Source organism: Myotis yumanensis, unplaced genomic scaffold, assembly GCF_028538775.1.
Source record: "Myotis yumanensis isolate MYYU_CA2020_CCGP unplaced genomic scaffold, mMyoYum1.0.hap1 SCAF_2, whole genome shotgun sequence".
Taxonomy (NCBI): Eukaryota; Metazoa; Chordata; class Mammalia; order Chiroptera; family Vespertilionidae; genus Myotis; species Myotis yumanensis.
The window spans coordinates 58,254,697-58,398,875 of NW_027223753.1; the positions used below are offsets into that span (position 1 = coordinate 58,254,697).

General features: G+C 37.9%; 2 long non-coding RNA genes across 3 annotated transcripts; one reads left to right on the forward strand and one right to left on the reverse strand.

Moving 5' to 3' along the window:
• Nucleotides 1–7,814: 7,814 nt before the first annotated feature.
• Nucleotides 7,815–50,083, reverse strand: LOC139001855 (uncharacterized). Of its 2 annotated transcripts, none has more exons than XR_011470111.1 (3): nt 49,996–50,083; nt 48,899–48,994; nt 7,815–9,625 (listed from the first exon to the last, which is right to left on the reverse strand). It is a non-coding gene; the product is annotated as an uncharacterized lncRNA (long non-coding RNA). The 2 variants fall into 2 exon arrangements; XR_011470112.1 differs by lacking the exon at nt 7,815–9,625 and adding an exon at nt 28,111–28,189.
• A 78,835-nt stretch (nt 50,084–128,918) lies between these two features.
• Nucleotides 128,919–134,161, forward strand: LOC139001857 (uncharacterized). Its single transcript, XR_011470113.1, has 3 exons — nt 128,919–128,989; nt 131,694–131,755; nt 134,117–134,161. It is a non-coding gene; the product is annotated as an uncharacterized lncRNA (long non-coding RNA).
• The last annotated feature ends 10,018 nt before the right edge of the window (nt 134,162–144,179 follow it).

Genomic DNA, 144,179 nt, shown 5'->3' on the forward strand with positions numbered 1-144,179 from the left:
TGGAGAAACAATGGGTCCTTTGAAAAAAAATACGATGAGAGTGAGCAGAGTGGACCTAAGCTAGTAGCATCTGACCTCTTTGTGCAGCAGGTCTGCTCGGGTGAAGTGATGCTTTTAGGAGCAGTGTCTCTGAAGGGAAAAGTTAGAGAAAAGGAAGAGCCAACTGCTCTGCTGAGAGAACTCCTATGGCAGAGATAGTTGACTCAAACAAGATATTTCAACAGACTAAAAAGAGAAAGAAAGAAACATAAAAGATGGCAGGTCCTAGTAAGGAGATTGTTGATCCATCATTATTTTGGAGATATATTTGTGAATCTAGTCATATCATCCAGAGCAGTGGTCGGCAAACTCATTAGTCAACAGAGCCAAATATCAACAGTACAAAGATTGAAATTTCTTTTGAGAGCCAAATTTTTTAAACTTATACTATATAGGTAGGTACATTGTTATTAACTTAATTAGGGTACTCCTAAGGCTCAGGAAGAGCCACACTCAAAAGGCCAAAGAGCTGCATGTGGCTCGCAAGCCGCAGTTTGCCGACCACAGACAGAGGATCATTTAACTAAAAAAATCTTCTGTAACTCTTCTTCAAATGTACATAAACTAGAAATATAAATAAAACTCTATTATTTCTAAAGTATTTACTTTGTATCAGACAGGTATTTCTATGATATATTACTTAATATATTAATTTATTTAAGCACTGTGTGCCTACAATGTGCTAGCCACCGTTCAAGGCATTGATGCTACAGCAATGACTGATATGGATGAGGTTTTATTCTCTTCAAGTTTATAATCGAGTAAAGCTGAAATGAAAAAGAAAAAAAGTAAAGTAAGATAATTTCTGGTGTTATGAATGTTATAAAGAAATAACAGTTTAATTTTGTAGAATGACTGGGGGAACTTTGACTAGGGATGTCATTTCACATAGAGTTGACGAATAAAAAGAGAGAGTAATATCAAGAAAAGAAACAAGAATCTTACTGTATCAGATTCTGCTGAGAGTTTATGGACAGAAAACACCATCAGATTTAGTAAAACAGAGGCCATGGCTAACTTTGAGAAAACATGATTAAAATTGAAGATGGTGACGATAAATATATTCCAAGGCTATAACGTGTTAAGATATTATTATGTTCATTTTCACTATGAGCACTACTGTTATTAGGTACTAGCTATTTCTGAATTTTACTTCCTTTCTGGATATTTCTTTTCTCCTCTGTTGGGGGAAAAAGGGAACAGGAACTGACATCTATATCACAAATTAACTGGATTACTTTACCCTCTTAGTTTGGGTTTAGCCAACATGACCCATAAGTAGGAGAGTAAGGGGTGGAAGGAAAGGTTTTGTACTCCTGGCTATCATCTTGCAAGGCCAGTTTTGGAATAGTTTCATTTTTCTATGAAAGCCACAGGTCCTGTCAGGTAATTATTCCCCCTTCTCGCCCCTCCAGGACTAGTGGGGGATAGGGTCTTCTCTTTGTTCATTTTCCTATGCCTGCCCATGCCTTTGGTAATGGTCTCTTCAGAAAATATTTTTCAGGTACACTCTTAACTCTGCCAACTCTTTATTTTCTTGCCTAGACTCTAACTGATAACTTGTCCACGAACAGCTCTCACTCTTGGGATTCTCAAGTACTCCCTCTAGTTTTGTTTTTGCATGGTTCTTAACCTTTTCGTCAATGACTCTTTTAATAACTCCCTGTCCAGAAACATCTTAGCATTTTAAGTGTTGGCTCCATGTTTAAAAAATAAATCCAAGTTACATAAAACTGTCAATCATAATTTTTATAAGCATGAAAAGGTCAACATTATAATCTAGGTAGTTATAAGTACATGCAAATGTTATCCTCTGTATCAGCTATTTGTTGCAAATATCTTTTACATTTTGTATCCTGTTTTATCTTCTGATAAACAGGAGTTTTAAATATTAATAAGGTTGTAATTACTAGCTTTTCCTTAATGAATTGTTTTTTAAAAACATATTTAAGAAATGCTGATATAATAACTTATTCTTCCACATGATCTATCAAAAGTTTCATACTTTTATCTTTTGTATTTAATCATTTAATCCCAGTAAAATTAATATTTTATTATTCTGTGGGGTGGAGGCCAAGTGTAATATTTTTAATAATAATTATCAATTTTTCTATAACAAATTATTTAACGGTTCATCTTTTCTCCATTTATATGCAGTGTCAGCTCTATCATAAACTAAATGTCCATGTTCCTATTATTTCCACTGATTTTTACTCTCTACTAATACTACTGTATTAATATAGATTTAAAATATGTATTGAGAGTTGGCTGGACATATCTACTCTACCTTATTTTATTTTTATTTTTTATTTATTTTGTTTTGTTAATCCTCACCGAAAGATATATATATATATATATATATATATATATATATATATATTCTTTTTTCCATTGATTTTTAGAGAGAGTGGGAGGTAGTGGGGGAGAAACATCGATGTGAGTGAGACACACCAATTGGTTGTTTCCTGCATGCTCCCCAATCAGGGCCTGGGACTGAGCCTGCAACCAAGGTATGTGGCCTTGCCCAGAATGGAACCCAGGACCCTTTGGTCCGCAGGTTGATGCTTTAACCACTGAGCAAAACCAGCTAAGGCTACCTTGTTTTATTTTTTCCCTCAAGAATGCTTTAGCTATTCATGACATTTGCATTTCCATCCAAATTTGAGACTATCAACCACTAAAGAAACAAGTGATATTTTACATTTTGGTACATTAAATTTATAGAATATTTTAGAGAATTGACATTATTGTAATATTGAAACTTTTAACCCACGAACATGGTACTTCCCACCTCTCTTTCAGATAAAATTACACTTGACATCTAAAACTCATATTAGCTATCATATCAATTCTGAAATATTTCTTCTCATTTTGGGATGGGGATTAAATATTCTTATTTAGCAGCATCATCATATCCATACTGTAGAATTTATCATACTATACTTTGTTATTATCTCCAATTTACACATGGATAAAACTAAGTATCAAATAAGTGAAATTGTTTGCTCAAGGTCACATAGCGAAGTATATATTAAATTGTACTGCTTAGTTTTCCAGTCTTCTTACTCTGTCAATATGTGAGGGACAGAGAAAATTCAAATCATAGCATGTATAAAGGTGACCTAATTCTAAAGATAATTTTTGTTAGGGATTTCAAATGTTTTAAAAAGAAGTAGAGGAATTTTTTTAAAAAATTATGAAATTGTAGTCAGAAATTCAATATGCAACATCCACTATTCTTCCAAGTTTGAAAAACACAACTCGATTTGTTTTTCTTGTAGTTATCAGAAACAATACAAACCTGCATGCCTAACAAATCGTTTCTGAGATAATAGCAAGGGGGTAGACAGCTTAAGAAAAACAGGAAACAATCCCCATGGTACTTTAAATATTAATCAAAACAAGTTTTCCTTAGGAAGACTTATGGTGAAGCTAAGATCAACAGAATGAGTCATATCCAGTCCAGAATGAGCCAGGGGAAGGGGAGGGGAAAGTGTCAGTTTAGGATTCATTCTACTATTGGGAGGAAGGTTATGCAGTTATAACAAGTATAAATTATATAAAGCACAACTGAATCATATGACATATTTTATACAAATTATTCCTAACTTTATTATTGAATCATATTCATTGCAGTCTACAGGATTATTTGCCTACATACTTGAAGCCAGTAAAAACAGGTGATTTTCTGCTGTAAGGCGTTCTGATTTTGAAATCACATGATTTTTCCTCCACTTAGGGGAGCATTTTATTTTGTAATGTTTAAGAGTTTAAGATTTATAGTCAGAAAGACATCGCTTCAAAACTCAACTGTGCTATTTATCAACTGGCAACTTGGGCAACTTGTTTAACCTTACTATGATTATGTTTCCTTGCTTCCGTAAATGCAAATGATATCTATTCTAGATGGTTGCTGTGAGAATAAAAATAATAAATATCAAATTATAAAATGAAAAATAACTCAAACTCGCTTCTGAAAATGAAAAATTATTTACCTATTCTCACAACTAACTCTCAAGTGTAGCGATAGCTCTGTTTCGGGTGAAGCTTGATTGAGGGTTGAAACAATGTTAGAAGGTCCTGATCTTTCTCTTTATATATTCTAGCGCATTTCCTTTGGGTAGGTGCTCTTTACAACCTCTTCCTCCATTTGTAAGGTCAAAATATCCTTGTAGATCTTCATATCCTTTTCTATTCATCCTGTAGAAAAATTATATAAAAGATCCATCCTGGTTTTAGATTTATCCACCAAAAGTCATAAGATATACTTTAGTTAGACTCTCTTAGATTATATGCTATATTTAGAACCATTTACATGATAGATAGAATGCAATAACCTTATTGGCTTGGGCCTGAATCTCATTCCCCAGCCTAGAGCAAAGGGTTCACAGGTCTCCTTCCTATCATCAAGAGCTAAGAGGAAGGAATGAATCTATGAATAGAAATGAAGATAAGGAGACATATGTAATACTCTTTGTAATACTTTAAGCAATAAAACAATTAAAAAAAAGATAAGGAGTTATTGGATGCCTGGGCAGGGGCTGGTGAGTAAACAAAATTCTACTATTTTCTATCAAGAGGTTAACTCTTTAATAACATGCATAAAAGGACTCAGTGTGTGACAATATCTAATAACAACCAACCAAATAAAACCCTAGTCATCATTTGCTCCGTTTCCTTCTCTCTGAGCTTTTTGGTTTTAAGAACAATTATCATAAATAGCAGAGTTCTTTAATTTTGACTAGGTTTTCATTGCAGTTAGGGTAGTATCTATGATTCTTTTCCTTAAACAATAAAGATGACCAAATAAGAAACATTAAAAAAAAACAAAAAACCTTATTTTATAATATGTTAGAACTAATATATTATGTTTCTTAATTATATTGAAATGAATAAGTAAGATGAAAGCAAAAAAAGGTAGGGTTACATAAGGATCATTTATACATAATGTGAAGCTGATTGATAGAAAAAGAGAGTCCAATCGGTGCCACTGAGGTAGGACACACTCAATGAGAGGAAGTGTTTCAACTGTATTTTAGTTTTCTTAAGCAAAGGAAGGTTAAGTCAGTCTTCTAATGATGGCAGCAAGTTGTCCTAATTCTGTCTGTAAAAGGTCAGACATTGTTGATTCTTCACTAAAGTAGTCTTGTAAGCTTCATGCATTTCAAATTGTTATGGCTTTGGAGAAAGTTTTTCTTGTTCAGATGGGATTGTGTAGTGTGTTTGTGTTTTGACTTAGTTTTGTGACTTGCCACTCAAGTCACAAATGCATGGTTTCTCCACCTCTCTCTTCCACCCTTTCTACCCCAAATATCCAATACCAGTTTCTGGCAAGCCTGCTACGATGTGGAAGTAATACACAAGGTGTGTTAACTAGAAATATTTTTAAATCTTTTGATTTATGACAGAAGAGATATGGTAAGCTTGTGTTTCCAATTGCATGATGTTGTAGGTGTGTTGACTCAACAGAAACTGTTGTGGAAATCAGTTGAAATGAATTTACCTGGACGAGGTAAATGATAGGGTTGGTTGGAGACTTCACTTCTGGGATATTTGTAGTTTTTAAGTATAATACTATTATAAATAGAATTTTAGTTACACTAGTTATTTATATAAGCGTAAGTCCACCAATAACCAAGAGGAATTAGTTGATACCTATAGAATAAATATGCTTCTGTGAATAACATAATTCTTGAGATTGTTAATATTCTTACTTTTGGTAAAAAGAAAGCGTGGGGAACATGTGAACGTACAAACAATTTGGGATGTTAGATTGTGTTTTGGAATCAACTGGAGAAATATAATTTATGCGACCTTGATTAAAATTTAAGTTCAGTGGGAAAAAAGTATATCATGATTAAGACAGAAAAGATAAATGGCAGGAAAAAAGTTCTCACTTATTATTTTCATAAAACAGTTTCTTAAAAGAAAAGTACTTCATCAGATTTTAAGATGGATACATCAAACAACCACAGGATAAGCCAGTTGGTTGTGTGTACAAGAGACATTTTATCATTTTAACCTGCAGGCTCTGCACTAATTTTCTGGTTCCTCTCAAACAGGGTTGAGGACATGACCCTCCTCAGGCATCTCTTTGTGGCTTAAAGAATGAATGGTAGTTAATACCTCTTTTTGTTCAAAAGACTTGAACTGTCACCTAGTCTTGTTCCAGGTAGGAAAGAGCAGTGAAACTGGAAGGCATTTTCAGAAATGTAAATGTCTCCAGAGTGTCTATTTTGATAAGACCACGACCTCAACATCAAGTTTTAACTATAGAAATTTATACCTGCCCCTATTGACAGCAAGTTTACAGAAGCTGTTTTCTATCTCCGTGGAGATTTCACTCTTCTAGCCACTGCGGAACAATTTGGAGGAATTACTGCCTTTGGTACTGTGAGAGGTGCTCTGGAGGACTGGGAAGCAGGAAATTGCCTCACATGGTTGAACATTGTGCTCTAAGGGAGTAATTTGTTGATTTCAGTCCCCTCCAGGATCAGCCCAAATATAAGAGGATATCACATAGATTTACCAGTTAGTGTTAGCAAAAGACACTGAGGAAAACTGCTCAGATTAAATTAGAATTCTGTAATTCAGTCTGGCCAATTAAAACCCATGATCATATTACCTTGCATTTTTACAAAGGCTTGTTTCTAAACATATTAAACTACACTTGGAGTATTAATTAAAGAGCACTCACAACCCGCTTGAGAGATATCATTTCTATGCCAACGCTGTTATTTTTGTGTGAGAAACATTAAGAGAACCTAGGCAGTTGCCCACTGGTCATCGGTGAGCCAGAGGCCAGAGCATAAGCAGGACTCCTGACTGCCTTTTTGTTCTGTGTCCTGATCCCAGTCTCTGGACTGCTCCCTTATATCCTGATCTTATTTCCTGACATTGTAAAAAAAAAATAAAAGTCAACAAACTGACTGTTGAGTCATAATAAAAGCCCGAATCATTCAAAGCACCTTTTTCAAAAAAGCATTAAATGCATTCTTGCTTCATCTTAATCATGGAGAATGACTACTTTTAAATCAGTCTTCCGAACATGCTGTGAGCCTGACCATGTTTATTACCAATGTGTCAGTGCGGGTTTGGAACAAGGACCGTCTGCCTGGAGCTCCCCTCCCTACCCTCCGTGTAGCAGCCCACGCCATAAGGCAGGAGACTGCAACCATATCCTTAGTGTGACTCCTACCCCTGCTGTTGAGTAGTAACAAAAGCACTTAAGAAAGATGAAGAGTGATTCTGACATTTCACCCAGATGTTGATTTACAGCTAGAGACAGCACAAGTAAACATATTTAATTACAGTTTTAAAGAAGTGATATAAATATAACACCAATTGACCTTGGAAAAAATTAAAAAATGACCTTTGTAGTGTGCAATTCTTACCTTTATCACAAAAGTGATACCTTTTCACTGTGTTGAGTGTTGGTTCTAGATCAAAATAACTTTCTTCCAGTTTGTCTCCATAAAAATATCAGTGTGTAATCTTTTGAATAACCCATTTTAAAAAAATGTGTCATATTTTAAAAATATTTTATTGCCTATAAAACATATTGTTTATAAACTAAATATTTATATTGTCTATCAAATGTGCTGAGAAAAATTCAATTATTTTATATTATTTGTCCAATATGGAAAAATATTTATTTTTTTATAATTTTTATTTCTTAAAGTATTAAAAAGAATATTACATATGTCTTCTTTTTTTCCCCCCACTTGACATTCCCTCCGTTGATCTCTTAATACCCCCCCAAACCCTCCCCAGGCTTCCCACTGTAGTTTGACAGTCTGTTCAATGTTGCTCTGCCTCTGCATCTACCCCTGTTCATCAGTCTATATTGGCTCCCATTATCTGTCCTAACCTCACTGGAGCAGTCCCAACCTCACCGGGGCCGTCTCAGCCTCACTGGGGCTGTTTCAACCTCACCAGGGCCATCCCTACCTCACCGGGGCCGTTTCAGCCTCACCAGGGCCGTCCTGACCTCACTAGGGCCGTCCCGATCTCACCGGGGAAACACGAAGTTTGGCCCTCTGTCCCCTGCCGGGAGGCTCCCCGCCAGATAAAATCTCCAGGCGTTCCTGGTGGCTGAACATCCAGCACTCCTGCTCAGACCATGCCCTCCACCAAGTGCACAGACTGCCTGTCTGCTGTACCCCAGCGCCCCACGTGAGACTGGAACCGGTGGGCATGTTTGTGCGCCTGCTGGTACAGCGGTTCCACAACACTGGCCAAGCCGGGCCCAGCCCTGGCCTGCCCCAAACCTGACTCCGCCCCCCCTGATTGCGTCCCTCCCGGGTTCGAGGAGCTGAAATCTGCAGCCTGCTGGGTTGGGCTCTGTACTTGGTGCCTCTGCACATCCTGCTCAGTCTCAATGCTCTTCTTTCTATGTGAAGAGTTGAAATCTGCAGTTTGTTGGGTTGAGCCCTGTACTTGGTGTCTCTGCGCATCCTACTCAGTCTCAATGTTCTTTCTTTCCTTTCAGTTGTAGAGCTTCCACTGGGCCAACTTTCCCATGGTTCCGTATGATAGCTGTTTGTCCTATAGTTGGTAGTTTCAATGTTGTTGTGTGAGGCAGCACGCACAGGTTTCTTCCTTATGCCGCCATCTTGGTTCTCCTGGGTCTGCTACTTGAGTGTGTCTCCCATGGCTGCGAGCAGTTGAAGTCTGCAATTTGTTGGGTTAGGCTGCAAAAGCGCAGGTGGTGCCCATGATCCCGCCTGAACCAGCTCAGTGGATTTGAGAGTTTGCAGAAGCATAGGCATTTACTCTTGTGTCTCCGGTACAGGCCAGATGGGAATGTAAATTGAGTAGGGCGGGATCTCAGGGAGTCGCCGGAGCGGAGTCTCAGCGGCCCCTCGCCTATCCAGGACACCGGGACTTTGCATCCCCCAGTGCCAGTGAGCAGCCGCGCGCCAGAGCCTCCCTCGCTTTCTGATGGCTGGAAGGCCATGCCGTCTCTCCCCGTGGGGTCTGGGGCCTCAGAGACCCACCTGAACCAGTTCAGTGGATTTGAGAGTTTGTAAAAGCACAGTCATTCCCTCTTGTGCCTCTGGCACAGCCCGGATGGGGATGTAAATTGAGTCGGGTGGGGTCTCAGGGAGTCGCCAGCATGGAGGAAATAGCCATGGCGGTGTCTCCACGCCCCCTCGCCTCCCCGGGACACCAGGACTTCGCGCCCCTCAGTGCTGCGAGCAGCGGTGTGTCAGAGCTTCCCTCGCTTTCCGACCGCTGCAAGGCTGAGGCCGCCTCTCCCCGTGGGATCTGGGGCCTCAGAGACCCACCCCGAGCAAGCCCAGAGGATTCGAGGGTTCGTAACCACTTCCGATTGAAAAAATACCGCGAATCCATTTGCAGCCCACCTGGCGTGTGACTGCGTACCTCTGTTTTTTGGCACTTCCATAGCTCCCTCTCAGTCTCACTGCGCTTCTTTCTTTTCTTCCAGTTGTAGATCTCCCACTGGGCCAACTTCCCCATGGTTCTGAGTGGTGGTTGTTTGCCTCATAGTTGGTAGTTTCAATGATGCTGTGAGAGAGCAGCATGCACAGGTCCACTCCCTACACCGCCATCTTGGTTCTCTCTGGAAAAATATTTAAATGATTCAATATATATTTTGACTTCTAAGATAGCTGGCTGAGGCAAAGGTGTATAATGCAATGGTTTTAAAAGAAATTTAATTATTCTCTTAAAACTAACAAACTAAATAAACCCTTTCATCAGTCCTTAACTATCCCACCTCCCCTCTTTGTATTTACAATTACCCACTACCCATTTTTTTAACTTCCTGTTCTTCTCCCAAAAACCTTGTTAGTGAAAATAGAAGTAGCAGTATTGTATTGTTTTACTGTTATGCATTTCAAGATTCAGTCTTGTCAAAATGAAATTAAAAATATTTTTGCATCAGTAGAGTTGGTTGACATGTGTGTAACCATTTTTAATGACCTTGTTTCTCTATGTGCATTTAAAACTTGAACAGAACCCTTCCTAAACCCCCATATTTTGGACATAGTTTTTCATAATAATTTTTAAAAAATAGATTCAAGACCTGGAAGTGTGGTAAATATTCTCCGAAATACATCCTAAAGTGACTCTTACAAAAACAAAACAAAACAAAACAAACCTCAGAAGTAACACATAACTCTAAATCTCAGCAAGCCTTATTTTTCTGAGGTTCGGTTACAGGGTACCAAACACCAATCAAGTTAAATCTGCTTCATTAAATTGCTTAATCTTAGATAAAGGGACTAATTTCATAAATGCTAGTTTACAAACATAATTTGCTGGAAGCCGATCCACCCTTGCTGCTTGATGCAGTCGCTGCAGGGAAGAAACTTCTGCACAGCTTATGTTTCAAGAGACCTGGCGTATATGGCATACTGTTCTTAATATGTTTGCTCCCCTTCTTAACGCTAGGTGTTTTAAACAGGACCACCTCCCCAAGAAAGGTTGTTTCCCCAGGTGAGGATTTTTATCAGTAAAACCCCTTAACTAAGTGCCAGGCGGGTAGTTAATTACTTTATGAACAATCACGCTTAAACTACATAATCTTTACTTAGAATGAGCTCCTTCAGTTACTTCCTTGTAGCTTAATAGAACAATAGAGTAACCTTGGAATGGAGATAAGAAATGCCCTAACCTTTGGAATAGAATGGATAGGATTAAGATCAAATAGTATAAATACAGAAGTAAGAGGACAATGAAAAGAGGAACCTGGCTATGATGATCACCTGAACACTGCCTCCGTGTCCTTCCTTCTTTGAGGACTCCGTCCACACCTTGGGGAACCCCTGGATCTGCTGGGGCTGGACCCCAACAATAATTTAATTCCATACCTAAAATATACCTAGAATGAAAAATTCTATTAAAACAACTTTAATGACCAGATGCTGCTCTTACTCCACATTGGTTTATCTAGTAAAAGAAAGTGGGATTTTAATCAAGGTCTTGATTTTACTGTGAAAGTAGAAATGAAAACCAGAGACAGCTTTCAGATAGAAATCTCTGGACATAAAAAGGTTAGGATTATTTATGGACTTCACATGGGCAACTCATTTGCCCAAAAAGTACCACCCCTCCACATTCCTTAACATTCCTCTGTTTCCTTTTCCTTCAGCTTATTCTCTCTTTATTCCCATGGGAGTTACTGCATAGTGGGGGCGGGGAGCTTTTCATGTGCATAATTAGATACAATTATTTGTTATTAACTCTCTCAAAGCTATTCACACTTAGTATTTGCAATATATTTCTACACAAAGGAACCACCACTGCTGTTCCAATATATGTATTTAGTAATGTTCATGATTACAAATGGACCATATCTGCTACTAGGTTAAATAAGTAGACTGGTCTAATAGCTAAAGTGTCTTTTAAAACCCTGATGGTGAAAGAAGAAAGTATGAGAAAATTTAGTGGTTTTTTTTACAATGGCTATTTTTGAGGAAATAGGTATTGACGCGGAAAGGAAATAGACAAAGATACTCATTACCATCACTGTTTAAAGATCAGTATTTATTTTCTCTTATGTACTTTTACACTGACTATTGATTCAGGATAATGCTTTTATCACATCTAATGCCATTAGTTCCAAATCCTCTAAGCCAGGAATCTTGCTCATTGTGCTACTTGGGCACTTCCCATTTCTCTTACACGGGCTGCCCTTCTTTCCCTGTCACTCACAGCAAACCCTTCATCAGGAATAAGAGGGATCAACGGTGGGTATCAACGTAGAACAAGTGATTTGAAGGCATTTCTAGCAAAGTAAAAGGAGCAAGAGCTTCAATATCAGGGAGGCAGATTTCCCTTGGAGAAAGTATGCTGGGATTGGCAGGTTCAGAGACCCTCACCCCCAGATGGCCATGATTTACCCTGAGCAGAAGCTGTGCACTGCTGAGAGAGAGCCTGTTCATTTTCCACTTGAATGGACTCTGAAAGCACAAAAGTCTCACAAGAAACTTGGGTCTCACAAGGTTTCAAACCAAATTTTGCAGATTCAGGAGAGAAGTCAACTGAACCCGATATAATTATGTGCTTTGGTTTTTTTGCCCCCTTCCCCCCAAAATCTACAAACAAAACATCTGTGCAATTATCTCAAATGCAAGGAGAGGACCGTATCCTATTCAACTTATCACAGACCTCTAGTTAGCAATGACCATAAGCAAAGCCATTTAAATGCATTATGTTGAGGGTGGGAAGTGATATTTTCCTCCTTCCCTATTCATTCCCATCTTCCTCTTGACCTCATAGAGGCTGGTTTCTCCATGAAAAGTCTCCTCTTGCTTGCTATTCCCATAGACTGTACAAAACGGACAGGAGCTTGTCAGTGTGTTGCCTCAGGAAAAGCTGCCATGTTCTAGTTGACACTGGACCTGTTAGATGCCATTTGCTGGCTCTGAGGCTCACTCAATTGCAACTGGCAGGTATCCCAGAGAACGATGAACAGAACACAAAATGTGTGATATAGACAGTTGCTCTGCTTTGTTAGCAGGGCACTTAAAATTAGTCCTATTCTCTTGACTCAAACCCCACTAGATTCCTTTCTCTCGATTTCTTAAATGTCTGAATAAATATTTAAAATTTCAGTTCATTTTGATATTATTCATCCTTTTTTTGGTCTCAGCTGAAATACTTGTCATTTGAAGTTAGACACTCTCAATACTGAACCATGTTCCTTCTCTTTTTCCGTTTAGAACTTGCTGTGATGTAATCATTGTGTTGGGCTAGTAAGAATGTTTAATATGCTGAGTTTTGTTTAACATCATACTTTTCCCCACACGGAGTCCCTATTACTTTCTTCATCCATTGCACCCGAGCCACTATAGAAACATTGCTAAATAAGTGCAATGGTGCTTGCCATGTAGCAGCATTGTCTTAAGCCCTTTAATATGTAGTAAGTCATGCCAACCTCCTAACTATTCAATAAATAGGTACTATTGTTATCCCCCACACGAAGGTGAAGTAATTTGACAAGAATTCTATTTGAGCAGCTCAGCGGTAGAATCTATAGCCTTAACCACTATGCTATGCTGCTTCTCTGGCCTCATAATTTTCTTCAGCGATAATTTATTGTAGGCTGTGGTAAAGTGTTCTGGGAGGTTTTGTATAAGACCTGTTACAGGAGTGTGCAATCCTCCTGTGGTTTTTTTAAATGGCTTATTGCACTGGACCTATTTCTCTGTCCGTTAAGAAAATGTATTAAAATCCTCAAGTGGTCAAAGAAAGCTCTTGTCACAAACACAATCCATTAAGAAATACATGTACCAGCTCCGCTTATACAAACAGTGACATATGACTTATTTTTCCCAGATCATTTTAGACAAGTATCAAAACTAGCAAGACAAGACTTAAGTTGACTGACTTAGAAATGGTTTGCATGAGGATTGGGCAAGATGGCGGCGATATAGGCAGACGCGTCCCAGGTCTTGTCCCGGAGCAAACGGAGTAAGCAGCTGAAACTAACAACACCCACCCCGAATTGGCAAATTTACTCAGCTGGTGAGACGGCTTGCAGCCTGGAAGGGCAGACCTCCCCTGGAAAGGTTAAAAACCAGGGATCTGGGCAGGAAAGTTTGCCAGACCTGAGCCCAGAGGGACGGAGGGAGACCGCATGGCAGACAGCTGCGTCTCTTGGGACAGACACAGACCCTGACCAGGGTAAGGAGTTCCGCGGGTTTGCTGGCGCCAGGAGATTTGAGATTTGGATTTTGTGATTGCGGAGAACTGAGACTAAAGGGGGCATCCTGAGGAACTGATCAGACCGTGCAGTGCCCATAAGAGAGGAGCGTTTCCCAGACCATGCAGTGCTGGTAAGAGGAGCGTTTCCCAGACCGGTAAGAGGAGCGTTTCCGCGGCCGGCCGGCGTTTGTCTGTTTCTTTGTTTTCACTGAACCCTGCTCATAGGACAGTTCGGATACAGACACTCACCTGTGCTGAAGAGAGGGTGAAGGTGCAGACGAGGGGAATCTGGGGAGAGGCTGAGGAAAGAGGGGGAGCCGGAGGAGGTGGCAGCGAATTGAGTGCTGAGACCCCCCTGGGCCCAGGACTGGGGCAGCCATTCCTCCAGAGGGTGGAATTCCTCCCCCCAGCCCCCCAGGCAAGGAGCACAGCCACACCCAGATTCCACCCTGTATGAGATAAAGGACTAAAACAAGCTGATTAGTCCCTGGGAGTTACCAGGGTCTGGCCTATAGAGGGATTTTCAGTCCCACCAACAACACAGAGCAGGGTAAGGATTAAAAAAGGATAGAGAAGCTGTATAGCCTCAGAGGCCAACCCAAAAACACTGCCACCCAGAGGTTGAGCCACAAACTGACTCTTAGGGGAATACAAATTAAGGCAGACTGGATCACAAATACGGCCTGCTTTAAAATCAGGACTGTGATTTACAACACGGAGGAACAGTGTAATGCAGGCAACACTCTCCTAAATACCTGGCAGGACCAAGGCGAACCAGGCTGAAGAGTAGAAGAACCGAAAGACCATCACTACTGCAAATTTTTTCTTTTTCTTTTTCTTTTTAATTTTTTCACCTTTTTACTAAGAAACCAATTTTTTTTTTCTCTTTTTCTTCTTTTTCCATCACCTGATTTTACCCTTTCAATTACCACATTTTTATTTTTAACCAGTATTATTACTCCTACCATTTTACCATTTTTTAAAGTGCCATTTTATTTTCTCTTTATTTTCTTTTGGGATTAGTGTTCTCCATTCTATTTTCATTGTTCCTTTAGCATTAATTTTCCCTATCTCAATTCCACCTCTTTGCTAAAACCCTCTTCCTTACTTTTCCCCTTTTGGTGTCCTGTTTCTCTTACCCTATTCCTGTTCCAGACCTTCCCAATTCCCTCTTTTTACCCCCTGTCTAATTCCACCCTACTTATATATCCTATTTCCAATCTACTGCTCTAAATCCTTATACACCTATTCTTTATCCTTCTTCACTTTCCAACCATTTTTTTTTCTCTCTTATCTTTCTATTGTTTTCTTGATTGTTGAATATATTGGGCTTTTTTTTTTATTTTTTTTTTTTTTTATTTTTATTTTTTTTAAATTTGTTTGTTTGTTTTGTTTTGTGTTTTTTCTTCTTTTTTAGGACTGGTTGTGAGGTTGTTTTTCTTTTTCTTTTTCTTTTTCTTTTTTTTTTCTGCTGGTTTTTCCCTTCCCTCCCCCACCCCACCCCAGCTATTTTTGTGCTTCTGTTTTCCCTTACCCCTCTGGATATTATTGGTGGTTTGTAGTTTGCATTCATCTCCAGGGATCTGTTGCTGGAATTTGTTGAGATTAGTGGCAGTTCTATTGGAGTTTGCTCCTCATACGGGGAGTCTCTTCCCCACTTCTACTTCATTCTCTTTTTTCGCTCTCTTTTTTCCCCCCTCTTTTTTCCCAATTCTATTTTTGCACTCCTTTTTTGTTTGTTTTTTTCTTATTTTTCTTTTCTGTTCTCTCTTTTATCTTCTTCTCTTCTTTCTCCCTTATCCCCTAATTCTCTTAATTCGGTTGGTCACCTTTATTTGGAGTTATTAATATTGTGAATATACTTGTGTTCAGTGCCTGGTACGTTGTGCCTTGCTCTGTTGTATTTTGTGCCTTTAAATCAACGCAGCAGATCCAAGGAACAGCAGCCCCCTGATCACCGCAGCCTCCTGATCACCACAGCCTCCTGATCACCACACCCTCTGTCTGTGGAACAGCAACTGTACGTGAAGCCTCCCCCCACCAGCCAGAAGAGCCAACACAGCTGTGAACAACACCCACCAGAGGAGCTGCTGCCAACTGGAAAGCAGCTGCTACCGCAACCGTCTGAGCAGCAACCACAACCCAAGGAGCCCCTGCCACCCAGGGAGCAGCCACTGAACACCTCAACATCTACATATGTCAGCGAGATCAAACATGGGTAGGCAAAGAAACCCCCAAAGGAAAGAAAAGGAGGACTCGCCAGAAAAGCAGCTAAGTGAGACAGAGATATGCAACATGACGGAAAAAGAATTCAGAATAAGGTTCCTAGAGTACATGCACCACATGTTCAAGAAGCAAGAAGAAACAGATGAAAAACTCAACTACTTATGCAAGAAGCTAGAAGAAACAGATGAAAAAATCAACAACTTAAGTAAGTCCCAAGAAGAAATGAAGAGTGACATAGCTTCAATAAAAAACTCCATTGAAAGTATCAACAGTAGACTGGGAGAAGCGGAGGACCGAATTAGTGAATTAGAAGACAAGGAAGCAAAACACACTCAAACTGTACGGCAAATGGAGAAAAAAATTAAAAGACAGGAGGAGAGCCTAAGGGAGCTTTGGGACAACATGAAACGAAACAACATACGAATAATAGGGGTGCCAGAACAACAGAAAGATGAACATGGATTAGAAAACCTATTCGAAGAAATAATATCAGAAAACTTCCCTGAGGTGGGGAAGAAAAAAGTCACACAAGCCCAGAGAGTCCCAAACAAGGTGAACCCGAAAAGACCCACACCAAGACACATCATAATTACCATGGCAAATGTTCAGGATAAAGAGAGAATCTTACAGGCTGCAAGAGAGAGACGGAAAGTAACATACAAGGGATCTCCCATTAGATTATCAAATGATTTCTCAACAGAAACACATCAGGCCAGAAAAGAATGGACGGAAATCTACAAAGTGATGCAAAGCAAAGGACTGAATCCAAGAATACTCTATCCAGCAAGGCTATCATTCAAAATTGAAGGGGAAATAAGAAGCTTCACAGACAAAAAAGGGCTGAGGGAGTTTATCACCACCAAGCCAGCCATGCAAGAAATGCTAAAGGGACTGGTGTAAAAAGAAGAAATATCAAGCTCAGAAAGAAAACAGCCACACACACACACACAAAAAGAAATGGCTACAAACAAATACCTTTCAATAATAACTTTAAATGTAAATGGACTAAATGCTCCAACCAAAAGACATCGAGTGGCTGAATGGATAAAAAAACATGACCCATACATCTGCTGTCTACAAGAGACCCACCTCATTAGAAGGGACTCACACAGACTGAAAGTGAAGGGATGGAAAAATATCTTTCACGCAAATGGAAAGGAAAAGAAAGCTGGGGTAGCAATACTTATATCTGACAAAGTACATCTCAAAGTGAAGGCCATAACCAGAGATAAGGAAGGCCACTTCATAATACTAAAGGGATCAATACAACAAGAAGATATAACCCTGGTAAACATATATGCACCCAATGCAGGAGCACCCACATACATAAGAAAACTTCTGGAAGATATCAGGGGAGAGATCGACAACAATACAATCATAGTAGGGGACTTTAATACACCACTGACATCACTGGATAAATCCGCTAGACAAAAAGTCAGCAAAGAAACAGCAATCCTAAATGACTCACTAGATCAGATGGACTTAATTGACATCTTCAGAACACTTCACCCCACAGCTGCGGAATATACATTCCTCTCAGGTGCTCATGGGACATATTCAAAAATAGACCACATATTGGGTCACAAGCAAAGTCTCCACAAATTCAAGAAGATTGAAATCATAAAAAGCTTCTTCACAGACCACGATGGCATAATGTTAGAAATAAACTACAATAAAAACAACCCAAAATACTCAAACACTTGGAAGCTGAATAGCATGTTATTAAATATTGATTGGGTTACCGATGACATCAAAGAAGAAATTAAAAACATCCTGGACACTAATGACAATGAAAACACAACAATCCAAAACCTCTGGGACACAATGAAAGCAGTCCTGAGAGGGAAGTTTATAGCTCTACAGGCCTATCTCAAAAAACAAGAAAAAATGGTAGTCAATCATCTAACTCTACAACTCAAAGAATTAGAAAGAGAGCAACAAGAAAACCCCAGAGTGAGCAGAAGGAAGGAGATAATAAAGATTAGAGCAGAAATCAATGAAATAGAGACCAAAAAAACAATACAGAAAATCAATGAAACCAAGAGCTGGTTCTTTGAAAGGATAAACAAGATTGACAAACCCCTAGCCAGGCTCACCAAGAAGCAAAGAGAGAGGTCCCAAATAAACCAAATCAGAAATGATAGAGGCGAAATAACAACAGACCCCACAGAAATACAAATGATTGTTAAACAATACTACGAGCAACTCTACTCCAACAAACTGGACAACCTGGAGGAAATGGACAAATTCCTAGAAAAATACAACATTCCAAAACTCAATCAGGAAGAATCTAAAAACCTCAATAGGCCAATAACTATGGAAGAAATTGAAGCAGTCATCAGAAAGCTTCCAGCAAACAAAAGCCCAGGGCCAGACGGCTTCACAGGGGAGTTCTACCAAACATTCAAGGAAGAACTAAAACCTACCCTCCTCAGACTACTACAAAAAATTCAAGAGGAAGGAACGCTTCCAAGCTCATTCTATGAAGCCAGCATCACCCTAATACCAAAACCAGGTAAAGACATCACAATGAAAGAGAATTACAGGCCAATATCCCTCATGAACATAGATGCCAAAATCCTCAACAAAATCTTAGCAAATCGGATCCAGCAGTACATCAGAAGGATCATACACCATGACCAAGTAGGATTCATCCCAGAGATGCAAGGATGGTACAACATCCGTAAATCAATAAATGTGATACATCACATAAACAAATTGAAAGAAAAAAACCACATGGTCATATCAATTGATGCAGAAAAAGCATTCGACAAAATCCAACACCCATTTTTGATAAAAACTCTCAGAAAGGTGGGAATAGAAGGATCATACCTCAACATAATAAAAGCCATATATGACAGGCCCACTGCCAACATCATACTCAATGGACAAAAACTAACACCATTTCCCCTAAGAACAGGAACAAGACAGGGATGCCCACTCTCACCACTCCTGTTCAACATAGTACTGGAAGTATTAGCCATTGCAATTAGGCAAGAAGAAGGAATAAAAGGCATCCAAATTGGAAAAGAGGAAGTAAAACTGTCCTTATTTGCAGATGACATGATATTATACATACAAAACCCTAGAGACTCCATCAAAAAGCTACTAGACTTAATACATGAATTTGGCAATGTAGCAGGATACAAAATTAACCCCAAGAAATCTGAGGCATTTCTATACACCAACAGTGAACTTTCAGAAAGGGAGATCAGAAAAACAATCCCATTTACCATCGCACCAAAAAAATTAAGATACCTAGGAATAAACTTAACTAAAGAGGTTAAAGACCTCTACTCAGAAAACTACAGGACGTTGAAAAAAGAGATAGAGGAAGACATAAACAGATGGAAGAACATACCATGTTCTTGGATTGGTAGAATCAACATCATTAAAATGTCCATACTACCCAAAGCAATCTATACATTCAACGCACTTCCCATTAAAATACCAATGGCCTTCTTCAAAGATCTAGAACGAACTCTCCAAAAATTCATCTGGAATAAAAAAAGACCCCGAATAGCTGCAACGATCCTGAGAAAGAACAAAGTAGGTGGGATCTCAATGCCAGATATCAAGCTGTATTACAAAGCCACTGTTCTCAAAACTGCCTGGTACTGGCACAAGAACAGACATATAGATCAGTGGAATAGAATAGAGAGTCCAGAAATTAGCCCGAACCAATATGCTCAATTAATTTTTGACAAAGGAGGCATGAACATACAATGGAGCCAAGATAGTCTCTTCAATAAATGGTGTTGGGAAAATTGGACAGACATATGCAAGAAAATGAAACTAGACCACCAACTTACACCATACACAAGAATAAACTCAAAATGGATAAAGGACTTAAATGTACGACAGGAAACCATAAAAATTCTAGAAGAATACAAAGGCAACAAAATCTCAGACATATGCCAAAACAATTTCTTCACTGATACAGCTCCTAGGGCAGTTGAAACTAAAGAGAAACTGAACAAATGGGACTACATCAAAATAAAAAGCTTCTGCACAGCAAAAGAAACCATCAACAAAACAACAAGAAAACCCACCTCGTGGGAAAACATATTTGCCAACGTCATATCGGATAAGGGCTTAATCTCCAAAATTTATAGGGAACTCATACAACTTAACAAAAAGAAGATAAACAATCCAATCAAAAAATGGGCAAAGGATCTAAATAGACACCTTTCAAAAGAGGACATTCAGAAAGCCAAGAGACATATGAAAACATGCTCAAAGTCACTAATCATCCGAGAGATGCAAATCAAAACAACAATGAGGTACCATCTCACACCTGTCAGAATGGCCATCATCAACAAATCAACAAACGACAAGTGCTGGAGAGGATGTGGAGAAAAAGGAACACTTGTGCACTGCTGGTGGGAATGCAGACTGGTGCAGCCACTATGGAAGGCAGTATGGAGGTTCCTCAAAAAATTGGAAATGGAACTCCCATTTGACCCTGTGATCCCACTACTAGGAATATATCCCAAGAAACCAGAAACACCTATCAGAAAGGATATATGCACCCAGATGTTCATAGCAGCACAATTCACCATAGCTAAGATCTGGAAACAGCCTAAGTGCCCATCAGTAGATGAATGGATTAGAAAGCTGTGGTACATCTACACGATGGAATACTATGCTGCTGTTAAAAAGAAGGAACTCCTACCATTTGCAACATCATGGATGGAACTGGAGAGCATTATGCTAAGTGAAACAAGCCAGTCAATGAAGGAAAAATACCACATGATCTCACTCATTCATGGATAATAAAGACCATTACAAACTTTTGAACAATAATAGATACAGAGGCAGAGCTGCCTCAAACTGATTGTCAAACTGCAGTGGGAAGGCCAGAGAGAGTTGGGGGGCAGGAGGGAGGGGAGTAAGAGATCAACCGAAGGACTTGTATGCATGCATATAAGCATAACTAATGGACATAAGACACTGGGGGGTAAGGGAGGGTAGTGGTTTGTCAAGGGCGGGGGGGGGGGGGGGGAAAAGGATACTTATGTAATACCCTTTGTAATACTTTAAGAGGAAAATAAAAAAAAAAAAAAAAAAAAAAAAAAAAAAAAAAAAAAAGAAATGGTTTGCATGAAAAAGGAAGTGGAAGGTAAATATGTGCTGCATAATCTTTATTCAGATAATTTCTGAAGACGTTGTCATTGTTATTGAAAGGATGTAGGATCCTTCTGAGAGGGATCCTTTCAGAGGGGGATGTGAAAATTAAGGTTGAGCACTGGCAGCCTTGACTGCTCTTTCTGTGATTTTTTTTTTTTAAAAAAAAGGAAAATAAATTACTCCTAGATGTGTTGTGATTTCACAATGACACCTGCCTTTGATCTGTTGGTTGAGTCCCCCATCTGGTGGCAGACCTTTTCTTGAATGCTGATGCCCAGAAGATTATAGGTCTCACATTAGCCACGAGTAAGGTTGTATAGACTGAAAGCCTTTTTTATTTGAAATTTCTCTTTAGAAATATTAAATGTTCTTTCCTCATGACCTTAGAAAATAATTACTAAAGGAGTGAAAGTTATACATCTTATACCATATTGCAGAGCTTTCTTAACAAAGGTTTCTTAAATTGTCCTCTGGGACCCTCTCATCAGGTGAGTGGCTTGTAAAATGCAGATTCCTGGACCTCATTCTAGACCTATTTACTAAAATCCTCCAAGATGAGACCCATGAAGCTGTATTTTAAATGAATATCCGAGGTGAGTTTTGCATACTAAACACTAGAGAATCTTGGGAAAAGATCTTAACCTGGCCTCTGTTTTTAGTGATTAATATTATTCTGATGAAAGGAAACACTTTGAAATGCTAGAAAAGTGAAAATTAGTACAGAGGCATCAGTGAAATAAAGAAGGTCTGTCTTCTCAAAAGGATCCTGCAGACAAAAACATTGTCTGCACTTGCCCAGAACCATAGAATCCTAATTCCTTCAAACATTTTTGGAGGAAAGGAACAAAATTACACACACACACACACACACACACACACACACACACGTCTTTCCTATTCTGATATTAGGCACATTCCTACATGCCCTTTTCTGAAATAAAATCTGCCAGAAAATATCTCCTAAAAGAAAACCATATTTTGTTGCTGTTGTGTGTGTGTGTTTTGTTTGTTTGCTTGTTTTTAGTAAATATACTGTCAGCAGTGCCATACTTTATAAAAGATAAAATGACTGAGTGTGGCACTAACTTGGTCAGCCCAGCATATAACGTAGGATGCAAATTGAAACAGATGAGAGGAGTCTGATAAGCAAAAAATGTTTGAGTGTATAGACAGCTAGTCTTCCCTCATCAAACGGATGATCTGAGCTGTACTTGTTTCAGCTGATGTTTTCTCCTGTTTTTCGTATATGATTCAGTTGTAAACTATAGATTTTTTAAAGTGATGACAACACATTAACATCAATGTGATTTTTTCTTAAAAAGGCTTTAATGTTTTAGTCTACCTGTCTCATAAGATAATGCAAAGGAGCCCCGGCCAGTGTGACTCAGTTGGTTGAACATCCCATACACCAAAATGTCACGGGTTCGGTTCCCAGTCAGGGCACATGCTGGGGGCAGGGGGGCGAGTGGAAGGGAGTGGGGAGTCGACATCCAGTAGGGGGTTTGCAGGAGGCAGACTATCAATGTTTCTCTCTCATATCTATGTTTCTCTCTCTCTACCTCACCCTTCCTCTTCTCTCTAAAAAAATAAATATAATAAAAAACAATATAAAATAAAAAGATAATGCAAAATACACACAAGGATGCTTTACCTTTAAAAATAATAACAAAACAATAGAAATCCATCTACATGCAGAGTTACACTTCTTTCTTTATTGCCAGTGCTTTCCAGTATTAACTAAAATATTCCTTTAAGGCTTTCGCCACTAATTATTTTCTTAGTCAAAAATGTTCTTGGTCAATGCCTCTGCACTGGAAATAGCTGAGTCTATCTGGTCTCTAAAATACAGACATAAACACATCACTATCCCTTCTCCCAAATTGTTTACTTTTGTTTATCCCTGACATTATAGAGCACAATTGAGTTTAGGAACAAGGTATTTGAAATGAAAATTTCCAAAGATAGAAGTATTCAGGGGATGTTATGATCAAGACTTAGGAAATAAACCACAGTCACTTTGTAATGTTTATTTAAATTGAAATTTAATGGTTAAATGTTCTAAAAGGATAAATAATATGTGAAATAAAAATAACTATTCTATTGAGGATTTCCTAGACTGTGAGCTTCTTGAAAATCGTCTTATTTCTCTTTTGTTTATTCATACTATAAGAGCACAATGTCTAGAATTCAGATTATAGACGCAGACAAGATGAGTTTGCAAACAAATTTTGCTACTTATTAGAGTAAGTCAGTGGTTCTCAACCTGTGGGTCATGACCTCTTTGGTGGTCGAACGACCCTTTCACAGGGGTTGTCTAAGACCATCCTGCATATCAGATATTTATGATTCATAACAGTAGCAACATTACAGTTATGAAGTAGCAATGAAAATAATTTTATGGTTGGGTCACAACATGAGGGCCAGAAGGTTGAGAACCACTGGAGTAAGTCCTCATTTAATATTGTGAACAGGTTCTTGGAAACTGTGACTTTGAATGAAACAACACATAATGAAACCGATTTTACCATATGTTAATTTACACAAATAAGAGTTAAGTTCCTAAGACATATTTCTGGTCACAAAAACATCACCAAACTTCTAAATAAAACAAACAAACAAACAAACAAACACACCTATAATATTAAACATTGGTATAAATGTGAGCTACACATACATTTAAGAAAGATGAATAAAATCAATTAAGATAATTATTTCCAACCTGCTTATTCCAGTTCAGGGTCATGGGTGAAAGGAACCTGTCCTGGCAGTTCAGAGTGGTAGGTGGGATCCGGGCACTTTCCCACCTCAGGGCACATTCACACCCACACTTCTTCATATAGGGACAGTCTGTAGACACACCATCCACCTCACATGCACATGTTTGGGGTATTGGAGGAAACCAGAATCCCCAGAGAAAACCCATGAAAACATAGGGAGAATAAGCAGTCCTCACACAGACAGTGGCCCAGTCACGGAATCACTTTTATTTTTCTCATCAACGTTATGATGAAATGACATTGAACAAAATGACCATTATTTAATAACCTACTGAATATATGTTTGGCTGTTACGTAAGTTTGGTCATAATGGGAGTAATAATAGTACTTATCTCATTAGGATCTGTGAGTATTGAAAGACATAATGAACATGTAACTCTGGGCATCCTTGGCATGTTCTAAACTTCAATGTTATTTGTCACTATTCATTAGTACAGAATGAAAACTGTTAATATTTAGATCAAGGAGATATTAAGATTGCCAAATCTACTTTAGCCCCGCAGGATCCTGGATTTTCTCCAACCATATGTTGTTTCCTTATTCTTTTGTTCACTTTGATCTCTGTGACTGAAATACCATTTATAACTATTTACTAGTTCCCCCATAGAGGAAAATACTTACTTAGTGTTGACTAGGTCCAAAGATAATAAGATAATATGAAAAAATATGTTGTTCTCAGATATTTGAACTTTAAAGTTAACACAATGCATAATAATAAACAAAGCTCTTCAGGGTTATCTCAAAGGTAGACACCAGTTCCCAGGTCAAATATTAACTACTTCAATATGCCATTTTTGATTTTTTCTAAAGAACTACATAATATTGTTTATATTGATAGTGTATTTAATTGTTCATATATTTATTTTCATGTTCAATCGTAGTTTGAGAATAAAGACTAGTTTTTATCTATCTGTATATTCCTAGCGAATGGTAGAAAACATGGGAAATGACAGGCATTAAACATGTTGTGAAGTAGAATTATCTCTTAAACTCTTGTCTTTATTTTAATGTAAAATAGCATTCAAATAAAACTTAATCCCTTTTTGAGTAAATGTGTTTCTTCTCAAATATTCCAAATTAGTGAGCAAGCATCATCACTTTAAACATTTAAAATCATTTACAGCTTGCAATTCTTTCATTTAATCTAATCCTTGCTTGAAAAGTTCTAGTAAGTCTTTCTTCTATCCTATTATTAAACTCTGTGTTGTTATTTGCATCCAGAAAAATGCATTTTCTTGTTTTATTTATTTTTTTTCATTTCTCGATGACCATTCCTTTTTCTTGCTAAGTAGTTTCAGACCTTTTATCCATTCCTTTTATATGACATAATTTAATGACCATCACCATTGGAGTTACACCATCTATGAAATGCATACTCTAGGTGATCAAAGTATATTCTGTGGTACACAGAAATGTAAGATGTTTTCCATGTCTGGTCTGACCATAATTTTTCTTACTCTGAACACTGCTTCCATATCATAGTCATAAAAAGAGTGTTTGGTGAGAGAGATAAACAAAATAGAGGCTGTCTAACTCTTATTTAGAGCTACCATACATGTTTCTGGAAGCTGTTCATTGCACAAGAGTATCCAGCTAGAGGGGAAAATGAAGAATAAAATATAATTTCCACTCTGCTGGTCAAGTATTTTACCCTGATATAGCACTGTGTCTGGCCAGCATAAGGTTTGCCTTCTTCTGATTTGAACTAAAATGTGCTCTTAGGGTTTCCTCTATCCAGAGAGAGACACCTTGTCTAATTATCACAACAGTGCTGTATATTCTTACATCGCCATCTTCTCATCCACCCCTCACTTTATAGATGACAAAAATGATTACTGATGTGGGAAGGTACTTCACTTCAAGCCATACAAGTAATAAATATTTTTACAAAATGTACTATGAAATTCACATGCTAGGTGAAATCTCTCACTTTTGTTTTGCCTATATTTTCTCTCTGTCTATAGTTAACAATACTTTCTTGACATGCTTATGTAAGCAAGATTTTGTGAGCTTAGATTTTGTTTTCTATGATATGGGTCTAATGCTGTAAAATAACCTAATAACATGAGCATGAAGTTATCAGATGGGAAAGTGCAGAACACAGATATTACAGGAATAAAGGGTACACGTGATGACTTCAGGCAGTTTGATTCATTGTTGTGGTTAAATCCATATTTCATCTCTGGACAGCTGCACCATTGCTAGGTTACTAAAGGCAGACTATATACTGTAATGATTTTTACCACAGGTTTATAGAAATATCAGAATAAACGTGAGTAGCACATCATACTCAGCCGAGAAGTTCTGAAGTGAAATGTATTAAAAATTAATTTTCTGAATTCCATTGTATTTGCCATATTACCTCTATGTATTATTTCATTTTCTTTCTGCTATAAAATTCATTAATTTTAATCTAGGATTAACACATAAGAAGAGGATAATTGGTTTTCTGTAGCATCTTCCACACTCAAAGTATCCTAATGTGCTTTATAAATTATGAATGAGATGCTGTTAGAGTAGAGACTCTGCAGGCAAACAGAGGAGCCATTGTATAAACTGGTGATAACTTTCAAAAAAAGATAAATACTAAATGAAAGCCTTTTCATGTACTATCTTTTATTCCTCTAAGTTTTGCTGAAACTTAAGTGAGTTGTTATCTGGGAGTAAATGTCATGTCTAAAGAGAAGGATTGGGGAATGGCTACTAGAAAATTCATTAATCAGGATTGTATTTGTAGGTCATGAAAATCATGGATTAGCTTAAGTGAGACTCTTAGGCTCTTTTGTTTCTAAACTTGTTCTTCTATAAAGAAAATCTTGGCTAATGTTGAAACCCTTACCAAGCAGTGCAAAATAATTTACTATTCCAAGAGACTTGTGAAATTAAAGCATATTGTCTTTTACTACAGGTAATCTATAATAATGAAAGTGTAATATGCTAATTAGACTGGACAGCCGAATGACCTTCCCGATGTCCTTCTGGATGAAGCGACGGTGGCAGGAGCTGAGACAGAGACAGTTAGGGGTGACCAGGCAGGAAAGCAGAGTGGTTAGATGCAATCAGGCAGGCAGGAGAGCAGTTAGGGGCAATCAGGCAGGCAGGTGAATGATTAGGGAGGGATGATCAGGCAGACAGGCAGAGGGGTTAGTGGTGATCAGGCAGGCAGGAGAGTGGTTAGGAGTGATCAGGCAGGAAGGCAGAGGGGTTAGTGGTAATGAGGCAGGCAGGCAGAGTGGTTAGAGGCAATCAGGCAGGCAGGCAGTCAAGCGGTTAAGAGCCAGCGGTCCCAGATTGCAAGAGTGATGTTCGACTGCCGGTTTAGGCAGGGATCGGGCCTAAACCGGCAGTTGGACATCCCCCAAGGGGTCTCTGATTTCGAGAGGGTGCAGGCCAGGCTGAGGGACCTCCCCACAACCCCCATGCATGAATTTTGTGCACCGGGCCACTAGTAATGTTTATCAAAGGCTAAGGTGATTTTACTACAAACAAATATTTTTTTTTTAGTTGAAAACAGAACTCAGTATGTTTCTCTCTAGTATAAATACACAATTATTTGTGAAAATTTGGCAGTGTCTTTTGCACCATGAGGAATGAGGGAGCCACAGGAAAATGAGGGAAGACAGTTTCTTTCTAGTCAAAATTCCCCAAACACCTTTAAATATACTCCTTTTGGGGGGACACTAGAAGTTAAAGAGATTTAATCTGCCATTTCTCTTCTTTGAAAAAGTAACTCAACTGCTTAAAGTCTAACTACAGTTTCAAAGGAGAAAGATGTAATAAGTTGAAGGACAATTATTAGGTCAGTGTTTTACTACATTTTTGTATGTTAAATTAGAGAGCTAATGCACTGGCAACTATAACATCTGTCTGAAGCCTTTTCTGTGGGAGCAGGTAAATCCAAAAGGTCTATCAACTGTGTGGATAGAAGTTGAGGTGTAGAAGCCAGACTGGGTCAGGCTTGGCTGACATTTAAGTAGTCTAAGAGGTGGAGATAGCAGTTGAAGAGAGGAGCCACATGAGTTGTAAAGGAGTCATCTTGGATGACTAGGGGCAAACTGGAAGTCAGAAAAGAACACAAAGTAAGAGTTCCAAAGCTGAGATGATCAGAACCAGATCTTGAGGCAGAATGAATGGCAGAAACAAAAATTGGAGGATAGTGATTCAAGTGCAATGATGATCTAGGGTCAGCAACTTTCTGTAAAGGACCAAACTAAATATTTTATACTTGTGGGCCATATGGTCTCTGTGACGTCTACTTACTCTGTCATTGTAGTGCAAAATAATCCATAGATACTGCACAGGTGAATTGATGTGGCTGTGTTTCAGGATACTTTACTTATCTACATTAATAAAAGAGAAACATGCAAGTTGGTGTCACTCCACTACCCTCCCATTGGCTAATCAGCATATCCTTATGCAAATTAACTGTCAGCCAAGATGGCGGCCCGCAGCCATGCACTGAAGTGAACAGGGAGGCTTGCTTGCTCCAGTGACAGCGGACTCCAACCTTCCCTGCCTGACTTGCCGGCCTCTCAGCTGCAACTCTAAGCAACTATGTTGCAAATATAGAAGCTAAACAAAACCCCAGAAACCGGCTTTCAGTCAGCCGGGCTTCAGCCAGCCGGACCACAACATTGTATCAAATACAGAAGGTAAAGGCCAGAAACCTGCTTTCAGCAGCGAGGCCTCAGAGCTAAAGCTGGCCCAGAATAAAAAAAAGAAGATAAAAAGGAGTAGTTGGGAGCTACAGTCACTCGCCAGCCTGAAAAGGGCCCTCAGCCCCTCACCCAGACTGGCCAGGCACCCCAGTGGGGACCCCCACCCTGATCCAGGACACCCTTCAGGGCAAACCAGCCGGCCCCCACCCATGCACCAGGCCTCTATTCTATATAGTAAAAGGGTAATATGCCTCCTGGCACTGGGATCAGCGGAGCAACAAGGCTCCCAGCACCGGGATCAGCATGACAGGGGGCAGCGCCCAAACCCCCTGATTGCCTTGCAGCTCTGTGAGTGACAGGGGGCGGGGCCACAACCTCCCTATCTGCCCTGCTCTGTTCCTGACAGGGGAAGGCGCCCCAACCCCCTGATCAGCCCTGCTCTGTGCCTGATAGGGGGGAGCTCCCCAACCCCCTGATCGCCCTGCAGCTCTGTGTGTGACAGGGGGCGGGGCCACAACCTCTCTATCTGCCCTTCTCCGTTCGTGACAGGGGAAGGTGCCCCAACCCCCTGATCAGCCCTGCTCTGTGCCTGATAAAGGGGAACTCCCCAATCCCCTGATCACCCTGTGGCTCTGTGTTTGACAGGGTGTAGCGCACCAACCCCCTCATCGGCCCTGCTCTGTGTGTGACAGAGTGCGGCTCCCCAACACTCCCCCCACGGGTCCTGCTCTGTGTGTGACGGGGTAGAGCCATAACCTCTCCATTGGCCCTGCCCTGAGTGTGACAGTGGCGGCGCCCCAACCCCCTGATCGGCCCTGCTCTGTGGGTGATAGAGGGTGGAGCCCCAACCCCCCTCCACGGGCCTTGCTCTGTGTGTGACAGGGTAGAGACATAACCTCCCCATTGGCCCTGCCCTGAGTGTGACAGGGTGCAGCGCCCCAACCCCCTAATCCGCCCTGCTCTGTGTGTGACAGGGGGCGGTGCCCCAACTCCCTTATCGGCCCTACTCTGTGAGTGACAGGGGGGAGCTCCTCAACCCTCTGATCGTCCCTGCTCTGTGCATGACAGGGGGGAGCTCCTCAACCCCCTGATGGGCCCTGCTCTGTGAGTGACAGGGTGCAGCGCCCCAACCCCCTGATCGGCCCTGCTCTGTGCGTGACAGGGGGTGGCACGGCAACCTCCCCATGGACCCTGCCTTGAGTGTGACAGGGGGCGGTGCCCCAACCCCCTAATAGGCTGTACCTTGAGCGTGACTGAGGGTGGCATCGCAACCTTCCGATCTACCCTGCTCTGTGCATGACAGGGGGCGGCGCCCCAACTCCCCAATCGGCCCTGCTCTGAGCCTTACCAGGGGCTGCACCTAGGGATTGGGCATGCTCTCTGCCACCTGGGAGCAGGCCTAAGCCAGCAGGTCGTTATCTCCCAAGGGGTCCCAGACTGGAAGAGGGCACAGGCCAGGCTGGGGGACCCCCCCCCCCCCACCCGCCGAGTGCACAAATTTTTGTGCACCGGGCCTCTAGTCTATATATATAAAGAGCCCGGGGCCATAGCAACCGAATGAATGAACGAACAGGCTGAGTGGGGCAACAAGGCTGGCAGGGGGATTAGTGAGGGACAACCAAACAACTGAACAGCAGGTTGTGTGGGACAACCAGGCCCTGGTAGGGGAGGGGAGGCAGTGAGGGGTGACCAGGCTGGCAAGGGGCGCAGTTGGTGGCAACCAGGCTTGTAGAGGGGGGCAATGAGGGGCGACCAGGCCAGCAGGGGTGGTTGGGGTCAACCAGGCCAGCAGGGGGGGCTGTGAGGGACAACCAGACTGGCAGAGGGGGGCAGTGAGGGGCAACCGGGCAGGCAGGGCGGCAGTTCAGGGTGACCAGGCCTGCAGGGGGGGCAGTTAGGGGTGACCAAGCCAGTAGAGGGGGGCTTTTGGGGGTGGCCAGACTGGCAGGAGGGGCAGTTATGGTTGACCATGCTAGTGGGGGGGCATTTAGGGGTGACCAGGCTGGTGGGGGAGGGCAGTTGGGGGTGGCCAGGTTGGCAGGGGGGCAGTTGGGGGTTACCAGGCCAGCAGGCAGAGGCGGTTAGGGGTTATCAGGCTGGCAGGGGGCCAGTAGGGGCGATCAGGCAGGCAGGCAGGTGAGCAGTTAGGAGCCAGCTGTCCCAGATTGTGAGAGGGATATCCAACTGCCAAATTAAGCCCGATTCTGAGGAGTCAGACATTTCCCAAGGGGTCCCAGATTGGAGAGGGTGCAGGCTGGGCTGAGCCACCCCCCCTCAGGAATTTCGTGCACCGGGCCTCTAGTACTGTATAAAGAGATGGTGGTCCGGATTTGGCCCACAGGCCATAAATTGAAGGTCTCTGATATGTGTAACAGTGCTGGTTTAAAGGAATCCATAATAGGGAAGCAATCGTGTTGCAAGGGCAAGGGACAAAGGGCATATGTGTGGGGCATATAGGCCCCTGGAGCCTAGGCATTCTTCAGAGAAGGAAATTCTGCTGAAAGAATTGTACTGGGAGTGGGCTTTGGTATGTAGATGACTTGGTACAGTGTTTGGGTACTGAAGACAAGACATTAAAAATGACACAAAATGTTTCCCTAGCTGGTTTGGCTCAGTGGATAGAGTGTTGGCCTGTGGACTCAAGGGTCCTGGGTTCGATTCCCATCAAGGGCCCATGCCCCAGTTGTGGGGTTGTGGGCTCAATCCCCAGTAGGGAGCATGCAGGAGGCAGCCAATCAATGATCCTCTCTCATCATTTATGTTTATAACTCTCTCTCCCTCTCCCTTCCTCTCTGAAATCAATAAAAATATATTTAAAAAAATGATACAAAATGTAAAGTGAAGAACAGAAAAGGAAAATTTGCTTATTTCAAAATTATATTCCTCATTATGGTCATCTGTCCAGATTGAGAACTCTTGCTTCATACTTAGGAATGTTTATATACAACTAATGTCTTTGCCACTTTGATGGCTGATATTCTGTTCTGCTCTTTATCTTTTAAGTTTTGATAGCTGCATTCATGTCCCTTTGGGTTGGCTGTTTCATAGACAGGGTTATTAACAAATCTCCAATATATGACTTTTATTAATACTACTAGAAAGTGTATCTGATGAGATTGTGAGATACATAAATCACAATCTCATCGGATACATTTAAATATCAGTGACTATTTAAAGTAATATATTGCCTGGCTAAAAATATTACTAATTTGCAGGGATATTTATGTTTCCAGGCTGTAAAAGTATGTAACAAAACTTAACCAGTGACAGAAAAATATCAGTGCCCAGAGAACAAGGAGAAAACAAGGACCATTGGTAAACTCATCAGTCTATATTTGATCCTTAAAGTAAACTCCAAATGGAGGAATAGCCAAATATATTTCTCAAAGCCTCGAGGCAACATATTTTTAAGTTGAACTCTTTTTGAAAAAATACTAACTTTGAGTTATTGTGAAGTATTTTGAAGAATTCAAAATAGACATGTGTGTGTTTTGTTCATAAACAGTATATATATATTCTCATATTTCATTTTTTTATTCTTTCAGACGCAATAACTCTTGATGACAGCAAGAGTCACATAATCCACTTTTACAGAATTTTGATATCAAGGAGTTAGAAATAAATGTAGGTCATCTTCAGGTCTTTCTCACATATTATATTTCTACCTGAAAAGGTAGCTGTCTTTAGTATGTGAATACTTTAGTGTGTTCCATTTACATGATTTTAATTTGTGTAAATCAACAATGTGTTTATAATCAATACTTTACACTATCATGCCAGACATGGGGAAAGCACCTTGATACAATATGTCTCTTACAATATGATGTACTTACAACAATTCGGGAAAATAGATGCGGATACTAGGTGCAGAGAGATTAAGTATCTTGCCTAAGGTCACCAGTTGGTATGTGGGAGAGCTCTAATTTGCAACCAAATCCAATTGGTTGCTTTATTCATTATATATATTAAAATATACAAATACATATACTATATATAGTAACTAATAATAAAAATTTAATTATATTAATACTAACTGCTACCATTTACTGGGCACCTACATGGAGATAGAGATCATCAGCTCATTGGGTAGATCTCCACACTCCTGCTGCTGATTTTCCAAGCTGACTTTGGGAGTATCAGTGATCATTAATTACATTGCTTAGCACAGTAAAAGTGCCTCTGACTCAATAACCAAGTCTTTATTGTCCTACTTTATTTTACTTCCCAGGCTTTTAATGAACACAAAACTCTGCTTCTGTCAAGATTTAGTCATTGTTTACCATTTATGCTTTCTGAGGAAATATTATGTCAGTGATACCATCCTTCCAATCTTATTAAAAGAAATCAGCCAGCTTCCTTTGATTATGAATCTCTTCTCTTTTATGTTTATTCATTCATTCATGGGGCTATTATTTCCTGAGAATATATAATATACAAGGTCCTACTCTAGAGCCAAATTTACTAGTAGCAGTGAACAAGCTGACAAAGCCCCTGCTCTTATAAAGGTTTGGTGTTTAAAGAGAGACAATAAATGAATAAATACATACTACTTCAGGTGGTAACAAGTACTATGAAAAGAAAGAGCAAGAAATAAAAATTGACAAAGCAGGGTGGAGATGTAATATTTTGACTGTTTTGCTTCAGTCTCCTAATTCATTTAAATATAATCTTGCAAACATAGGGTCTAAATAAATTTGAACTGTCTAATCTGTGATCCTCTAGGAGTTTCTTAAATATGCATTTCTTTCTCTGTAACCAATGTCCCACCAAGACATTGACTTTGAAATGTTGTGAGTGATACCACTTAAGATGGAACTACATATATGGAAGAAGGACAGAAAATCTGCAACATTCTATAGCTGTCCAAAATAACAGACACACACATACTTTTAATGATTGTTTCAATGCTCATAAAATTAAGCAATCAAGGATTCAGGTTTCCCCATCAAGAAGTGATATGATTGGAATCCCATGTTCTTACACAAGAAGAAACTGTGGCTAGAAATTTTCGTGTGTGTGTGTGTGTGTGTGTGTGTGTGTATGAAGTGGCTGTTGGACTCCAGCTGGAATATAGGGAATATAGATTTGGCCCCAAGTTCAGAAGGGAGCAATAAGATTGTTTTAAGGTTATTGATTTTAAAGATGGCAAGGGAGAAATTCTGAGCCACTGTGTTCTTGAACCCTAAAGTGAGAAACCTATTATTAGAAACTGGATTTAATAGTATCTGGACCGGTTGGGAGACTGATGGAGAAGTGCCTGGAAAATCATGGGCAGTAGAGGAGGGAGGTACATCACTCCAATTAGGATGGCGTTTGAATGGTGCTATTCATGTGCAGTAATCTATAAGCTAAGGACCTAGAGCCAACATGAACCATAATGATTCACAGAAGTGAAAACATTCATGCCAAGGTACAAAATCAACATTTCTTAGCAAATCTATTGAGTAATTCCAGGTGTTTGTACTGAATTTTCCTGATAATTAATATAACTTTTCCAGTTTTTAATAGCCTTAGACCTCGTATGGGTCTGAGTTTTATAAAGTGACTTAGGTTTCCTTGTTTGTTCTGAAAAATATGGAATGCCCATATCTGTGTCAGTTCAATTGGAACTAATAAAGGTAGGCATGATTTGTTGAGATTTTTATTAACTTAAAACTTTTGGGCTTTTCGTTTAAACTAAAATCATGATTTATAAATTTATTTGCATTAAGAAAAAACAGCATTTCATAGCATGTCATAGGAAAAGAGTTTATAAGGGAAAGATAGAAGGCAATTAATTTGTAAAGACTCCAGATTTATAAGAATGTTAAATTGCCATAATATAAAAAACGAATAGTTAACTAAAGAACACTATTTACAATACTAAGGTTATAATTTTTTAAAACTCTCATTCCTGAAATATTTTGAGGAATATGTTTAATGCATAAAGTAAGCAGGGGTACATTTGTTCCTATTTTGAATGTTCTCCCATGGAGATTTGGCCTATCTTTTATACATACAAATAAAAGCTGCCAGGAACCCTCAGGCATTAAAGAGGAGCTCAGTACATGTTAATGTGGAGATGGAGCTTATAAACACAAGGCACTGAAAGTACTGAAAATGTATCACCCCAGCAAAATATTTAAAAAAAATCTAATATCATATAAGCTTAGAATTTTTCATGAAATCCTGAACTGCAGAGCATTATTTAATTATTTAAAAAATAACCAGGCATTCAAACATCTTTTGAAAACCCTACAAGGGAAACTAATAATCACTAACACACACACACACACACACACACACACACACACACACTATCATTGTCATGTGCTGAAAAGTGAAAAAATAAAAGCCATTCAGAATGTAAAATTGATTTCCTGTGTATTGAAGTACAGCATTAGAAATTTGGTCACAAACAGTTTTGTATTAAAGAAAGTTCTATTTGAAAGAACTAAATCAAAGCATGTAATAAAAGACTACTGGAAAAATCTACTCTCCTTAAGTTTTTCTTTAGAAATTTATTTAACCAGCTTGTCATTGATTGACATGCAAGCTTTTATTCTTCTGATGTTTAACTCAATTCCTTTATTAAATAAGGTATTTTTTTAAAGAATAGTTTTGCTAACTAACCAACTTTATGTAAATATTAAAATCATAATGAATGTATTTCTCATTTAGAGTAAAAATATAAGATTTAGAGCTTTAAAATGAAAACAAAAAAGAGGAAAGTGTCTACAGTTTAACATAGATTAAAATCAGCACATATCTCCCTTTCTTGATTTAACAATTCTTATTAAAATCTATATCAAACATTAAAAATTTAAAAAAATCTAATTTCAAGACATGAAAAGACATCCCTCTGCACTTATCAGATCTATACTCTTGTATGAAAATAGAGTCCTATAATATAATATTTATTTGTTGGTAAATGCTAAAAGATTTATGATTGGGGTGATATAGGGGCACAAAGTTCCAAGTACTATATTTGTTTTGTGGATATCAAAGAAGATTTTATATGGAGGAGATGACATTGACTTGAACTTGAGTTATGCCAATAGAGTTGGTCAAATAAACAAAAAGGAAGATAGGAATCTTAAACACAGAGAATGGTAATAAATCTAGAAGCAGTAGAAACTTATTTTTTTTCTTGCCATGTTACCATTATATCACCTCAGTTCAAAACTTGGGTGAAATAATCTAATTATTCTAATATTTATTGAGCATCTAGAATTCACTCAGCACTATAGGTGCTAGGTTTTAGGTAGCTATAGAGGGCCTGAAAGAACAGGTCAGTTCAAGGAAAAAAAAGTTAAAATAATAAAATCTATGTACAATTGAATCAAAGAAACTAAGTCTTTGCATCTTATTGTAGAGAAGCTTCACTGAATTAAAGGAAGATGTTTCTCTTTATGCTTTAACAGATAGAAGATGTTAGTTTCCCAAGTTTGATATTTGTTGTATACCCTGCTGATTTAAAATATGAGCAACATGCTCTGTGTTTGGAAAGCAACTAGTCTGGGGTTGGCAGAGTGTATTTCTATCTCACTTGGTCCCTGTACTGTTTTCTTCCTCGCTTGCTGCTAAATTCTTCACAATACCTTTATCAAATAGTCTTGTTCACATGACACTCTTGGCACAGGGATGGACCATGTGGTAGCTCATGATATTGACATGAGATTCACTGTTAGAAAAACAAAGCTAAGCCCCACACAGGATGATCCTGCTTCAAACAGTTCTGCCATGTAGTTTGGCAACAGAACCTATGATCTGGTCACTAATAACACAACTTATCTTTATACTAAAAAGATGTCCAACCTAGTCATATTCTCAATCTCTTCACTGGCTAATGGGTCTATATTATTATCAAACCTGCTTCTAGGTAGGTATGAACCTAGTAAACTGTAATTTGAATATGGTCTGAGACATTAAATAATGTTACATTTCTCAGATAAAAGTATCAATCGATTTCATCAACCAACAGCCATGACAACTATGATTTGACAGGCCCAGGGCAGTTAAATTATGACCATAAGAAACCATAATTCTCACTTCACATTATTTTATAACCATTTGTGTTCTGGTAAGGTTGAGTGGTCAGTGGCTCTGGCTGGTGGATATCAATGACCCCGTTGGCAATTGTTAGATGATGAATAAATAGGTACAACATATCTCCTCCTGGATGTGATGATTCAACTGAGGTGAATCCCTTGAGCAAGAAGGTGATTAGATAGTTGAGAGCTAATAGTGAAAAAAAAAACCCTCTGTTTTTTAGTTATTCCACTTATGTCTAGGAACATAAAATTGCAATTTACTGAGCAAAGGTCATGAGGTGACAGTCAAGCAGTGTTACAGTCAGATTTCAAGGTGTCTGGAGTGGATATCATTTAGAACCCAAAACCTTCAGGTTAACATGGAATGATTTAAAGTACCAACAGCACATTTGTACCGGTACTCAAAATTCAGCTTGAGAAAAACAGTTTCTTTGGTAAGAGGTATGCTTTAAGGACTGACAGAATATCCTAACTGTGATAACTAAAGTTGATGTCCTTCCTGTCCTTACCAAAGCTAATTGTTATTTTAGAAAACAATAGAAATGAAACACAATTACTCACACAGACATCTTTTTTAATTTCTCTCATTTGTTTGTCATTCATTCATTCATTCTTTAATTAAAAATATAGTTATTGAAGTTCAACTACATATGCCAGAGTTGGAGATACAGGCCTAAAAGAACAAGATTAGCCTAAGCCCTCCTGCAGCTCTCATTCAAGCAGGGCACATGAAAGGAACAATCTATATAATAAAAGCCTAAGCGACCATTGCAGCAGAACGACCAGTTGCTATGATGCGTATTGACCACCAGGGGGAAGACTCTCAATGCAGGAACTGCCCCCTGGTGGTCAGTGCACTCCCACAGGGGGAGCGCCGCTCAGCCAGAAGCCAGGCTCATGGCTGGTAAGCTCAGCAGCGGCGGTGAGAGCTTCTTCCGCCTCTGCAACAGTGCTAAGGAGCAGCGAGCTGGTGGGCAGTAAGGAGTTTGGCCTTTTGGACATCCCTCAAGGGGTTCCAGACTGCAAGTGGGTGCAGGCTGGACTGAGTCCCCCCCTCGCCCCCGCCCCCCCCCCCCCCCCCGCCTCCAGTGCATGGATTTCATGCACCGGGCTTCTAGTATATTACATAAAATTTTATCGAATTACAGTTTATTTAACAGGTACCAAGAACAGCAAAAGGTGCTAGTAGAGTAACTGGGGTATCTGATATGGTCTGGGTTTAGAAGATGTTTTCTTGAGACACCAAATTCAACTGCTCTTTTAAGGATAAATAAGCATGAATAAGAGAGGGTAGAAGTTACCAGAAAGAGTGTGAGGGTATAGAAAGCAGCGTGTGCAAACATCCTAAAGCAGATACCTTAAAGGAAACCAAGTCTCAGAAGGTGGGGTTAATAGAGATAACGAGACACGATAGGCTGGTGAGGGTGCCCCCACTATGCTGTGCTTTCTATTTGCATACAAAGGGTTGTGGTATTTATTTTAAGAAAAACTACAAGACATAAAAGGATTGTAAACAAAATTTGACATCACCAAGATTGGGATACAAAGTGAAGATTATTTTGGATTGAAAATGAAAAGAATAAATACAGACTAACTAGGCCCTGGCCAGGTGGCTTAGTGGGTTAAAGTGTTGTCCCATACACCAAAAAAGTTGTGGGTTCTATTTCTGATCAGGGAACATGCCTAAATTGTAAATTCAGTCCTGGTTAGGTGCATATGGGAGGCAGCCGATCGACATTTCTCTCACATCAATATTTTTTTCTATCTCCTTTCTCTCTCTCTCTCTCTCTCTCTCTCTCTCCCCCCTCCTTATTTTCTCTCTAAAATCAATAAACATATTCTCAGATAAGGATAATTTTTGTTTTTATTTAAAGAAAAACGACTAACTAGAAAACTATTTGTATAATTCAGAGAAGTTATGATGGAATTTTCCACTAGCATGGTAGCAGTAAACCTGGAAATAATAGAGATGAGAAAAATTATTTAAGTGGTAAAGTTAATAGGATTTAATAATTAATTGAAAATTGGGAGGGCAGAGGATGGTTGAAGAATGAGTCCATATTTAAGGTACAGTGGTGCAATTTATTAGAAAAATAACACTAAAGAAGGAGCAATTTTAAAATTAATCATGGATAAACTTGAACAACTTAATGATCTATAAACATGTTATAGTCTAACAAAGTAGATGGGACAAAATAGCCAGGTGTTAATAGACTTTTTCTGTCACTAGGACAGTGACCAAGATATTTAACATAAATGTTTCTCCTTTTATGCATAAAGCAACTAATTACAATATATTTAGTGATAAAAAATGGCTTCCTCTTTTAGAAAGAGTACTCTCCTACTCTACTTCATTCATTATTCAATAATTTACAAAATGCATACTGTATAACTTACATATTCCTGAGTTTGTAATGGATGTTGGAAATATTGCAATGAACAAGGAAGATTCAGACTTGGGCCATATCATCCTCCCAAAGTATCTCGTGTAAAGGTATTTAGAATATACCAGGAAGAAAAATGGTACAACCCTTCCTTAGACAATTTAATAGTAAGTCTCAAATATTTTAAAATGTTAATGTTTTGATATAATACTTTTACTTTCTAGGAATATATATTTAAAATATCTGAGATAAAGAAAAAACTATGTTCAATAATGTTTTTCAGTGCATTTCATAATGTGAAAAATCAGAAACTTCTTGACAATCAATAATTGATATTTTGACTATTTAATATATTTATATAATATAATATGAATAATTAAAATTATATTATAGAATAATATAAATATGAAAAATGTTTTCTGTATATCCATTACAAAAATATGCACATATGATTTTCATCATAAAAAATGTAAAATATAAATATTGATATACATGGTAAAAATGGAAAATGTACATTGCCAAATATTTTGAAGTAATGATATTTTGGTGATTCTTTTTATTTTTAAAATTTTTCTCTGTCAATCCTCACCTGAGAATACATTTTTGCATTGAGAGAGAATGGAAGAGAGGGGGAGAGAGAGAGAGAGAGAGACATTGATGTGAGAGACACACATTGATTGGTTGCCTCCCACATATTCCCAGAGACAAAGCCTGCAACCAAAGTAAGTGCTCTTGACTGAAATCAAACCCAAGACCCTTCAGTCTGCAGGTTGGTGCTCTAATCACTGAGAAAAACCAGCTAGAGTCTAATTTTGTTGTTGTTGTTCTTTTCTGTCTAAATTTTCTACAATAACTATGTATTTCTTTTAAGCAACAGAAAATATCTAATCAGCATAATTATCACACATATAATTCTTTTGTTCTTGAAAACCTTTTCAGGACAAGTAATTATTGCAGAATTCAGTGTGTGTGTGTGTGTGTGTGTAAAAGGGTGGTTATGAAACTATCTTGGTAAGTTTGAGGCTTATTTTAACCAGGAAGTAGTAAAAATTTGTTACAAATATTTATGTCTTTTCATTCTCTATAGAAATGGTGACTGGGTACATTCATAAAAGCTTTCTCCATCCCCACTAATACTCAGGGGAGTTAACAGATGAAAATTGATTTTTCTACCAATGGTTTTTCATATGTAATTTAAATAGATTTTAGTCACAATTGTTGAATTTTAGGAAAAAAATGATGGAAAGCTTTATTTCATAATAGACCTATTATTAAGTATCTCTATTAGTACCTTTCATAAGATGACTTCTGTTAGAACTCTGCAACCCTGGAAGTAAAAGCTTCAAATTCTAAAACTAAGAGCTTTCTTGGAAAACCTCATTTAGTATTAGGAACCATGGCAATCAGCCAATGTACTATGTACCTAAGAAGGAAAATGTAATCCAATGTGAGAAGAGTTTGGCTTGAGTGCTACCATTTACTTGCTCATAGACCTTGAGAAAAATCTCTGTTTCTCTGCTTATACATAGAGATACTATTTTTTTTTTCATTTAATAGATATTTCTTGAACACTTTCTATGTGTCAGGCATTAAGGTAGTTAGGGAAAAACAATAAATAAATTATGTATAATGGGGTCAACTTTTTAGGAAAAGTATGTTAAGACCCTGAACTGATGGGTAGTGAGTGAGAGAGAAGGATGTAGAAATTGTATCAAGTGGAACAAGTATGTAAAATCACATTATAATTCAGACAACATAATACATATATTTTTATCTTTATATCAAATTTAAATTCTTACAATGGTTATTTTGAATTGACCAGTTCCCATGCTTTCTTATAAAACTAATGTGAAGATTTAATAGAGCATTTACTCACACAATTTAAAATTGTTATTGCTTTGCTCACGTGGATGTTATAAGTGTCTTTATTTCTGAACAATCTACTATTATTTCTTTCCAAGGTTATAAGAGAAGTCTCTTCTGTAAACTGGTATCTTTTCTTTATACAAAGAAGAGGCAGCAAGTTTGAATCTGAAGCATGGCGACGTGCATGAAACATATACTAATGTAGCTTATATGTTTTCCAGGTCAGCAGCTGCCGCTCGCACCCACTAATGGCGCTGGCCCCATTCGCACCCACTGCTGGTGCTGGCCCCAATTGCTCCATGCCATCAGCTGGTGCAAGCGGAGCCAGCGCTGTCAGTGTGTGAGAGCAGTGGCGGTGGGAACAGGGCTGCTGTCAGACAGGGGATCGGGGCCACAGCAGGAGAGGCCGGGCGGGGGCACAAAGGATGGGCCAAGACCCATCCTTGTGCCTACCTCAGCCTCGCAGGCCACACTTCCTTTCAAGGTGCATGAATTCGTGCACTGGGCCCCTAGTAATTATATAATTTGCTAAGAAATAAAATCGAGATCTGCTGTGGAATCATTTACATGCACTCTGCACTGTTCTGTGACACTGATTGGTAGCACTCTCTTTATACAATAGGCATGGATTTGTTTTCTGCCTTCCTAAATATACCTTCCTTTTCTACTTAACTTTTCTGTGTAACAATATTTCAGATTCTTTTGTCTTTAGTATTTCCCTGAATCAGACATACACAAAGTGTATACATTTGGCTGTGAAATTTGTTTGCCTAATTTGGGATATGTGAATATCATTAACATGCATTCTACATTTTTGCTACCCACACACTTATTTTGAAGCCATGTAATAAATAAGAAACTCAAAATTCTTCTAAGCACCTAACTGCATCTTTGGTCCTGCATTAATATCTTTAGATATCTTTTACCCTCCATGAATGTTAAATGACTTTCAGTTTTTGGAGGAAATATTATGGTGCACTGCCAGATACATGACAGTTGAAACACCCACAGACTTTTGGTAGAGAATAAATCAGTGAATGTTCATATGGGTGAACAGTGTCTTAACAAAGAACCATATATGTTCCAATGACAGGTTTTATGAAACCCATTTGATAAAGGTATTTTCTTTAGCTATGTAAAGAAAAAAAATCATCAAAACCTATCAAGAACATACTATTGCCCTTTATGCTTTTTACATCACTTGCAATTAGCCAAGCTCCTTGAGTTGTTTGTAACAGCTGTCTTCAACTCAAAAACAATATGTGACAGTCACATTGTCAGAAAAAAAAATCTTCCTAAGTCCTTAGCTTGAAAAGGTATTGTTTTTGTGTGTGTTTGTTTTTTCTCTTCAAGAAATATCTAAGCATATGTGAAGAAAAGAACAGTATCGGTTAAAATAATTTTTAAAAAAAGAGGAGTGTGGAAAAAGCAAGACTGTTTCTGCTTAAAAGTTGTTTCATATGGCCCAGCCAGTGTGGTTCAGTGGTTGAGAGTCGACCTATGTATGAACCAGGAGGTCACTGGTTCAATTCCCGGTCAGGGCATATGCCCAGGTTGCAGGCTCAATCCCCAGTAAGGGGTGTGTAGGAGGCAGCCCATTGGTGATTCTCCCTCATCATTGATGTTTCTATCTCTCTCTCCCCGTCCCTGAGACACGGTAGTATGGTCCAGAGAGAGAGAGAGAGATAGTGGGAGATAGGTAGGATTCAGGTCAATCTGAATATGTTTCCCTCTCTCTGGACCACCCTTTCCCCAGGGCAGCTGGTATACCAGAGCTGGCCAGCAAATGCTTTGGACTGACCCTTCCCAGGGCACGTAATGGCAGCACATAGCTACAGTGTTCCATTGTCACTGGTGTGCTTGGGAACTGTGGTATTGTTGCTGCATCCAGAATCAGACCTTCCTGTCATCTACAAACTGATACATCACACTTGGACCTCAGGAATGTAATAAATATGGCCATTGAGAACTCTACCAGTGATTCTCCAGAAAACAGTAAATTCCCTGAAGACCATGTCTCCCTGGTAGAAGCAGCAAAATCAGTAATAGTTCTGCCCTCACCTCAGTTTTGCCTCACAATGTGCATGAGAAGACACTGGTTGGTCAAACCTAAATCCCATTTTGAACTGAAAGTTCCAGGAAGCCTGTGAAACAATTTTTAGCTTTAAAATTATCTCCATCGTGGGAAGCACATTAGAGGTAGGAAAGACTGATGGGTGTAAAGATAGGATAGTGTGTCAAATGTTCCTGAGTATTCAGAAAATAATGTAGTTGGAGATATGCCAATTGGATTTGGAAATATAAAGGCCATAGTGCCCTTAACAAATGAAGTTTCTATCAGAATCATGGAGACAGAAACTTTTCAGACTTGGTGAGCCTTGCAAAGGAATGTATGTGAATTAAACTCTATACTCCAAGCATTATGAGAATTAAATCAATTATTAGGTCTTGACATCCAACTCCTTGCTTCCCAGGAGACATTTACTGTGAGGGCTATGAAGAGCACAGTTCAAAGTTCACGGAATTAAATTGGTGGGTTGGAGTTCGCTTGTCTGTAAAGTATGGATATCCGTGTTTTAAGCTTAACAAACCCAAAGACATATTAAGAAAACAATATGTCTTTATCTTCACAGTTGGCTGGCCAAACTGCAAATGAAGATATGGACAAGCATCAAGTCTGAGCAATAAAGATAAGGTCCAAAGGAGATACACAAACAGCTTGCTTAGGAGTTTTTGAACCAAATGTAATTTGTTTCAAGCAAAGGTCTGGAGAAGACACCATCAGGAAGACCACAAAGGGATGCTTTGTGTATCAGTGCTTCCTTCTTTTCCAGGTGAGTGGTGCCTAATGCAGCAGTGAGCGTGATTGTGCATAAAGGAACCTCAGTTTTGGCAAATAAAATTACAAATAATTATGATGGTTGATATATATTTTTTTTATATGTGTTCCCTTTCAGGGTTTGGCTAAACATATCACAGGGGCTTTAGTCAGCATTGATATAATAAAGCAATTATTTCACAGGATTCTACTTCCGAAAATTCACATTTTACAAATTGGAAAAGAGTGTTTCAAGATGTAACATATCATGCTCTCTTCCTGACCCCAAAGTAGATACAAACATACCTTGTTCTGGGGATACAATTTTAAATTGATCCTTCCCCTTCCCTACACATCACACACTTTCCACTCAATTTTTCACTCCCATCTTCCCATAAATGATTTCCCCAAAAATGTATCATTTAGACTGTTTGGGAGATAGCTGAGTATAACCTTCATGGAAGAACTTCTTTTGCTTTCCTAAAGTTCCTATTACAAATGACAAAAGTAGTATCATGTTTTCTACCTGTTAGACAATGCAAATCATTTTCCTTTTCCCTTCTTCTTCCTCCTCCTCCTCCTCCTCCTCCTCCTCCTCCTCCTCCTCCTCCTCCCTCCTCCCCCTCCTCCTCCTCCTCCTCCTCCTCCTCCTCCTCCTCCTCCTCTTCCTCCTCCTTCTTCTTCGTTATTTGGCTACTTTTTTTAAAAAAAACCCTACAAATATGTGTCCCTCCATGAATTTCATCCCTCTGTGACTTTCAATCTAATCCATATTATAGCATTCTCTTCCCTTCTGGTATTCACCAAAAAGTTCTCCTTTTTCCCCTCCCACGAGTTCCCCTTCGTTTACTTCTCAGATGGACAACATTTTCTGAGGAGAATAAAGCTTCTATTCCGCGACCTAAAGGGAAGTGTGGCAGGACCAATTTTCATTGTGGTGCAATCTTGTTACCCTCTGCCCTGAGAAGCATTGTCATGGGATTCCGTAAAGATGAAGAGATCTTTTCTAAGGTACATTTCATTCCCCAAACTGAGCCTCAAACATATAGGTTGTAATGAATTATGTGTGTTTGTTTATCCCTTTAAAATACTACTTAATAACTATCAATCACCTGAAGTACTGACTTTGTAGAGACAGTAAAATATAACTTTTTATAATTTGCCAATGATAAGACTAATCATATGAGTGACCTTGATTTTCTTACAAACATTGCAAAACCTCTTTGCCATAGATGAGAGATTTTTCATAAAGTATCAGAGTGTTTTTCTATTAATAATACTATGTTTACTTATAGTTAGGCAACCTTTAGAGTTTTTTGTGTGTGCATAGTTTCTTATTCTACAGGGATCATTATTTGGAAGAGAATCTGTGATTGGAAGAAATAAACAGGATATATATTTTTTATTCCTTCAAGGTACCAACATTGGCAATGGATTCCTTGAGTGTGACATTTAGGGTACTTGATTATAAAATTATGTTTGTACAAAACTAATTTTCATTCAACATAAGAATTTAAATATAAATCCCTGAGTACCTGTGGTCTGCAACCCTCAAATTTATATGAGATTATAGAATCCTTTGATATTAATTGAAAACTCCACTCTTCGTTTTTTAAATTCACTTCAGTTGAAGAATACAGTGAAAATATTACATTTAACACATCCAGAACTAAATTATTTGAATATTCTTTTGTAACTGGTCTATGAAAAGTTTAGTGATGTTGTCAAGGTCAACTAATAATAAGCCAGTGACATTTTCTTCAGAATATTCTCTTTTCTTTCATTCTTCTGATGTTTCTCCATTCAGCTTTAGTACTGACAGCTATATAATTGTCAAAAGCTAGCAAATCAAAATAATGAAATGATTACATTTTGAGTGATGAAATTGTTATGAATACTGCTGAAAATTTTGTGAGTAGAAACAGCCCACCCTACTCTTTTTTCATAGCTTTCCTCTCACCCACAGCTTTATTCACTAACTGTAACCAAAGCCAGTGCTAAAGATTTATTACAGAAGAACCTTGAGAAAACTATACCTGTCCCCAACCACCTCACCACCATTTTCACCCCCCAAACCCTGCCCAGTCCTCTACTCTCTTTCTCTGTTTTATCAAGATTGAAATTCCAGAGCAGCATTTTCACTCTTTCAGCCACTCTGAGTCATGCCTGTGATCCTCTCCCTCAGCAAGTTAGATTTTGAGGAGGAGTTCTCATGTAACTTTTCACCACCAGATAGAGTGAACATGGGAATAAAACAATGGCTGTTCTATTTGTAAAGTTAACATGAGTCCATTAAAAAGAGGAAGGTGAGTTGGCAGACCAACCTTCAAAATCCACCAAGCCACAGAAACCACCTGCATGGCACTTCCAGAACAGCACAGTCTATGCATCATTGCAGTTATTATCTTAAGTCATATTCTTTTTCATTAGCTCTAGATGAAAGTGCAAATTTTTGATTTGGCTGCTGGTTTATTTGACGTAGATGTTCTTCTGAAAGGTAAATTATGGTGAGTGGTTTTGTGCATGTTTCCATGTCATTGAATTTAGGATAAGCACTACAAAGTGGATATAAAAATCTTGAGGATGCTAATTGCCATCATTTGCAAACCTGCACATATAAGAAATGAACAAAAAATAGCAGATCATTACATGGAAAATAAGCATGTGATATTATGCGGAATCTTATATGTCAACCAAAAGAAAAAATATATATCCAAAAAATAAAGAAAACCTCAAATCTTAGATAACTTAGTCCTCTCTCAATAATAACTGCTTCTCAATTCTGTTGTGACCCCTGGGCACAGAGATAACTAGGCTATTCTGGTGCTGAGCAAAATAATGCTGTGGGATGTGCTGTGGAGTAGGTACCAGATATTCTGAGTTTAGTGGAATCTCAGTCACCTCCTGATCCTGCATGAACTTGAACTAGACACTTGCCTCACTCCAGCCTTGCTTTGTTTAAATTAGTTAAAAAAAAAGAGTGGGGGGCAGGGGCAGATGTTTAAACAAAACAATATAGGTGAAATAATTTTGTAAGATTTAAACCTATAGTAATGTAACATTTATTTTGAATAAGACCAAACCACTGATGAATGACTAATGAGTATGATTCTCTCTAACCGCACACACCCACTCACTAGAAACAGAGAAGAAAAATTTAAATAAATCTCAGGAAAAGTACTTAGCCTTCTGGGCTGATGTTTGCTCCAGGGAAGGAGTCTGACTGGTTTTTCGCTCAAGGAACACAACCTACCCAGGTTTGGGCTTGACATACCTTGTGGAAGGACATGCTTTGTTGCAATTTCATTAAGCCCCTGGCATAATAAAGGCAATGTGAGCAGGAAGCCCTATGCTAGGTCACAGTACAAGCAGCTTACATCCATTTTCCTTATGTCAGACTTAGGGACAGTCAGTCATGTTTACCGGACACCACCTGCAGACAATTGAGTGTGTGATCCTCTTTCTTTTTTAAACAAATATTTTTATTGATTTTAGACAGAGAGGAAGGGAGAAGGAGAGAAACATCGCCCACAACTCCAGCATGCACCCTGACTTAGAAGTGAACCAGCGACTTTTTGGTGCATGGGACGATGCTCAACCAACTGAGCCACACTGAGCATGGCATTTGTGAGCCTCTGTATCATCAAACATATATTGTCTCTCTCAAAAGCTCCAGATATTCTGAGGAACTCAAGAATAGAAATATAAGACTTGATATATGTCTCCTTGGATCTGGCTAATACGTTGATAGGGAAGCAAATTAAGTAAAAAACAAATTGTAATACAGAGCATCGTTCAATGTGTTGTTAAGAGAATAGGGTTGTGGGAGCAATGTTATCCAGCTGAGGTGGCAAGAAACAACTAGGTAGAGCAGAAAATGCCTTCCATTTGAGGCGTGGTGGAATTGTAGAGGATGAGAAGGAAGGGAAACAGGAAAGACACTGCAGACAGAGAATGTCAAAGGACTTTTGAAGACTCTTAGGAATCAATTAACTCTCTAAACTCCTGGATGCATTTGTGGTACCACCAGACAAATCTTCTTAATTTTGCATTACAAATCACAAATAAAACACTCTGAAGGATGAGTGGATATTAAATGTAATCATTATACATATAATACAAACTAAAATATTGGGACCTGTTATTACTCTTCATGCCAGTATGATTAACTATATATTTTAAATGACTGATTTAATTAGATTAGATTAATCAGAGTGGCAACAGTCATTTATATAAGTAACCATGGTGTCATGGTGAGAGTTATGTTATTCTGAGTTAGTCATTGATTCTTGGTGGGATTAAGACTGGTAGTAAAGAAATGATATTATTTCACCTTTTTTTTCTCTTTATTTTTAAAATTAAATTAATTCAGGTGACATTGGTTAATAAGCTTATGTAGGTTTCAAGTGTACATTTCTATGTTATATAATCTGTATATTGCATTATATGCCCACTACTCAAAGTCAAATCATCTTCTGTCATCAGAAAAGATGAAAATATTGCCATTTCTGAAACATAAATGGACCTTAAGTGTTTCCTCTTTTCTTATGGCTGAATAGTTTTCTGTTGGACCACATCTTCATTATCTGATCACTAATTCAGGGACACTTCAGCTGTTTCCATGTCTTGGCCACTATAAATAATATTGCAATGAACATAAGGGTACATATGTTTTTGAAAATAAATGTTTTCAAAATTTTTAAGTAGATACCCCAAAGAAGGGTTGCTGGGTTGTATGGTAACCTCTATACTGTTTCCTATCGTGGCAGCACCAGTGTGTATTCCCACCAGTAGGAGTTGAGGAAGTAGTAGAGGGCAAAAGGGGTCAAATATATGCTGATTAAAGATTTGACTTTGGGTGGTAAACACATAATGCCATATATAGATGAAGTATTATGGAATTGTACATGCACTTGAAACCTACATCATTTTATTAACCAATGTCACCCCAATAAATTTTTAATTTAGTAAAAGATGCACAAGTTGTCAGTTATAAAAATAATAATTGGGATATAAAATACAGCATAGGGAATATAGTCAATAATACTATAATAACTATGCATGGTGTCAGATGGGTACTGGACTTATCAGGGTGACACTTCCTAAGTTATATAAATGTCTAAGCACTATGTTGTACACCAGAAGCAAATATGTTGTATGTCCACTGTAATTGAAAAATAAAAAATAAATTTATGTTTTTTTAAAAAAAAGACTGGTAGTAAGGAGTCATAAAAACAGTCCTGGACAAGGAAATAGAAGACCTATGTTTTGTTCTCAACTCTGTTCTTACCTTAACTGGGCATTTTTGTTTCATGATTCCTTGAGAACAATCTTGTCTCTTTAGTGATTACGTGAACAGCAATTAACACAAGTCTTGAAGGAAGTGCTGTTTAAAGAAAGTCACGGTTGAAAATGAAAGCAGAAATTCTGAAAAGTTTGAGACCATCTATTAACCAGGAATTTATCAACTGCGTGAACATCATTTACACTAAAATTTGCTCTCCAATGACACACATTGAGCATTGGATTGGTTTCCCGACAGTGCTGATCTGGCTAAGGTGACAGGAAAGCATTAGTTAAGCATAAAAACCATGGATGAGCAGCAGACCCCGGAGCAGAGGTCCCTCTTTCTCTGAAAATTTGAAGCTGAAGGTGGTGACACGATTGCAGGAAAGGCATCCGTCTATTTGACAAGTGTCCAGAGCAGGATTTGTCAAATATATGAGAAAGATACCTCTTCTCTATATGAGAAGCATCACCTTCCACACTGTAGTCACACTTACAAGATATGCTGCTCCTTGGAACCTTAAATGCTATTGTGTGACAGCCAGGGCTCTTTATTGCAGATAGCGAAGTCCATTCCTGCCGGGTTAAGCAGAGATGGTTTACTAAGGCATACTTGATAGTTTATAGAACATCAGATCATTGGGAATGACAGAGGATCATATTTGTGTTCCAAAGTCAGGAAAAAATGTCCAACCACAATGTGGGATACTTTTAGAGTAAACAACCATGAAGTTGATCCCTTTTCTTAGAAACCCATGGCTGGATTGGTTGCCAATATTACACCATGCTGTTGAGAGCACCTGATACCCCTTTGGCCAGCTATCAAGTTATGCAGGTGAATTGATTGGAAGAAACTGATCATAGACCTACAGTGTAGTAATAAGGGGATCAAAGACATTTGTTTTTTATATTTCCAGCTTATTTAGTAAAGAAAAGGAAGCTAGAAGAATAATAACAACTAATAAAAGAATAATAACATTAATAATAACAACAACAACGATAGCTTTCATTTATATAGCTCACATTCACAAAACCCTGCTATAAGCCTTTAACTGTTTTATGCATCAACCCTTAGACAAATTTACAGATGTAAGTACTCACCTGAATTTCACTGCACATAAGGTCTGAGAGGTGTAGCTAGTGGCCTCAGCTCACACAGCTGCTGATGGAAGAGCCAGGCAATGGACCCTGGCAGCCTGGCTCCAGAGGCCATGACCTTAAACACTATTGGATACCATTTCTCATGCACAAAGGAAGGGAACTCTGACAATGAGGAGAGGGTGGGGTATGGCAAAAGTTCAGTGATAAAAAATAACCTTTAAAAAAGCCAACTTTATTGGCTTTGGTAAATAGATGGGCTCTGATTTACAATTTAGCCCCAAGCTAGAATTTGACTCTAGGATGCAGAGCAAAAACACCACACTAAGGAATTTTTCTCTTCTAGGATACCATAAAGGTTGTTCAAGTTGTCTGTGCTGTGCAGGAAAGTGAGGAGCATTCCGGCTATTTCTATTTCTTCCAGCCCTGCCGTTTGCTTTAATGATATAAGAAATGTTTGCTGGTGGTATAGCAGAATAATGTGTTTAGGAAATGTCAGGAGAGACTGTTCTGCCTCTTGACATCATCAAGAAAATCTTTGGCCTCATTGCAATTACAGATCCTTATCAATGGCCAGGAGAAGAAATAGTGAGAATGCATTTCGAGTTTCAAATCCCAGGCTGATTATGGCACATACAAGTTGAGAAAAATCATCTCTGTCTTATAAACAGAAAATCTGAAGTGGAAATCATTGAGGAAAAACAAATATTGACTCAGTGAAACAGTTTATAACTACACTTAAAAATGCACCAGGCCAGATTTGCTAGAACAATTGCTGCCCTTTCATATGACATTTTTATTGTCTGATTTTGATGTGAAATTTTTGTCCTTTGTTGTCTATATCATCAGGATAGATATGCCTGTTAATTACTTTATTTAGAAATACCATTGTTCAGATGTTAACATGGCTCATGTTCAGGCTTCAGGGATAATATGGCTCTCTAGGGGGTACTTTACCTGATGAAAATGTTACTCCTAAATGATCGTTCCTTCTTTGCCTAAGTGTCCTAATAAATACCACTAATGAGCATATTAAATATGTTCCTTCTTTCATTATGTGCTAGGTCACCCTTGAAAATATCACAGATTCATTTTACTTACAAAATGGAGCCATTTATTTACTCTTTAGGCAAGAAGTCCTTTGTTTAAAAATCATTTTAGTATTATATTTTTCCTATGGGGTCATTAAAACATTTGAAAGCTATAAATCTGAGGATTACACATAACAAAGATGTAAACCCTAAGAGGAAAGAAATTACAAAAATTGCATAGGAAACAACCTCAACATTTCGGTAAGGTTGCAAATAATATTTTTTCCTATTCTATAGTAGTAGAGAAGATTTTTAAAATACAGTATCAATGACACATTTTTATAATTACAAAACATTGTTTTCAATAAATGCATTGGAGCTAACTTCCATATTAAAAAAATCAATTAATTTCATGTGAACTGTTTTTCCTAGAATTCCATGAATTTCCTACATCAATTTGAATTCTTTGTGTCCACGTTATATGTCATTGTAACAAAGCACCTACAAGTTTTTGGATTGGATAAAAAATTCATTAATGATTCTCAAACTAAGTTCCAAATTAGGCAGCACCAAACTGGAAGTGGTTGGAGCACTCCATGCAAAGGAGCTAGGGGGGATTCTTTTTTTTTTTTTTTTTTAATATATTTTATTGATTTTTTACAGAGAGGAAGGGAGAGAGATAGAGAGTTAGAAACATCGATGAGAGATACATCGATCAGCTGCCTCCTGCACATCTCCTACCGGGGATGTGCCCGCAACCCAGGTGCATGCCCTTGACCGGAATCGAACCTGGGACCTTTCAGTCCGCAGGCCGACGCTCTATCCACTGAGCCAAACCGGTTTTGGCAGGGGGGATTCTTTTACAGAGAAAAGTTGCATGCAGAGCAATACTTTGGCTATATCTTCAGTGTGCTTCTGTTATGAGGCATGAACAGTAAGAACTAAGATGGCAACCACAGAGAGAGGTACCTAGACTGGGGAAAGGGTCAAATTGGATAAGGGACACGGAACCCAGAAGATCTAGGAAACGGATTGCTTAGGAGAAGGACCCCTCAGTAGCTTGTGAAGCTGATTGGTTAGTTTAAAAGGGCCCCTGGTCACTTCCAAGCTTGAATTAATATAATCCAGTCTTAACAAAACTCTCTCTCTCTCTCTCTCTCTCTCTCTCTCTCTTTCTCTCTCTCAACACTCCCTTGTCCCATTCGTTCATGCATTCTCTTTCCATAACAGCACATGGGCCTAGCAGCCACACATCCAGCAAGCTCACGGCTCCAAGTGCAGGATCTGCATGCGAGCCTGGGCATGGCAATGCAGCCAGTGCCAGCCAGGGCACAGATGGGAACAGAGACTATGCTAGTCTGCTCTCTGGACAAGGACAAAGGTTAAACTAGACTAAGCTTCGGCATGACACATAATTCTTGGACATTAGCCATTGTTCTGAGCCTGATAAAAGCAAGGTTGGACTTTTTCAAGAGTGGGATGGGCCCTAACCGGTGTGGCTCAGTGGATAGAGCATTGGCATGCGGACTCAAGGGTCCCAGGTTTGATTCCAGTCAAGGGCACGTACCTTGGTTGCGGGCACATCCCCAGTGGGGAGTGTGCAGGAGGCAGCTGATCGGTGTTTCTCTCTCATCGATGTTTCTGGCTCTCTATCCCTCTCTTCCTCTCTTAAAAAAAAAAAAATCAATAAAATATATATTTAAAAAAAAAGAGTGGGATGGATGAAGATAAGACATCATGAACGTGGGCACAACCATTTATTTCAACCCCAATAAATCTTACCACTAAACCTCATTATCCCAACCCTGGGTCTCAGAAATGTTTGTCTCATGACTCTGTGAAAGGACCCCATTTCCACCAGTAACAGTTGCATTCAAAACACTGAAGAAGAAAGAGTTGTCTTACTTTCAGCTAGTTAATTAGAATAGCCAACAGACAGGTCATTCTAAAGGCTGGGCATTCCCATTGCCCTATACACTCTCATTGCCTATAATATTTTAAAATATTTTTATTGATATTTTAGAGAGAGAGGAAAGGAGAGGGAGAGAGAGAGCAAAACATTGATCAGTTGCCTCCTACTGGGAATATCAAGCCCCCTAATAGGGAGCCCACAACCTGGGCATGTGCTCTGACAGGGAATTGAACTGACAACCTTTTGGTGCCTGGGATGGCACCCAACCAACTGAGCCACACCCACTAGGGTGCCTACAGTTCTTTTACTCTAAAATCAGATGCCATTAACTGTATACATCAACATTTTAAAAGTTTATGTAGTCTAAGATTTCCATGGTTTCTATTTTATTATGTGATATCAAGACAAATACAACTGGTAGCCATCAAATTGATTTGATAATATCTTTTTGCTTCATTTAAGTCTTTAATGCAAAGTGGAACATAATTGCTTCCTCTTTAGGCCCTATATCTCAGTATTTTTAATTTTTAAAAAAATATTTTTAACCTTTAAAAATATTTTGTATTGGTTTTAGAGAGGAAGGGAGAGGGAGAGATAGAAACATCAATGATGAGAGAGAATCATTGATTGGCTGCCTGTTGCACACCCCCTACTGGGGACTGAGGCCTGCAACCAGCTATGTGCCCTGACTAGGAATCGAACTGTGACTTTCTGGTTCATAGGTCAATGATCAATGTTAGGGAGCACAGAAGACTTGGTTGGAAAGTTGTAAGGAGGACATTCTGACAGAAGGGAAGTGTGTGGAAGGCCACCTGCCTGTTTATCAGAATTCCGGTTTAGGGGAGACTTTGGGGAGGGTGGAAGGCAGCGCCCCTAATTATCCCTTGACCTTTCCAAACAAGTCTGTGCATGTGCAGACCCCTGGGTGTTTACTGGAGTCCTTATGCTTAATCCCTGGATCCCCTTGCCTAGAGGACAATGTAAACACTTGTGTCCTCCCAAGATTACTCACCCTACTGATTGTATCTAAAGATAAAAATTCCAATAAAAGCCTAATGAGGCAGGCAATCCCCTTAGCCCTCCCCCCACAGTGAAACTGTGTTGGAGTAATCTGTTCAGCCCCAGCAATCAACCGCTGAGCCAAGCCAGTTGGGCTGCATGCAGGACTCACAATTGAATGAGTCCACAAAGAATTCCTTAATCTTTTACTTCCTTCCTCTCTATACATTGCACACATCAACTTAAAGGGACTTTGAGGACTTTTGCATGATACTTCACTAGGAGAATTTAAGTCACATATCACATTGAGATGAGTGAATTATGAGGAGAAATGAGAAACACTTTTTCTGTTTTAATAGGCAACTATCCAGAAAGTCTGAATGCACTTGATTAGAAAGTAAAACTACATTTTTACTAGCATGCAAAAGGTGAAAGGATAGAGGAACACGTTTCTTGGAGTGTTTCATCATTAAGCTGACCGTGCCTTGAATGGCAGGCAATAAAAGCAGGCTATCACCATTAGCACCACTCATTATATAGCTAGAAAATATTGATTACTTGGTTTTGATGAAAATTACATAATAAATTCAGACTTGATCCACCATTTCCCTTCTCTATATTTGTTCTGAATTGCTGGTGAATCCATTTTTTACACATTTAAATCTGACTGTTTTCTCCATAGTGTAATGTGGGTTACCCATAATGAACAGGAACAAATTTGTGTTCAGATTATTAATGGATTGGTAACAACTGTTACTGTGCCATGCTTCTCTCAACAGCTGTTTATATTTTATTTAAAATCTGTAAAAACATTTCCATGTAGTCCCTTGATCTGTATAATAATTTCTTTTTGTTTCAAGCCACTGAAGGTGTCTTTGAACCCACAAGGAACTATTCATCTATTCCTTTAAGACAGGTCCACTTTAATCATAAGAAGTGATCATCATGAAAAATGAACTCAGAAATCAAAGTGAGAAAACAAAGGTGGGTGAACTCTACCAGGCAATAGAATAAAAGTCAAGGCAGCTGCTGAAAAAGATCAGTCACTCTTGTTCTAATAGCTCTTGATTTGCACCAGGAAGTGGTCTTCTTGCACTGCACCAAATCTTTTTCAATTATCTTTTGTATTTATTCTCTGCTTACAGAAGCTTCTCTAAAAATTCTGCTCACTGTTTGTCACAGTCAGGAACAAGTCTGTTACGCTCCCCCTAGTTGATAAGTAGGCGTTGTTACTTATGGATATCCTGTTGTGCTGGTCTCCCGTCGTCTTGGATTTTCTTATTGTTCAAGCCAGAGTGATCTCAGAAGAGCATTCTTTGTGAAACACAATGTCTACTTAAAAATTTGTCAATGTGCTACCAAAAATAACTTGGCCATGAGTCCAAACGACTGTCCTCTCTGCATGTTTCATTGTGATTAAAGTAAAACCAGAAAAATCATCTTCAAAATGATAAGGGGAGGCAGAACATCATCCTGCAATTTGCTGTATCACCTACAAAATGCCATGAAAGGGATGTTTCTTTTTGAAGCAAAAGATGAATAAGGAAATGTGCGTCTATAATATGCAGGTGGATAAGATAATAAAAGGACAGACGTTTTTACCGCTGTGTCAATGAAAGGTAAGGATAAGTTGGGTTGGATGGGGTGGGATGGGTGTAAGGAAGGAGAGAAAAGTGAAAGAAAGAGACTAAATAAATACCAGACTTCTGAGAGAAATAGTGATTTTTAGTCCACAACTTTAACTAATAATTTTCTATAGTAAAATTCAAAAGTGTTCATTTTAATCACTTTAGGTAGCAATTGTTGTTTTAGGGGAAACCCTGGAATAAATACATGAGTAATTGCTTGAGTTATATTTAACATTGCTTACCTATGATGCTTTAGAAGCGACTATTTCAGATATTTGTTAGACATCAGAACATGGGTTTACGTAACTTTTAACATCTTAAATGTCTTTTTTGTACACAAAGTAGTTTTCCCTTGCACTCGGAACACTGACGTCCCATTGGTGAAAGAAAATGAGAGACTGGGTAGCTGAGGAAAGGAGACTTCAGGCTGCAAAAGGAAATGAATAACTCTACAATCTAAAACAAACCCAGAAAAAAATAACAAAATATTTCAGAAGAGGAATACGTTTAATTGTAGCCCCAGGAGAGGTAATTTACGTGCCAACAAGTTATGTGGGTTTTATGTGCCTATTAGTTTGCTATTCAATTAAAAAATGTGTACTTACCATGGCAACACCCATCTCCCCTGATACACAGGCTAATTTTGAGTCACGTAGAGCACCTTCTCAAAGCAACACACAAACAAGCCATCAGATTTCAATAGATGCAAATTTCTTTAAAGCATATCATTGAAACAGATGTGCTCCAAATTCTGTTTTTATCTGAGACATGGTTTTTGTGTTTCATGGTAATGATAACTCTGAATTATAAAAGGGCTCTTTAATAAAAATCAAGCTGCAAAATAGTAAGCACCATAAACTAACAAGTGATCTTTAAAAGAGAAATATTTTCATTTATTAAGGAGTAAATTCCATAAATTAAGTGTCCCATTGGTTATGAACTAATTACATTATCTCTTAATTTCTCAAAATATTTGTTTATATTTTCTTTGCATAAGTATAATCCACATATATGAAGAAGAAGAGATGGTGATAATATATTTTCTTTTTTCATCTGTATTCTGAAGAACCAAATTCTAGTAACTATTCTGGTTATTAAAATAGTTATCCTAATATATAAAAAGCCAGGGACTGTTATGACCAAAACAACTGGACAGACAACCGAACAGCAGGCTGCATGGGCGACCAGGCCGGCAGGGGGGTTAGTGAGGGACGAACAAATGACTGAACAGCAGGCTGCGTGGGGAAACCAGGCCAGCAGGGGGGCAGTGAGGGGTGACTAGGCCAACAGGGGAGGGGGCAATTAGGGCTGACCAGGCCAGCAGAGGGGGGCAGTTGTGGGCAACCAGACTGGCAGGGGGCAATTGGAGGCAACCAGGCAGGCAGGCAGGCAGGTGAGCAGTTAGGAGCCAGTGGTCCTGGATTGTGAGAGGGATGTCCGACTGCCTGTATAGGCCTGATCACTGCCTGTATAGGCAGTCGGACATCCCCCAAGGAGTCCCAGATTGGAGAGGGTGAAGGCTGAGCTGAGGGGATCCCCCAATGCATGAATTTTGTGCACTGGGCCTCTAGTATATTGATAAAATGGATGAGACTTATCTCGTGAATTTTAGATGCATTTATGTAAATTTAGTTTATTTTCCTTTTAAAGTATTTGTTTTGCATGCAGGTTTTTATTTATTTTTTATTTTTTTAATATATTTTTATTTATTTCAGAGAGGAAGGGAGAGGGAGAGATAGAAACATCAATGATGAGAGAGAATCATTGATTGGCTGCCTCCTGCACACACCCCCATTAAGGATCGAGCCTGCAACCCAGCTATGTGCCCTAACCAGGAATTGAACTGTGACCTCCTGGTTCATAGGTTAATGATCAACCACTGAGCTATGCCAGTTGGGTTGCATGCAGTTTTTTATATAAAACAAATGCTTCTTGTTACCATTTATACATTAAGAATAAACTATCACTGAAGTAAACAGGTAGCTTAGTGGCTAAGAGCAGGGATTCTACATCAAAACTGTTAGTGTTTGGTTTTAAATTCTACAGTTTAAAAATTGCAGACTATAATCAAATTTTTTAGTCTCTCTTTGGGCCTGTTTTTAATTGATTGTAAAACTGTGTTAACTAATCTTATAAAGCTGATGTGAGTATGGTATGAATTAATATGTAGGGTGTCCCCAAAAATGTACACACACAGTTTGAATAATTACAAGAATAAAGGCAGTACTTATTAAAATACATTTCATTTTCAAAATTGAGCTATCAGCTGTTAAAGTTTGTACACATGTTTGGGACATCCTGCATATTTGTCTTATAATACATTTGTCATCAATGTTATCTCTTTCTTGTAATAAAGGTAAGGTAATCTCATATTTTTAGCAATTCACAGAACACATTTAATTAACTGAATTATAAAGTTCAATTTATACACTATACAAAACAGTATGCATAGAAAACTTAGCCACAAAATAGCATTTGGTAAAAAAGATGTGTCAATTTTCTTCTTCTGTCATAGTTAGGTTAGCTAGTTTGTTTTATTAATAAAATGTTGATAATGTCTAGCCTTACAGGGTTGTTATGAAGAGTTAATGATATAATATAAATCAAGCTTCAACAATGAAAAGCATATGACACTCATTTAATGAGTAAAGTTTTCCTTCATACCTATGGCACAATTTGACAAGATCAGGTATCTCCAAAAATGGAGAGTACATTAATATGTCTAAATATTGTTAAAGTATTGGGTATTTATTAAAAGGAGTAAGTTAATTCTAAAATAAACAGAAGAAAAGATATATAAATTAGGCAGAATCAATGACATTAAAAACAGGATATTAACAGAGAAAATAAATGAATCCAAAAGTTGGTTATCTAAAAAATAATAATAAAATTGATAAGCCTCTAGCCAGGCTAACTAATTAAAAATTACAGAAGACACAAACATAATATCAGAAATGAAAGAGGGGACATTTCCATAGATGCTATGAATATTAAAAAGATAATAAAGAAATACTTTATTAAATGAACATCTCTATGCCCACAAATTTGATACCATAGATAAAATAAACCAACCCCTTGCAAAATACAATCTGCTATAATCATGCAAGTAGATAATCTAAATAGCCTAAATCTATTAAAGAAATTGAATCAATAATCAATAACCTTTCAAAATAGAAAGTTCCAGGCCTAGATGGACTCATTGGTGAATTCTACCAAACATTTAAGAAAGAAATTATACCAATACTTAAAATATCTTTCAGTAAAAAAGAACCAGAAGGAATACTTCTCATCTTATTCTATGAGGCCAGTAATATCCTAATACCAAAACCACAATAAGACTTTAAAAAACACCCAAAAAACTATGGACCAATATCTCTAATAAACATAAATATAAAAATCCTCAACAAAATCTTATCAAATAATTTCAAAAATCTATATATAAAAAAAGATACACCACAAACAAGTAAGATTTATTGCAGTTTTTTGAGGCTGGTTCAACATTCAAAAGTCAGTTAATATACTCCGTTACACCAACAGGCTAATGATAAAAAATCACATGATCACATTACCTGGTCATGAAAATTATTTAGAAATATTCCAGCTTCCATTCATGGTAAACAAACAAAAAAAACAAAAAAACAACTTTTAGCAAACTAGGAATACAGTGGAGCTTCCCCAAGTTGATAAAGAGCACCAACAAGAAAAATAAAAATTGCACTACCATCATTCTTAATAGTGGGAAACCAGCAGCTTTTCTTAGAGGTTCAGATAATGCAATAAGATAATAACATAAAATATAAGTTATACAGATTGGAAAGGAAGAAATAAAACTGTCTTTGTTCAAGGTTGATATAATTATCTATGTAGAATCCAGAATAATTAACCAAAAAACTCCTGGAATAAAAGTGATTATAGCAAGATTGCAGGATGCAAGGCCAATATACAAAAGTTAATCTCTTGTCACTTACCAGCAGTGAACAAGTGGATTTTGAAATTCAAAACAAAATGTCATTTACATTAGCACCTCCCAAATGAAATTCTTAGGTATAAAGGTAACAAAATATGTCTAAATCTATATGATGAAAACTACAAAACTCTGATTAAGGAAATCAAAGAAGAACTTAATAAATGGAGAGATGTTTTAGGTTCATGAGTACAAAATTTCAGTACTGTCAAAATTTCAGTTATCTCAACTTCCCCTATACATTCAATACAATCTTAATAAAAATTATAGCTAATTGACTTGTGGATACCAACAAATTAACTCCAAGTTTATACAAAGAGGCAAAAGACTCTGAATAGCCTGCACAATGTTAAAAAAGAATAAAAATTTGGACTACTGACACTACTCAACATTAAGGCTTTGTATAAAGTTATTGTAATCAAGACAGTATGTTAGTAAATTGATCAATGGAAAAAAAATAGAGAGCCCAGAAATAGACCCAAATAGATATAGTTCACTGATCTTTGGCAAAGGTAATACAATGAAGAAAAGATAGTCTTTTCAACAAATGGTTCTAGAACAGCTAGATATCCACATGCAAATAATAATAATGTTATACAAGGACCTTATACTCTTCCCAAAAATTCAATCAAAATAGTCAGAAACCTAAATTTAAATGCAAAATCATAAAACTCCTAGAAGATAACATAAGAAAATACCTAGGTGACTTTGTGTATGGCAATGATTTTTTAGTTTCAATAGCAAAGGCATATCAATGAAATAAATACTTAATAAACAAACTTATTAGAATTAAAATTAAAAGCTCCTGTTCTGCAAAGACACTGTCAAGAGTAAATAAGACAAGCTATAAACTAGAAGAAAATATTTGCAAAAGATATATCTGATAAAGCACTTCTATCCAAAATATACAAAGAACTGTAAAAACTCAGCAATAAAAAATAAATAACTCAATTATAACAAACATATCTTAACAGATACCTCAACTATAAAGATACATATTTTTTTAAAAAAGCATATTAAAATATGCTCAACAGTATATGTCTTTAGGGATTTACAAATTAAAACACAATGATATACTACTACACATATGTTAAAATGGCCAAAATCCAAAACACTGATAATACCAAATGCTGATAAGAATATAGGACTCTTATTAATTGCTAGTAGGAATAAAAATGATACAATCACTTTGGAAGACAGTTTAGCAGTTTATCATAAAACTCAATATTCTCCTACCATATGATCCAGCAACTACATTCCTTGATATTTACTCAAATAAGTTGAAAACTTCTATCCACAGAGAAACCTCTACACAACTATTTATTGGAGTTTTTGTATTATTATTTTCCAATGTTGGAAGTAACCAAGATGTCCTTTGGCTAGATGAGAAAACTGCAGTACATCCATGCAATGGAATATTTCTCAGCACCTAAGAGAAATGAGTTAGCAGCTATAAAAAACATGGAGGAAATTTAAATGTGCATTACTGATTGAAACAAGCCAATCTGAAAAGGTTGCATACTGCATAATTCCAACCATATGACATTCTAGAAAAGGCAAAACTATGAAAATAGTAAAAAGATCAACGATGCCGGGAGTTGGGGGAAAAAAGAAATGAATAGATAGAGCACTAGGATTTTGGTACAGTAAACAATTCTGTGTAATATGAACTAATAATGGTGGATACATGTCATTAAGAGAACCCACAGAATAAGCTATGTCAATAGTAAAATCTAAGTTAACTATGGAATTTAGGTGATAATGACCTGTTGTTGTAGGTTTATCAATTGTGACAAAAGTGCCACTCTGGTGGGGTTGTTGATAGTGGGAGAGGCTGTGCATGTGTCGGAAAAGGGTATATATGGTTACTCTCTACTTTCTGTTTAATTTATGTTTAATGAATGTAAAGTTACTTTAAAAAATAAAGTCTATTTAAAAAAATGAGAACATTCTAGAGGCCCGAGTTTATCATCTATTATCATCTAAATTATTGAAGCATATCAGTGACAGCCAGCCAACTCAATTTACTATACACTGCTTATGCGAAGAACATAAGCAAATGGTAAAGCAAAGATACAAATACCATGAGTCTGTACTTTAAAATATTCAGAATTTTTCTAACCAATAAACTCTCAGCATCATAAAATCCCTTGGCAATAATCTATGAATATTTGAATTTTAATAGTTCAATGTGCAAGATATTAAATACCTTCTTAAAATATTAATATGTTGTTGTGATGCTGTGCCTATCGGTATTTAGGTTTCATATTTAATAAGCATCTGTGAAAGCATTTAAGAAAGAAAATAATTCCTATATATGAAGATGGAAACACGATAGAAACAATCTCCTGCAGGGCCTTTAAGACATTTTGTTTTCTTTTTTACTAAATGCAATAGGAAATAATTGAAAAATTTTAATCAAGGAAATCATATTATTAGATTTGTAATTTAAAAAGGTCACTCTGGGTGCTTTATGAAGAATGTAGTCAATAAAATACACAACGATGTAGGTGTCTAACATGAGCCAGGCAGGAAAGTTTAGGCCGTGCTGAGATTTCAAAAAATCAGTATGTGACAAAAGCAAGAAATGCAGAAACAAGGACAAATATAAAGTGCATGAGCATAATGAAATAAGCATGGGAAACTTTTCTTTAAAGAAATATTGCTAATAAAGACATAGTGACATGCTAGTGGTCATGAAATGCTCCCTGACAATGCACAGAGAATGGCCAAAAGTAAATATGTTGATGAAAAAGTTGAAAGCTATTGATGATAAAATAAGTAAAATTTAACTTAAATGTTATTATAAGTCTATCTTAGAATGAAACAAGATAGTTAAAAGTGAAGCAACAAATACAGACATAAACCATGAACAATTTCTTTAGGGAGAGAGGGGAACATAAATATACAAAGGAAAAGGCTAAGTTGCAAAATAAATCAATAGAATTTCACACATAGATACAATCTCATAAAATATTTGACTTTCCATAATAAATGAAAAAAGTTATATAGGCCCCTAAGAAAATAATAGATTGCCTGCAAAGGTTAAAATTTCCAATTCTAATAAATGCAGGAAGAAATAAGAAAACTATAACCCAAGTATTTTTTATATAGATCTAAGTATAAAAAAGAATAATAGGAAAAAAAAACCAAAAACAAAAACCTCAATATACAGAAAATAAATAAATAAATCAGAAAATTTACTACATACATCAAATTTTATAAAATAATACTTAACAACTACTCTTGCTAAGAGGTAATAAGTAAATGTATATATTTATAGATACAGATATAAAATAACAGGAAACTAGAACTAGGTATTTTTTCTTGCATATTTAGACAATAAATTAAATAATTTGACATATGTTAGCTAGAGTAAATAACCATTCTGAATCAATCAGCATACTTTCCGCAGCACGTCTTTCTCAAGCATTTTCTCAGTTCAAAGAAATTTATTTATAAATTCCCAACTTTGCCCCACAGTTCAGATAGACCAGTGGTCAGCAAACTGCGGCTCGAGAGCCATATGCAGCTCTTTGGCCCCTTGAGTGTGGCTCTTCCACAAAATACTGACTTCTGCTCATAGGCCATGAAGTTTCAATTGTACTGTACATGCGCGCCCGCACATGGTATTTTGTGGAAGAGCCACACTCAAGGGGCCACAGAGCCACATGTGGCTCACCAGCTGCAGTTTGCTGACCACTGAGATAGACCATATTGCAAATTTTGATATCCACTAAGACAATAACAAACATTGTATTAATCCAGTAATCATGTAAATGGCTAAACTATTTACTTAATTGGAACACTGTGGGAAAATTACCACACATAAATTTTTTTCTGATTCTCTCAAATTCTAAATAAAATTAAAATTGATTTGAAAATCACATTTTTCATTTTCTCTGTCAAGAAACATGATAGTGAATAGAGCATTGGCCTGTGGACTGAAAGGTCCTTGGTTTGATTCCAGTCAAGGGCACATGCCCAGGTTGTAAGCTCAATCCCCAGTGGGGGTCGTGCATGAGGCAGCTGATCAATGATTCTCTCTCATCATTGATGTTTCTATTTCTCTCTCCCTCTCCCTTCCTCTCTGAATTATATATATTATATAATCTACACTAATAAAAGAGAAACATGGTAATTGGCGTACGACCGCTACCCTTCCCATTGGCTAATCAGCGTATCCTTATGCAAATTAACTGTCAGCCAAGATGGCTGCCAGCAGCCAGGCAGCTGGAAGCGAACATGAGGCTTGCTTGCTCCCGTGACTGCAGACTGCAACGTTCCCCGCCTGACTTGCAGGCCTCTGAGCTGGCAGTTTGAAACATTCTAACAAATATAGCCGGCTGGGATCTCAGAGCTGAAGTTATACATTGTTTCGATTATAGAACGGCAAACAAACCAGCAGCGGAAGCCTCAGAGCTAGAGCCAAAGCTAAAGCTGGCCCAGAAGAAAAAAAAAAAAAGAAAAAAAGGAGTGGTTGGGAGCTTCAGTCAGCCTGAAAGCAGCCCTCAGCCCCTCACCCAGACTGGCCAGGCACCCCAGTGGGGACCCCCACCCTGAAAGGTGTGTGACCAGCTGCAAACAGCCATCATCCCCTCATCCAGGCTGACCAGGCACCCCAGTGGGGACTGCCACCCTGATCCAGGACACCCTTCAGGGCAAACCAGCCAGTCCCCAGGCCTCTATCCTATATAGTAAAAGGGTAATATGCCTCCCAGCACCGGGATCAGCGGAGCCAAGAGGTCTCCTGGCACCAGATCAGCATGACAGGGTGCAGCGCCCAAACCCCCTGATCGCCCTGCGGCTCTGTGTGTGACAGGGTGTGGCATCCCAACCCCCTGATCGGCCCTGCTCTGTGTGTGACGGGGGTGGCGCCCCAACCCCCCCCATGGGCCCTGCTCTGTCTGTGACGGGGTAGAGCCATAACCTCCCCATCGTCCCTGCCCTGAGTGTGACAGTGGTGGCGCCCCACCCCCTGATCCACCCTGCTCTGTGTGTGACAGGGGGCGGTGCCCTAACTCCCCTATCGGCCCTACTCTGTGCGTGATGGGGGAGCTCCCCAACCCCCTGATGGGCCCTGCTCTGTGCATGAGAGGGGGGTGGGGGGGGCAGTGCCCCAACCCCCTGATTGGCCCTGCTCTGTGAGTGACAGGGGGCAGCGCCCCAACCCCCTGATTGGCCCTGCTCTGTGCATCACAGGGGGTGGTGCCGCAACCTCCCCATTGACCCTGCCTTGAGTGTGATAGGGGGCGGTGCCCCAACCCCCCAATCAGCCCTACCCTTAGCATGACTGAGGGTGGCATCACAACCTCCCAATCCACCCTGCTCTGTGCATGACAGGGGGCGGAACCCCAACTCCCTAATCAGCCCTGCTCTGAGCCCGACCAGGGGCTGCACCTAGGGATTGGGCCTGCCCTCTGCCACCCAGGAGCAGGCCTAAGCCAGCAGGTTGTTATCTCCCGAGGGGTCCCAGACTGTGAGAGGGCACAGGCTGGGCTGAGGGACCCCCTCTTCCCCCCCGAGTGCACAAATTTTTGTGCACCAGGCCTCTAGTAAATATATATATTTAAAAAAGAAACATGAACAATGAATTTATGCATTATTAAAACTCATAAAGTTGATTCAGTCATTGAACTTTTTAATTGTGAAAAGTCCATAACCTCTCAGTTGAACATATTTTCTACTTTGAGTCCAGCTTCATATCTTGCTATTATGATACTAGAGGCCAGGTGCACAAAAATTTGTGCACTCAAGGGTGGGGGGAGGTCCCTCAGCCCAGCCTGTGCCCTCTCACAGTCTGGGATTACCATCTGCTGGCTGAGGCCTGCTCCCCAGGGAATTGGGCCTAAGCTAGCAATCAGACATACCTCTGGCAGCCCGGCAGCCCTCAGGGGATGTCCACTTGCCAGCGGGAAGTAGACCTAAGCTGAAGTTGGACATCCTTAGGGCTGCTGAGGAGGCAGGAGAGGCTCCCACCACCACCGCTGTACTGACAACCATCAGCCTGGCTGGTGGCTGAGCAGAGCTCCTCCATGTGGGAGCTCACTGACCACCATAGGGAAGCTCCTGCATTGAGTGTCTGCCCCCTGGTGGTCAGTGTGTGTCATAGTGACCAGTCATTCCCAATCTTTCTGCTGTTAGGGTCAGTTTGCATATTATCCTTTTACTATATAGGATAGAGTCCTGGTGCACGGGTGGGGCTGGCTGGTTTGCCCTGAATGGTGTCCCGGATCAGAGTGGGGTCCCGCTTGGGTGCCTGGCCAGCCTGGATGAGGGGCTGAGGGCTGTTTTCAGGCTGCCCGCACCCCCTTCAGGTTGGGGGTCCCCACTGGGGTGCCTGGCCAGCCTGGATGAGGGGCTGATGGCTGTTTTCAGGCTGCCCGCACCCCCTTCAGGGTGGGGGTCCCACTGGGGTGCCTGGCCAGTCTGGATGAGGGGCTGAGGGCTGTTTTCAGGCGGGCCAAGCCTGTAACTGAAGCTCCCAGTCTCTCCTTTTTTTATTTTTATTTTTATTCTGGGATTTATTTACCTTCTGTAATTGAAACTTTGTTGCGGCTCCAGCTCCGAGGCCAGCTGGCTGAAAGCAGGTATCTGGGGTTTGTTTAGCTTCTATAATTGCAACATTGTTGCTTAGAGTGCAGCTCAGAGCCCAGCCACAGCAGGCGGGGAACCTCGGCTTCTTCCATCGCCCGGGCAACGAAGCCTCATGCTCGCTTCAGCTGCATGGCTGCCAGCCGCCATCTTGGTTGGCAGTTAATTTGCATATCACCCTGATTAGCCAATGGGAAGCGTAGCAGAGGTATGGTTAATTACCATGTTTGTCTATTATTAGATAGGATGAGTTTTGATTCAGAATGCTTAAAAATCATTGTCATTATCTCATAAGGTTATAAAAAGTGCATTTAAAATCAGTAAATAAGTTTGGTAACATTTTAACAGTGATAAAAACTAAATATTTAAAAATATTTGTTCTATTTATTTTTAAATTTTCTGTAATGAAATTATGACATTGACTATATAATCACAAATTTGATGTTTTTAAAGGGAAGGAATATAATTTTATATATATTTTACCTAAATTCTAAAAATCAGTAGACACGAAAGGAAAAAGGAATACTCTAGAATGGTAAAATTTGGTAATTTGGGGAAGTATATTTTGAGTAATTGTTTCCATTTCTACTTCTTATATTTTTCTATTTTTACAATAAAGATATTGTGATGGAAATCATGTTTATTAAACATATGACGGCATATATTATGCACCCTGGATGGTGTAGCCTAGTAGATAGAGCATCAGCCCTCACACCCAAGGGTCATGGGTTCAATTCCCAGTCAAGAGTATGTACCTGGGTTGTGGGTTCACTCCCTACTCTGGTCAGGGCCAGTGTGCGAGGCAACTAATCAATATGTCTCTCTCACATTGATGTTTCTCTCTCTTCCTTTCTCTCCCCTCTTCTTCCATCCCACTCTTTCTGAAAAGCAATGGGAAAAATATCAAGTGAGGATTAAAATAATAAAAGCATAAATATGCAAAAAGAAAAAATGTACCTAACTACTATTTTTTAAATATAGTTGTTATGCAATAGTATATTAGTTTCAGATATACTACATAGTGGTTCAACATTTATATACCTTACAATGTGATCACCACACTAACTCTACTGATCATCTCTCACTGTGCAAAGTTATCACTATATTAGTGACTATATTCCCTTTCACCTTTTTCACCCATCCCCCTCTGTCCTCCAACTCTGGCAACCATCAGTTTGATCTCTGTTTCAAAAAGTTTTGTTTTGCTTGTTCATATATTTTGTTTTTTCAGATTTCACATATAAGTGAAACCATACAGTATTTGACTTTGTCTGACTTAGCATAATAGCCTCTAGGACTACTGAAGAGAAAATATTTGCAAATGATAAATTTGATAAGAGATTGATATCCAAAATTTATAAAAATAAAAAAAGAAACCTCATACAACTCAATAAAAAAATCAAATGAAAAGTGGCACAGGATATGAAGAGACATTTCTCCAAAGAAGACATATAGATGCTAGCAGACATATGAAAAGATGCTCAACATCCCTAATCATCAGGGAAATGCAAATCAAAAGTACAATGAGGTACCTAGATAGTCTTAAAAAAAGAACCAATATGGAGTACTTATAGTAAAGACATCAATAATTATAATAATTATTATTATTTATAGCATAATTAATTATAAGAAATTAATATATTACTTATATGAATATATAATTAGAATGTATTAGAACTATAATAATTACCACAATCAGTATTAATACTGCCATTAATGTAATCATGATTATAACAAATTTGTGTTAGCAATTAGATTAGATAGAAATTTCAGTATATAGTCACCTCATTTATAATACAGATAATATTGAAGTTAGTGAAATAAGAGTGATCTTTTGAATGATGTTGGATCAACTCCATATCTATATGTGAAAAAAATATCTTGAGCTTTATATCATGCTACACAAAACATTCAATTATAGACCAATAATCAACCTGAATGTGGATAGTATGACAACATACATTTAAAGAGAAAGTATAATAGTCCCCCCTTATTGAAGGTTTCACTTTCTCCAATTTCATTTACTCACAGTCAAATATTAAATGGACAGTTTTGGGAATACACAATTCATGATTTAAATCGCACACCCTTTTGCGTAGTGTGATGAAATCTTGTGCACTCCCACTCTGTCCTGATCCAATGTAAATCATCCATTTGTCAAGTAGATCCATACTGCATATGCTACCTGCCTGTTAGTCACTTAGTAGCCATCTTGGTGATCAGAGTGACTCTCCTGGTGTCACAGTTCTGTGTTCAAGTAAACCTTATTTACTAAACAATGACTCAAGACCCACTAGTAATGTTGCTGGCAATTCAGGGATGCCAAGAAGAAGCCATAAAGTGCTTCTCTTAAGTGAAAAACTGAAAGTTCTCCATTTAATAAGAAAAAAATGTATATTGAGTTTGCTGAGCTCTACAATAAGACCAAATCTTTTATCCATGAAATTGTGACGAAGAGCAAAGAATTTTGTGAAGGCTACCTCAAACCACAAACATTATGGCCACAGTGATTGTAAAGTGCTTAGTGAAGATGACAAAGGCAATACATTTGTGGGAAGAAAACATGAACAGAAAATCTGTTCTGACTAAAGGCAACGTGTTGTGTATGAGCCTATCCAAAGACTTTAGCAAGGGATCTCTAAAATGAGTGACATGAAGCCATTTACTGCTTACGTCGATTCAAGAATAGATTTAGACTGAAAAATAATTTTAAAAAATTACTGGAGAGGCTGTGTCTGCTGATGAAGAAGCTGCTGCCACATTTCTGACAGAGTTTGAAAAGTTAATTAGTACTATCCATGATTTCAGGCATCCAATGGAGATTTTGGAACAAATTCTTCATGGATGGGGATGGAGAGCTATTTTATAGAAAAACTTTGGGCTAGGCAACTATTTTTCTTAAGCTGGTTGTGTAAAGCACAATTTTTAAAATCACAAATAAATTGGACTATAATAAAATTAGTAAGTGTTCTTCATTAAAATATACCCGTTAGGTAATTCCACATATGCCTGACACAACCAGTCTCCACTGATAGAAGTTAATAAAGCAATGAAACATAAGGGAGGGTGTGACATGAACATCACATGAAAGGCTGTAAGATATAATCATGTATTTCTTGATATTGGGACTAGTTTTAAAGTATGTTCAGTTTAAGAAAAAAATCATGATGATATCCTTTTAGCTACTTTTCTGTATATATGTTTTACTTTAAAAAAAAGTAAAAAATGTAAGAATATGTTTTATTTATATATAACTAGAGGCCCGGTGCATAAAATTCATGCATGGGGTATGTGTAGGGGGGTGTCCCTCAGCCTGGCCTGCACCCTCTCCAATCCGGGACCCCTTGGGTGATGTCAGACTGCCGGTTTAGGCCCAATCCCACACTGGCAGTCACACATCCCTCTTGCAATTCGGGACCGCTGGCTCCTAACCGCTCACCTGCCTACCTGCCTGATCACCCCTAACCACTCTGCCTGCCTGCCTGATTGCCCCCAACTGCATCCCCTGCCTGCCTGATTACCCCCAAATGCCACCCCTGCTGGCCTGATTGATGTTGGGGGGCCGATTGAGGGCAGGCCGGCCATGGGGAGGGGCTGTGGTCAGTGGGTCAGCCAGCCCTGCCCCTGATCAGGGTGGGGGGGCCAATCTGGGGCCGGGCAGGGGAAGGGGCTGCAGGAGATTGGCTGGCTGGCCCTGCCCCCTATTGGGGTGGGGAGTTGCGATCAGGGGCAGGCAGCCATGGGGAGGATCTGTGGGCCTATTGTGGTGGGGCAGGCTGATCAAGGGTGGGGCTGGTGGGGGGTGGGGGGAAGAGGAGGGCCAACCAGCTCTCTTTTTTTTTGGCAACTTTAAGACTTTTATTTGTGGTGCCTGTGCTATGTCTCAAAAATACCATCTCCCCCTGCCTGGGTCAGCGTTGGGGAAGGGGCAGCAAAAAATAGAATACATCCCTCCCTATTGCACAGGAACCCTATATACAGGCCACCTGGTCCAGGCCGGTGGGATGCTTGGCACATTCTTGGATCCCTGCTCAGGGGCTGGAGGGGTGACTGGTGGCAGCACACGTGAAAGGGGACCACTGGGTGCCACTCTGGTCCTCGCTACTGGTTCTGGCACTTCTTGGTCGTGCCTGCAGCCCTGGTCCCCTACCTGGCTCAGCCTCCCGTCTCCATCCTGGCCTCAGATGGCCCCCTTAGCTCCTGGGGGCTCTGTCCTCCCCTACCAGCCTGGAGGTCCCAAGGGGAGGTTATGGCTTCTCAGAGGCTCCCCAGCAGCTCTGTCACTCGTGTTCACATAGGGGAAGGGGTGCATGTGGCAGAAGCAGCTGTATAAATGTGGATGCAGGGGCAAGTCCTTTGGGGTCACTTGGACAGTTTGCTGATGACGTGGATCGGGGCCGTGTTCTCCTCCTTGAGGTGCTGGTTGTCAGCCTGGAGGTTGGACAGGCCCTTCAGCTCCTCTTCCAGCTCAGTGGCCTTGTGCTCCAGGGCCCTGCACTCAAATCTCTCCAGCTCCAGGAGGGCTGGCCTCTCTGCAAAGCGCTCCTGCCTCTGCGTGGTGTGCTCCAGCTCCACCTTGAGCTGCTCCAGCCGTCTAGTTCAGGGCCTCGCAAAGTCTCTAGTTCTCAACGCGCAGCTTTGCGTAGAGCTTCCTGAAGCCTCCCTCGGGCTCTTCCGATTTGGGCAGGGGTCCTGGGTTTAGGTGTTGCTGCCTCTGGAGGGGAAGGGCTGGGTTCTGGGCTGATGTCAGTTGGCTTCACATCCTCCCCCTTGGCATGCCCTCTCCTCTTCTTGCCAACTCTGGGGTGCCCCTAGAGGCCTGTGGTCCCTGTCCCTGCCCAGCAGGTGCCTCTACAGTGGGGCCTTGACTTACGAGCTTAATTCATTCCATGAGGGAGCTCGTAACTCAAATTACTCGTATGTCAAATCAAAAAGTGAACGAGTGAGACACGTGATGCTGGGCTGATGTTGTGGCGTTCACTGTGACTTTCGCTGTGCCAACTAGCAGTGGGGTATCTGAAGCTGGCTCGTAACCCGAATTTTAGCTCGCAACTCAAAGCAAAAAATTGGCTGAGAGACGGCTCGTAGTTGGGACACTCGTAAGTCAAGGCCCCACTGTACACTCTGGGCAGGGTCATCAGAATTCTCAACCCCATGGACTCGGGGCTGCCAGGAAGGGTCCAGGCTCTGTGCGGCCTGCTCTTGATGGGGATGGGAGAGTCCGATCTGGGGCAAGTGGGCAGGGGGGAGGGGCTTAGAGGTTGGCCCAAGGCCCCAACCCCTGATCGGCTGGTATGCTGGCTACAATGGGTGTCATAGGGACTGGCCCAATCAGGGCCATCTTCTAAGGGTTTGTGTCTCCGCTGGCTCCGGCCCCAGCAGCACAGCACCACTGCTGCAGGGCTGGGGCCCGGATCCCCCTGTGAGGTTGTTCTCTCTAGCTCTAGGCTGTGCCTCCGTGTTATTCTCTCAGGCTTGGGGCTGCGCCTGGCCCTCCTCCTGAGCTGGCCGTGACCCTTACAACGTCCTGAACTAATTTGCATATTACTTCTTTATATATATAGATGTAATCATAATAAGTTTCAAAATTTGGAAAGGACTTGCTGCAATGCATTTTTAGACATTCATTAATGTGACTTAGAAATTTTAATTAGGCAATAGAAGATAAATTTGATATATGTTTCTTTTAAAATTTTTGAGGTGAAATTCACCTAATAGAAAATTAACTGTTTTAAAGTGAGCAATTTTATTGCATTTAGTACAGTCACAGTGTTGAGCAATCACTACCTTTGTCTAGTTCCAAAACACTTCCATCACTCTAACATAAAACCCCATGGCCAGTAAGCAGATTCTCCCCATTCCTACATACCATCAGCCTCTAGCTACTACCAATTTGTATCTGTTTTTATGCATTTACCTATTCTGGATATTTCATATGGATTGAACCATTCAATATGTGATTTTTTGTGTCTAACTTCTTTCACTTAGCATAATTTTTTTTAGTTTTATTGATAGGTAGTATGTATCAGTGCTTCATTCCTTTTTTTTGAATTAGTAATACTCTATCGTATGTATATATCATGATATGCTTATTCATTCATCTGTTTATGGACATCTGGTCTGTTTTTTTGGCTATTGTGACTAGCACCACTATGAACTTGCATGTATATGCATTTGCTTGAGTGCTTGCTTTCAATTGTTTTGGTATGTTTTAGGAGTTGAAATGTTCAATCATATGGTAATTATATGTTTAACATTTTGAGCAAACTCCAAACTACTTTCCACAGCAGCTGAACCAGTTTACAGAAGATTCTAAATGCATATTAATTTTTGATATTTTATGTTTCTTATTGAGAAAAATTACATTTAGGTAAAATTTACATGCAGTGAATTGCAAGGATATTAAGAGAACATCTTAATGAGTTTTGGCAGGTGTATTCAACCATGTAACCAACATCCTAATCTATATGGAGAACATTTCCATCACTGCAGAGAATTTCCTAATACTCCTTTCTATATCAACATTATTCTAATTTTCTATAGTTCAACTTTTTCTTCATTTTTATTGATGCTAAATAATACTTTGTATGAATATACAATTTGCTTATGCATTTTCCAGTTCATGGGAATTTGTTTCTTATTTTTTATTTTTATTTTGTGATTATGAATAAAGCCAAAATCAACAAGCTGTGTGTGTGTGTGTGTGTGTGTGTGTGTGTGTGAGTGTGTGTGAGTGTGTGTGTGATGTTTTCATTTTGGAGAGGTAAATGCCAAAGAATAGAATTGATAGGTCATAGGGTAGATGTGTAATTGACTTAATAAGAGATTGTCAGTTTTCCAAAGTGGTTGTAACATTTTACAGTGTACCAGTAATATGCAAAAGTACCAACTATTCCTCACACTTGACAGCATTTGTTCTTGACAGTCTAAATTTTAGCTACTCTAGTGGGTGGAAAGCCATTATATCACTGTAGTTTCAATTTGATTTGCTCTGATGATGGATGATGTTGAGCAATTTTTCATATTCTTATTAACCATTTGCTTATTAAGCTTTTTGTATAATATACACTGAGTGGCCAGGTTATTATGACTGGCCAGATTATTATGACCACCCTATCAGTACTTTGTTGGGCCACCTTTTGCTTTCAATACTGTGGCGATTCTTCTTGGCATTGACTCCACAAGATGTTGAAAGGTGATGCGAGGAATCTGACACCATGCCTGATGAATAGCACTGTCCAGTTCTGTGAGATTTGATGGTTGTGGAACCAGCTGCCTGATGGCTCTTTTAACTTTGTCCCACAAATGCTCAATTGGATTGAGATCTGGTGATTGTGGGGGCCACCTAAGCAAGGTAAAGTCTCCCTCATGTTCTTGAAACCACTCCTGCATAATACGAGCACCATGGCATGGCGAATTGTCTTGTTGGAAGAAGCCATCTTCATTAGGATACACCATCAACATGATAGGATGAACTTGATCAGCAACGATACCTAGGTATGTTGTGCTATTCAGACATTTATAATGGTCTGGCCCTCTAGCAACTTCAGTGGGAAATTATAGCTAATTTGCATACAAATGTCAGGTAGTCATAATAATCTGGCCAGTGTATATTCAAGTTTTTGCTCATGTTTTTGTTATTTGTTGTTCTATTAATAACATGTAGGAGTTCTTAATATATATTCTGGACATAGATTCTTTGTCAGGAATACATGTGTTGTGAATATTTTCTCCCAATCTGTGGCTTGCCCTTTAATTTTTTTGGTGATACCTTTAAGAAGAAGTCCGTTTAATGGAGTTCAATTTAGAAGTTATTTTGTCTTATGATTTTCCTTTCTGTGTGCTGTGCAAGAAACATTTTTCTAAAACCAGAAAATACTCTCCTGTTTTCTCCTATAAACTTTATAATTTTCTTCTTTATAATTAGGCATCACTCTCAAATTAGCATTTTTGTGTGGTTTGAGAGAAGGATTGTATTTCATTTTTCCATATGTTTACCCACTTGAATTAAAACCATTTGGGAAAGATGTTCTATTTCCCATTGAATTACCTTAAACCTTTTGTCTAATAATCAATCAACCATGTAAATGTGGTTCTATTTTTGGAGTCTTTGTTCTCATCCAGTGATCCATTAGTCTATCCAGGTAAGAAACACACAAGGCATTTTCACTAATGTCAGGAAGAAAACAAGGTTGTTGCTATCACTACTACTACTTACTTAATGTATATTGGGTATGTGTCATAAATTAATAGCTATTCACTAAATAATGCTGCTTAACCAGAAATTACCCCCTTCCCCAGAGAACAGAGACTGTTCTGATATTTTTCCACCATAGAATAATTTTATCTGCTCTGTAACTTTATATAAATGGAATAATGCAATACACACTATTCACTCATTACTTTTATAATGAAAAGGACTTGAGCATACTTAAAAGTTAATGAGGTAATCCAGTGTGATCAAGAACTTGAAAAAGATATATCTGATGAAATGGGGTGAACATGAAAGGTGGGTGGATTCTGATATAGAACTATAGTACATGCTTTTGGTAGTCATTCTTATTTATTTTTATGTATATTTTAAACTGGTACTGACGTAAACATTGACAATTTTGTTCTCATAGCCCCCTCCACCTAATATTTTATTTCTCTGTTTCTCACTGGTAAAACAAAACAAAATAAAGACAAGACAAGAAAACACACACACACACACACACACACACACACACACTGTCTTATCTTCATCATTTATAAAGCTTTTACTATTCCAAATTGTGTAGAACTGACCACACATTGTTGTGTCTCTATTACTTGTGGTATAAGAATATCTATAGAAGCTTTTTATCCATTATTTACACAATGTCTATTTATTTTTTGAGGAGTTTTTTGTGACTTCTGTGTCTAGCATATAATATATGCTCAATAAATACATTGGGCTACCATGTTTTTATGTATGCAAGGTTGAAGCATGATTTTATATCATACAATGATTCACTCATGTCTTTATTCACTCAGAATGGCCATATACAGTGATTACAGTCTCTGAAGTCAATACTAAGGCTGAAATTCTGGCTTTGCAACTGGTTCCCTGAGTGACCTTGGGCAATTTTTTTAATCTCCCTGTGTCTCAGTTTCCTTACCTGAAAATAGGAATGGTAACACTATCTAATTCACAGAGCCCTATGAAGGAGTAAATGAGTGATGCATATAAGTTGCCTGACTAACTGCACTTTCTCACATAGGAAACACTCAAACATGTTAGTTATAAAAATTATTTTTTTCAAAAAAACTGCTGTGCGTTTTTACTATGTGCCAGACACTGAGCTTTGATTTAATGCATTTTCAGCTTTCAAGGAACTCATGGTCTGATTCAAGAGATAAACATGGGTAAATATTAGTAAAACAGAGGGAGAATCATCAATGTCCTGGCTAATTAGAAGAGACATTATTTCAACAGACACTTGACAGATACATGAGAGTATGCCCGCTGAATATTAGAGGACAGGGCAATGCAAACAGAGAGAGCAAAATGTGCAAAAGTATGGTGATGTGCTCAGCTGGTGAGCTCTGTGGCTGAGCATCGGCCCATGAACCAGGAAGTCAGGGTTCAATTCCCAGTCAGGGCACATGCCAGGTTGTGGGCTTGATCCCCAGTAGGGGGTGTGAAGGAGGCAGCCAACCAATGATTCTCTCTCAACACTGATGTTTCATTTCTCTCTCTCTGAAATAAATATAAACATATTTTTTAAATAAAAAGTATGGTGATGTGAGTAGACCTGGGATACTGGGGAAGATTGAGAAATGGAGAGGCAGAAAAAATGAAAGTGAATCCAAGAAGTTACAAGACAATAAAAGGTGGCCACATATAATCTGGATAGAAATAGCTGCTGACTTAAAGTCAGGGAAGCTATTTGCAAGTGGCAGCCTAGTGTATAACTGAATAAAACACTCAAAAATATAGACCTCTTTGTGAAACTCACATAATGCTTCTGAGAGCATGCCCAAGCATAGGCTGGCATAAGCTACCATGGGACCAAATAAACACTTTTGACATAGCTGAATAAAGAATTGACAAAAATGGGTTGTTACATCAAGAATAAATCATACTTCCATTAGAGCTGTTAATTTTCTGCCCCAGTCAAAGGATTCAGCTTAAAATTAATAAAGCTGCAGCAAGAAGGGCCGATTTAATTTTCACCTCTCACTTTATATTCAACCCGTATTAGAAGTGCTAATGTCTATAGGACCATAAAATGGCCTAAAGCCCTCTTGTTGGGGGGATAAAGTGAGGATAATGAGAGTAAATTGCATCTGGAAAATCAGGAGTTATTTGAGAACTCAATAGAACTTTGTAGGTTTCCTATATTTGAATCACACTTTATATTTAAACTATCATTTTAGTGTAAATTTTCTATATAAAATAAATGTACTAGAAATTATTCCCAGTTGGGTTGAAGTACAACTGGTGAAGCAGATAGACTTAGCCACAGTATGAAATCCATTTTCAGACACAGTAAAATTCCCACACCCAAGTTTCCAAATAGTTATAATTTTACTAGTGGCCTGGTGCATGAATTCATGCACCGGTGGGGTCCTTCGGCCTGACCTGTGGGGATCTGGCTGAAACTGGCTCTTCGACATCCCCCGAGGGGTCCTGATTGCAAGAGGGCACAGGCCAGGTTGAGGGACCCCACTGGCCCATGATCAGGGCCAGGGAGGGATCCAGGGCATGTCTGGTCCATCTTGCCCATTCCTGATTGGCTGGACCCCAGCAGCAAGCTAACCTACCGGTTGGAGCGTCTGCCCCCTGGTGGTCAGTGCATATCATAGTGACTGGTCAAATGGTGGAATGGACAGTCAGTCATTTAGCATATTAGGCTTTTATTATTTAGGATAGGAAGAAAGTGTAAGCATTTGCTATCCACAGACTGTTATAATGTCATGATAGTGAAGGCAGGACTTTTATAGACTATTCTAATTTTTCTCTTTTGCCAGTCTACTCAAATTATAACTGAACAAATGCTATATATTTTTTGTTCCAAAGAACAAAGTTGATATTAAAGTTGCAATTTTAGGTAGTTGATATTCTTCATTCTATTGTTGAAGGTTACTACCATCCAGACATCAGAATATTTTTTTAAATTAAGTGATGCTACATTCCCTGCCCCCCACTTGAAATAGTTTTGAATTACAGAAATGCAAACACAATACCAGTTATTGATTAAGAACATGACAAACATGAACTTGATCACTTTTCCAGCATTGCTACTTATTATGCACTGTACAGTCTTAGGCAATTTAACCTCCTTATACTTTTATTTTGTCTGTAAAATGAAAATAACAATAGTACTTACCTCATGATGTTGTTACAAATATTTGATGTGATCATTATGAAGCACATAGAACAGTGCTTAGTACAAAGTTTGTGCTCAATATAGACTTCCTCTTAGCAATGTTTATGTGCACAGCTCTACAGACAGCAGATTTCCCAGCTGTTAATGCAATATCAATATCTCTGCCATTGTGGTAACTAGAATCATCTACCCCATGCCATCCAGGCCTACTGAAATCCTATTGGTTGGTTGTTTTTATTTTTTGCATATATATATAATTGTCATACAACATTATATTAGTTTCAGGTATACAACATAATTATTTTATATTTTTATATATTGTGAAATGGTCATCACAATAAGTCTAGTTAACATCCTTCACCATACATAGTTACAATTTTCTTTTTTGTCATGAGATCTTTTAGGATTTACTTCCTTGGCCATTTTCAAATATGCAACACAATATTATTATCTACAGTGTGATGCTATGCATTACATCCCCATGACTTATTTATTTTATAAGTGGAAGCTTGTACTTTTTGACCCCTTTCACCCAATTTGCCACCTTCCACAGCCTGCCTCTGGCAATCACCAATCTGTTCTCTGTCAGACCCTATATATCTTTGAAGGCCCAAGTTTGGCTTAGGGCCATCTCTTTAAAGAAAGGCTCCCTGTATTTTTTCCAACTCCTCCTCCATACAATGTATTTTATCTAAAGTCTGTATCCTCCTATATAATAAAAGCCTAATATGCTAAGTGTCTGGTCATCTGGTCGTCCGTTCAACCAAAGTATAATATGCTAATCATATGCTAAGGATGCTCAACCCTCGCTATTATGTGCACTGACCACCAGGGGCAGACAGTTGACTGGTCAACCAGTCGCTATGACATGAACTCACCATCAGGGGGCAGACGCTCCAACCGGTAGATTAACTTGCTATTGGAGTCTTGCTGATCAGGACTGAACAAGATGGGCTAGACATATCCTGGAGCTCTCCCACAGTCCATCCCTGGCTGGCCAACCTCTCAGGTCCCTCCCCGGCCCTGATAATGCACCGGTGGGGTCCCTTGGCCTGGCCTGCGCCCTCTTGCAATCTGGGACCCCTTGGGGGATGTTGTAGAGGCTGTTTTGGCCAGGCCAAGGGACCCCACTGGTGCACAAATTTATGCACTGGGCCTCTAGTTAGTAATAAAAGTTAATTTAGAACTTAAATCTAGATAATATCTTTTTCCTCTCCCAACTGCTCTATAGAATGTTTGTATACATGAACATATGATATTTGTTAGCATTCATTGAGACATTAATATCTGCCAGGCATGGTGCTAAATGTTTGACATATATAATCATATTTTTTTCCATCCCCAAGAACTATTGATACAGGTACTACTACTGTCTTCATTTTATAGACAAATTAAGGTTCAACAGTTAAATAAGTTACCTGACTTTCATGGTTTAGAAGTGAGAAAACTATGACATGGATTCCTATTTGCTCTCAGGCTCAGATATCCAGAGCCTGAGATCCAACCTGTTTCTGCTAATAATTCAAGGCATTAAAATTGATAATATTAATTGGTTTTAAACTAAAAAAGACCATAAAAGTCATACGTTTCAACTAGGATTATTCTTCTATGTTAAAAGTAGTGGCTTACCAAAGGCTTGATATAATTTTAATGATATGTACTCGAAACTTCAAGTTTCCTGTAAATAGCTTCCCTTTTCCACTTGGTATTCTCTTCATCTTATTACTTTTCTGTTGTGACTGTTGAGCCAATCTACTGTGATATAAATTCATCTAATCTATAATAATAAAAACATAATATGCTAATTAGACCAGACAGCCAAACGACCTTCCGGACGAAGCCGGGGCTGCAAGGGAAGCCCGGGTCCTGGGTGCCAGAGGGAAGCCAGTGCGAGCAGCTGGGGGAAGGAAGGCCTACTCTTGCACTAATTTCAAGCATCGGACTTCAAGTCAAATGTAATTAAGACCAATAGAAATTTCAGTTCTTTTTTACCAAGCAGTATTCTCTTTTTAACTAAAAGAAATTCCTCATTTTTATTTATATCAATCAATAGTGGAACAAGTTAATTTGTACAATCTGTAATAATAAAAACCTAAGAGACCATTACAACCAAACAGATGACTAAATAGGCGGCATGGGGACACTAGGCCGGCAGGGGGTTAGTGAGGGACAACCAAACGACTGAGAAGCAAGCTATGTGGGGCGACCAGGCTGGCTGGGGGTTTAGTGAGGGGAGACCAAATGACTGAGCAGCTGGCTGCTTGGGGTGACCAGGCCAGCAGGGGGGGCACAGTGAGGAGTGACCAGGCTGGCGGGGGGCGGGGGGGGGGGCAGTTGGAGGTGACCAGGCCAGCGGGGGGGGGGGGGGGGGGGGATTAGGGACAATCAGGCAGGCAGGCAGGTGAACAGTTAGGAGCCAGTGGTCCTGAATTGTGAGAGGGATGTCCAACTGCTGGTTTAGACCCGATCCTCTTGATCAAGCCTAAACCAGCAGTTGGACATCCCCAAGGGGACCTGGTTTAGAAAGGGTGCAGCTGGGCTGAGGGGACCCCCCCCCCATGCACAAATTTTGTGCACAGGGCCTCTAGTGATTAATGAAAACTATTGTCTTTTGAAGCCTTATTGTAGGTAAGCTTTAATTCTCTCTCTCTCTCATTCCTGGTTACACAGAGCCATTTGCTGGTTTTCTTTGCCATTTTTCAATTGCTGAGAAATCACAGCAAGATATAATTGACCTTTCAGTGCCTCAGTACACATTTAAGAGTCAATAAAATAGAAAATATGCCCATTACATACCCAAATAGTTATATATTCTTTGCTTTAGCTACTTATGAACAATCCACGTAGAGACAATGGAGAAAGTCCGAAGTTTAGTGTTCCAATCCACAATCTACCATTAGCTAGATGCAAGTTTGGGGGCAAGAAAAACATTTCTTTTAATCTTGAGTTTATTTATGTGGAAAATGGGAGCCACTGTACCTGGCTCAAAGAGAGATTGTGTAGGATTGGGTTATGAATTCCTTTAAACTAACTCTTTGTGATGTAATAAACTGTCCATTTATTTTCTTTTTCTGTCTTGTGCCAAACTTATTGTTGCTCCAACATTACATGCCAGTTATTACCGCAGGTGGTTATAAAGATCTCTCTAAACTGGAGCTGACACATATTTGCATCATTGTAATCTCCATCGATTTGTTGAGCCTACCCTTGATGTTGTTATAGTGGGACTTTGTAAAGATATAAAGAAGTTAATAAAACTTTACTCTCAATTGTTTTTGAGATTGCTTTAATCTTTTGAAAAATTAACCCATCCCTATATCTGGTTAGCTTGAATAAAACTTTAGGAATATTATTTTAGAACTTGGGTTAAATTTACTGTAATTGGAGACTAATATATACCTCATGTGCTCTTTCAGCCTATACTTTTTATTTTCGTCTAAGTGAAGGAAAAATCTCTTTTGTAAGAGGTGAGAAATAAGTAACTTTATAAATACCAAGATGTGTGTTTCTCAATAAACAGTATTCTTGCATCAGCTTTGAAGCTGCTGGAATACTATGTACAGACACAAAAATTCCCCCCTGCTCTACCCAAGGGAAGAGGAGTTTTGAATCCTTTGTCACATGATGGATGTGAGTGATTTTCCTGAGCAAGCACTACTTTTCTTTCCAGAAGAATTACATAGTTAAGCATATCAACTCTGATACACCTCCTTTAACAAATTTAAATTGGGCACTGCCACTTTAATAACCCACACCTGGTTAAGATTCTTGTTCCATTGAATTCATACTACAGTAATGAGCCCTGAACATCAGGCAGAGAACATAATGAGAACAATGCAATTAATCACCAAATCATGCTCAATTTCAATAACATGAAAATTTCCTTTACACTTTTTTCTCCCTAGAAATAATATTTCATGTAGAGGAAAGGTAGGTAAGGTTTCAGTGTCCTCAGCTTTGAAAAGAAAAAGCTAATAACAGGCCACATGAAGGTGAGTGCATATATCAAACACCTATACCATCTGTTACAGAAAATTAACACAAATTAAGTGGCACAGATCTCCAAAAATAAATTTCTTCACAGCAAGCAGAAACACATCTTAAGAATTAAATCTGAAGAGAATAACAAAATTTATTAACAATTAGGAAATCCTATCTTAGAAAAACAAATTCACAGCCAAACTTCCTAACAGGTGAATCTACTGTTATAACTAACAGACACACACACACACACACACACACACACACACACACACACACACAAATGGCTGGATGTCCAAAGTGCCTGGGGATCCTGAGTCACTAGTGATATGTGTGATGTAGGAAAAAAAATCACTCAATTCTCTAGGTCTGCTTCATCACCTGTAAAAAATAAAAGAGTAGGACAGTAAGTTAAGCAGAATTTAAAAGAGACAAATCCTATGGCTCATGGATTCTAGGTATCTGATGAGTAGAAATTACAGTGGATATTAATTCATCCCACTCATCTGTTTCATGTAGAATTATTAGTGAGATCAAGGGGAATAAAGATAAATTTGTAATTTTTAAATATTGGCTATTTCCTTGTTCTAGTTACTAGTAAATCCCGACAGACTACTTGCACAGACTAATGACATACGAAGACAACTTAAATCTTGTACTATAATATTTGAGTAGGACATGGCCAGTTGTCTTGAAATTGACATAAGGACTGCATATTTACGACTGCACATATTTCTGAAGAAGACAGTTCATTAAGGACTGTCATTTGAAAAACAGGTGCAATAAGGCCACCTGCAAAATTAGTTTATATGCATATTTCTGGTAATAATAAAAACAAATTGGGCATTTAGGCACTAGCTATGCATTTTTGTAGACACTCTCCTTTTTTACAATCTCAAAAAATGTTTTCCATGCATAATTTAGCATCTATATGTGGTGTAAGACCCGTTCTTTCCGCTGTCATTGGAAACAGTTGTTTATTATAGAGTGAAACATTTTTTGAGATCCAAAATGATAAAATGTTTCACACATTTTGCATATAAGTTTACACAGTTGTTCCCCTGATTTTAATTTAAAAGTGTTGAGGGAAGTCATCTGGACACATGGCCACAAGTTGACTCATGCGCTGGACCAGGGCAACTGAGGGCTTCCCACTCCCTCCCTGTGCTTGGAATATCCTCTCTGCTTGCCTTCCGCTCTCCTAAAGATGCCCCAAGGACACAGCCTTAGATAGGAATGCGGTGATGAGACTATCTGAACAGGGTGTGTGACTGAACCATGTTAAGGCCTTATATAAACATTTAACAGTTGGCGGGTGGTGTGCAGAAAACTACCCATCTTGCCGTCGCCCAAGACAAGACTTGTAAGAAAGTTCCCCTGCTTATTAAATCTGCCACCTACCAGTCTAGAGTGGGCTGCCTCTCTCTAGGGCAGAGGTTCTCAACCTATGGGTCGCAACCCCTTTGGGTGTTGAATGACCCTTTCACAGGGGTCGCCTAAGACCATCGGAAAACACATATATAATTACATATTGTTTTTCTGATTAATAACTATGCTTTAATTATGTTTAATTTGTAACAATGAAATTGGGGGTCACCACAACATGAGGAACTGTATTAAAGGGTCGCGGCATTAGGAAGGTTGAGAACCACTGCTCTAGGGTCTCTCCCTGCCCTGTCTTTAAGGATCAGTTTCAGATTACCCCCTACCCCCAGGAAGCTACAGAAGATGCTGTGAATTAACAGTGTCATGAACACTTACTTTTTCAATTCCAACTAAGATAACTGGGCAGGAAACCCAAAAGAGTAGATACAGTGATTGATGCAGAGGATGGCTTTGACATATGTCAAAATAGAACTTAAAGCTTGAGTTTCATGCTGTAAACTAATTTTAGGCTTTCATAAATAGAAGGTTGCATTTAGCTTAAGCAAATAAAATGTGCAAGGACTTTTTAAATGTAAGGACTGGAAAAACATTAGCATTTGTTTGAGCACTAGATACAATGTGCCATGCACTCCACTAAATAGTTTATATAATTTCTATAAAATGGGGAGAATATAATAGCTTGAGCAGACATGATGGATTCATTGCATGCAATAACCATCACATCTCACTCATGAGAAATATTGTACTACCACTATTTTACAAATGAGAAAACTGAAGATCACAGAGGTGAAATCATTTGCCTAAGGCTACACAACTGACAATTGTCTGCACTGGGATTTAAACCTGGGCAAGTAGTTGATGTTATCAGTTTTTATCTACTAAAATGTTAAAGGAGTTTCAAATATTTTGTAAGTGATTTGTTGTTTTAGAAATGTTCCAGCATTTCCTAAACCCAATTTGTAGATTTTCCTTTATGAGTAAAATCAGGGATTGGGCAAACAATATGATCTCATTTTATTTCTAGGTCTTTCTTTCTGTGCTTAGTGTATGGAATGAGTAGGGGGCTCTTATAGATAGGCATCAAAGCTTCCTCAGTTGAGTAGCAGACCCACCTGCTGTTAAAGACGGTGAAGAAATGTATTGTAGAGGAATTGAATATTAGTGTCAATTCCTAGTGATAGGTTGAAATTGTGTCTTACTTCGTTATTAATATGTGTGACTTCTTATCAATTTCTAACACATTTGAAGAAGAAATGAATTGGAGGAAAGGGAAACTTTCTCATAGGCAAAATAACAGTGTCATGGAAAAGATGCCTCAGGTGGTCCAATTTTGAAATTAGCCATGCCTCTGGAATAACAATTCTAATTACATTTGCCTTAATTTTATTTCAAAGAAAGAACAATAATATCTTAGTGTTAACATGACATCAATACTGTTCATTCTTTCTTTCCAGAAATGATTCTAACAATACTGTGATAATATAGATAACTTCGAAGAAATCCAGACTTTTTTTTTTTTTTAGGAATTTACTAGTACTGACCATAATATTTTTGATGCCCTTAACCTGGTTCCATTTCTTTATTCTTATGCTCTGTCTCAAGGAACAAGCCACAGGCAGATTGTGATGTAATACAGTACGGCAAATGTTATTAAAAGGGGTAAAATAAAATGCTGAGTGTGAACCACAGTCATGGGTGCTTTATGTGTTTTCACAGGTGGATGACTTTTTCAGGAATTTCCTTAAGTTTATTTAATGTTTTCTTATGAATTCTTAATAAATGTTTCAATATTCATTAAAATAGTAATAAGGACTATTTTAAAAGTTAGCTTTGTCGCTTCTCTCCCATAGGAGAGCAAGCACTGGGAATATCAGATAACTGGGTCTCTCAGCCCAGATAATGGGGTCAGACTTGTAAACAGATCTTAAAGCACTGGAATATTTCTCATAATATCTGGTATTTGTCTACCATTCCATTTCCAAGAAGCTTATAAAATGTATGGAAATGACCTCATTAACCAATTTACCATCTCTCAGAAGCAGGTTACAGGGTAAAGTATTTCAACTACTGCTCAAGACCAACTTCTGGCATATTTCCCCCCTGGACTCTGAGTTGGGCCCTGGCTTATTTAAACAGCAAAATGTTTGAGTTCCAGGTTGTGATGAGTGTGTCAGGTCGTGGATGTGATGTAATGTAACCGACTTTCCTTTTAAAAGTGATTCACTGGAGCTATTGCAAATGGAAGGGTCTTGGAGAAGCCATTAAATATGTTCTCCATTACTTTGCAATACTACTCCTGAGCTATCCCATAAATATGATAACCTTTCTTGAGAAGGAAATCTGTGATGGTCAAGTTTATAATACATTTTAGCTTGTGAAATCAATGAAGGGAGACAGTGTTGATCTAGTTTACCTTTGAAAACCATAGTCGGTGTTCTATTAATTTTTATTAACTGCACAAATTAATGAATAAATAATAACATTTAATACCTATTGACCACACACTGTGTTCCAAGCATGATTGCATGAATATTACACACCCGCATTCATTGAATTCCTATCAGGACTTTTGTTTCTGTCCAAAATGTCCACCAAGACATTTGGCCCACGCTAAAAGGATGTTGATAGTTTGTCCTGTAGAAAACACTCACACTTAGAAAACATCCCTGGGTTCAAATATTCCCCAAACATTTTGGTTTACAAGACCAATACATAACAAATACCATCACTGTCTTATTGGTTCAAACATTTTTTTGTGGCTGTATTACTTATAGCAACGCTTGAGCCTCATTAGCGTGGCTTCGTAGCGCATGAGGCTAGGTAGATGGGTTGACATGGGCCAAATGTCCCCTGGGCATTTTGGTTAAGACAAACGTCTGCTAGTCATTTAATTATCAGGGCCTAATAAGTAATTAATAAGAATAAATTGAAGGGGAAATACAAAAATCAGGTTTCTTATAATAACTTAAACAGTTTACCTTTATAGTAGATAATATTTTCTCCTGCCTGAGATAAACCCTTTATGTTTTTTTTAACCCTCCTTGCTCTTTTCAGAGTTCGAATTGAGAAATATTAGGGTAAAAATGCTTTAAATATTTCATAAAAATAAAAAAAAATATGAAGACAGGCACTTTGGGAACTTAACATAAACATAATTTCTATAAATATGTAAAGAACATTTAAAGAGAAAATAGTGTAAAATTTTTTGTTATTTTACATAGAATTCCTTATACATATTATCATAGACAACAATATAAATCTTAGGTGTGTCCTCTATCCTCTTAAATAGTTCCATTTGTAAAATATTGAGTTTTAGGGAAGGCAGTGATATTATGTTATATTGGGGAAAATAGTATTTTATATATATGATAAAGAATGCAAGTTCTAAAATTATATCAAATAACATATACTATATAGTAGTTATAACTAATCTGACATTCTATGACTTATACAAGCATCTAAAAGTTTTTCTTGTTCTATTTAAATATATTTTATTTTCAAAATCACCAAAAAATGTAGCATAAATAGTTCAATTTCATGTTAGTAGTATGACATATAATTTTCTATTTAATAATATACGTATAGTGCATCAGTGGCTTTCAAATTGTTAATTATGAAGCTTTTTTTAAGTCAGTGTCTCAAAATATGTTATCTTTCTGTCTGTGTCTTGCTGTGGGGTGGCTAATAGCCAATTTAAAAGTGTGTGTGTGTGTTGTGTGTGTGTGTGTGTTGTGTGTGTGTTGTGTGTGTGTGAAAAGTGGGGGGCAGGGCAGCAAACAGTTTTGGCTGGGAGAATAGTGAATGTACCTTTGAAAATTATTGGTTCCATATAAACTGATGTATTACGCACCCACCAACTAGTGACATTTTATTTGAGAATTTGATTCTAGCCTCTGGCCCCACTCCCATCTCTGTCACTTCTATCTCTTAAGGCCAATTTAGTGGTGACCTGAATTATAAGCAAAGGTATAAGTTTTGCATGCTTTTGTCACTGTGGATGGATTTAAAGAATTAGAATGGTAATTATTCCAAGACTATCCCAGTCTCTTTGAATTTAGTTGCAGCATTTACCTTTTGGTGTGGAATTGTCTGACCAAAGTCATGGTTTTCAAAGAGCAAGCATGGTCTTAGCTCTGGAAAACAAAACAAAACAAAACAAAACAAAACAAAAAAACAGAAACAATGGTAACAAATGTAGAAACCCTACAATTTAATTTTAAAGATGGAAATAACATATAGGTACAGCTGGCTGTAAACAAATCAACTCTTAGAGGCTTACGTGGTGTTCACTGCTAGAAAATGAAGGCCAACAGGTTTGTCCCTGAATAGGTTGTCAATCCAGCATAGTGAAAATCTTGTATATATTGTCATAAACTTTTATTTTTCAAAGACCTTTGTCACGAGTTGGATTTTCTTTCAGCATCTTGCACTGAACAACATCATTAAATACTGGCTGTGAGAACTCAAAAACGCAAAGGCATCTGATATCAGTGGTTCCAAACAATTTGAGAAACAGAGTTCATGTCACAATGTGCCTTCCCTTTCTAATAAAACAAAAGGATCTCAAGACACTTTGTCCCAAGACCAGTGTCATTTGATAGGTAAGCGGGTAGAAGGAGCAGCTGCCTTAGCTTTGTTTTGTTGGTAATAAGTCACCCACTATAAGACCAGACCGTCATGACCAGCCAGAGTAAAACGGGTGCTGTAACTCAGAAATGTAGCACTTGCTTGAAAACACTACTTTGAAAATAAGTTTTATGTTTATAGCTTCACTAGAGGCCGGATGCATGAAATCCATGCAAGATGCTTGGCCCTCAGAGCCCTGGCTGCCTCAGCCAGCCCTCACAGCCTCAGCCAGCCCTCGCAGCCCCTCGCAGCCCCGGCTTCATCCAAAGGTCATCTGGACGGTTGTCCGGCTGTTTGGTCTAGTTAGCATATTAGCTCTTTATTATGTAGGATTCTGCCAATTCAGTAGTATTGATAAAAATGTTTAATATTTAGTCACTTTAGTGACATTAATTTAAAAATTGATATTTTTTGAAAAGCATATATCAATATTTCTCTTTCTCTCTCTGTTATGAGTTTGATAATGTACTGTTACCATGTTTCAAATTGGGTACTGTTTTTTGCAACTCTATGGCATCCATCCACACAGAAGGCCTCTAGGTATTTGTAATGTTACTTGATTCTATGCCAAGGAGTTGTTTTCTCAGGCCTAAATTATTAAGATCATGTTGAGCAATTTATAAAATTTGTACCCTGCTATAAAAGTTTAATATCTGTTCAGAACTTACATTTTTATTAAGTATTCAAATCAGAGCAGTAGACTCATTTTATATGAAGTTATAAAATAATTTTTGTGTTCTACTTTTCTTTCCATTACACTAAGAAAAAAATATCAGTCATCTATAATTTAGTTAATGAAACAATTATTGAGATTTTCATAAATATGTAGTTACAGGTTGAATTTCTAAATGAAAAGATTAGGTTTTTAAGGGAGATCATGTTTTGCAGTTACTGTCTATGCTATTGTTGGTGTAGTAATTGTTTCCTGAGTGTTGTGACTAGCTCTTTCCAAGAGAGAGCAGTAGTGAATTGCATTATTTGTGCAGACTCTATCGTTTTACTCAAAAGTACTGATTTTCATTTTCAACTTTATAACCTTTCAACCTATTGACCATGAAAAATGCTCTGACACAACGTGACACATATAAATGTTTAAAGTCCAAAGGGTAATTATCTATATTCGTAGTTAAAACTGTGCCTTGATTTCACAATAGAAACCATATGTTCACTCAAAACACTTTCAATAGGTTAAATAACACCCAGATTAACCCTGAGTTAGTTTACTGGTTAAAATAATAGCAGCATCTTCTTCCAATTCAGTAGTTCATTTATCATCTCTGATCAAGGCACTGGATATGAACTTTCCAGATTTAAAAGCTTAAGTTTAAAAAGAAAAAAAGAAGTAAGAAAAAAGCCTACAGATGTTTAAATATCCTCTTTCTTGACCTTATCATGGTCTTATCTGTTCAGGGGCTCAATATCAGCTTTGAGAGTTATTATTGAAAACTACATTCAATTTTGCCGTACATTTGATAAAATAGAAGAGTTTTCTCTCTCAGGTCATGAGGGCAGTAACTTGTTGATTTTTCCCTGGCACTGTACCATATGGAAAGCAATTTAGAACAATTACTGAAGTTTAAAAAAAATGCAAATTGCCTTAGACCTGGATCAAACCAGCAAGGTGGCCCAGAGTAAAGCTCTATCATGGATATGGCCAGGCCAGCACAACTTGCTAACTTGCTTTACTGGTAAGTGGAGAGATTTTTGTGAGATTAAATTATGTGGAGATTTTATATATATATATATAATATATATATATATATATATATATATTATATATATATATATATATAATCATCTTTGCAGTGACTACTTGAAAACTTTGAAATCACTGCAGCAGAAGTTGCAAACAGAAAACAAAATTTGTACATTATGGAAGTAATGAGAAGACAAAGGGAAAAAAGATACAGCAGCGGGGAAGAAAGACAAACACACAAATGACTTTTCAGGGTGGGCCAGCCCTGCACAAGTCCAGCTGGTTGAAAGCCACTCCTCCCCCCACTTTGTAATGTCACGGTTCCTTGTCAGCTACAGAAGAGATTTCCTCCAGTGAGCAGATCATCTACCGGATCTTTTTTTCTGAATATTTTATTCACCCCATTGGAAACTGTATATAAGCATAGTACAGAAAATTAGGAGGCCTGTTGATTCTTGGTTGATATATTTATTTTGATCAGAATATTATTATTTTTATAACTATTTCTATAATTCTTTGAAATTGTCATTTCCCCTATAAAATCTCAGAGGGAAGGGGAAGCGGGGTGGGAAGAGATTAAGCAAAGAACTTATATGCATATATGCATAACCCATGGGCACAGACAATAGTGTGGTGAAGGCCTGCTGGGGCAGGGGTGCTGGAGGGGAGTGGAGAGGTTTAATGGCGGGGGTGGGGGGGATATCTGTAATACTTTCAACAATAAAGATAAATCTAGAAATAAAAGTAAATGAGATAAGAGGAGTCTTCCTCCCATCAAAAAATAATAACAATGATGATAATAATAATAATAATAATAATACAAAGGCCGTGGGAACTGGGGAGGGTAGTAGTCCCTTTGGACATGAAATAGTTCAATTTTCATGGGCAAAAGCAGAGGGGGCTTTGACTGAGTACTCCTTCCCTTGAAGTAGAAAAAGGATATCCCTCTGCATATAAAAAAAACCCCCAGCAGATCTGCTTGTTAGAGAACAAGCCTCTTTCTTCTTTTTTATACAGCTAGCATGTTAAAACTGTGCAGTTTTGCATCCATCACAGGAGGATAGACTCTAAACAAGTGAGCAGAACCATTCACCCCTTGAAAAGCTGGCTCTCACCCAATTATGCTCTATATGTGAGCTTTCATATATTCTCCTTATGTACCTTTACCATTATTTATGCATCATTTACCATAAAGAAAGGACATGCTAATAAATCTCTTCCATAGAATACTGAAAAGGAATCCTAGTGGTCTTTCATATTTAATATCTCAATGACTCTGTAGCCTCCCTTTGTTATACTGTAGATTATTTTGGAGAAGGTTTGCTTGAGCCCCAGTGTTATTTATCAAAGGGACTCTGAATGTGTGAATATAAAGGGAATTTCTTAGCATTTGCATTGGAGGACTATGCCAGGCTCTTGTCTCAGTTCCAGTTATTGAAAGTTCACAGCAGGGCAGCCAGCCTTCTAAAACTATTTACACTCACAGGAAGTTCCCAGCAGTAGCTGCTAAAGCACAGGAATCCAGAGAGGTGGTAAAAGGAGTTTATGTTGCATTATCGGCTCTAAGTGACAAAAGGCAGGTAGCAGTGTCAGGGTGAGTGTTTCATTACATTTTCCAGTCAGTGAGTTAGCACTTGGCAAAAAGAAATGATACATGGTTAATGTTAATATGTGAAAGGTTGTGCTCTACAGATCTAATAGATTCCACATACAGGCAGCACGGAACCAATGGGAAGAAGAGCTGGAAAGTTGGTTTTGTAGGAGGCAGTTAGCTTGAGCAGAGCAAGGACAATGAGCCAGGTACAGAAGGTCACCAGGGGGGAAAGCCCCAGGACAGAACTGGGAGAACAAAGACCTTGCCCCAGGGGAACTGTTCTTCCTCTAGCATATTGCTGGCCGTGTGGTTTAGACCCCCTGACCTTGCATATTGTTAGTCATGTGGTCCAGACCCTCCCCTGATCTTGTCTATGCTATCATGTCACTAGTCATGTGGTAGGCCCCCTTGGAGAAGGAATAAGGGGCCAGAGTATAGCCTCATAAGACTCCCATGCAAGCCCTTGCATGACCACTCCCTTAAGTGTGAAGCCACCAGGACTATGAGGTCCTGGCCCACATTAAATAGTCTTAAGAACGAAGCCTAGGGTCTGCTGACCACAGAGACAGAGTTTTGGTGAAACTAGAGACAACATCTAGTCCTCGGTTGTGTTTCAGCTCCAAGCCCAGAAAAGCAGCAAACCAGACATGAGACACCGTGGCTGACATTAGGACCAGCTGCGTTGACTAATGACGCCATGCCCTGGAGCAGACCAATCCATAGAGACCAGCACCATAAAAAGCATCCTGGGAAGTGATGAATGTTCCTTGGGACCTTCCTCTCAAACCTCCAGATAAATACCCTCAAGATGCAAGGCCCAGTGCAGCTCTCTCTATGGGCCGGTCCTCACCTTTCCTCACCTCCTCCCCCCGGGCCCATTTTCCTTACTTCTCTCTTTCTCCTAAGCTACAAGGGGCCTTCTTTTGTCTCTGTAATTTGTCCCCTGAGTCCATGAAACTCAGGTGGCTCAGTTCTTTTCTGGCTCACTTCTACCTCTTTGACTTGACAAGAAAACTTTTGCTTGTATTTGAATCTTAGCTCTGAATTCTTTCTTAGCCAAAACTCACAGACTGAGGTTGCTGATCTGAGGTCCAATCCCTGATAACATTCTGGTGCTGTTCTCACCAACAACAGTTTCAGAGAATTTGTGTCTATTCATTGAGAAGTAAAAAGCAACTGAAATATGTTTGGGGTGTGGTCTGAAGTTGCCATTCTAGGATTACAGCTAATTATTCTTTTCTTATGAAAGAGAGAGATAGAGACAGAGATAGATAGAGATAGAGATAGAGATAGAGATAGAGATAGAGATAGAGATAGAGATAGAGAGATGATAGATAGATAGATAGATATTTAGATATTTAGATAGATGATAGATAGATAAGTGATTTTATAAGTTCAAAAGTTTATCATCCTTTGGCAGTTTTTGTGTTCCTTACAGATATCCACCATGATGAAAAATTCAGCTAAGCAAGGATGAAGTGAAATATTCTTAGGTCAAATTCAGAACTCTTTATTTTTTTAATCCTCAGCATAGGATATTTTTATAGATTTTAGAGAGATGAAGATAAATTGATGGATAGGTAGGTAGGTAGATAGATAATAGATAGATAGATAGATAGATAGATGATAGATAATAGATAGAGAGATAGATAGATAAATAGATAGATAGCTAGATGATAGATAGATAGATAGATAGATAGATAGATAGATAGATAGATAGAAACATTGATGTGAGGGAGAAACATCGATGGCTGCCTCTCATGGGCAGTGGGGAGGCGGGGGAGGGTGGGGACCAAACAAGCTACCTAGGTATGTTTCCTGACCTGAAATCAAACCTGCAACCTTTCAGTGTTCAGGAGGGAGATCCAAACAACCGAGCCACATCAGTTAGGGCAAAATTCAGAACAGCACTCATTTGACAACATTTTCTAAAGGTGCTACTCCTTTAGTTTGCTCTTTCTGGGCAATTGCAAATTTAATTATCATACTTCTATAATTTCCTCTCTGTCCTGTTCTTATAGCCCAGGATCCCATAGCTCTGGACTTAATACAATCTCTAAAGAGTGAGTGTGTTTTATTAATGAGAATAATAGATTTTAATGTATGTATTATTTATACATCAATATATGCAATAATTTTAAACTATATGCCGTGAAGTTCTGATGCTGACTTTTATTTTCTCTTCCCTGAGCTTCTAGTGCTGACTGCTAATCAGTGCTGCTAACTCCTCTGATCTGACTTCTCTTGAGTTGCTCTGCTCATTGTTTTCTCTGCTTTTCCTGACCTCATTAACCATGTGCAATCTGGTTGGGTGTACTTAGTCTTTGCAAGTGCTCAAAGTAAATTTTAAATTCAATCAGGAAGGAAGTCTTGCTCCTTTCCAAAATGCTCAGAAAAATGCCAGCTGCTTGCTTTACTTGTTGACCAAGAAGCTGATTCTTGAGTCTAATCTGGCCCTGCAACTCTTCCTCTCCTGCCTGCTCCATGTCTGTGTTCTTTCTCCCACACTGAGGCGAAAGGAAGAAGTGAGCTGATCTCCTGAGTGGAAGAACACTTCCTTGTTGTAGACAACTAAAAGCAGATCTCCCATGGAGGGGTACCTTGTCATTTCTTATGTAAGGACATTAAACATTCTTCTAAAGAAAGAGGCTTGGGTTGTTTTTGCTTAACCACTTTATAGCTCAAATCATCTGGTGCAGAAAGTCCCTGTCTGGGCCACAGAGAGGAGGGAAAGATGTTGAAGTAAGAAGAAACTGTGCAGGAATATCTGAAATAGCTGGCTTTTAAAAAATTTACTCAATATTTAGTGAGCAACAACTTTATATATGTAATAGGACAAGCACTACAGGAAATTAAAGCTAAATTAGACATAAAATCTATTCTTATGGAATTAACAGTCTAAACTAAAACAAAAATCAGTTGTATAAGTAGCTTGGGCACTAAATAGGAAGACTCAGTAAAGGTCATTGATGAGGGAAATGGTTGGTGCCAATGGGGATTGGGGTTGTGGTGATAGAAGGCTTCCTAGAAAAGGTGGTCTTTGGTCTCTAAAGGCAAGAACCTGCGTGGGCAGAGGGAGAAGTTTGAGTGTCAGAGTGGTCAGAGCTAAATTGGCTCAGCACATGTAATGTGTGGTTCTGTTTGCTTAGTGTATTTTATATGGAAAGGGGATGATGGAAATCTGTTCACAAAGGTTAATTGGAGAAAGATTGCATTAAAACTTTAAACTACCTGGGAAATTTTATATTCTAGAGCAGGTTTTCTTCACACGTGGATTCCTTCTCCCAGACTCTTCAGTGTTATGTGTAGAATTGTGTTCCCCCAAAATTCATGTGTTGAAGTCCTAACCTTCAGTTCTCAAAATGAAACCTTATTTCTAAATATAATTATATAAGTACATGATTGGTTAAGATGAGGTTATACTGAAATGTGGTGGGCCCCTAGCTCAATATGATTGCTAATATAAAAAGCATAAATTTGGATGCAGAAATGAACACAGGGAGAATGCCATGAGAACATAAAAACAGAGATCAAAGTAGATGGATCTTATTCCAAAGAACACCAAATATTTTCAGAAAACTACCCAAAATTAGGAGAGTCATGGAAAAGACTTTCCCTTATAGTCAACAGAAAGAACCAACCCTGCCTACACCTTAGCATAGGATGTCTAGCCCCCAGCACTGTGAGACAATAATTTCTATTGTTTAAGCCACCCAGTCTGTGGCGCTTTGTTACTGCAGCCACAGGAAACTGAAAAAGAAAGCTGGAAAGAAAGAAAGAAAGAAAGAAAGAAAGAAAGAAAGAAAGAAAGAAAGAAAGAAAGAAAGAAAGAAAGAAAGAAAGAAAGGAAGAAAGAAAGAAAGAAAGAAAGAAGAAAGAAAGAAAGAAAGCTACACATGCACACATACACACATACATGCACACACATACATATTCACACACACTTCAATGTTAAAATAGTATCATATTTTGAAATAGGGAGAGAAGCAGCGGGGCAGTGCATCTGCAGTGATTTCACTTGGGTTCTTAGCACTGTATATTATGCAACAATTGAAAACTGACTGTGATTACAATAGCTTCTTCCAGTTGAGCACCCATGTTGACATGATATACAGAATTAGCTAGAATCCAAGCCACATAAATCCCTGAAAAAAAACAATTTCTATTAAGATGAATGTGCTCCTGAACCCATAGCCAGTTGTCAATCTTCTGTGCTGATGTGAGTGTTGGTGTGGTGAGAAATTTGGAGTAATGAGCTCACCAAATTTCTCACCATACCAACTCTATGTTAGTCACACCACAGAGATCCTCAGCCCTGTAAAGTTCCAAAGTTTTCCTGTCTCTATATAGGCTTCTAAATCTTACATTACAAAACATCCAGCCACTTTGATGAGGTCTATCTTAAATTTAGCCTCTTAGACCATAGTTCCAACTGCATTTTTTCTCTATACTGGTCTTTATTCAGTGGCCCCTTTCTCCTGTAAATAAAATGCCTCTCCTTTATCCTAGACTGTTTTTTTCTTTTACCAAAGGAAAGGTGAACTAATGGGACTGAAGCAATTATGGAAATAGTCATAAAATAACAGAATAACATCATTTTACTCCATTAAGGGAATTAGAGATAATTTGCTCTCATGCCTTCATTTCATAAATAAAGAGATCACATAGGTAAGACATCCAGCCAAAGAGGGTCTTAATTTTTTAAAACATTCTTTGAAAATCTCAAAATTACCTGTGAGACAAACTTATAAATTAATCTGTGTCAATTTACAAAAAGAGTAGAAATAATCCAAGAAGAGGTACCAAGAATAAAGTTGTTTTGAAATTTGGACTAGATATTACTTATTTTTCAAAACAGGAAATTAAACATATATTAGCTAGAATGCATAAGCATTATGCTACATGTATTATATGTACTAGCTCATTTAACTCACTGAATCTCTGATGTATTGTTATTCCTCCCAAATGAAAATAAAGAAACTAATGCTTAGCTTAAATGATGTTCATGTAGTTACACAGCTTGTATATTTATCAAAAAAGACTTGAACTCTATTCTATTCAGCTTCAAAGTTCATGCTCTTAATCATTATTACCAACATTCTCTGGCACTCAATTATTTTCTCCTGACAATATGGTTAGATAACAAATGTGTGTGTGTGTGTGTGTGTGTGTGTGTGTGTGTGTGTGTGTGTGTGACTCTGTGAGTCACATATGGCCAATGAAAGGAGGGAAAAATTTGGGAAATTTGTGGTGAGGCATGAAAATGAAGGGTACTTATTTTCTTTCACGAGGGAGTATGAATTGACTCTTCTGCATCTTTAAGTGTATCTCAGAGATATTTATATTTATATGACTTGATGATATTTTGAATTCATTTTTTGGCTGTGAAAACCTGCCCCGTCACAGATGGGAATGACATTTATATCTATGACCTCATTAGCACCTCCCCAAATGGGTTCACAATCTACAAAGGGTAAGAAATATTCCTAAATAGCAAACATAGTTTGGCTTAAGTTATAAAAACAACAACAGTGAAATAGAGAATATAAAAACACTTATTGATATTATCAAATCTTCAATCATCAAGAGAGAAATCTTCTGGAGCATGGAGAAGCAGACAAAAGTAAAATGGATTTCCTGCCAGTTTTCACAGGTTCACTACCACAAACATGGCAGATATCACCAGCAGGAGTATATGAACTTTAAAGGAAGCAAGAACAATGTTATTTCAACACTCCAGGCCTTTCCTCTCTATTTTGAATACTGTTGGAATGCCAAAAAAACTTCAAGATCAATATTACCAAAAGGTAATGAATGTATAGCTCAGAGTTACCTTAGTTGATTATATTCTTTTAAGAAATCTGAAATCTCCCAGAATTGCTTGTGCCTCTAAGGGAGAAGACAAAAACAAAACTCATCGAACATCCTGTTTGTATGAGAAGGACATTTTCCTTAGAAACTTGCCACAGAAGAGTTTTGTGGCTTTGGCAAAATGGTCAGTAATCTCTTTAAGCCATAGTTCCCTTGTCTATAACATGAAGAGGTGGGATTAAATTAGTTTTATGACTCTGTGCATGGCTCAGATTTCATAATAAAGAACACACATGGCAATGCAATTGATTTCTTACCTCATATGAGACTCATATCATGTCTCTAGATTTTCCAGATTTCATTTGTGGTGAACATACAAGAGGAAGTCAGCTTTGAGACAGTTTCTGTCTTCTGGATAAAAGATGGATGGGATTTCAAAAGCTTCCATCTTCCCATTCCTGGTACTCCCAGGGAAAATAGTTGAAGGTGAGCTCAAGGTACATAAATGAGAAAGGAAAATGCTGGTGGCTATAGTGAAAAACCTGTTCAATTTTTGAATATGTCCCAAATAATACGTTCCAATGTAAAAGGGATGTTTGAAGATGATATTCCTGAACACTTATGGGATGAAAACAGTTTAACAATATGAACCTTTCATACCTTAAATATTGAATCAAATGTTCTATATAAAAGCCTAAGCAACCATTATGACCGAACAACCGGAACAACTGGTTGACTGGTCGCTATGACATGTACTGACCACCAGGGGGCAGACACTCAACACAGGAGCTGCCCCCTGGTGGACAGTGCGCTCCCACAGTGGGAGCACTGATCAGCCAGAAGATGGGCTCATGGCTGGTGAGTGCAGCTGTGGTGGAGGAGGCATCTCCCATCTCTATGGCAGCAGTGGCAGGTGCAGCAGGGCTGGGATGAGTGGCAGCAGAGCTGCACCCGGCCCCGGCTGGGGCTCCTTCCTGGTCATCTGCTGTTTTGGCACTGGTACATCCCCCTGAGGGGTCCCAGATTGTGAAAGGGCGCAGGTCAGGCTGAGGGACTCCAACTGTGCACGAATTTATGCATCAGGCCTCTAGTATCATCATAAAGGTGATAGAATGGTACTTGTTCTACTGTATCTGAACTACATCTTTACTCAGAATTTCCATATGATTTTCTCTATAGTATCTTACTAATGTGGACTGAGTTTTGTATTTTCAATCTAGAATATAGAATAGTTACCATGTAAATAAAATAAATTACTCACAAATTGTGAAAATAATGTGCTATGTGCTAATGAGTTCATGCATGTGTCATTCCCATCTGGGATGGGGCAGTTTTTCATAGCCGAAGAATAGTCCAAATATCACCAGCCATGTAAAAAATAAAATAAGCCCTAGTCAGTTTGGTTCAGTGGATAGAGCATTGGCCTATGCCTAAAGGGTCCTGGATTTGATTCTGATTACGGGCACATGCTCTAGTTGCTGGCTCAATTCCCAGTAGGGGATGTGCAGTCAATCAATGATTCTCTTATCATTGATGTTTCTATCTCTCTCTCCCCCTCCCTTCCTCTCTGAAATCAATAAAAACAAATAAAATAAAATAAAATAAAATAAATGTTTCTGAGATACATTTAAGGTTGGATCAGAGTCAATTTATTCTCCCTACTGAAAAAAAAAAGCACCTTTAATAATGTACTATGTCAGAAGTATACCAGAAAACAAAAGTGCTAAGATATCTATATACTATACAAAGAGCCAGGAGCCGTCACATCTAAAACAACCAAATGGATGACTGAATAGGCTTAGTGGGGCAACAAGGCCGGCAGGCAGGTTAGTGAGGGATGACCAAACAACTGAGCAGCAGGTTGAGTGGGGCGACCAGGCCGGCAGGGGGGAGGGTGCAATGAGGGATAACCAAATGACCAAACAGCAGGTTGTGTGGGGTGACCAGGCTGGCAGGAGGGGCAGTGAGGGGTGACCAGACCAGCAGAGTGGGGCAGTGAGGGGCAACCAGACCAGCAGAGTGGGGCAGTGAGAGGCGACCAGGCCAGTAGGGGGAGCAGTTGGGCCAACCAGGCCAGCAGAGGGGACCATGAGGGGTGACCAAGCTGGTGGGGAGCAGTTAGGGACAACCAGGCCAGCAGGGGGGCAGTTGGGGCCAACCAGGCTGGCAGGTGGTGGCCATGAGGGGTGACCAGGCCAGCAGAGGGGGGCAGTGTGGGGCAACTAGGCTGGTGGGGGAGGCAGTTGGGGGCAACTAGGCTGGCAGGGGGCAGTTAGGGGCAACCAGACTGGAGGGAGGTCAGTTGGGGGTGACCAGGTTAGCACGGGGGGGGCAGTTAGGGGTGATCAGGCAGGCAGGCAGGTGAGCAGTTAGGAGCCAGAGGTCCTGGATTGTGAGAGGGATGTCCAACTGCCGGTTTATGCCTGATCCTGGGGATTGGGCCTAAACCAGCAGTCGGACATCTCCCGAGGGGTCCCGGATCGGAGATGGTGCAGGCTGGGCTGAGGGGACCCCCCCACCATGCACAGATTTTGTGCACTGGGCCTCTAGTATAATACAATTGATACTAATATATCATATACATAATGTATCTTAGTTATATAAGTCATTGTGTGTATATGTATGTATTTATGTGTGTGTCACACACACACAGGGATTTGTAACAAGATTTGTATGTTATACAACTGTGGGATCTGGCTAAGCAGTCTCAGTAAGACTGTTGTCTTTGCATTCAGTGCCCTGAAGCCTAAAGTCTACAGGCAGGCAGTGGGAAAGAGTAGGTAAATGACAAGTGGGAAAGACCAAGACCAAGCAAAAGCCCACAAACATAAGCTGGCTTGGGGAGAGTTAAAACTCCTGTCAGTCTTGTTGCCTTTGACTTTGAGGGTATGGGGGGCCTGTAGAAGCTGGGACCCTTCACTATGGAGCTAACAATATGTACTTGGCCCAGAAGTCAGAAAAGCTATAGGAAGATCTAGGGGGAGGTGGATCAGATGGAGGTCAAAAATTATTTTGTGTATGCATGTGTATGTCGTGTCTTCCCAAGAAATCCATGTCATCATATGTCCTAAAAATATTTTTACTAAATAGAGTTTTCAAAAAGTTGGTTGTTTTTCCTTTTACATTTCATTCTTTAATTCCCTTAAAAGGGGAATGCTATAAAGTAGGGATCCAATTAATTATTTTTCTATAAAAAAAACCTAGCTTTTCCAATGTCAAATTTTAATAATCCATCCTTTCTCTAATGACTCACAATGGTGGCTGTGACATGAATTTTGTTGTCATTCCCTTTACTTTCTTTTTTTTTTTTGGTCTTAATGTGGTTGGTCTAAGAACATATGTCTTAGTGTAGATTTTTAATAAGTTTAAATTTTTTTAGGACTGACCTACTCATCTTGTGTTTATCATCAAATTGCTTTGAATATATTTTGGAAATTCTTGGGCATTTATTTGTCCATATGATTTTCAGAATCAGCTTGTTGTGTTACATAAACACATACACACACATTTGAAAATTTTACTCTGACTTGTTGATATTATGTTTTATAGATCAATCCCATGATATTGGATATTTTTACAATATTCAGTCAACCATATACAACTTGATCTCGGTATGGTTGCACTCTAATATTTTCTTAGATTTTAAACTATGTTTTTTTTTTAGATTTCTTTTTTTGATATATTAATTTTTTGTATCTTAGAACTTAATCATCTGTTGCTAGTCTCGGGCTTTATTCTAGTTATTTTAATATGCAAATTTTAAGAATCAAATCTAGATTTATTTAGAAACACTATTCTCTAACAATATGAAAACAAATTATTTAAATATCATTAAATTCCTCCAAATTCATGTTATTCAATGTTATTTTAGACGTTATTGTTATTACATTATATAACAATAACAATTCTTTATTTTTTGCTAATCTTCACCCAAGGATATTTTTTCCATGATTTATTTTAGGGAGAATGGAAGGGAGTAGAGGAGAGGGAGGGAGAGAATGAGAGAGAGAGAGAGAGAGAGAGAGAAAGAGAGAGAGAGAGAGAGATGGAGAGAGATGTGAGAGAGCCACATTGCACTGGGCTGGGTTGGGGATCTTTCAACCACTCTCCATACATGCCTTTGGCCAGGAATCAAACCTGGACCCTCCAGTGTGCAGGCCTACTCTCTAACCACTGAGCAACACAAACCAGAGCAGCAATAAAAATTCTTTAGATTCAGGTTGTTTTATTTAATTATTTATCAATTTCTTCACTCACTATTTCTTCTTAGATCTTTCACCTGAAATAATTTCCAGTTCAACTAAAATATATGTTTTGTACATTTCTTTCATTTGGGTATATTGTTACTATATTCTGTCTGTTTTATTTATAAAGTTTTTATCATTCTTTTAGGGCAATGTATTTATATTTACATCATTCTTTTAAGGTCTAACATTCTAGTGTGGCATTTATTTTTTTATTAACCAGTATCCTAACACTATGTTCTATTACCAGTCTAATTAATTTTCTATCTTTTATCAGTCTAATTAATGTTCTATCCTTTCCTTTTTCCTTTAGAGATCTTTTCTTTTTGTCTGGGTTATAGAGTCTCACTATGTTGTAAATGAATGTGGAATTCTTTTTATTTATCAGGCTTATGGGTTTGTGTGTGTTTTTGTTTTTGTTTTTGGTTTTTAACTTTCTGAATCTGAGGATTGGTTTATTTCATAAACTCTGGTCAATTTTTTAACCTTTATCTCTTAAATAGCACTTCTTTTTACATTTTTTCTATTATATTCTTTTTAAATTACCCTTAGACATAAATCTTACCCTCCTCTGTGTCTCAACCTTTCCTTCATATTGTTAATCATTTTTTTTCCTCAGGACTGTGTGCTTGATAACCTATTGCAATGTATTTTCTAGTTCCCTGTCTCTTCACTCTATTTTACTGTTTAATCCATCCACTGAATTTCACTTCAACTTGAACCTGCTCATTTTTAGCAACTGTGGTTCTTTTCAAATTACTTTTTTAAGAGTCTCTTTTCTTTGTTGATGTTTTAAGCATATCTTTTACTCTTCAAACGTATTAAATCTATTTTTTATATATTGAACATTTGATACCTTGAGTATGTTCTGTCTTTAGGGTCAGGTCCTGTAGTCTATCTTGTTACGTATTGGGTTCTCTGAAAGTAGATGCTGAGATTGAATGAGAGGTACATGTACTTGCCCAGGGTCAGTGCCTGTGGAGATCAGCGAGGGAAGTACCACCGCTGTGAGGACCCCACATAAATGTCAGCCAACCTGAACAAGAGCTGGGGAGCAAATCCTACCTGTTGGCATCGTACTGAGCATAAACGGCTGGGTACCCCATCTTGCCCTGCCACCAGCAGCATGCCTCCTCAGGAAAGGTGTGACAGAACACGGCTCCTCTCTGAATCTGAGGGCGATCCTGAAAAGAGCAGTCTGTGGGCCTCATCTCCGGGAGCTGGGCGGCACAGCCTTCCTCCTAGGGGTTCTGCCATCTCCATGGTGATCCAGTTATTTCAGTTTGTTTTCACTCATCTTATCTAATTTGTATTTTGCAATTTTTGACAGTACTTGATTTCCTTAGATTTTTTAACTGAAGATATACACTGAGTGGCCAGATTATTATGACCACCTGACGTTTGTAGGCAAATTAGCTATAATTTTGCGCTGAAGTTGCTAGAGGGCCAGGCCATTTTTAACAGCCTTTGAACGTGGGATATATATACACACACATTGAGTGGCCAGATTATTATGATCACCTGACATTTGTAGGCAAATTAGCCATACACTGCATCGTATGGGATATGGAAGCCAAAGGCCTGTTCGAACACCTTTGCTGTCTGCAGTTACCAAGATAAAATGTCTCCAGTTCACACAGGAACACAAGGATTGGACAGTCGAGCATTGGGAAAAAAGTCATGTGGTCCGATGAATCACATTTCCAGTTGCATCATGCAGATGGCAGAGTGAGAATTTGGCGGAAACAGCTTGTAAGCATGCACCCCACATGCATGAGTACAACCCTTCAAGCTGGTGGGGGCAGTGTTATGGTTTGGGCCATGTTTTCCTGGCATGATTTGGGCCCTTTAATTCATGTGGAACAATGTCTGAATAGCACAACATACCTAAGTATCGTTACTGATCAGGTTCATCCTATCATGTTGATGCCGTATCCCAATGGAGATGGCTTCTTCCAACAAGACAATGTGCCATGCCATGGTGCTCGTATTGTGCAGGAGTGGTTTCAAGAACATGAGGGAGACTTTACCTTGCTTAGGTGGCCCCCACAATCACCAGATCTCAATCCAATTGAGCATTTGTGGGACGAAGTTAAAAGAGCCATCAGGCAGCTGGTTCCACAACCATCAAATTTCACAGAACTGGACAGTGCTATTCATCAGGCATGGTGTCAGATTCCTCGCATCACCTTTCAACATCTCGTGGAGTCAATGCCAAGAAGAATCGCCGCAGTATTGAAGGCAAAAGGTGGCCCAACAAAGTACTGATGGGGTGGTCATAATAATCTGGCCACTCAGTGTATGTTATTTCAGGCTTGAATTAAGATTGTTTTATCCACAGAGAATAAATAATTGCTTTTACTAGTTTCCTGGATATCAATTTGCGACCATTAAAGCTTTTCCAGGCCACAAAGTTTTTTATAAATTTCAAATACAAAACTACATGAGGCCTAAATTTTGCTTATAAATTTCCAGAGTGTATTATATGTTTCTTCCAATACAGGTCATTGTTCTGATATTCTCTTCTGAATGGTGGGTTGATTTCTCATTTATACTGAGACTGACTGTTTCCCTTTAGGTTTTCAGCTCTATGAGGTGGTCTTCTAAAAGACTTCCCATCTTCAATGGGCCCCATTTATAGGCTTTGTTTTCTGTTTCTGTGCTCCCAAAGCTATCAAAACGAGCTCAAGTTACCTAGCATTTATCTAAATCCTCACTCTCTTATTTTTACATCATGCTTATTTTTGCTCTGTGCATTTATTTTTCTTTTATGCTCCTCTTATTCTCCTTCATGATATTTATTCAGTGTATATTGATGTCTATACATTAAATTAAAACAGTCAATGTTGGTATCTCTCAGATATTGCAACTCAAAAGATCCAAGATAATTAATTTTAAAGTGTGGAATATATATTTTCCACAATTTTAATTAACTTAGTAAGAACTCTAACAGATTTAATTTTCTAATCACATAAAACTGCTTTATTTATAAATTATAGCACAGTTTCCATCAGACCAGCATCAATTAATTAATAAAATTCTTACCTTTGACATTGTTTCAATCATCTACCTGACTTTGAATCTTATAATTTCCACATCACACCATTGAGATTATTCTCCTAATCTACACTAATAAGAGAGAAACATGCAAATTGGTGTCATTCCACTATGCCCACCAGCCAATCAGGATAAGTATGCAAATTAACCCAACAAAGATGGTGGTTACTTTGCATACACAGGCGCAGAGCGAAGACTGAAGATGACTGAAGATAGTGACCACAGATCTGGAGTGGGCAGGAGGCTTGGGTTGCTTCCGGCGATGGAGGAAGCCAAGCTTCCAGTCATCCCTGGCCTCTGCTCGAGGAGCTGGAAAAACAAAAAAAAAGGAGGGGCTGGGAGCAGCCGGAGTGGAGAAGCCAAGCCTCGCTGCTGTGGCTGGACCAAAGGTCTGGGTCCCAGGTGCTGGAGGAAAACTGGTGCTGGCAGCCAGGGGAAGGAAGGCCTATTGCGCAAATCTTCATGCAAAGGGCCACTAGTTTAAGATAAGAGTGTATCTTTTTTTACATGTTCTAATTTTTTTTTCTGTTGAGATATTAACAGAGACCTACCTGATAGCTTTTGGAAGGAATTCTTAATCAAAATATAAAAGCTTGAGGATTGTTTTTATATATTTTATCTATACAATATGGGAAAAATTACCACTGCTTTTCAGGTTTATGCTACCTTTATTAAATAGAACTAATTGCACAGACTTGTTCCCAAGCTCTATAGTTCATAGTTTGCCTTTAAAGCTAAGTATTAGCCAAATTTGTGTATTACTAATTCTATTAAACAGAATAACTTTTTTCAGATAGTAGTTAAATAGATAATAGTTAAATAAATTGTAAAGATTGGTTACTCAGTGCCTCTCTACAGAATGACATCACCTGAGAAATTGTCAATTTGCATATCAATTGCTCTATAATCATACCTGTGAGGTCTGCAGATTTTATTGTCCTCACACATATCCTTGTCCTCCCCTCCTAACTACTGACTGATTATTGTTCCCCTTTGCACTGAGTTGAAAGGACTATAACATCAACCACCAACAAATCTATTCTAAATTTATTTTATACTTAGAAATTGGAGATAAAATGGATAAGTCTTCCATTTTAATTTATTATTTTGTTGGCTGATTTCTCATTATGCATTCTTCCCTTTCATGATGCATCTGAATACACTTCAGTAGGTGGACTATGGACTTTTATGGCTTGTAGTAGAGTATTCTATTAATTCCAGAAACAGTTTCCTGATCCTAAATATGAAGGGAAAAGAGAGATCACTTCTTGGTCTAAGGTTAAGGCATGGACATCAGAAGCATGTTGACAAATTTTATGCAGGGTATTTTTATTTTTGAGAAATCACTTAACCTCTGCTTTGGTTTTTCTAGTTGTAAAGTGGGGTGTTGAAGAGGTTATACAATTAATATTTCTAAAGTATTCTTAAAATGGAAAATGCTATGCAGGTGTTAATTATCTTGTCATGCTATTAGCAATAGTAATTTAGGTAATACATTTTAAAAAATAACCACCATGCCATTTTTGCAGCCCATTGAGCTGTTTTCCCAAAACAGCATGCATGTTAGTATAATATAGATTTCAAATTATGTTAAAAATGTAAACTAAATAAGAAAACATGCAGACGTATACACCAAAACACATTGGCTGTGCGTCCATGCAAATATGTGTGCCAACCAAGAGAGAGAAGGGCTGAAAGGATATTATCTTAATGAAGGAAGCAGGTCAGCGATCCTCAGATTATTTTGCAAACTCTGCTGTTTTTTCTCTCAATTCTCTTCCCCAGGGGTCTAACGGGAAGAAAACTTCAAATGACTTTACTGGTTTGTGCAGGCAATAAAGAAAACATTCAGGAAGATAATACCACAAGCTATTGACAGCCCATGAGTCAAGTAAAGGAATAACTTTGATGCATAATTCTTGTTATTGAATTTTCCAGAGAAACAGCATCAACAGGATATATATAAGAAGAGAAATATCATAAAAATTGGCTCATATAATTATGGAGGCCAAGAATTCCAACAATGGATCTGCCTTTTGCAGGATGGAGAACCAGGAAAGCTAGCAGTGCAATTTAGTCCAGGTTCAAAGAGGAGAAGATGTATGCCCCAGCTCAAGAGGAGAAGATGTATGCCCCAGATTTGCCCATCCTCTGTCCAAATGTTCTATTCAGTCCCTCAATGGGTCGGATGACACTCACCTACATTGGTGAAGGTAAGCTTTACTCAGTGGACTGATTGAAATGCTAACCTCTTACTAGGGCCCTTACCCTCATAGCCACACCCATAAATAATGTTTTATCACTATCTGAGAATCCCTTAGTCCAGTCAAGTTGATGCATAAAATTAATCATCACACTCTGTTTGGGCCATTAAATACACACACACACACACACACACACACACACACACACACACAGCAATAGTGTAGGCAGGGCGTTGGTCATATGCTTTTCAATGCCATTTGAGAAGAAGAAATGCCTTTAATCTAAGAAGAAATGCCCCTTCCTAGAATTCTTCAGGACATATGGCAGATACTTCCTACCAGAAGGGTGTGTTGATTCAGATTTGTGCAGATTAAGACAGATGTGTAAATACTTTTGAAAGGTCGCCAGAGCCAAATACTACAGAAACCAGTACTCTAGTTTCTGCTTCTGCCTAGATGAATTTCTGCTTTTCAGTCTTCATATAACATTTATCTGAGCCATGCATTTTGATTCCTGAGATTCTACTTTATGCTTCAAATCACAATGCTTGTTCTTGTGGAAAATTAAAACTGTATGATATTGGCCTTCACCATAAGCTCCTTATTATCTAAAAATGGAGATGAGATATGTGCACAAATAACTGTGTGATTTAGATGTGTGTTTTCAAAATCTATCATATGAGATAGCTTATACTGTGTTATAAACCACCTCAAAACGTAGTGGCTTAAAAAAGTAGCCATTTATTTAACTCACATTTCCAGGAATTGACCATTTTAGGCTAGGTTCAGCAGATCTAGATCCAGGATAACTCATGCATCTGCAGATTGCCTTAGCCTGAGGACCTCAATTGTCCCTAAAAAGATGTTCAGTCCTCCTGCTGGCTGGCCCTGGCTTTTCCATGTGGGAGAATGCTCCAGGAGCATAAAGAGGTGGGAGCGGGGAATGCTAGCGTTTAGCATTTTTTCAAGTTTCTGCTGTGTCACATTTGCTAATGTCCTATTGGCCAATGCAAGTTAAATGGCTAACCAGATTCATTTCTTGGTAGAAGGAGCTGAAATGTAATATCTCACGGGCATACAAATAAGTGAGGAAAGAATTTGGGGCCATTTTTTATAGTCTACCAACACTGAGAGACAAAAATGGACACTCTTGGAATGTCCATTGTTATTCCCAAGAACTTTAGCAATCAAGAACATACTTGTATAAATCAATGTAAAGTCCAGCTCCTCTTCCCTAGATCTCTTTCCCTTGTAATTCCAAGAAATTTGCAGGAGTTTAGTTATGGCATAGGGGTAATTTCTTGCTGAATTGTCCAACGTATTTGCTGGGTTTAGAACTAAGTTGTACCTCCTTGAGTTTAGAGAGACTTTACAATTGACTATGTCGAATTAGCCACTAGAGTTACTAAGAATTTCTGAGACAATATTCTGGAATGCAGGCATTACTAAGAGAGGATTTTCTAAATGTCTTAAACTCCCATTAACATATCAAGAGCCAGCTGGGACCAAGTCAAGCTTGAATAGCCAGTTCTATTCTGCATCAGGTGGGGAGAACCCAGAATATGAGGTAGCAGAAATCCTATCTGCCAGTATAGGATGTGGAAAATTGGCTGCGTTAGAAATGAGAAATTATAGGAAAGAAAGTTTTAGTGAAAAAAGGTTAGTGGCAGGTTATGATTTTTATTTTTAAGGGAATCTTCCAGGTGGTAGGTGCAGAAAAAATCTATATTAAGATGGGAGAACCTGGGAAAGATGAAACCCTTCTTCAATAGAACCACATTGTTTGGGTACCATATCCAACATAGCGACGAGTTTACAAAAGCTTATGCATTTCAGGTAAATTATAAAAAAGTAACATATCTGTTTCTTCATAGCCTGCATAAGTAGGATTTCTCTGTAGAGAATGAAGGAGAATAAGAAGACTGAAATCTTTTTGTGGTCCAGATTAAAAAAACAAAAAGCAACTCATGGTGTACAAGGGCTCACAAGGAGAGGCAAATGGCCACGAGTTTCAACTTCCATAGAAGATGTCTACATGGCATCATTTTTTTTTTTTTTTTTTTCTGCCTAGCATCTTGGAAAGATTGAAGTGGAGTAAAAAAATCCTGAAAAAATTGAACTTCTTCCCATAAAAGATGGGGTCCACACAAAGAGACTGATTTGAACCTGAAAAGTCAGAGCTATTCTCACTGCATCACTACCCAGCAGGTTAGGATTTTAAAAACCAGGTTATAGCAGTTGGAAATAGCTATTTTATTGCTCACCTTAAGAAATGTTTTGTTAACTATTGACCTTATCACATCTTTAAGGAATTGAGAACTTAGGGCTAACAAATTGTCTCTGGCGGGAAATTTAGCCTATTTCTTCTTTGTTTTAACTTTTGGTTGTCTTTCGCTTTGCTGTCATGCCTAACACTGCTCTTACCTCATGTCTGCTCTAAGAGGTCCTCTTCTAAAATCGAGTCATTTTACACCAGTTGGGGGGGAAAATCAGCCTACAATGGCTCACATTTCAGATTTTAATTATAGAGTCCTCATCAACATATTTTATGGTTTCAATTATTTGTGTTCTTTATTGCAATTAAGAATGTTTTACTTCTTCAAATATGTACTCCTTGGCTGATTATTATTTCATATGCTGAGTTTTCTATTTCCTTTTACTCTAATTTGTCCCCCCAAAACTATATGACAGGAGGGTCAGGGGAACATAATTTGTTTTGGAGTATGAACAATAACTTAATATATAAGATGGAGTCTCTGGTTAGCATTTTCCCTTCATTCTGAACTCAAGCAAAAAGGAAGTTTGGTCCAGAAATATGGATTTTATGGTATTTGTATAGTTACAATATGAAAGCCTCTTTTAATAGTAATAGCAGATTAGGAAGTTTCTTTGTTTTCATTTCCTGATCATGTTTTATAGTCTATGCTAACATGATATGTGACTGTGTTGAATATGGGGTTTGCTTGAGCATCTGTAGGATAATGGGGATGTTTGTAAAAAGCAGACCTTCAGAAGTAGAAAACAAGTATAGTCTCTGAAGAAACGGATATGCTACTTTTTGATCATTTACCTGAAATGCAGTAGCTTTCAGGTAGAGATTTGTGGCTAAAAATGTAAATGAACTTCATTTGTTGCTCCTTTCTAAATATTTCTGGGGTGATAAAAACCCATAAATACATTTCCTTGCAAGCAGGGTTTTGCATTTTCCCATTGCATTGCTGCATGAGCATGGGATGAGATCAACTGTCTCGAGCTCTGAACATTCACAAAGTCAAATCTCGCGGCTCCAATAATTCCTTCATTGTACAATTTAATCAACATCACGCTAAGGAGAACAAAATAAAGTCACCATTATCAATATGATTATCACGTCATTTTCTCTTTTATTATAATTTCTTACTTATTCACTAACCTGTCATTAAAGGGAATTTACATTACACATGGATATAAAGTAATAGGAAATCTAGGTGTTAAACATTGGATAAAATCAAGTTCTTTTTCCTGGCTAAACTTTAGTTCTCAGAAGTATTTTTTATATTGGTGTTTTCTTATGGCCTTTTCCCTTTCTGTTTGTTTGTTAGGTTAATGAGCAGGTCACTGAACAGTGAGATTTTTCTGTCTGAAAGACAGGAATATACTTAGATTTCCAGTCCCTGAGCTTGCCTGCTGCACTATGAGTTTTAACGAGTAACTTACCTTGAGGGTGCCTGTTTCATATTACACTTTATGTTAAAAATTCAATTCCCTTCTGAGCCATCTGGTTTATTGGTTGCTTGAATTTATATTTTTCAACTTGTCCTCCCAATTTACTCATAGTGGGACCACATTTTCTCACTTAGTTTGTCATAAATGCCCTGCATGTAGCCAGTCCAGTAAACTCTCTGCTGATGTGGCTATAATGAGGCTCATACTTTTAAAAATTATATATCCATATAGTAGACTTCACAAGGAAGCGTGCATATCTCCAGTTTTGCTCACTTAGGTAAATTTGGAAATAATATAATTTTCAGAAAAATTACTTTGCTGGAAACTGTTTTGATTTTGAAGTTAATCCCTCCTCTTCCTCCCTCTCCCCTACCTTTTTTTGTGTGAGTGTGTGTCTGTCATTGTTGTAATTATAGTCTGGTAAGAATTCTATGCTATATGTTATAAAGGTCCCTCATTAAATATTTACATTGGAGATAACTAGTTCTCTTCTATTTATTCATCAAAAAAAATTTTTTTTGAATGGGTAAGAAAAGAAATCCACATTTTCTTCAGCTTTTATTTTGTAAGATTCTTTAAGTCATCAAATTCAGGGAAAATGTCCAAGTTTAAAACCCAAATTATTCTCTGATAATATTATATAATATCCTTTTCCTCATACACTGAAGTTGCATAATTAATTGAATGTGTAGCACAAATCCTATCTAATAAAGAGGGAATATGCTAATTGACCCTCACGTTGTTGCAAAGATGGCAGTGCCCACAGCCAATAAGGCGAGAATATGTTAATTGACTGCCCCACCCTCAAAGATGGTGGCGTCCATAGCCAATAAGGAGGGAATATGCTAATTGACTGCCACACCCTCAAAGATGGCGGTGCCCACAACCACAAGATGGCAGCGCCCAGTCTCCTCAGTCCCACCTGGGTAGCAGGTGAGCAGCAAGGCTGAGTCCACCCCACGTGCCTGCCTCTGGAGTCCCCCAGTATCCTCAGCCCCCCAGCCGCCCAGGGCTGGCCCAAGGCACAGGCAAGCCTCAGATGGCAGCTGCCCAGCCGCTGAGGGCTGCCCAAGGCTCAGGTAACTAGGGCCAGCTGAGGCTTGCGCTGCCAGCAGTGGCAGCAGCAGAGGTGTGATGGGGCATCGCCTTCCCCTGATCACCAGGTCACCTTCCGCCCCTGAGGGCTCCCGGACTGTGAGAGGGTCCAGGCTAGGCTGAGGGACCCCCCCTCCAGTGCATGAATTTTCATGCACCAGGCCTCTAATAATATATAAATTCAATAAAAATACCAAACCAGCTGGACCTTCATTTTAGCAAAACAACTGGTTGAGTGTTTAATATTTCATTAAAAATAATTTCATGTTTTTATTTTTGCACCATGTCATTTAAGTGCCAACAATAGAAAATAAATCCCATTTTACATAATTTATAGTCTTCAAATGTGTTATATGTTAGATAATTTTTATAAATGTTTTTAAAAATTTAGAAAATAGAAAGAAAATAATCTTTCAACATACAGATTACTTAGAATTAACATTTGCAAATTCTTTCATATTTTTCTTTATGCTTTAGGTAAAATTTATATAGAATATAAATTATAAATAATATATATTTCTTTGAGAAGTAATTGCTAAACACTACAGGTGCTGGGTACTATTTTCAGGTCAAGGTAACACTGGTGAATGATATAGACAAAAGTCTCTTTCCTCTTGGAACTTTTTTCTAGTGGGGGAGACAGGAAACAAGCAATAAGTGTAAGAAACACATAAATTACATAGAATACTAGAAGAAATTGAGAAGAGGGGTTGAGAGTGCCAGAGGAAGTGGGTTTGCTATTTAAATGGGATGAGTGAGTGGTGTGAGTTTCATGAGGTGAGAGAATGAAACATGTAATTAGGGAAGAATCTTCAGGCAGAACAAAGCATCTGAGAATGTGCCCAGAAGTGGAGTTTTCTGAGACCAGGGAAGAGCATAGAGAGACATAGTAGAGAAGGCTAGAGAAATGAAGATAGATAGATCAGATCATGTGAGACATTGTAAACTTTTATAAGGACTTTGGATTTTACTTATAACAAAATAAAGTGATATGATTTTAGATTTTTTGTGTTTCAATCCTCACCCAAGAATATTTTTTTCCATGGATTTTTAGTGAACATGGAAGGGTGGGGAGAGAGAGAGAGAGAGAGAGAGAGAGATGAGAGAGACACATTGATTGGCTGCCTCCCCCCAATATGAGTCATGGAAGGAACCTGCAACCCAGGTACTGGGAATGGAACCCAAGACCCCTTAATGAGCAGGGCAATGCTCTAACAACTGAGCAATGGCCAGTGAGGGATGATCTTAGATTTTAACAGCATCTTTCATGCCCCTAGCTCCAATCCCTTCCTTTTGCCTAAGACAATCACAATAAGGAATCGTTAAATATATTTCTCATCAACATATTTATTGTTTTACTATTTATATATCTTAAAACAGTTATAGAATAGCTTGTTTGTAGTATTATATGCTTACATACACAAAAACAACTCATATTATTAAGGTAGACATTTTACTTAAGATTTTTCTGACTCAAAGGGGATAAGAATAATCCCTACAACATAAAAATGCTATAGTATGTAAAAATTACTTGCACTAAAAGTCTTAAAATTGTACTTTATGTATGGTAATAGAATTTGCATACATGTAAAGTGCTTAGGAGAGTAGCACATAAAAAGGATTGAAAAAATGTCAACTTTTATAATTAATATTATTTTATTGTCATCATTATATTAAAAAGTATATTTTCTGGGTCTTGGGTTATTTTTTAGGTAAAATTATCTAGTAACTTCTATTGTATATTGCCTAATCATATCCCTTGCCCATTTCCTTTTTAAATATTTTTTCTTATTTATTCTTAATAGCTTTGTATACCTTCTAAATACAATTTTTTTAGGTACAAGTTTTGTCCAACTCTTCTGATATCTTGTTTAAATTAGTTTATGGCATCATTTGTTGTAGTATCTACGTTTTTGTTATATTAACCTTTATTATCCTGCTATATGAAGTTTTATAATTTTCCCCTTTATATTATTTTCATGACTTTAAAAAATATTCTAAATTTGAAGTAAAAAAACAAACAAAAAAAACCAACAACAAGCTTTGTCTATGTGGTTATAAAAGTTTTGATTTTTTTCTTCCTCATTTAGAAAGTTTATTCATAAAGAAATTTCTTGTATTATTCACGTGGAAAGCTCATTTTTTTGTAACCAGTTATTGAAGCAGTCTTTTTCCAGTGATTTTTAATTAAATCTCTCACTTACCTGGGTGACTGTCTTATATATGACTGACCCTTTTGTCTATGAAGTTATTGTGAGCATATGTTACTTATTTATCTCTACATTAATAGTAATTGCAAGGGCCAGTTAACAATTAAGTATTTTAAAAATATGTCATTTAAAATGAAGCTTGAAAGAAAAGTTATTATTTACTGAAAGCACATATTTGGGACAGAGGTGCTTACTAAATTTAGCTTAACAAATGTGCCTGAAAGTAAATATAAAAAGTGTGAGCCTCCACTTCATAATACTAAAGGGATCAATACAACAAGAGGATATAACCCTGATAAACATATATGCACCCAATGCAGGAGCACCCACATACATAAGAAAACTCCTGGAAGGTATCAGGGGAGAGATCGACAACAATACAATCATAGTAGGGGACTTTAATACACCACTAACATCACTGGATAAATCCGCTAGACAAAAACTCAGCAAAGAAACAGCAATCCTAAATGACTCACTAGATCAGATGGACTTAATTGACATCTTCAGAACACTTCACCCCACAGCTGCGGAATATACATTCCTCTCAGGTGCTCATGGGACATATTCAAAAATAGACCACATATTGGGTCACAAGCAAAGTCTCCACAAATTCAAGAAGATTGAAATCATAAAAAGCATCTTCTCAGACCACGATGGCATAATGTTAGAAATAAACCACAATAAAAACAACCCAAAATACTCAAACACTTGGAAGCTGAATAGCATGTTATTAAATATTGATTGGGTTACCGATGACATCAAAGAAGAAATTAAAAACATCCTGGACACTAATGACAATGAAAACACAACAATCCAAAACCTCTGGGACACAATGAAAGCAGTCCTGAGAGGGAAGTTTATAGCTCTACAGGCCTACCTCAAAAAACAAGAAAAAATGGTAGTTAATCATCTAACTCTACAACTCAAAGAATTAGAAAGAGAGCAACAAGAAAACCCCAGAGTGAGCAGAAGGAAGGAGATAATAAAGATTAGAGCAGAAATCAATGAAATAGAGACCAAAAAACAATACAGAAAATCAATGAAACCAAGAGCTGGTTCTTTGAAAGGATAAACAAGATTGACAAACCCCTAGCCAGGCTCACCAAGAAGCAAAGAGAGAGGTCCCAAATAAACCAAATCAGAAATGATAGAGGCGAAATAACAACAGACCCCAAAGAAATACAAATGATTGTTAAACAATACTACGGACAACTCTACTCCAACAAACTAGACAACCTGGAGGAAATGGACAAATTCCTAGAAAAATACAACATTCCAAAACTCAATCAGGAAGAATCTAAAAATCTCAATAGGCCAATAACGATGGAAGAAATTGAAGCAGTCATCAAAAAGCTTCCAGCAAACAAAAGCCCAGGACCAGACGGCTTCTCAGGGGAGTTTTACCAAACTTTTAAGGAAGAACTGAAACCTATCCTCCTCAGATTACTACAAAAAGTCCAAGAGGATGGAACACTTCCAAACACATTTTATGAAGCTAGCATCACCCTAATACCAAAACCAGGTAAAGACAACACAATGAAAGAGAATTACAGGCCAATATCCCTCATGAACATAGATGCCAAAATCCTCAACAAAATCTTAGCAAATCGGATCCAGCAGTACATCAGAAGGATCATACACCATGACCAAGTAGGATTTATCCCAGGGATGCAAGGATGGTACAACATCCGTAAATCAATAAACGTGATACATCACATAAACAAATTGAAAGAAAAAAACCACATGGTCATATCAATTGATGCAGAAAAAGCATTTGACAAAATCCAACACCCATTTTTGATAAAAACTCTCAGCAAGGTGGGAATAGAAGGGTCATACCTCAACATAATAAAAGCCATATATGACAGGCCCACAGCCAACATCATACTCAATGGACAAAAACTAACACCATTTCCCCTAAGAACAGGAACAAGACAGGGATGTCCACTCTCTCCACTCCTGTTCAACATAGTCCTGGAAGTATTAGCCATTGCAATTAGACAAGAAGAAGAAATAAAAGGCATCCAAATTGGAAAAGAGGAAGTAAAACTGTCCTTATTTGCAGATGACATGATATTATACATACAGAACCCTAGAGACTCCATCAAAAAACTACTAGACTTAATACATGAATTTGGCAATGTAGCAGGATACAAAATTAACCCCAAGAAATCCGAGGCATTTCTATATACCAATAGTGAACTTTCAGAAAGAGAGATTATGAAAACAATCCCATTTACCATTGCACCCCAAAAATTAAGATACCTAGGAATAAACTTAACTAAAGAGGTAAAAGACCTCTACTCAGAAACCTACAGGACGTTGAAAAAAGAGATAGAGGAAGACATAAACAGATGGAAGAACATACCATGTTCTTGGATTGGTAGAATCAACATCATTAAAATGTCCATATTACCCAAAGCAATCTATACATTCAACGCACTTCCCATTAAAATACCAATGGCCTTCTTCAAGGATCTAGAACGAACTCTCCAAAAATTCATCTGGAATAAAAAAAGACCCCGAATAGCTGCAGCGATCCTGAGAAAAAACAAAGTAGGTGGGATCTCAATGCCAGATATCAAGCTGTATTACAAAGCCACTGTTCTCAAAACTGCCTGGTACTGGCACAAGAACAGACATATAGATCAGTGGAATAGAATAGAGAGTCCAGAAATTAGCCCGAACCAATATGCTCAATTAATTTTTGACAAAGGAGGCATGAACATACAATGGAGCCAAGATAGTCTCTTCAATAAATGGTGTTGGGAAAATTGGACAGATATATGCAAGAAAATGAAACTAGACCACCAACTTACACCATACACAAGAATAAACTCAAAATGGATAAAGGACTTAAATGTACGACAGGAAACCATAAAAATTCTAGAAGAATACAAAGGCAGCAAAATCTCAGACATATGCCAAAACAATTTCTTCACTGATACAGCTCCTAGGGCAGTTGAAACTAAAGAGAAACTGAACAAATGGGACTACATCAAAATAAAAAGCTTCTGCACAGCAAAAGAAACCATCAACAAAACAACAAGAAAACCCACCTCGTGGGAAAACATATTTGCCAACGTCATATCTGATAAGGGCTTAATCTCCAAAATTTATAGGGAACTCATACAACTTAACAAAAAGAAGATAAACAATCCAATCAAAAAATGGGCAAAGGATCTAAATAGACACCTTTCAAAAGAGGACACTCAGAAAGCCAAGAGACATATGAAAACATGCTCAAAGTCACTAATCATCCGAGAGATGCAAATCAAAACAACAATGAGGTACCATCTCACACCTGTCAGAATGGCCATCATCAACAAATCAACAAACGACAAGTGCTGGAGAGGATGTGGAGAAAAAGGAACACTTGTGCACTGCTGGTGGGAATGCAGACTGGTGCAGCCACTATGGAAGGCAGTATGGAGGTTCCTCAAAAAATTGGAAATGGAACTCCCATTTGACCCTGTGATCCCACTTCTAGGAATATATCCCAAGAAACCAGAAACACCAATCAGAAAGGATATATGCACCCCGATGTTCATAGCAGCACAATTCACCATAGCTAAGATCTGGAAACAGCCTAAGTGCCCATCAGTAGATGAATGGATTAGAAAACCGTGGTACATCTACACGATGGAATACTATGCTGCTGTAAAAAAGAAGGAATTCTTACCATTTGCAACAGCATGGATGGAACTGGAGAGCATTATGCTAAGTGAAATAAGCCAGTCAATGAAGAAAAAATACCACATGATCTCACTCATTCATGGATAATAAAGACCATTACAAACTTTTGAACAATAATAGATACAGAGGCAGAGCTGCCTCAAACTGATTGTCAAACTGCAGTGGGAAGGCCAGGGAGGGTTGGGGGGGAGGAGGGAGGGGATTAAGAGATCAACCGAAGGACTTGTATGCATCCATATAACCATAACTAATGGACATAAGACACTGGGGGGTAAGGGAGGGCAGGGGTCTGTCAAGGGCGGGGGGGAAAAAAGGACACTTATGTAATACACTTTGTAATACTTTTAGCAAAAAAAAAAAAAAAAAAAAAAAAAAAAAAAGTGTGAGCCTTTTTCTTTTCCACTATAACATTCTACATTTCTTAAGGGTTTATGTCTGCAATTTTATGTTTGAATAACTATTAAGGATGTGGTATACCTCAGGTTAAAAATGATTTCTATTTATTCACTGATTTAACAAAATAACACAATTATATAATACTAGTATGTGGTGGGCTATAACTCAAGACATGGGGTGTAGAATCAGCCAAGTCATATCTGCTATCTTCACAAAGCTCATAGTCCATCCAGGGGGTAGATGCCTGAAGATATTAACTTTGATGTGCTATAGGAAAGACGCATAGAAAGGCCAGTGGAATGTAGTGAAGGGAGGTTGGTCTTACAATAGAGAGTTAGGGCAGTCTTCAAGAAGTGATCATGTATGAGCTGAATCTCAATAAGAAAATGTAAAGTTCACTAGGCAGAAAAAAAATGTGCTTTCTTACCAGTGGGAATGACAAACACAGAGGCACAGAGGCATGATGGAGTGTGGCATGTTCAGGAAACAGCCACTGACCTTTTATAACTAAATAAAAAACATCAGAGGTGAAGAAAGAAGTTGAAGATTAATCTGGAAAAATATATTGGGGTCAGATTTTAAAGAGATTTGTATGAAGAGGTTGAACATACTGCTGTAGGCAAAAAGTAACCATTGAACATTTGAAATAGGCAAGTCACATGATCAAACTTGTAGTTCAGAAATAACTGATGTCAGGCTGATGGATGAAATGGAAAGGCAGACTAAGACTCACCAATGTTTATTTTCATAGAAATAAACAAGAAATAGATTTACAGATTTTGGTAATAAACACTTCACTGGTCTTCTATCTTTGCCTCTTGTAGCATAATCACAACACAGCAGCCAGAGCTGTTCTTTTGAAAACGAAATCACCTCATGTCACTTCTCTGCTCAACTCTTGTAATTGATTCTCCAAATCATTGAGTAAAATCCTTGCAATCAATAGTGTACATGTTCCTATCATCTGCCTGACCTCTTTTACTACTCTTCCCCTGGCTCTCTCTATTCCAACCCCACTGGCCTCCTTGCTGAGCCTCATATGCAACCATTTTAGGACCTTTGCCCCCTAAATGCAGGGTTAATTCCCTCCATGCTTTTAAATCTTGGCTCAAGTGTCATCCTATTGAGGACATTCTTGGCCACTCTTTGAAAATTGCAACCATTTATCTCCACTTCAAAATCCCTTATACCCTACCCTACTTCTATCCCCTAGAATAGCAGTTCTCAATCTGTGGGTCATGACCCCTTTGGCGATCCAACGACCCTTTCACAGGGGTCGCCTAAGACCATCCTGCATATCAGATATTTACATTATGATTCATAACAGTAGCAACATTGCAGTTATGAAGTAGCAACGAAAATAATTTTATGGTTGGGTCACAACATGAGGAATTGTATTTAAAGGGCCAGAAGGTTGAGAACCACTGCCCTAGAACATTTGTCACTCCTTAATATCTATAATAATAAAAGTGTAATATGCTAATTAGACCAGATGTCCTTCCAGATGACCTTCCAGACAAAGTCAGGGCTGTAAGGGAAGCCTGGGTCCCGGGTGCCAGAGAGAAGCTGGTGCCGGCAGCTGGGGGAAAGAAGGCCTACTCTTGCACGAATTTTGTGCATCAGGCCTCTAGTATTATATAATTTACTATTCATTATGCTTATTGTCATTCTCCCTTGCTAGAATTTAAAGTAGGGTTCTTCTGTTTTGTTCAATAGTGTACGCCCAAGTGCCTAGAGCATTGCCACATAGCACGTACTCAGTAATTAAAAGTTGAAATGAATGAAACAATGAGAACCTTAAGACATTAAGATACTGACAGGAGGATAGTTCGCTAGACAGTTTTAAGCTAAATTTCACTGGCATTGCAGATGACACTGGTTTAATATGGTCGCTGAGAGAGATGAAGGACGAGAATCTTACTTCTATATCTCTAGCTTGGTTTAATCAATGGATTTTAATATTATTAGGGTATCTTTTCTTATTTTTAGTATTAATTTTAAAACCATGTGGAGATTGTATAGAATAAATTAAGCAGGTGTTTATTTTTTAAATTCTCTTATAATTTCTATTTATGCAAATATGCATAGCTATTTTAGTGTCTAATAAATATTTCATGGTTTTAGCTTGGTGGGGGGATAGAGAGAGACTTTTTAATTTTTAACTACCTCCTTCAACTATAATTTTGTAGTTTAATTTCCCTGTTTCCCTTTCTTCTCTATGAGACCATTGTCCACTTGTTTCTGGTTACATTGAATTTCAGCTCTTGCTTGGGGACAATGACTTGCTCTGGACATTGTCTGGTGTCCTCCAAGGGCACAGGATCATGAGTGGGATACTTTGCATAGTGTGTACCAGAGGGGAGAAAAAGAAAAAAATAATAAAAACTTTTCCAGGCTTTGTCTTAGTAGAGCTGTTTTTAAGTTCTAGTGCTGTTCATTTATTCACAATGTCCCCTAAAAAAAATTTTAATCTCATCAAAAATCAATTGCTTCACTTGTAAAATGATACTGTCATACAATTTTGTTGTGAACATAAAATGGAATGTTTTTAAAAAATGGTGACATGCAAGAGAATTGTAAGTTACTAGTATAGTCATGATTCTCAAGAGAATGATGGGGTCATAAACATGGTATCAAGTAGAGAAATTCATGTTACTTGGACTTCAGAAAGCTAGTTGGTGAAAGAAAAAATGGTTTTATATTTATTTTTCTTAGCCAAACTTGCTGTTGGGTTCTAAAGTTTTTTCCTGCTAGACAGTTACAGACTGAATAGTTGCATTTATAGTTTTGCTCCACAACTTGTTTTGGAGTATTATCTCTCAGGGACACCTCTAAACTTCGTGCTAGCTCATACCAGGATGTTTCTGACTAGACACACTGTCAAATTAGCACCTCGGAGGGAGTTAAGTGTTTTAAAAATTAACCATTGACTAATGTTACCTTCAGAGTATTTGCCAGAATCTGACAATGTATAGGCACTAATATAGCTTTTTATCATTTCTTATCAGATCTAATATTTGAGTTTTCCATCTTAATTTCATGCTTGGAAATTTCCATAATTGGTAATCCTTTACTTTTTTCCCACAGTTTCCATTGCTAAGGTTCTTCGACATTATATAAGTCCAAGTCAATGACAATTTTTTTTCCTTTTTGTACTTTGAAATTTCAATAATGGGAGAAGAAGTATAGGCAAGATAGTATTTCAATCTTCAAAGAACAAAAGAATTAATGCAACACAGTTTAATGTAGTATATAGTAGAGCATTGTATTAGGTTATCAAATATTTGAATTTGATCCTGAACTTGCCATTAGCTAGAGCCTAGGGTGATCATTTTACTTTTGAATGCATCAACTTGTTTATCTGAAAAATAAGAAAATAATCCACAACATTTTTCAGAATCTTTTATTTACAAGATTCTATAACTATTGTTTGATGCTGTCCTAGTATTAGATGACAATTAGTGGGAAAGGGATTTTTAAAAAAATGCTCCTCATTGAAAAAAAGCTAAAGATGTATGATTCAGATATCATCCTGAAATGTTATAGTCATTGGAGAAGACCATTTCCTGATTGTAACAGAATTTAAAAGTATCAGCTTAGAATGGCAATTCAATTATGTTTACAGAATTCCCTTTCTAGTGAGTCTAAAATCTAGTGCCAGCAATATCCAACAGCATGCATTTCCATTGGTTTCCTTGTGAAACTACTTTTGACATGAGCGTCTGTTAGATGAGATGTGTTGTGCTTTATAGCCTTTATTTCTAATTACTTTCCCATTTCAGTACCCCTGAATAATGCTTGACGGAACTACAGTGCCAGTTTCACAAAACTTCAATATCTATTCCTCAAGGCTCTTCTGTTAATTCAAAACCAAAGAAAAAAATCTGATATCCCACTCCAAAATAACAATGCATCTTGTATTGATTGTGTATCTGAACACCAGAGAGTTTTGAGCAAACAGGCAGTAAAAGCAATATGCTAGAAGGAGATGAGAAAAGTAACAGCCATTTTGTTTTGATGCAGATGTTATTATTCTCTCAGGAAATGCTCTTTCACCAAAGAATGCACATGAAAGCTTTCCGGCAGAGCCCAGATAGAGTTGACGGCAGGTACAGTAAAAAGATTCTATGCTTATTTTCCTATTCAAAATCAAAACAATCCACACACTAATAGCTATCAGAATGGCTTGTGAATAAGAACATGAAGAATAACTGAGAGTGATGGTGTGTGATTGTTTTATTTTCTTTTATAAGGCCATTATTCATTCAGGAAACAACCATCCACAACTTGCGACATGCTAGGCACAGCATTCTCACTTGGATCTGCTCATGTGTTAGACCTGGTTTATTACTTTGCAGGCTGTTCAGTACTCTTACCTGAGAAGAATTACATTCCTCTGGCATCTTCACTTCAACATCTGCTCTCTTTTTTCCCCTGGATGGTCACTCATTATAATGTCACACTATGTTGTGCTTTTTAGCATTCTTAAAACATTTATTAATTCAATCTTGCTTATTACCAACATATAAATTCTCCATATATTTTACTGGCCTTTCTATGTGTACTTCCCATCAAAGTTAATATCTTTAGGCATCTATCCTCTGGATTGACTATGAGCTTTGTGAGGGTAGCAGATATGTTCTGGCTGTTTCTACACCCCATGTCTTGCATTATAGCCCGACACATACTAGTGTTAAATAATTGTGTTATTTTGTTAAATCACTCAGTAAATAGAAGTCATTTTTAACCTAAGGTATACAACATAACAGATTACATTCTTAATAGGTATTCAAACATAAAATTGCAGACATGAACCCTTGAGAAATTTAGGATGTTATACTGGAAAAGGTTGTTACTGCATTGTCCAGAGCTTTACATATGAGATGAAGTAATCACAATTTCAGTGTGTGAACTTGCCCATTACAAGAATTGATTGTATGTCATTCCATCTCAACAAATGGCATTATTTGGAACTCACAGTTGGCAATGAAGACATTTCTCAGGAAGTGTATATGCTCAGTAAAACTTCCTTGATAAAAATATTTAGATTTTAATGGTGAGTTGACCCCACAATTTATAATGAAAAACACTTTCCTTCCCGCCCTCCAACATTCTGTTTAGATACATTTCAAACCAATAGCAAAGTTAAAAGAAATGTATAATATAAACACCCATCTAGCTTAATCTACTAATTATTAATATTTTACCACTTTGTCTCTCTTTATATACACACATTTTTGCTGGACCAATTTTAAATGAGTTGCATTAACCATAACTCTAAAATAAATACTTCTCTGTATGGTCCTCAAAAATTAGAAGTAAAAAAAAATGCCTAAGGGTATTTTCCATATAATTATGATAACTGCATAATTATAATTCTAAAAGATTTTTAAATTAATAAAACAGTAGTATGCACATCCATTAACAAATGGACTAATGCATTTAGGGTTGATTTGTTGTTGAACCAGGATTCAATCAAGGATCACATGTTATAGTTAACTGAAAGCTCTAGTTCCTTTGTGTCTAATAATAGTGCCCTGTCTTTTTTAATCTCCTGTAATACTGAAACTGAATAATCCAAATCAACTGCTTTTGTGATATAATATTTGTATCTGTTTCATGATTTAATTCAAATTAAACATTTACGGTAAGAATGCTACATAGTTGCCGATAGATGGTACTCAGTATATCTCACTAGGCTTCTTAAAATGTAGGTTCAATCTATTTTTGGTGATGCTTGCTTTCTCCATTGTAAAGGGACATTTTGCCCATTGTAATTATTTTTTAAACTCAATTTTAAATAACTTTACCTAGTATTTTTTTCCTTTTGAGAATTTACTAATGGTTTGGATAATCGAATAGTTAGTTCTTTGTGATCTTGAAAATATAAATATCTGAAAATATCCATTAGTCCTCTTGTACTGAGTAGGTTAGCTAGCACAGTATTCTTATTTTTCCACTAGAGGCCCACTGCATGAAATCACGCGAGACCTAGACCCAGTGTGCCCTGGAACCCAGGGTCAAGTCCCTGCCCACCCGCGCGCTCCTCACTGTGCATGCAGCTCCATTCACCTTGCAGACAGTTGTGGACAGAGATAAGAATAGTTTCCTGCCCTAATCTTTCCTTCTCAGGAGCACTTAAATTAACCTTTGTTGGAAGATGAGAATTGAACAGAGCAACCCTTACTTGTTCCCATGAAGAAATCATATGATGTTCAGCAGGTGCTTTTTGGCGTTTGGTCATGACGGCATCACAGCCACGGGGTTTTTCAATAGAGACTAGAGGCCTGGTACACGAAATTTGTGCACGAGGGTGTGTGCCCCTCAGCCCAGCCTGTACCCTCTGCAATCTGGGACTCCTCAAAGGATGTCTGGTGGGGTCGGGATTAAACGGACAGTCAGACATCCCTCTCACAATCCAGGACTGCTGGCTCCCAACCGCTCGCCTGCCTGCCTGCCTGCCTGATTGCCCCTAACTGCTTTTGCCTGCCAGCCTGATCACCCCCTAACCACTCCCCTGCCAGCCTGATTGATGCCTAACTGCTCCCCTGTCAGTCCGATTGCCCCTAACTGCCCTCCCCTGCCAGCCTGGTCACCCCTAACTGCCATCCCCTGCCGGCCTGGGTCCCACCAACTGCCCTCCTTTGCTGGCCTGATCTCCCCCAACTGTCCTACCTTGCTGGCCTGGTCGCCCACAACTGCCCTCCCCTGCCGGCCATCTTGTGGTGACCATCTTGTGTCCACATGGTGGCAGCCATCTTTGACTACATGGGGGTGGCCATCTTGTGTGCTGGAGTGATGGTCAATTTGCATATTGCCTCTTTATTAGATAGGATAACTACAAAAGAAAGAAGCATAACATACTGTTTCAAATTTTTTTCATCCCCCAAAATGACATATTTTGTGATCAGCTGATTCAGATTAATCTTTTATCAAAATTATTCTCACTATATCCCCAAAATTGTGTGGGGTAGAATTTCTCAACCTGAGATCCTTAATTAGAAATTTAACACTGCCAACTAGGAAATTGCTTTGGCACTGATGAGATTCTAAGTACAAACTTAACAGCAACACAAACTACATGCTAGCATACCAGATTATGTTCATGTTTGTCTTTTTAGAATAGCAAAGAAATGTAAACCCCATATTAAAAAAGTCTATATAAGTATCTGGAAATGTCCATTAGTCCTCTTGCAATGAGTAGGTTAGTTAGCACAGCATTCTTATTTTTCCATGATTCTATCTAGACTCCATGAATTCTTGAAGATGAAATTGTGGGATTACTTTTACCTTTTGATCAAATGTTGATCTATATTGTTTTCATACAGTGATTACTTAGAGCTGGTTAAAAAAAAAAGGGGGCCAGGATTATTTATTCATAATTCAGCAACAAAGATTAGGAAATAAATTGATATTAATACAATATTATTAATATTACATATACCCACTAAATGATACAGAATTTTAGCATACATTTAATTCTTTTGGGGGACTAAATCTCAGTAACCAGGAAATCCAGGAATGTTGTTCCAAAAACGTATAAGTAGTAAATTGGGAATATGATTGTTTTTTCCTAAAATACCACTGTTTCTGACCTGCTATTATTGTAATTTCTAAGTTGTTAAACTCAGACAACTTTTTAGAAAAAAATTACATAGTTATTCCATAGGTTCTACATATTTCTTATTTCTTAAAGTATTAGGGATTACAGGGAAATTAAAATTATTTTTCAAAAAAATTTTTGTTTGCTTGTTTGTTTTTGACTTTCTAGGTTTCATGGAGTTGTTACACATTCTTTGTCTAGGTCTACTTTAAAAGCTTGATGAATATGTCAACATAACCTGGAAATTTACCATAATTTACCCCTGACCTAAGGAACAACTTTTAAAAATAGGACACAGTATTACAAATAAAGTAATAAAAATACAATATTATATTTTCTGTGAACATTCAGTGCTAGGAGAAAGTGAGATGAGAATGTTGCAAAAAAATATTTGTTCCTTAGGGGATTCCCTTCTTGGCCACAAAGAGGATGAACTATTTTGATTTTCTAATTTGGGAAGACCCCCAAATACTCCTGCATTTGACCTTCCCTATTCTAGAGAAGTATTTGAATTGGACAGGCCAACTTAAGTATACATATGTCTTCATTTGATTAGTAGAATATGATGGTGGATTATAAAATTTACTTCTGCTTTAAGATGGGGAATCTATTTTATTTAAATAAGAACAGAAATACTCTTTACAACCACCTGGATTTAACCATGCTCTACAGCGGAGTAATTTTCCTAGAGGACAGGGGTTATGAATGAGAAATAGCACATATGAATGAGAAATAGCACAATGCCTATAAATCAATGTGAGGTCTGTGCTTTAATTTCATTCCTCACTATTTGACATGTGTTGATTTTAAACTAATAATTTCCAGAAATGACTAATTTGACCAAGTTTTGAGACTCTCAAGTAATCAAGGCACAACCAGAGTTTAATTCTATAACAATTCATTATCTTGAAACAATGAAATGCAAAACATATTTCGGTTGCACTCGAGCGATATCTAGAGTTGACAGACCAGGAGCCCGTTTTCTATTTTGTGCCTCTTCTGCATCAGTGATTTATGAGCTTGACCAAATGACCTGCCAGTCTTGGTATATAAAACATAAAAGAAAACCTTCCAAACACTTTGTTTTCTGGAGTTTAATAAAAATAGGCAATTGGGGGAGGGGTTTCATCATATATCTTCAGTATTAGTAGGAATAATAATAATATACATCAGCTCTACATGTCTGTCATGCAGGGCCTGAAAGGCCCAAATAGAAAACCAGCCTGGTGATAGGGTATATTGAGAAATTAAACTCATCTGTGCCAGATGTTTTGTATCATTCAGGTGTACATCATAAAGGTAATTCATGACTGAGCACAGGTAAGTGTCATTACCTCCTGTTCTGATAAAATTATACAGTATAGACCTGCCTTGAGAGTTTTATCTTTTGCTCAAGTATTTTTTCTTTGAGAATCCTATTCTTGGTCACTTTTCTGTGTTAAGTCCTTCACTTCTTTAAGGGAGCACTTTAATTCACTTAATGAAAATGACTTCTTGGCAGGGGCACTATAGTATTCAGTATAAATGGGAAATCCCTCTTTAAAATTTTAAAGCTTAACATTTTAGGATCTCTATCCTCTATTTATATCCCTCACCTACACAGTTAACACCACTCAGGTATTTTTGTGCTATTAATGGGCTTTCTTTCTGAAATGTCCTTTCCCTTTTTCCTTTCTTTTCTTGCTCAAAATGCAATGTCTCTAGCTAAAGGAGAAATGGGTACATCACAAATCTGAAATATATTCCCTGGCCTTGAACTTCTTCACAGGCACCTAGTCTTCTCTGCAGACGCTGACATTTTTACATATAAGAGCATTTTAAATGAACGAAATTTGAGCAGCTCTGAATAATTTGAACTAGTTTTTTTCCAATTGTTTAATGTCCCATAAATAAACTATTACTAAGAATAATGCTATGTTCACTTATAATTTTTAAATGATGTTTGCATGAATGTTGCTTTTAATTTAAACAATGTTATATAAATTAACAATCTGGGGTCTATACAACTTTCCACCTCTTTTGTAACATCTTTGCTAAAGACATTAAAACAATTTTGTTTTTTAGATTAGCCTTAGATAGCAATAAGAGAGCATAATTTTATTTCTCTTTAAGAAAGCATGCTGATAGATTTACAATATACTTTGTGACTATGGTCCAAAACTATGAGTATTTATATTTTTCAAAAGGAAATGATAGTAACTCTTTTCTGATTCGTAAGCATTAAGTTATTCAACATAGGATCAAGGACATTTAAAAAAATAAAATAAAAAGAATCCTCTCAATTTACCAATTGTTCTGTCATTAAAGGTACAAACTGTTGCACACTTTTCTTGGATCATTAGGCAACCTTGTAATAATAAGGGGAAAATAAATTAAAGGTCTGGAACAATTTGTTCCTAGCTGTAAGCCTACAACCATGGTATTTAAAGCTCCCCAGTGGCCAGGGTAGTTTCAGAATTCCCACGTGATGTTGAGCACTGCCGATGAAGGACTATGAACTTGTCTACAGATGGTTGCTTAGTATGTAAATTATTCTGACTCAGTCAGGATCATGGCAGACATTGGTAGCTATAATTATAGATCAGAATAAAATCTTGCTCTACAAATTTGTTCAACCAGACAACTAGAGCATATACACAATTTTATTTAAATACTTTAGTTATTTACTGTCAGAATTTGGGACACATGTGTGCTTTAACTTGTAAACACTCATAGAAGTTATATGTCACCATGATACTAGCACAAAACAAACAAGGGAATTTTTTTAAAATACAGAAAAGAAACACCACAAACCCATAAAGCCAAACATTCATCTTCAAATGCAACAGATTTTCAAATACATGGATCAAATCACAAACTAGTCAGCATGGGCCTAGTGAAGGGTCCAATTAAAAATGAAGTTGATTCTTCTTTACATTTTTATAATGTTAAAATTAACATCTAAGTTACCCTAACCAAGACCTTATGAACCAGTTGAACTCAGAGATCTACTTCAATGTCAGGGTAACAGCTGAAAGTGTATTTAAGACAAGCACATTTATACTTAATGAGATTCATATGAATTTTCAGCTTTTATTTGAAGAGTTTAGGAAAGCACCAACCTTGAATGCACATCTGTTCCTGTTACTATTCCTAGAAAACAATCCCTTCCTCCTATTAACTCTGAGAAAGAATTATCTGGAGGGGAAATATGGTAATTTACAGAGAACTCTTTATTTTTTTCTTTCCAAGGTAAGCTTTAATCCATCCTTACTCAATTAAAGTACATCCTAATAAAAATAAACTAAGCTGGAGCTCTCATTCATTTACAATAAAGAGGAGGAGAGTACGATGAGATCTGTTATTATAATTTCAAAGCCACTAGTATTCCCTTTGACAGCAATACTTTGTAAAAGATTAGCCAATCTTGCTGCCCAGTGTGGAGAAATGCGGGCTTCTCTCTTTCCATAATGCCAGTCTATCAATAGAGAGAGGATTGCACTCTACGTCTTTCCTCACATTAGAAGCTCTGCAGCATAATGTAGGAACACAGGCTGGAAGTCAGATCGTTGGTTTCTGCAAGAATAAGTGATTGTCAGCAAAGTACTTCACCTCCCTGATTCTCAGTTACCTCATCTTTACAGTGAGAGGCTTAGCCCAGAAACAACTAATGTGTCTTGTTCAGTTCTACCAATTAGTTGTTCTATAAAACAAGAACTGACTCCTTTCTCCAGAGTATTCTATCCCTTCAAACAAACCTTAATTATATGGATGTTTCGTGCAAACTATTGTGCCTGACTTTTCCATTACATCTTTTTTTAAACCTGTTCACAATTTAATTCTTTATTTTTTAATATTTATTGTTGAAACTATTACATAGGTCCTCCTTTTTCTCCCATTAACCTTTTCTGCCCCTCTCCCCCCCACCTCAGGGCCTCACCACTCCGTTGTCTGTTCTGAGGCACCTGGGAAACCTCTGTAACTCAGTAAAGGCTGGAAAATGTTTAGCTTTAGAGTCACTCTCTCATGTTTAGAAGGCAGCATTTTTCTGTAGGCTTTGAAATTGAAGTTGGTTTACTGTTGGGTTTGTCAAATTATAATGTGAACGTTTATGGTGAAGGTTATTACTAACGTGCAAATACATTTTTTCAAATAATCTGACAGGGAACTCTGTTCTGGGATTTGGTGCGGAAGGATTTGGATGAAGAGAGCAGGAGATGTTGCCCTCAAAAGTAAGATTCAAAGGGACACTGCTTCCAGGATAAGCAGATTATCAGTGACAGCCAGGAACGGAACGTAAGAATAGGAACACCATGTTTCAAGGTGTTGGAGGTACACACAAAATGGTGATACAGTGGGGCCTTGACTTACGAGTGTCCCGACTAATGAGTGTTTTGAGATACCAGCTGTCTCTTGGCCGATTTTTTGCATTGAGTTGATAGAGTAATTTGAGTTAACGAGCTCCTTAACGAGCTCGGTCTCCGAACGAATTAAACTCACTGTATTCAAATGGGATATATATTATCAACCTACTCTGAGGAAAACACTTTTACCTTTGGAATCATGAGCTTGTAGCAGGGTTTAATGGTACTACATTCTTTAGTTTGCTCATTAAAGGAGTAGAAAACTGAAAAGTAACCCGTGTAAATGATGTAGTAGTCTGGATTTCTTTTCTACCTTCCTTCCTTCCTTCCTTCCTTCCTTCCTTCCTTCCTTCCTTCCTTCCTTCCTTCCTTCCTTCTTTCCTCCCTCCCTCCCTCCCTCTCTTTCTCTCTCTCTCTCTCTCTCTCTCTCTCTCTCTCTCTCTCTCTCTCTCCTTCTTTCAATAAAGCCAAAGGAAAAAGCAGTTTGATTGTGTCACTTGGGTTTGGTATAAGGAGGAAAATAGAGATTAGTGGAGACAATGGCAAATTACTCACCCAAAAGGGAGTTATTCAGGTCCTCGGTTTCAGTTAATGATCCCCATAGAACTGCTGGCTCAGTTTTGCCATGTCTCTGAGTTTTTTACAGAAGTCTTAAATACAAATTTTTATACACAAACCTCATCTAAAAAACAAAGAAGAAATTAATAGGTTTTAAAAAGAAATTTAAAATACTGTGCAGGTAAAACAAAACTCATTTTTAGGCTGGAGTTGGCCCCAAGTTCATCATTTTTCAATTTTTGATCTAGAACTCCATCAAACTTAGTATCAATCCCTAAGTAGCCTACACTTCTCAATAAAAAACAAATAAAAAATATCTAATGTACCAGTACAACTCAAAAATTTGCCTGAAGTCACATTGTAGGTTATTTTAACCTGATTCCCTGCATATTAGGCTACTATTCAATTGTGACAGGTTTTTACTAGTTAATGTTTCTTTCAAGTAAAAACCTGTGACAGGTTTCTTTCAAGTATGTGAAATTATCCTATAGAATGAAAGTTCATTTATTAATATAAATAAAATAGAAAACAGTATTGAAGACAATGGCATACTCTCAAAAATTTAAATATGGGTGTTTGAATATTTTGAAAAAGTCTCATGGTATGTGCCTTGCCCATGTGTTGTATAACTACTAAATCCTTAAATATGTTTGGAGGTGAATAAGTGGTATCTTTCTAAGCTAGATAATAATGAAGTTTTAATTTTTGCTCATTTTTTTCCTCATTAGCCATAACTGGGAGGTATCCAGTGTGCTTGTTCCTTTGCAGATTGCAATAAAACAGCTAACTTTGAATCCAATTATGCATCTCTCTGTAGCTCTTTGAAATAAAACCATGAGAGGAAAAAATAGACTTTAATTAACTCATAAACCATTAATGCCGTCAACAGCATGAAAAAATTTGTTACTCTTAAAACACCCCTAAACCAAGTTATTTGATTGATTAAGGAATATTACCCTTTAGTATTTATATTCTTTCATCTCTTTCATAGAATGAATGTATAGTTAAACTAATATTATAGGGCAATGATGCCCAAATGTTTTTGGTCTAGTTCTCTATAACTAAAAAAATATGCATACTTTAACAAAGGTATATGTGATCATATATCTCTATGTATATTTATTCAACAATTACTTATATAGCACCCAGCTAAGGTAGATATACTCTCTTCTGACATGTTCTTTTAGTCGTTGGTGGTTGATATAAGCATTAAACAATAATTATTAAAGGAGTTGTTTAATTGGAGAAAGTGCTATTTGGGAAAGATAAAGAGACTGTAATACAGAGATTAACCATATCCTGGTGGAGATGGGGCTGGGAGTTGGGGTAATGGGAGGCTTCTCTGAGGAAGGGGCATTTATGTTAAACCTGGAAGAGAGGAATGCTAACCAGACTAGGCATTGGTGACAGCGCATCCCTAACAACCAGGAACAGAGGTTGCACTGGCTGAGCACTTGTTCCCTAATGTGACCCTATTCAGTATATACTCAGGCCTATCAGCAGGATCCCAATCCATTGTTATTCTGCGAAATGAAAGGCAAGGCCTTGAGTTACATAGATTGAGTTCAATTTTCTCAATGTGGGAACATTCAGATTGTGTAAACTCTCTGTGTCCTAGTTTTCTTTTTGTAAAAAGAAAAGATAAAACCTAGTTTCTTCTCCAAACTTTTTTTTTAGATTAAATTAAGTAAAATATATCAGGTGGCTCAAATATTATACACAGCAGTGTTAGTATCTGCTATTTTCTTTCTCTGTAAAGATGGAAAACTGAAAATTAAGAGACATGTTGAAATATAGCTGCCAGACAGAGTTCATAAAGCAGAGCTAGAAACTTTTTAGTAGAAAGGGATTTTAATCAAATATAAAGTGTGGAGTTAGATCTTTATTTAGACAAACAGACAAGTAGACAAGCAAAGTGAAAAAGAAACTTGAACTGGTTATTTGAAATTATAGAATTAATGTTAACTTTTATTGTGGTAACTGTATTATAATTTTTTTCTTTGTTCTTATTTAGAGTTGCATGCAGTCATATTTACGGATGACTTGATGTCTTGGTTGTTGGGAGAAGAATAAAAGGTATATATGGAACAAGATTTATCATAACTTCATAACTGTTGAAGCTGGGTGATGGGTATGCAGGATTATTCTTTGCTTTTATTTGGTTGGAAATGTTTCTAATTAAAAGGTTTTAAAACAAAATTTTAAAATAATTCAAAACAAAACAAAATTTCTAGAAAACTAGCTTAGTAAGGAGTCACTGATTAATCCATCCAATGTACTTTCTAATAAACTGGCTGATAAAATACTTTGTTTTGTTCATGATGATTAATACATTTCTATTTGATAATTACAATTTTTAATGATTTAGAGCACTTAAGAGGAGTGCAGACTACATAATAAATGTATGCAAATCAATATATAACTGTTAAACAATCACTAGTCTTACTATTATAAATTCCTCTTCCTGGGTGGAGGAACTAATACTTTGATTTCTTTGATAGTCAGTTATTTGTTGCTCATCTGCCTCTCTTGAGCACTTAGAGTTTATTCAAAAGATTCCCTAAGGGCTTCCTGTAGGAAAGTCATGTCTGGAGTACAATGTAGAGTTAATTAGGTGAGCCAAACAGAACACAGAAATTAGTATAAAGTGTAGTTAACCATGTCTACCATATGGCTAATTGTGTTTTCTTACCACATATGAAAAAATAATTATATAGTAAATTCATGTTTTCATTTTACTATAATTTACAAAAGAGTCACTACGCAAATGTTGTTAGCCTCTGTGATGTTTTATTTTATGTGTCAGCTTGACTGGGCCACAGTGCCCAAATATGTGGTCAAACATTATGGATGTTTCTGTGAGGCATTCTGATTGGAATAAGGAAATAGGAGTAAAAAAAAAAAAAAAAAAAGAGGTATTGCTCTAGCCAGTTGCTCATGGTTAGAGCATCAGTTTGGAGATTGAAGGATCAAGGGTTCCATTCTGGTCAAGGGCACATACCTGGGTTGCAAGCTCAATACCCAGTCATAGTGGGGGATATGTAAAGGCAACCAATCAATGTGTCTCTCTCACATTGATGTTTCTCTCTCTGTGTCTCTCCTCCTCCCTTCCACTCTCTCCAAAAATCAATGGAAATAAATATCCTCTGGTGAGAATTAACAACCACAACAAAAAAGGTATTACTGAGTGATGTTATATATTCTAAAAAAAATCTAAACAGGAATTTATGGGGATAGTCCTAGTCACTCCTAGGAACAGGGTATGAGAAAGATGTAATATCTACTCTGGGAAATGATACTACAAGGATCCTTTTAGATATGTCATCAGGATGAGTTTTGGCAAGTGGAGACAAAAGTTTCAGTTGAAAAAATGGTCAGAACAATATCATTGAAATAATTTAAAAAATACTTGTAGTTGATTTTAGACACTTAATGTTCCAATTGGCTAGTGCATAAAATATATAAAAGAGAGAAGTGAGAAATAATATTGAATCAGCTGGTTCCTAAGGAGAAAGTTAACTAAGGGGATTCAATTTTATTCTGTAAATGAGAGGCAGTAAGTTGACTGGATGGGCAGTGGTATTTGACATTATTTGAGAAGAAAATTACATGATCAATGCTCTTCAGAATTTGGATAGAATTTCTAGAAGAGTACAGGTAAATAGAGAGATGGGGTGAAGAAAATAGCTCAGTAGCCATATCAGTCTAGAAGTGTCTAATAATTGAAGGGTTGTTTTCACATAGTCGCAATTGGTTAAAGTCAGGGTTTTGTCAGAAAAACAGAAACATTCCTAGGTTTTTCTAAGGGGAATAGAAGCTAAAAAAACTGTTGGTATGGTTGGAAAAACAGGCTTTGGAAAACATTTCTAAAGTTCAGAATTTTAGACAATATGATAATCACAAAGAACTCTCACCAATAATCTCAGCAACCTGCAGAAACTGAAGAAGAGAATTCACTAAAATGGAAGATAAATTTTCTTGTACAACTGCAGGAAGTCATCTGCCACCGCCTTTCTGTTAGCCAGCTATTGACAGAACAAAAATGGCTTTTCATGCTCTTCTTCTTTCCAAATATCACTCAGAGTCTGTCATTGTTAACCCTGAAATAGAACCTTGATGGCAGGGAAGCCTGAGAAACATTGGTTTCCAGCCTATGAGATGCTTGGGGCTGGGAGGGGAGGTTGGACATTGGAGGTGGGGCGGGGGGGGGGGGGGGGAGGAGGGGGACTATTGTTGAGAGACCAACAGAAATATCAGCATAGTGTTTCAAATTTGTTACATAGCTCTCGATATTTAGCTCAGTTACAAAAAGTATTAAATAATGCAGAATGCTTAGAATGTTTACTGATTAGTCATTTTGGCACAGGAAAAAACTAAGCAAAAGTTTAAAAAATAATTCATATCTGAAGGTACCTTTTTTTTTCTTAAAAATCCTAGATATACCTATGAAGATCATTAAGAATGGGAAGCAATGTTTTGGTGAGTCAGGTTTTGTTCCATTTCTGAGCACTCATCAGAGTTTAGACACCATATTCCAGGCTATTAAAAAAAACTATTCTGGATTTAGCTAACTGTAAGTGATATTTCAATTCCATCAGGGTGGACCCTCTTCCAACAGGTTTAGTAAAATATGTAGGAAACTAAGACTATACAAATATACTAGCAAATCTTATTCATTAACATACCAAAATCTGATGGCTCAGTCCATACCTAACTGATATGCAAATGCAAAAACTCCCTAGACAGCAATCTAAGTTCTCAAAAAGAAAATTGTTAAATATTTGTTTTTCATTGCCAAGATCACATTTGTCTTTAAAGCCACCTGCTGTCCATTTTCATTTAGTGTGACCGGTTCCTGGGAGTCTCCTTTAAAATTATTGACTAAGAATTATAAATACAAGAGACTTTGGGGAAAAAAAAGAGTCAGGGTTTTTGAACAACCATGCTTTATAATAAACACTAAATTAAATATATATATTTCAATTAAATTTTTGGTTGGCATACAGTATTAACTCATTTACTATGTTAAACAATGTATAATAACTTCCATTTTTTACTACTACTTGTTATAGCCTTTTTAAACATTATAAACAAAACTCATTAACAGTTACAGTTGAAAAATAACTTGAATATTAACTAGACAACTATAAATGTTAGAATCAGAAAATATCTTTTTTGTTTTAGAATATTTTCTAAATGTCTGTTTAAATTTGGTTGTTACATAGCTGGATTATATAATCAAGTGACTATTCTATAGCTAAATCTCAACCCTTTGAACTCATCTCTTAATGTCTATTGGATTTTATGTAGAGATAATTGGATGTAAAATAATTGAGAGGGAAAAAAAGTAAAATAAATCATAAGTAAATAGTAAGAAGCCTGCGTACTGAAGACTGTAGTCTATACCATCATTGACTTCTTTCTCTCTCCTCTCTCTATTTTCAATAATTCCTGCAACCTCAAGTAAGTGCAAAATGATAATATTCATTTCATTATCTATCTGAGTACATGACCCCAATTTATAACAGCATCCAAATTTGCCATCCATATGACTTTTTATAGAGATGCAAGCCAAACATTCCTCTTCATAGGTTAATGTGAGCAGTCCATTTATACAAAGGGAGCTTTACAAGTCCTCAAAGAAACCCATTAAATAAGTTCAAGGATATTGCTTTGCAGCTTCCTTCAAACACTGAATTTCAATTGGCACTATTACCCCGACAATAGTTTTAAAAATGTCTTATGCAGCCCCAGAGACCTTCCAACATACTTCATAAATGAGTGAAATAATAGTTAGAATGTTTTAACTAAATAAATACCTGAGAGGTGCTTTACCCATTGGCAAGAATCCACAACCCCAGTAGCCCAGTGCAGAATAAAGCCAATTCTCTCATCAATCCCCAACACTCCTTTGGTTTTCTCAGATTTTTCATTAAAATGAGCACTCTTAAATTTTAAACCCTGAAGCTCTCTCCTCTAAGGCTTGCAGAAATGATTTTTTATTTATAGGAGATCAAAGAAGGTTATATAACCCCAGTCATGCTGTCACAGGGCTTTTGAAGTTTAGTTATATTTTTTTATGCTCCTGTTTCTGTTCTTAAAAATACTAAGTTCCCAATAACATTTTGAAAATATAGCAGAGTATATTTCTTAGGACTAAATGAATTGTTTTTCTTTTACAAAGTATAATGCTCTCATTATAGCAGCTCTCTTCCATAAATAGTCACTGAAATTATATATTTTAAGAGCACACTTAAAGTGAGTGACAATGAGAAAAAACAGAGATTCTTCTAAAGTTCTCAATGTTTCAATATTTCATATTTTAAAGTTTGTTCAGTGATACCTGGGAACAGTCTTTCCTTATATTAGTGTGTGCATTTGTTTGTGTATGTGTGTGTGTTCATGTGTGTGTGTGAAATAAAAGAATAAAAATATATCAAATATTATCTTCAAGAGGAATTGTTCTAGTATTCATCAACACAATAGGGAACATAAGAGAAATAAATAAATTATTTCATTTAATTCTTGGGCAGAAACCCGTGTGCCTGGCATCTCTAGTTGGTTAAAACATATTCACATGTTGAATTGTCAAGAGCAGTGCACAGTCAGTACTGACCTTGGCTGTGAGGTAAGCATCTTAGTTATAGTCCTGGGGGATTCTATTGTACTTTCTAGAAGAATAATACCTTGGTATTACTTTGACTATCTCTTATATATAAATGACAGATGTCTTGCCAAGTGGTTATCAGTTCCTGTAAGATGCACTAGAGGCAGAGGTGAAAGTTAATATCTGTTGAAAATCAATGCAGTTAAAAACTTTTCAGAACACAGAGAAAAAACAGGCTTACTGCTAGCCTAGGTTCACCTATAAACAGTGGTTAGGAGCCAGAGGCAAAAGTTCCCAGCCTTCTCCTCAAGAATATTTTCAAAGACTTCACGTTTCATTTTCTTGAAGGTGAAAAGAAGCTCCGAAAATTCAGTTATTCTTTTTAAATATAAATTCTAATTGCTATCTTCTTTCATCCAAAGAATTCAAAGAAAGAGAAAGCAATATAAAAACCACTTACCTTCATTTGAGCCCAGTGTCAGGGAATGTTTCATAAGATTTGTGAGTAGATGGTATAGCAGCAAATTGAAATGAAGGTGAAACTATCATTTCTGAGTAAGGTATTAGAAACAAATTTTTAAACAGCCCCATAAATCCAGCTTTTAAAAATTTCTTAGAAAAGTATCCCAGTATATTAAAAAAAGAGTGGTAATAATGTCTTTGTAGCTGACATAGAACTATGGACAGATCATAAAGACACATTTCCTTTCAACATAATTCTTATCACATTGGATATCTCAACATTCAACAATATACTTTAGATAAATATATCACAGACTCATATTCTCCATTCTATTTTTGTCTTATCCTAGATACAACTCTATATGTCAACAATGCTGGTAATTTCATGTTTGATGTTTGAAACACAGAGTTCTCTATCTCTAAACAACTTTCTTTGTGATATGAAACTCATCCTGTGTGAGTTGATACCTTGGATTGATATCTTGGGTCATTGACCATAAACCCCAATGCCTATAGGAGTCAGAAAGGGAATTATGATCACTGAGCATACAGGTTCTGTACTAGTTATCAATGTATTGTCTCAGCTCCAAATCTACCCTTCTTTCAGCTGCCTTAGCTTACTGGAGTGGTTCTCATTCACATCTCCTTGTTGCTCTGCCATCTGTGCCAGGCAGCAGTGTGCAGGACACTCAATGGAAGGTATCCTCCAGCACAGCTTTATCGTGGCACCCCAGAGGGTGGCTTCCTCATGAGTCTTGCTGGAAACCCAGCAGATGATTTTGTTTCCAGCCCTGTTTTTAGTGCTTCCTTGAACTTCTCTCCCATACAATATGTCATGGCCACACCTTCCTCAATAAGAAATCTAGGGGAAGAGTGAAGGTGCTCTCTTTCAAACTGGTTTCATCCCTGGCATTCTGTCTCAGCCATAGCATGGTGGCTGCTTCATAGATATTACTTGTGTATCCTGTGGGACTCTCTTTACCCCTTAGTAGTTCATCCCTTGTTACTAATAATTTTTATATGTAAAATTTCCTGTGCAAATAACTAGCGTGGTTTCTCTCTCCTGAATTAACCCTGAATGAAACAAACCTGTAGCCTCCATGTGACTCTTACTTGCTAGAATATATGTCATTAGATATTCAGAATTTCACAGAAGCTGGGATGTTGTCTGCAAAATATTTTAATCATGTATATTAGTAACTCAGTTAAAAATCACCATGTGGACAAACTATTCTGTAGATTTGATATTTCCTAATCCAACTACAGATAAATGGGGAAGCAAATAGGTAGATGTAGAGTCATGGGGTAAGAAAAGCTTTGGTAATGGTTTCAGGGAATCAACATAACACCCCATAAGAATAGCCCATTAAAGAAAGTCTGGGAAGATTGGACTTTTAAGATGGTTTTGAGAGCAAGTTAGAGAGAAAGAATATTTCCTACACACACACACATGCGCGTACACACACACACGCACACAATTATTACCATTTAAAATATCACGAAGGAGTTTCACAAAATGCGTACATGCACACACATACACACACTAGTAAAACATATAAAGAATTGAAGTTGCCGAAACCGGTTTTGCTCAGTGGATAGAGCGTCGGCCTGCGGACTGAAAGGTCCCGGGTTCGATTCCGGTCAAGGGCACGTACATTGGTTGTGGGCACATCCCCGGTGGGAGATGTGCAGGAGGCAGCTGGTCGATGTTTCTCTCTCATCGATGTTTCTAACTCTCTATTCCTCTCCCTTCCTCTCTGTAAAAAATCAATAAAATATATTAAAAAAAAAAAAAAGAATTGAAGTTAAGTTGCTTGGGGCCTGAATTACCCTTGGAAATGGAAATTATGGAAATTTTTCATTTCACTTTAAATATGACAAAAATCTTATGGCTACTTACTTTTTAAAGGGCAAATTGGCACTTTTTTGCAGCTAACAGTCTCAAAGATTGGGAAAGTCTGTAAGGGGGGAAAAGTACAAGCAATTTAAAAAGTATATGCATTATTTTTGAACTATTTCAAATAAATGTGATATGATTTGCCACTTTACAGTGATCTAATTGTGTATTCAGGAATGCAAGCCAATTTCAAGGGATTGTTCTATCTTTAGAACTCCCCTCTTTCACATGAAAAACAGAACAAAAGGAGCAGCCAGGTGAATAGTGTCTGCTAATCTAGATACTGGCTACTCAACCTTGGCATAAGGGTTAACTAAGGAAGACAATGTTTGAACACTTTAGCATACAGAAGCAAAGGGTCAGGGCATCTTTATTTTTCATCGATAAGCAGCTGGGCAGAAAATTAGCCAATTGAACTCCATCTGTCTCTATCTTTTCTCATTAGGTTTTTGAGGAAACATAACATTTTTGCAACATATATATACTCCTTTGGCCTTTTAAAAGTGCATCAATTATCATAATGCAGAGGTAGGATGAAAAATATTGTATGTCATGTCCAGAGGTTTGGGTATTTTCTTCTAACGCTTGATTTATATTGATCTCTCTCAAACATAACCTAGATAAGCTTCTAAGAAAAATGCTATTTTTATGATAGAATATGAACAGCATCAATAGTCATTTGTAAAACAGTTTTAAAAAGGTTAAGCACGTGTCTAGGCCTTATAGAAAAGACAACATGAAGCATATAACCTTTTAAAAGACAAGGTTCCTGCATTTAAAGAGTCTCTGCTGACTGGGATTGCCTAATACATATCTGACAAATTTTAATTCTTATAAGATTGTGGTAGGTATTATAATAGAAGAATAATCAAACCGTTAAGCACCTGGGTGGCAAAGATGATTAATTCTTCCCAAGGATGCACAGGAAATGAATTATGATGTGAAAAGTGATTAGGTCTCCCCCCCAATATGTAGATGGTAGCAACAATTACCCAGTCAAAGAAAACTGTCTGAGAAAAATGTACAATATTTGGAGATAAGCCAATGATGTAGTTGGGTTAGAACATGAGGTATTGGGAGGGGAGGGGAGGAGAGATGCTACAAAAAAGTGAAGGGATTGATTCTTTGCTAAGGAATTCAAATTTCATTGTCTGTAAAGTGTTACTGCCAAAATGTTTCCAGTATGGTAACATATTCATGTCTGTGTTTTAAAAGAATTATACCAGTCATATAAGGAGGGTATTTTGGAAAATGCACTGGTTCCTGGGAGCTTAATGGTAGGCCTTTGGCGTAACTTAGGGCCTGAACCACAACATGAATGGTGAGGAGGAAGTATAAGAGACAATTTCCAAAGACATTTCAAAGATACATTTGAGAGGACTTGGCTGATTAGATTTAAAGGGTCAGGAGAGGTCAGAGTCAAAGATGATAAAGGTGCTTGCCTGTGTGACTGGGAGGAGAGTGGCCCCATTACGGGAGCAAGGGAACACAGAGGAGCAGCAGCTTTAGGGCGGGGGTGGAGAGATAATGACTCCAATTTGGAGCTTCTTGGGTTTTGAGTGTCTGTGGGCCAGGCAGGCTTCATCTTTTCTAAAAATAAAAGGGCTTTAGGGGCAATCATCAAAAATAATTGTAATATTAAAATATAATTTATAAATGTCACGCTAATGTAAAAATATTTAGCGATGCACATCATTAGCTCACAAACCATGCTATTTCCAAGAGGCCTATGTATGCACATTAGGTCTAAGGTGTAAAAGTCTCTCCATTAGAGAATGAGGCCCAGACAGTTACATTTGATTTGACCTACCTCCTTGTACATTTTGGAGACACAAATTAAAGAAAGAAAATATTTTTTTTTCTTATTTTACTAACAAATATTTGGGATCTCTCTTATCTGTAGATAATTGGATTTTTGAAAAGTAGGAGTTAGACATTAAGTCATTGTGCAGAGAATCAAGTGGTTTGGCTTTAACTAATGGAAATAGAATAAACTATATATTATTTTTAGTAAAGAATATCTCTCCTGAAATGCCTGAAATCAAGCAAGTGTTCTTAGGCATTCAGTTAAATTACTGTATTAAACCTTCTCCAATTTAGACTATTAAATATTTGGATTAGATTGCGGGACAAAACATACAACAGGACTGGTACTAAGTTTCAAATCTATTTTATATAATACTATTGAATTCTATTAAATCAAAGATACTTTAGCAATTAGAATCACAGATAAGATGTTACTAGGAAGTCTGTAAGGCATACTGTCAGACTCTTACATGTTTGGGAGTTAGGTATTAGCTGTTAGTATTTTAAAGTCTGTTTTCTCACATGTTCTTAACTTCACCAAGTACAAAAATCTCTAGAATATTCTGCTAATTTTATAGAAATAGTAATCAGCAAATCATCCCAACTGACTAGTACTTTTCTCTCGTTATTAAAATTTTTTGACTCAAATAAAATGCTTGGGGAGCAGCACACATCAGCATGGCTGTTAAGTGCGCTTTCTTTTGACATTTTTAATGCCCTAGTTTTACCAATGCTGACTTTTAGGGCTTACCCCTTAGCTTTAGCACAATAAGCTTATCCCAGGTAATTATTTTGCTCATCCCAGCACATAAGATTTATAAGAATCTAAAACTTGAACCTAAATTAGCTATGCGTAGCAATTTTCCCTTCCTTACAAATCCAGGAATTCCTAATATGCCATCACAATTTTTATACATATTTGGGTGGCAAATAGCAATGCACATTTCATATGTATCATCACAGCTTAGACAGATTTTCACATATTTTTGTCATTTGATATGTTCTATGGCCCCAAATGGTTACCTGAGAGGTATTATTTGACCACATCTACAGAAGAGAAAATGGTATCATGATTTACTTAAAGTGATGTTGCTAGCAAATGACAGAAATAACGTTAGGATTCAGAACCTCAAATTATGTTTCTTTATCTAAAATATACTTCTCAGACTTGCAGACTTTGTAGAATCCCCGAGTGAGGGAATAGCCTAGGAATGGTGGTAGTAGAGAAAGCTTTCTCACTGAAGGTTTGCTGTTTGTCCTTGATACTGTACTTTGAACACCTCTCTGTCCAGTAAACTTAAGTCAAGAATTCCCAGTAAAATAGTTAAAAAATGCTGAGCTCTTGGGACACACCAAAATAATATCATTTATAATATTCTTCTTGTATAAATAAGTGCAGCTTCTCTGTGTAGATTGTATAGTTTACAGTCAGTGTTTAAACTCATTTCAGAAGAGTCTTGAACTCTTTAAGAAGCCATTTCTGTCAGCAAAGAAATTTTGCCTCAGTGTCAAAGGGAAGGGGAATAACTGCTCCAGATGCATGAGATAGAGCACCTACAGGAACACCATAGGGTGCAGAGCAGGAACTTAAAGCTGCAAAGAAACAGGTGCATGTGGCTAGCTAAGCCAGCTCCATTTGTATGCACTAGGCTGGGAATTTACGTGGGCAGAAAACTACCATCTCTCTCGTTTTTTTAATTGTTGACAACATGAAAGATGCCTCACATGTCTCTCCCCAGTTGGCCCAGCCTCCTCGCCGCCCCCCGCACCCGCTCCTTCACAACCATCTCTTTATTTACTTTTTTTGTCCTGTTTTCCTATGTGCCCTCACTTCCAATGAGAAACTACTAGGGAAAAGAAAGAGGAAACATGCTTCCCCATCAACCGTGTTTAGTGTAAACAGACAAACCGTACTGGATAAATATTGCAGCTTAATTAAAAGGCTTTTATGACAAACTCTAAAATTCCCCATGGAAGGTGGTGACATTGCTCTCGGCAAAACTAACTTCCTTAGAAAGCTTTTAACCGGAGGAGATATGCTTCTATAAACTGAAGAATGGTGCTCTCTGCTCTTCCTTTGGTGACAGATTGGGGTCTCTCCGAGGTAAAAATGTACATGACATCCAGGGTACTACCTCTGGTAATTATCACCAAATCTCAGAGGCCCTTCTATATCCATGTTTATGTTTTCTTTTAGTTTGTTAGAAAAACATATGGGAAGCCACATAGCCTATATTTCTGGTCTGAATTCAAATATTAACTTCATTCCTTTCTAGTTGTAAAATTTAGGCTACTCATTTAACCCTCCTCAACTTTGGTTTATTTACCTCTAAAATATCACTATAAGTGCACACACCTCATAGGGCTGTGGCGAGTATTCCATGAGATAATGAATGGAAAGCATTTACCATGGTTAGATAGTTTTGTTATTGTTAATATCATGCATTTTATTAATTTCATTTTTATTCTGTGACATTTTGGTACTAGCATAGACAATTTTTAAAAATATGTAAATTCTAATCTCTGATCTCCATGGTCATGTACCTAAAATAACACAGAATGTGTGTTCTCTTGTGGCATTTCAGTTTTGTATACCAAAGTTTGCAATGCAATGCAATGACTTCATGACCAAGTGGTCTATTGTACTTTTATAATCCATAAACCAAATTAAAACTTATTGTGGGTCAATGAATGAATTCACTTATGCTTATTAATGTGTTTTGTTCACTGCTGTTTGCCTAGAGCTTAAGACACTATAAATATTTATTAATGATTGAATGAAATTCTAAGTGCCTTTATCTTGTACATGTATCTTATAAAACCTGTTTTACACATATAGAAATGGGTTTAATGATACTTCTAGATTCTAAATCTATGGATTTTCTGGCATAGACTTACTTGTTTGTAATACTAGGCTAGTTTAGTATTTTTAACTTCCTAATCATATGTCCAAACTAAGAGGGGGTCCCAACGTCATAGATTCCTATATGTTATATAGCAATGGTTAAATATTCATATATTGTTGATGAAATAACTGAATTTAAATATTTGAGTAGAGTAAACCAAGGTTTTTAGCACCAGAGTTTGGATCTTTTCACCATATCATATTACTATCTGAGTAATATGTGGTCTGTGGTTTGATGAGTATAAGTAAAAAGTAGACTTAGGTTTTTAGACATGTCCAGACCCAGCCTTGTTAACTGTCATACATTTGTTAATTATTTTAGCACTTCACATCTTCAAAGACTCATGCTTTTTCCATCGCTTGACCCTGCCACCCTAAGGGAGTCACCTCCCCTCATACAGTCACAGGATGGCTGTAGCAAAACCATCACTTGAGTGTCACGAGAATGTTCCCTGAAAAGAAGACTGTGCCATGCTCTATGTCTCTTTTAAAGAATAAAGAAATGTTGTCCTAAAGACCCCCAGCAGACTTCTTTTAATAGATTATTGCCAGAATTATGTCACACAAATCAATCAATGGCAAGGAGAATGGGATTATCACGCTTGACTAACATCATCAGTATTTACTTCCAAGGAACACTAACTGAGATAATATAAGCAGCTTGCTCAGTACTGTCCTTTAGCAAAGAATGTCAGCATGCAGCAAATGTGCAGGATTACCACTATTAGTCAAGAAACAGGATTAGCAGCATATGCTGTGGAATTATGAAGGTATCCACCAGAAGAAACAAAACTGGTCTTGATAAAACATGGTTTCCTCTGTG